At 32.6% G+C, this 133,913-nt stretch overlaps 12 protein-coding genes and 2 long non-coding RNA genes across 18 annotated transcripts; 6 read left to right on the forward strand and 8 right to left on the reverse strand.

Moving 5' to 3' along the window:
* The first annotated feature begins 1,832 nt into the window (after positions 1-1,832).
* Positions 1,833-4,516, forward strand: LOC11427063 (clumping factor B). The gene is made up of 2 exons (XM_003624456.4): positions 1,833-2,338; positions 3,246-4,516. The coding sequence occupies exons 1-2, from the start codon at positions 2,021-2,023 to the stop codon at positions 4,131-4,133; spliced, it is 1,206 nt and encodes a 401-aa protein (XP_003624504.2). The 5' UTR covers positions 1,833-2,020; the 3' UTR covers positions 4,134-4,516.
* A 1,203-nt stretch (positions 4,517-5,719) lies between these two features.
* On the forward strand, positions 5,720-6,601 carry LOC11440996 (F-box protein At4g22280). The gene has a single exon (XM_003624457.2). The coding sequence runs from the start codon at positions 5,720-5,722 to the stop codon at positions 6,599-6,601; it is 882 nt and encodes a 293-aa protein (XP_003624505.2).
* Positions 6,602-10,306: 3,705 nt separating this feature from the next.
* On the reverse strand, positions 10,307-18,963 carry LOC11438560 (histone-lysine N-methyltransferase, H3 lysine-9 specific SUVH4). Its single transcript, XM_003624458.3, has 16 exons — positions 18,803-18,963; positions 18,118-18,711; positions 17,674-17,817; positions 17,197-17,262; positions 16,843-16,897; positions 16,551-16,660; positions 16,192-16,365; positions 14,713-14,811; positions 14,186-14,284; positions 13,370-13,419; positions 13,191-13,282; positions 11,914-12,073; positions 11,736-11,841; positions 11,461-11,643; positions 11,121-11,354; positions 10,307-10,721 (listed from the first exon to the last, which is right to left on the reverse strand). The coding sequence occupies exons 2-16, from the start codon at positions 18,703-18,705 to the stop codon at positions 10,608-10,610; spliced, it is 2,274 nt and encodes a 757-aa protein (XP_003624506.2). The 5' UTR covers positions 18,706-18,711; positions 18,803-18,963; the 3' UTR covers positions 10,307-10,607.
* Positions 18,964-22,403: 3,440 nt separating this feature from the next.
* Positions 22,404-23,145, reverse strand: LOC120577145 (uncharacterized). The gene is made up of 2 exons (XR_005643200.1): positions 22,664-23,145; positions 22,404-22,572 (listed from the first exon to the last, which is right to left on the reverse strand). It is a non-coding gene; the product is annotated as an uncharacterized lncRNA (long non-coding RNA).
* Positions 23,146-32,453: 9,308 nt separating this feature from the next.
* Positions 32,454-36,098, reverse strand: LOC11443089 (N-alpha-acetyltransferase MAK3). The gene is made up of 4 exons (XM_003624463.4): positions 35,833-36,098; positions 35,599-35,719; positions 35,156-35,211; positions 32,454-32,885 (listed from the first exon to the last, which is right to left on the reverse strand). Exons 1-4 carry the CDS (start codon positions 36,091-36,093, stop codon positions 32,661-32,663), a joined length of 663 nt encoding a protein of 220 aa, XP_003624511.2. The 5' UTR covers positions 36,094-36,098; the 3' UTR covers positions 32,454-32,660.
* A 1,315-nt stretch (positions 36,099-37,413) lies between these two features.
* Positions 37,414-40,121, forward strand: LOC11442639 (cytochrome b-c1 complex subunit Rieske-4, mitochondrial). The gene is made up of 2 exons (XM_003624464.4): positions 37,414-37,696; positions 39,194-40,121. The coding sequence occupies exons 1-2, from the start codon at positions 37,519-37,521 to the stop codon at positions 39,835-39,837; spliced, it is 822 nt and encodes a 273-aa protein (XP_003624512.1). The 5' UTR covers positions 37,414-37,518; the 3' UTR covers positions 39,838-40,121.
* Positions 40,122-40,126: 5 nt separating this feature from the next.
* LOC11429119 (protein COFACTOR ASSEMBLY OF COMPLEX C SUBUNIT B CCB1, chloroplastic) lies at positions 40,127-42,084 on the reverse strand. The gene is made up of 4 exons (XM_003624465.3): positions 41,648-42,084; positions 41,434-41,555; positions 40,717-40,869; positions 40,127-40,622 (listed from the first exon to the last, which is right to left on the reverse strand). The coding sequence occupies exons 1-4, from the start codon at positions 41,963-41,965 to the stop codon at positions 40,436-40,438; spliced, it is 780 nt and encodes a 259-aa protein (XP_003624513.1). The 5' UTR covers positions 41,966-42,084; the 3' UTR covers positions 40,127-40,435.
* A 7,457-nt stretch (positions 42,085-49,541) lies between these two features.
* Positions 49,542-57,826, forward strand: LOC11439523 (uncharacterized). Of its 3 annotated transcripts, none has more exons than XM_024771294.2 (10): positions 49,542-49,756; positions 50,124-51,425; positions 51,528-51,664; positions 53,245-53,358; positions 53,447-53,530; positions 53,907-54,080; positions 54,721-54,874; positions 55,293-55,453; positions 55,559-55,685; positions 55,864-57,826. In XM_024771294.2, the coding sequence occupies exons 2-10, from the start codon at positions 51,099-51,101 to the stop codon at positions 57,532-57,534; spliced, it is 2,949 nt and encodes a 982-aa protein (XP_024627062.1). In that variant the 5' UTR covers positions 49,542-49,756; positions 50,124-51,098; the 3' UTR covers positions 57,535-57,826. The 3 variants fall into 3 exon arrangements, with proteins under 3 accessions (XP_024627062.1, XP_024627063.1, XP_013449467.1); XM_024771295.2 differs by having other exon boundaries at positions 51,004-51,425; XM_013594013.3 differs by having other exon boundaries at positions 51,036-51,425.
* A 4,626-nt stretch (positions 57,827-62,452) lies between these two features.
* On the forward strand, positions 62,453-69,390 carry LOC11429143 (uncharacterized). Its single transcript, XM_003624467.4, has 16 exons — positions 62,453-62,500; positions 62,662-62,782; positions 63,621-63,715; positions 63,801-63,914; positions 64,583-64,687; positions 64,787-64,858; positions 65,385-65,497; positions 65,729-65,857; positions 66,015-66,083; positions 66,154-66,241; positions 66,354-66,425; positions 66,503-66,603; positions 67,005-67,122; positions 67,298-67,357; positions 67,509-67,619; positions 69,089-69,390. Exons 2-16 carry the CDS (start codon positions 62,665-62,667, stop codon positions 69,197-69,199), a joined length of 1,476 nt encoding a protein of 491 aa, XP_003624515.1. The 5' UTR covers positions 62,453-62,500; positions 62,662-62,664; the 3' UTR covers positions 69,200-69,390.
* A 7,498-nt stretch (positions 69,391-76,888) lies between these two features.
* Positions 76,889-82,308, reverse strand: LOC11427615 (LRR receptor-like serine/threonine-protein kinase RPK2). Its single transcript, XM_003624468.4, has 2 exons — positions 78,864-82,308; positions 76,889-77,411 (listed from the first exon to the last, which is right to left on the reverse strand). Exon 1 carries the CDS (start codon positions 82,125-82,127, stop codon positions 78,933-78,935), a length of 3,195 nt encoding a protein of 1,064 aa, XP_003624516.2. The 5' UTR covers positions 82,128-82,308; the 3' UTR covers positions 76,889-77,411; positions 78,864-78,932.
* Positions 82,309-85,993: 3,685 nt separating this feature from the next.
* LOC112416261 (uncharacterized) lies at positions 85,994-88,901 on the forward strand. The gene is made up of 2 exons (XR_003006575.2): positions 85,994-86,129; positions 88,684-88,901. It is a non-coding gene; the product is annotated as an uncharacterized lncRNA (long non-coding RNA).
* Positions 88,902-96,187: 7,286 nt separating this feature from the next.
* Positions 96,188-98,616, reverse strand: LOC11427083 (UPF0496 protein At3g19330). 3 transcript variants are annotated; one of them, XM_024769842.2, is made up of 3 exons: positions 98,331-98,616; positions 97,149-98,236; positions 96,188-96,541 (listed from the first exon to the last, which is right to left on the reverse strand). In XM_024769842.2, exons 1-2 carry the CDS (start codon positions 98,416-98,418, stop codon positions 97,179-97,181), a joined length of 1,146 nt encoding a protein of 381 aa, XP_024625610.1. In that variant the 5' UTR covers positions 98,419-98,616; the 3' UTR covers positions 96,188-96,541; positions 97,149-97,178. The 3 variants fall into 3 exon arrangements, with proteins under 3 accessions (XP_024625610.1, XP_024625609.1, XP_003624518.1); XM_024769841.2 differs by having other exon boundaries at positions 96,188-96,563; XM_003624470.4 differs by having other exon boundaries at positions 96,188-96,571; positions 98,331-98,615.
* Positions 98,617-100,177: 1,561 nt separating this feature from the next.
* LOC11437528 (putative serine/threonine-protein kinase) lies at positions 100,178-103,868 on the reverse strand. The gene is made up of 8 exons (XM_003624471.4): positions 103,176-103,868; positions 102,520-102,731; positions 102,222-102,430; positions 101,884-102,010; positions 101,694-101,765; positions 101,301-101,487; positions 101,079-101,211; positions 100,178-100,721 (listed from the first exon to the last, which is right to left on the reverse strand). The coding sequence occupies exons 2-8, from the start codon at positions 102,665-102,667 to the stop codon at positions 100,458-100,460; spliced, it is 1,140 nt and encodes a 379-aa protein (XP_003624519.1). The 5' UTR covers positions 102,668-102,731; positions 103,176-103,868; the 3' UTR covers positions 100,178-100,457.
* Positions 103,869-122,202: 18,334 nt separating this feature from the next.
* Positions 122,203-124,345, reverse strand: LOC11440049 (chalcone synthase). The gene is made up of 2 exons (XM_003624476.4): positions 124,029-124,345; positions 122,203-123,413 (listed from the first exon to the last, which is right to left on the reverse strand). Exons 1-2 carry the CDS (start codon positions 124,204-124,206, stop codon positions 122,416-122,418), a joined length of 1,176 nt encoding a protein of 391 aa, XP_003624524.1. The 5' UTR covers positions 124,207-124,345; the 3' UTR covers positions 122,203-122,415.
* Between the last annotated feature and the right edge of the window lie 9,568 nt (positions 124,346-133,913).

Genomic DNA, 133,913 nt, shown 5'->3' on the forward strand with positions numbered 1-133,913 from the left:
TGCGCACTTTAATTGCTGAGAAGAGCTAGACCAATGTTAGATCCTTGAGAGCAATGATTATTTTGTTTGAAACTGTTTCAGGGTTACAATTTAATTTCAATAAAAGTATGTTAATTGGAGTGAATGTAGCAGAATTGTGGATGGCGGTGGCATGTATTGTAAAATTGGTCGTGTTCCTTTTGTTTGCTTTGGGTTACCGATTGGTGGGGATGCAAGGGCTTGAGTTTTTGGTGTCCATTGATTGATCAAATTAATTCTAGATTGTCGGGTTGGAAGAATACAAATCTATCTTTGGCTAGTCGCCCGATTCTTCTGAAATACTCAATCTGTTTCAAAATATAAACCACATACATCATTAAATGAATGAACCTAAAAAGTGAATTTTGCTTATATTTTGAAACGAAGGGAGTATGTCCTAACATCTCTTCTAGTTTATCGCCTTTATTAAAGCTATTTTAAAATTATTTATTTAGGGGGGGGGGGGGGGGGGTTAGGAAAACTTATTGGGTTAATTGAGACTCTATTTGTTTACAGAAAGATAATGGAGGTTTGTCGGATGAGGGAGTCCAATTTGCATTTGCTGGGTAAGTGTTCTTGGAGGATGCATGTAGATATACATGGATTGTGGTATAGAAAGATGGTAGCTAGATATGGTGAGGAATAAGAGAGTTGGTTTGAAGATACCCTACAAAGGGTAATTAGTGATGGGGTTGGTGCTTATTTCGGATTGATAATTGGGTGGCGGGGTGCTCCTCTTTGTGATGTGCTTAGGCGGTTATTTGACTTATCTGAAAATTGGTTATTAATTGTGAATGATATGTGGCAATTAGGATGGGGTGTGGTGGGGGAAGCGTGGAGGTTGTTTGTGTGAGAGGAGGACCTTGTATGTTGTTTTGTGCTCCATAATATTGGTTTGCTGGAAAACGTATCAGATAGGTGGAAGTGGCTTTTATATCCGGTTAAAGGATATTCAGCCAATGATGTTTATCATTTCTTCACAACAAATGAAGAGCCTAGTGATCGTTTTTCTGGTAGATGATATGTGGCATAAACATGTTCCTTAAAAGTCCTGCCTTTTGCATGGCGTCTGTTTCGTGACCGTCTACCAACAAAGGACAATTTACTAATATGTGGCATTATTCAAAGATAATCTGCTTTCTGTATAGGTGGGTGTGGTATGAAGGAAACAATTGATCATTTGTTTTTGCGTTGCAATGTTTGGGCAATATGTGGCATCTTTTTTTGGAATCGGCTTGGATTTTCTTTAGTTGAGCCGGCAAATTTAGCAGACCATTTTTAGCAATTTAGTTAGATGTGTGGTTTTCAAAGATTCATTCGGCCTTTTATGCGTTTAATTTGGTTCTCTCATATTTGAATATGAAAGAAAATGAATAAGAATATTCGACAACAAATAACTTTAGTTGCCCCAATTGCTCGATAAAGTTAAACTACAATTTATTTATTTTATGGTATGAAGGAAACAATTTACTTTGTTGTGCGTGGGTTACACTATGCAACTTTTCTTATACTCTTATCTCTTTTCCTTCAACTTGATTTTGTCCTTGTAATTAACTTTATGTGTTCTATTTCGACACATCCTGTACATGATAAAACATTTGGTTGATTTTTAATATATATTATTTTGACTTACTCAAAAAATACTAATATCGACCACTTAAAAACTTATTCATTTGCCATCGCCATTAATATTTGATGGATTATGACCAATTGGATAAATGTTAACACTATATTTAACATTGATATTTTAAAAATAATTATGAATTTTCAAAATTTTATCGTATCATTCATAAACTATGCTTCCACCAATATAAACACATAAAATTTACGGATGTGGTGCCTAGGGTTATGAGATTTGATCCCTATATATAGTCGGCTAAATCTTCCGAAAGACTCTTGAATTGGACTTGTCCAATAAGTTTCAGAAACTATATAAATCAAATAAATCTCATTCTTTTTAATTCTTGAACGTGCAAATCAAAAATCAAGAATTGAATCAACCATGGAAGATAGTTTCAGAGTTCGAGCAGAGAGAGCCTTCGGTTCTCTTCCAATCCCTTCTTCCGCTTCTCTTTGGTCTCTTTCCGAAGAAGAAATCAAACCCGAACCTAAACCCAAACCCAAACCCGATTCCGAACCTAAACCCTACCCTACTTCTTCTTCTTCTTCTTCTTCCGGTTTCAAAGTTGAGCTTAAGAACGAACTTGACGACGAAGAAGAAGATGAAAACGCTGCTGGTCCATCTAAACCCTCCGATTACAATGATGAACAGTGGGAAATTAGGTCTTCTATTGGCCTCGATTGCACCCTCGATTTTGAGGTACCCTTTTTTTTTTTTACCCCTTTCCATCATTATCATTACTTTTGCTTCTTTTTTGAATTATTATTTGAAAAATGCTATCTTTTAACATTGCTGTTGTTGTTATGTTCTTTAATTTGAATTTGGCCAATTTTGTTTATTTGATTAGAGGAACAATACTGTGAAAAATAGATTGAAGTGGTGGTCTTGAAGTAATAATAAAGATTATGCTTTTGAAATTCTAATAGAACCAGTTTCACTCAACTTATGCCCTGTTTGGTTAAACAAATTAATTTGCAGCATATAACACAAGCACTTATCATGATAAGTAATGTATGTATAAGCTATTCATAGAACCAATCAACCAAACAAAATTAATTTAATCTGTTTTTGTACTAGTTGAGTTGTTTTCATAAGCTATCTTGGGGAATTTATGGAAATAAGTTGTAAAATAGCTTATAAAGATTCCTTAAGCTGTTTTCATAAGTTATTCAAAACAGTTTCACAAATGCTTATGCCAATAGATAAGCTCAAATAAGCCAATCCAAGACAGGCCCTTATTAGAGCAATCAAAATTTGCTATGAGGTTTTCTCTTCTAAATTCAACATTTTCCTTTAGAGGGTGATATTGTTAGTCTTGATGACAAAATTAATTGATGATGATCCAACAAATCTGCAATTAGTACACGGGATATAAAGTTATGTTTTCTGGTTTAAGAATACTTTCTTTATTATTCTTTGATAAAGTAGAATGATAAATTTGAAAGAGCTAAATTCAGGTAGTACTTACCCTTCTCGTTTTTGGTTGCTTTGAATTTGTGTTTCTTGTTTTATATTGTTACTGTTTGTTGCAACTTGCAATTCTTTTCATTCTTAAGTTTTGATTGAGACTAAAAAAGAAAGAACTTGACTGAATCACTTTATGCAGGATGAGGAGGATCATTATGACAAACAGGCTCTTGGCAAAGAGGGCAGGGGGGATCGTTTGTATATGAGCGAGATAAATGAAGATGGAATCGGTATAAGTTCTCGTGCGTTCGGAGATTTTTCGAGAGACCCACGGGCTAATCATACGGCTGCTAGGATTAAGCTGAAGCAGGATGCTGAAGCAGCCAATCAAATTGATACTTTGCATGTCTCTGAGAAACCTACACCAGACATCGCTGGTGGTGGTGGTGATGCTGTTAACCCCAAGTCAATTTTGAAGAGTAAAGATAATCCTTCAGAGTCTAGGCCCAATAAACGTGTTCGGTTTGATTCTGAATGTGATGATAGAGATGGAAATGATGATGAGGATGAGAAGGAAGGAACCAGGGATGTTCGCATGAAGACCTCCTCAATGGAAGAGGATGCAGCTTTAAATCAGCCATCAAAGTCACAGGAATTTGCTTCTGCAGTTCCTGATTATATCCGCAATCCTTCAAAATACACACATTATACTTTTGATTCTTCAACTGACATGGATGACAAAGCAAATAAGGAGGCATACATGAGTTTCCTTGCACAGATAAAAGGTTCAAATGCGTCACAGGCAGATGAGGCTTTGGATGACCTTCCATCTGTTACCTTTATACCGAAGAAGAAATCTGGTGATGTTACTATGGGAGAGAATAAGCTTGAAGTTGGCAAGGAGGGCATGAATAAAAAAGCCTTCCCTGTTAGCATAGCTGCTGATGATGACACTGAAAACAGTGATGTATGTGCAATGGAGGAGGATGAACACGAAGTTATCGAGGATACTAAAAAGAGCTCTCAGAAGTCGAACCGCAAGTACAGGAAGAAAACCGATGACGACTTGGAGGAGCCTACTGTGTAACTGTGGAATTAGCTTCTAGATTTGTATTATGTTTGGAATTGTCGTAGGCTCATAGCTCACCTGCCACCGTTAGACTCCCGTGTCTCCAAAGTGTAGTTTCCAACTTACTACGTGGTGCCACCGTGGTTTCCTTCATTTCCAAGCTTTAGCTTACATGATTTGTTATAATCAGACTTGTTGCTAGTTATTTCTTTCCTTTCAAATTTGGGGTCTTCTTAGGCCAATACATCCTTTTTCATACATTTGTGGAAAGACATCATGTGCCTTGATTTGTCTGGGAAAGTTATGTAGTTTCTGTAACTGCTGTAGCCTGTAGGTGCAAACTTCAAATCGACTAATCAAACATAATAATTTGAGTGGAGATTTAAGAAACTTTTTGTCAAGAGCATGTTTGCTGTGCGTAAATTTTTACTGTGTCAAAATTTGGCGATTGCATACTATACTTCCTATAGTGGGCAACCCTTTTCGGTACCGCTCTATGAATCTTCAACATGTAAAATGCAATACCAGAGAAAATGAAAAATTAATCTAAGATTGATTTAAGTTGTGCTAAACATACTTCATTTAATAACTGTGTTAATATTTTGAAAACAAAAGTTACTGGTATATGCACTTAAAAGTGCTGGCATCAACGGCTGGCACTGGGGACCAAAACCATTGATTACTTTGGAGTGAGATTCCAAGTCTGCTCTGGTTCTCATCACTGATGATACTCATAAGTTTCATCCTTATGCCATTGCTTTTGATCAAGTTCAAATGTGTATGAGTATCTCTTGGTCAACCAACCTCATTCATTCATCCTTTGGGTGGTGATTGATTGGCAAAGTTTGGTGCTAGCATGAATTGTGGATGTATAAAGATATGGTACACTGCTGACTGCTCCACCTCAAATAGCTCAAGCCTCGTTTTGGCAAATGCCTCTGGCATCATTATGTGGTGTTAGTTAGTTGCTTTTTTTCTTTTGCATTTTTGCCTCGATCAATAAAAATAATATTGGTGTCACGTACACCACACTAGGAGTCTCTTTCTCATTTTGTTTGTTGCACAAAAAGTCTCTCTTCCTCATCTTCTTCCAACTTTTCTTCTCATGTCTGGGTTCCTTTCCTCTTCTTTACAAGAGAGACTCTTATTCACAAAGAAGAAAGTTATTTTTTTCTTCAAGGACAACTCTTACGTAAACATCTAACATTAGAAAGAATCAAAAGCCATAAAACTACAATGCAATATCTTAGGGTTGACGTTTGAGGGGAGAGCGATGGCAATATTAGTGAATTGTTTCAATTTTCTTTTTCTTATGTGAATTTTTTCAATTTACTTTGTAGATATTAACGGCAAGTACACATTGGAAATCCACCTTATTAGAAGCATACAGAGAAGGTGTATGTAACTGATAAATGAATGGGTGCATGGAGAATGCTTAATTAAAAAACAGCTTGAGAACACGCACGCATGAATGACTATAGCAAATACCATTAAAAGCCTTTCCAAGTTCCAATTACTATTTGATAAAAAAATCAATACATAATGAATTTCATATCACCCTAAATTACTACTATCATTTTCCCTGACACTTCTCCTCAGAGAAAATGAAGAAACGAAAGCTTGAACATAACAGCAATAATAGTGAAAATCAAGACAGACTCAGTGATTTATCTGATTGTGTTTTACTTCACATACTCTCCTCTTTGAACACCAAACACGCCGTTCAAACTTGCATTTTGTCCACAAGATGGAAGAATCTCTGGAAGCGTCTTCCATCCCTTGCGTTAAGGTCTTCAGACTTTAGAAATGTCAAGAGATTCGCGAAATTCGTGTCTCGAGTTTTGTCTCTTCGAAATGACTCAACCTCATTGCATACTGTGGATTTTTGCCGCACTGCAATCGTAGAGCCTTACCTACTCAAAAAAATTGTAAAATATGCTGTTTCGCACAACGTCCAGCAATTAGATGTATCTGTTGCTGGTAATATGGAATACTTTCCACCTAGTTTCTTTTCTTGTCGGACTTTAACGTCTCTTAGTCTCGACCTTTCCGATGGCCGTAGAATGTCTTATGGTGGAAAATTATTTCCTAATTCTCTGAATCTTCCAGCATTACTCAACTTGTCTTTATATTCCTTCGTCTTTTGCGTCGGCAATGATGGCCGTGTTGAACCTTTTTCAGCCTTAAAAAGTTTGAAATGTTTGATCATTAACAAATGTGAAGTTCTGGATGCACGGCTCCTTTGCATATCAATTACTACACTTGTCAAGTTAACTATACTTATGCATTATTATGATCCTGAGAAATCTTTTGGAATCGAGCTATCAGCTCCAAGTCTTTGTAGCTTTGATTTTAGGGGTATTCCTGTTCAGAAACTCTACGGGAGCAAGAGCAATCTCTCTTCTATCAAACATGTGAAAATTGACGTAGAAATGGCGTCAGAGATATGGGGATACTCATTTGGTTCTACTCGACTGGCTGCTTGAGCTTGTTAATATTGAATCACTAATAGTTTCTTCAACTTCTCTTGAGGTACTTTACAAAATGGTTTGGTTCAATAAAATTTTAGCGGTTTCATTTTTCAGTTTTCATTCTATAGTGCAAAAACTTTTTTCTTGATACATTTTTTTGTATTAATAAATTTTGTCAAAAATATGATTTGCATAAATTGATCCTAATTCTTCCTGATTGATTAGGTTCTTTCCTTGGTTCCTGATTTATTGAAGGTGAAGTTGCCTTCCTTGTGTAACTTGAAGTCACTGAAAATAAGAAATTACCTAACCATACCTGATGGAATGGTCGACTTTTTGCTTCAAAAACTAGTTACACGCGTTATCTTGTTCTCCTTTTGTCGCTGCCATCTTGTTCTTATTGTTGATATTCTAACTACGTTGTAAATATATTATAACTTACTCTCTAAGCTAATAAACCTAGAATATTATGTAGAATTTTCTTTTGTAAATAAGTGTATAATCTTCTATATAATTGACATTCTGTAGTGGTATTCAGTCACAACTCACAAGGTTTTTGGTTTCCAGCATATGTCTATTTTCTCTCTTATTCAACATGGTATACATAAGCTACTGAGGGACAACCCCACATCTACATCGTGCTTATCTGGAGGACCCATTGTTCTCCAATGAGAAAAAATTTCGGCAAACCGTTATCCAATTCTGGCTTGCCCCATCCTTTGCTTCCATTTTCCGTCCGCACCACTGTTGTCATCATAATCACGATCTCCCGCTATTTTTCGGCTATTCCCTACCACTATCGTCTTCGTCTCCTTGAGATTGGTCAGAACAAAAAGCCACTCCTTCGTCTCCAGCACTCTTAGAACATTGCACTAGCCGTTTGAGTGCACATTTGTTGATCCATAGTATGAGTGCACAAAAATAAAGGGTAGCTATTTTCGTTAGCTACGTGACAAAATATGAGGAAATAGGTAATGACATGAGTTTTGACATGGCAGCACGATGTTATCTGTTACGCATTGACAGATGCATAATTGCTGACAAGAGTACCATGTAGATTTATGTGTCATAAAGTTATTCTACGAGTTTAGATAATCACGGTGCTTATGCTTGGGGTATTGTTATTATCATAATGTATTTGTATGACCATTTTGTTTGAGGTCAATTTGCATTACACAAACAAGTTGTTAAAAATGTTTTAACTCGTAATGTTGCCGAGTTAAATTGTTTGTAAAATTGAATTTGAGTAAAATCGGATCTTGATTTTAGCTTAGTTAACATATAATAAACTCTTTAAAATCGACTAAATTGAAAGAAATTATTTTATCCAATTTTGAAGAAATTAACTTTCTTTTTTTTGGATAGTTTTTAAATTTTTAAGAATTTTTGAAACTTATAAAACTGTTTTTTTTTTTTTTTTTTTTTTTTTTTTTTTTTTTTTGTGTTTTAATGAATTGGATAAGTAATTCATGTAGATGATACGACCTCCGTATTTTAGTATTTTATTATATATCACTATTGAAGTAAAATAAGAATATATGTTACTTTACAGTATTAATAAAACATTAATGTTTTTTTCTTTCTATAATACATTTTACTATTTATTACTCTATATTCTTCAAATTCTTTTTTTCATGTCATTAATGAATGATAATTTTATAAAATCATTCATAATTTCTCTTTTTCGTACGATATTAACTACATTTTTTAACAATACGTGTGAAAGTCATAAAATAAACTAGAGTGTTAACTCTAATTTGGCTAGCACCTCTGATATGCAGGCCCAAATTTAGCCAACAATTCTAATATTCCTCCTGCCCTAGCAGAGACTATATATCCAGATTGAATTTGTGATGCCAACAGTGTTTGAGGGTAAGGATGGAGGAGAACAAAATAACAAAGCAAAAAATGATATGCCATTGGAACACCATAAGAGACATATTGCTTATGAGGATCATAACTTCAAGGGGTGACTCCAATCTCCCATGTTATTTTGAGTACTCGGGTTGATATGGCTAGTCAGAACAAGGACATACTCTTAGAAGGACACCCTTCAGTTGTTGTTGCGATTGAAGAGAGGGAAGAGTTATGTATGATATTGTTTTTCCTACACTTGACAAGCATTCTATATATGATTGAGACTGTAGATATGCAACCTCAGTTTGACAACATTGTGTTGGCTTCCACAACTGTTATATTCCCTCAAAGTAAACCTACTACTCTGAACCAAGATCATTTAGTACCGGTTTCTGATCAAGAAGATTTCCTGAATCAGGATGCTTAATTATCTTGTTCTTAAGACATTCCCCACTCATAAGCTGGAGTGAGTTTGCCAGATATAAACACTGCCCTAGGTGATGAAACTGTAGCTTTTTCAAACTTGGAAAGTTCTAATGGTTTAGATGTGCAGTTAGTGTCCATACACTTAGTTGAAGAGGTAGCTAATATGCAGTAGTACCTGATATGTCCCTTCACGCAGTGAAGCTACAATGAAGAGTGTTAGAGTCTCTTTAGGGTGACTTGTCCTCTGAAGAGCAGGAGGAAGCTTTTGAGCAGAATTAGTACTTGGTTGATAATGAAGAAGATAAAAAAAACTTCCGCTATTTATGTCTCCACAAGACATAGAAAGAAAGTCAAACTACAAAGGTCCAGAGGATATAACATTGATTATATCCAAATCTAAAGGGTGTCCACAAAGACATACCAAATGAACCTTGTGGATTTAAAAACTCTTTTCTACTATAGAGACTTAATAGGTTTTCTTAGTTTACAACGGGATTCAGTCCCCTCATTCTTTTATATTCTTTTTCCCTTTTTGATTAATAAAAGTTTGGTTTTTTTTTTTTTGGTACACTATAAAAAAGTTTGGCTTTATCAACAAAAAAAAAATATTATGGTAGTTGGTTATATTTTTGCTTTATAATTAAGTTGATTTTTTTATGCAGGTTGTATTATAACTGGAAAAACCGACAACGGTTAACTGCCGCTGGATTTTTTAGTCATTTATTTATGTTTCTAAGACACGTCGAATGTCAGAACAGCAATTTTCTTGTGATTGAACAAAAGGAAGAGTTGTGATATTGTTATTCCTAATATGTGATATTGTTATTCCTAATCTTACAAGCCTTATATGATTGAAACTCAACCGATGATATATGAGCAGTTCATGAAATTTGAACTAGATAGCGCAAAGGATTGTCAACAAAATGCTTTTTAATATTTGTTATCAAATAGTTTTTCAAATAACACACCTCTTTCAATATTTTACTGCTGCTAAAACTATTATCCATTCACCATTACTCAATTTTTATGCAGAAAATATGACAAAATCCAGCAGCGTAATAGTTGCACTGTAGCAGGTACACAAACTAAAGGGAAAAGGTTGTTTTGGAATGAATAATTTAGTTGTGAGAAGTAGAAGGAAAGGGAGAGTAAACAATGGAATAGACTAGAGGAGTAGAAACCCCAGCATAAATTAATTTAGTTGTGAGAAGTAGAAGGAAAGGGAGAGTAAACAGCAGTTACGTTGGGTGGTAAATCTCATGTGGCACAATAGATGCAAGTGTCTTCATAAACTATGTTCATTAGCTATCAACCTCTCACTAAAACTCATTCGCTTATCTGGTATATCAATGAAATGAGAGCGGATTTACAACAATCTATATGTAAACGTTAATCATCATATCCCTCCTTTATATAATTGATAATTCATATACCTCCTTTATATAATTGATAATTCATATACTCTTGCTGATAAAATGAAATTTGCTTCGCTTCAATACTGTTATTTTCTCAGCATCCAAGTTATAGAGTTGTGTTATTCAATAAATAGGGCTACTTCGAGCAAAATAAAACCTATACAATTTCATTTTTGGCCCAATAAATATACTGCAAATCAACCCAGGTATAGCAAGAGCACTAGGAAGTTATAGGAGACCATGTGTTGATTTGCACCAAAAAATATGCCCTTGATAACCGTCAAAAAGATCTACTACTTATATCTCAGAAAAGGACATGAGATTTAGAATAATCGCTTCCTGCAGCCTGTAGCTCCACAATAGCACGCCATTTGCTTTACCTTCCCATCAGAGTCCAGGACGCTATCAAGCGCATAGCCATAGTCATATGTCAGCTCCTGCAAGCAAACACAGATTTAAGACATTTGACAAAAAATAATACAAACAACATTTCCCTCCCTCTATTTTCATATGTAAAAAAAGAAACCCTCCTAATTATGATCTCGCTCCAAATGGAATTAGAACGAGGGGCCACTGAAGGAAGAAAGCATTCTCACTGAATGGGGGATTATGTTTCTTAAAGGTAAAACTTCTCTAATTTAGAGGAACACAAAATATGAATTGGAGAAAAACTTTGGACCTCTTCTACTGAACTCCCAATAATTTGTAATTATTTTTGCCGTTTGGCAAAATAAATAATTTGTATAACATAATGTTGGGTAGGACCTAAAGAACTAAAATGATTCATTTAAATGATATAGGATAAAATCATATTTAGACTACGTAAAATGTGTTACCTGTAAAGGGGGTATGTTGTCAGCGGCAAACAGCACCACTCGAGCCAATCGCAAATCATGGTGTGTGCTCAAAACACATTGTACAAACAAATTAGGCTCACAACAATGGTTTATAAACCTAGCAACATTTCCAGTAGACCCTGCATCAATGCAAAACTCTGGTGCACTTTCAGAATCTTGGTCATCGTATTTTTCCAGCAAACTTGAAGCATATGCTACATTTTTTGACCGCCTCTGACAAAATTAAAATCAACCAAATAGACAAGACAAAAGTTCACAACACAAAAAAGAAAAACAGCCAATAAAATAGAACTACTGAAGGTTTCATAGAAATGAGTACCTCCCTTTGACCAAGCCCCTTGATTGTTTGCAAGCAATCTATCTCAAAAATATAGTTGTTTTCCAATACACTGTCTACGTCTTCAGTCCTACCAAGTATTCCAGTGTACTCACAAACCGGTGCACCAGAAGGTATAAAATCCCAGGATCTAACAGCCCATCCTTTCTTTGCAGTACGGAAAACCTATGTAATAATTTGATTGAATACTCAAACTCAACACTCCATTGTTTATAACTAATATTAATGTTCATGTAAGGAAATAAATAGTGTACAACCTCCAGACGATAGTGAAGTCCTCTTTGAGAAGTCCTATTCACACACTCAGGACCACAGCCACAATTGGGACCACATTCAAACACAACGTCTTTAGCTTCAATTAATCTGTCAATACATAAGAAAACATTAATATTGCAGCAAACATAATTTAAATAGCATCTCGCCGAAGTTTCTAACCTGCCACCATCTTTAGATACATAGGGAAATTCAGAGCCATTGCGCTTTGCACATTCACAGGTGTTTGGATCAGTACATTTGTCTTTGCATTTGCATCCAGAGGCGCTCTCAGGAATTTTTACGCCTTTTGCAACCTTCAGAGACTTCAAATATGTGAAACCTATATAATATTAAAATATCAACCCAAAGTATGCACAAAGGGAAAATTTGCTTTCATAATACTCAGTACAATGGCAAAACAAATAGCTACCGATCACAACATTAAATGGGAAAAGCTCAAGTACCACATTGACTAGTCCCTAGAGATGAAGCATGAAAAAGGTGAATATAGAATGAACATCAAAGCTAAGAGCTACCCCGACAATGTGCTTAAACACATTAAATATATATCACACCTTAAACACATTAAAATAGCAGAAACAACTCACACCTTGACCCAAATAGTTGAAAGGGGTGGGAATAGGCTAGGCCGAGCTAGGCTTTGCAAGGCCTAAGCCTGGCCTGCCAATTTTTGATGAATGCATAGGCCTGGCTTGCGGCCTGTCATAGGCTTGCTTTTTAGGCCTAAGTCTGGCCTTCTGAAAGCCTATACGGCCTGCTAGCCTGTTTAAAAGCCTATATCATATAAACATTTTTAAATAAGCAATGTGATCTAAGTTTAAACAAACTAGCAAACTAATATATCAATTGGATTAAACTCTCTTTTGATAATCAACATGAGATTTTAGGAAAGTTGACTATATATTGTTCCATATTTCAATTCTAGTTTATAATAAAACATTTAAATATGCAAAAAATTAATGTATACTAATAAGCTTAAATTACTATAAAAGTTAACAAATTTTTATTTTGATTCAAAGTAAAAAATATAATATAATAATATTATTCATTTGTACTTAAATAGGCCGGCAAAATAGGCCTAAGAGGCTTTTTGAATGGCCTGTGGCCTGGCCTTTTAAGCTAAATGGGCTTCTAAACAAGCCTAGGCCTTCTCTATTTAAGAAAAAAGTCAGGTCTGGCCTAGCCTGTCATAGGCTAGGCCATAGGCTCCTGTAGGCCGGCATGGCCTATTCCCATCCCTTGAAATGATGTCCAAGGGCTACCATGATAACGATTACACACAGTAAAAGTATATCCCATCACTTAACATAGCAGAAAAACTCACACATGGACTCAATAATTAGAAATCCTGGGAAGAACCAGGGTGTATAAAAACACAAGCAGCCCATCAACCCAAACAGCAGGGAAATCAAACAAAAACCACAAACTCAACTTGCCTGGGGGCGGCGGAACAGGTGGGTCATCAACCAAATTTGTAGCTGGAATGGGCACAGCTTCCTGACCGTTAGTGATATCATCACATATCAACCTAAGCAAAGTGAAGCAAGGATGTAAGGACTAAGGAATATATAATCAGGATAAACTATATAAATATTCAATTTACAAAATTAATTACCCTCGTATTTCTGCTGTAGACTGAGGTACACGTCCCATTGTGAAATAAACCTGTAATCAAAGGAAAATAAGCTAAAACCCTTCAAAGAATACTTCAGACAACAAAATCAACCAAAAGGAAACAGGTGAAACAAATCTGTAGAAATTAAGATAAAGAGAACCGTAATCTGTAAGCCAAACTTTTCTGTTTAAAGAATATGTAAAACAACATACTAATGTGTGGTAATCATCAATAAAAACACAAGCCAGTTATAAAAACCAATCTCATTCAGTTAATACAACATCTAAATATTTGTATATCTTCAATGAAATTATTGATAAAAACAGTCAATGGAAATACAGGTCAATTATAAAAACCAAACTTTCAATGAAATTATATAAATTATAGAAATTAAGATAAAGAGAACCGTAATCTGTAAGCCAAACTTTTCTGTTTAAAGAATATGTAAAACAACATACTAATGTGTGGTAATCATCAATAAAAACACAAGCCAGTTATAAAAACCAATCTCATTCAGTTAATACAACATCTAAATATTTGTATATCTTCAATGAAATTATTGATAAAAACAGTCAATGGAAATACAGGTCAATTATAAAAACCAAACTTTCAGTACACACAACATCTAAATATTTGTCATCTTCAACATATTTCCAATTCCAAAAATAAAGGGGTAAAAACAAAGTATGGGGAACCAAAATGAACAAGACAACATGGGAGTTATAAGACGACGAGAGATGGGTATAGAAAGTCTAATATTTGCAATAAAACATGGTAGGAAGCAAAAAAAATACACAAGTAAAATTATTATCAAACCTGATTTGTTGTTAAAGTAGGCTGTCCTTCAACCCTCCTGAGACGAAACTTGTATACTGTGAAGCCAGATATTCCCTTCTCTGCCCAATAGCGGTCAACCTGCAAAACCGGCACTAAATTTTTAAGTGTAGAATTATTGTTGTTGATCAGATAATCGAAGGAGTAAAGGTAAAAAAAAATAGTAATAATACATGTGCATGAAATTATCACAAGCATAGCCTTCAATTTTCAATCAACAACTATTACCCAACATTTGAACGCTAATGCAAGCAGTCTCAATTTACAGGGGTGTCAAATTACCATTATAGAAACACAAAAGGTAAAGTAAAAGATAAAAATGTAAAAGACAGGAAATACATTGGTTTTATGAGGGCAACACATATTTTGTTAAAAATTGATAAGATAGAAACCATATTTAAAATATTAAGATTCAATATTTTAAGCTGTCTTTATAAACACATTTGCTAAAGGAGCAGATTATTATGCCTGTTGGAAACATATTTAAGTAAAGTCGTCAAAGATATTACCTTGTACAAGCCATCATATGTATAGACTTTACGAGTGTAACTGCTACGTGAGTCATGACCTCGAATCACCCTTACTGGCACCTTTTGATCCCAGCAGTTCTACAATTGAGTTCAAATCATGTTAGATGTGCCTTTGTAAATCAATTAGAGTACTATGGTTTTAGAGAGAGGAGTTGTGCTAAAAAGCATGAGTATGTGAATACAAAAGTAAGGTTCAATGGTGGATTATTTCTACTTTTGTGTATTAAAACTGAATAGGGAGGGATTTAATTTGATCAAGAATATAAAATTATGAATTGTTGGTACCATTTGGCACGGATAGAATAATGATTGTCATTATCTCTGCCATAGTTTTAAAACCCGGCTCGGACCGGTCGAACGTGAACCATTGGTATGGCAGGTTTGAGTGGCAAGTTGGATCGGTCATTTAATTAAACTGGTGTGAACCGGCGTGAATTGGGGAAAACCGGTAACTCGGCCGGTTTACAGAACCGGACCGAGTCTGTCAATATTTACAAAAAAAAAATAAAAAATGTAGGCGGAACAAATAGTTTAACACTTCATCGTCTTCAGTTAGCCACTGCCATGCTAGGTTTTGCATTTAAAGGTATCGATTCACTGTATTTCTTTTGAAGGAGGAGGTAGAAGATGACTAGTTACTACTGAAATAGGAAGAAAAAACAGGATTAGAAAGGCATCAGCGTTTCTGTGAAGAGATAATAAAGAGCCAGATATAGTCTGTTCATTTTATAGAAATAACCAGCACTAAGTGAAAACTGAAATCTTCAAAACTTGGAATAATAAGTGAGTGATATGGATTATTTGGGGAAGTGGTTTTCATTCTTCTAGGCGGTGGGATGACATTGGACACTGTGTGGCATAAATGATATACAGAAAAAGAATAGTCTGTAGCTATGTATTGTTATTGGTTAGTGTACAGCATTAAAGAATAGTAAAATACAGTACATTTTAAATTGGACGAACTCATATACGAAGAGTTGTAGAATATATGACTATATTCTAAAATATTTTAAGCGGCTTGCAAGGGTGTTGATTCCTAAAAAATAACATTATGCTTGACTAATAACAAAATGAATTGGAAAAGATATGGGAAGTGGTTGCTTCCAATGAGATCACACAGCTGGTTCTGGATCATACCCAACAAAACCAGTGGGTAACCGTGATAGGGAGGAAGAAGCAGGTAAAGGGAGCAGAGGAGATAGCCAAGCTAACAAGGTTGGGGTACCGAGCAGTGAGCAGGATGCAGGGCATGCAAGAGGGGGTGACAATACATCAATACTAAGTTTCCCTCTTTGTACTATTATACCAAACCGAATAATACACCTAAATATTTCCCACAAACCAAAAATAAGTGTTGATCATGTAGATAGCATAACTAAGAACCAACTTTATCACTAAGAAAGCAAGGAATTACTGATAATATTCACAAATGCATAGAGCAACCATTTAAATGCATACCTTGAGTGCTAAATTACCCCGCTCCAACTTTTGATCTTGAATTTGACGCTTATTACCGGTCAAATTATGCCCACCTTGACCAGTGTACACAACATCCTCAGCATTATCCAGATCATCTTCATACATGCCTGAAATAACAATTGCCACAGCAACTGGGAGTTTGAGCTTGGGGTACTGCAACAACAAAAGAGAAAAGGGGAAAAAAGAAAGAGGTTTATAAGAAACATTATGGTCAAAAACCTATTAATAATGATCATATGATTTGTGCAGAAAAATGATGATCATATGCTCGTTAGAGATCTTTTGGTTTTAAAAATTAGGCTACTTTGTAAAAACAGGGAACCAAGAAGTTGAATTACCGTTTTGGAATAAGATTGGCCGATAAAATCAATGCCATTTAACCAGTGGCTATGAAAACCAACTGCAACCATTTCAGCACGAGAATAGAACTGATATCCAACCTCAATGCCTTCAATCAAGAGAAATTAAAAACACTAAATAAGAACAAATGGCACATTAATTATTGAGGAAACATGTAACTGTCTTATTATAAAAGATACAGCATCAGCGTTGAGACAAGGAAATCACGTCAACTATGCTATAAAATTTCAAAAATATAAATATAAATGCAACACAGGATGAGCTACAAACCTGGAATGCTGCCAATTCTTTTGTCAGGGTACAGTATCTCCTTATTTTGCATCATCTGTCAGACCTCCAATATGAAGACAGTGTTAAAAGAAGACAAGTGTAGATACAACTAAACAAACTATGATTCTGGCTTTGGATTATTTTGAAAAAATAACACACTTTTGATAAATACTTAATAAACATTAAATTTAATCATTTCACCAATATCAATTGTTACCAAATCAATAAATTGTATCTTACATACATTATCAACAAAAAAAAAAATCACTTGTAGCTCTTAGTATATATCATGTCTTTGAGACAAATAGTCATGATTCTACTCAAAGAAAATGAAATCGGTGAATTTTCACTTGCCTTGGTTATGGCTTTCAGATCAGGTCGCTTGGCAGAGTGTTGTTTTTCTTTAGGTTCTGCATCTTTCTACACAGGATGAAACATAAAGTTTTGTAAGTACTGCATAACGATTTATTTAAACAAACAAAAAAAATCAGTAAAGCAGCTCAAGCCTAATCCTCAGCATACAACAAGAGTGGCTAATGTGTGACATTGAAACACCCTAGGCACTGTTTTGACAAACATCTTATTTTAAGCTTATAACATAAGTGCTTATAAAAAAAACTATTTCCGTAGCTAAAGATAAAATGTAGTTAAATTGATTTTGAATAACTTATAAGCTGTCTTGAATTAATTATAAAAATAAGATAAAAACAGTTTATGAGCATGTCATAAGTTGTTTTAATAAGTTAACTCAAATAAGAGTATTCAAACAGACCCTAATAACAAAAGCAACAACTTCCACACCTCCCCACCCCCAACTGCAGAGCGCTTTACCTTAGTGGACTTCTTCCCAGGAGATTTTTTAGGAGATTTCTTCTCAGGAGATTTTTTAGGAGATTTCTTTTTAGAAGCAGATTTCTTTCCACCACCTCTCTTCTCAATTTCAGCGTTATCTTTAGCAACCCTCGCCTCCTCCTCCTGTACATTCCAAAGATATATTACTGCAACCAATTAATAACGAAAGGAACAGAAGAGAGACACAAAACCCTGGTTGAATAAACAACTAATTCACAGCTTATAGCACAATGGCTTATCATGAGAAAACCTTATGTATAATTTATAAGCTATTTGAGATATTTAAAATGAAATAATTTATAAGCTTTAAACTGTTTTCATATGTTCTCACAAAACGTATACCAAAAGATAAGCTCAAATAAACTAATCCAAACAAACCCTATATGAAAATCATAAAGAACAGAAAAAGAAAGAAACCTTTACCTGAACCAAATGAAGATAGTGCTTGTTAAAAGTCCTAATAGTCTCCTTCACCTTCGCCGTTGAGCTCTTATCACTCAATGCACCGCCAGCATTTTCAGTTTCAGCAGCCATTTTCTCATTCCAAACCTCCATCAGCTCACGTTTTTCATCCGACGCAGATTTCCTCTTCTTCGTCGGTTTTCCCTCAACAACAACATCTTCCTTCTTCTTCTCCGTCGTCTCTTTCTCCTCAACAACCTCCTTAACCACACTCTCCCTACTAGGACTTCTCCTCACACGCTTCCTCGACTTCACCGGTGAAACCTCAACCTCGTCGGATTTCTCTTCAGCTTCTACCCCCTCAGCTTTCCGGCGAAGCTGAATCTCTTCAACCTCTTTCTGCTTAGCTTGAATCCTCGAACTCGATCTCCGTTGCAACGACATTGGTGTCACCTCCGTCGTCGTAGCATCCTTAGATTCATCTCTCAGCTTCTTTCCACCGTATTTCACCTTAATCTTCACCTTAGGAGTCATTGAAACCTTCAAAAGCTTCGGAACAACACAATCATTCGCAACGGAATCGCGAATCTCCAACGATTGAGCCACCATGTGAACCTGCACAACAAAAATCAAAACCGATTAACATAATGCTAGTGAAATCATAGATTCAAAGATGAAAAAACGCTTGAGATTGAAGAAAATTTACAGCAGAAAATGGTATTCTGAAAGGTTTCTAGGGTTTGAACTTTGAAGAGAGAGAAAGAGTGTGAGAGAAAATGAAGAGAAGAGTTTTTTGTTTCTTCTCGTGAAAGTGTGATGATGAAAATGATGATGCTAACTAATATTAATAGCTCCACTCTCAAGGTTTTCAAGGAAGCGCCATGCCGAATTTTCGGGAATTTACTTTTCGTACTATTTTTTATTTTTATTTTTATTTTACGAATTTTTCGGGATTTGTCTTTTTCCTATTCGCGTTCCCGCTTCGTTTATTTTGATCTCCTATTCTCGCGGTACTACCAAAAAGTAACTATGACAAATCATTCACTGCTTCGCGTTATCATGTGGTTGAGTTAGGTAACTTATTGGCTTGTTTCTATTGGATTGTTTTTAAAATGTGATAATATGATTTCATCTTTGTGGTTTATTTAGTACCGTTAGGATGCTTTTGACCGTCTGATTAGATTTGATGGCTCATTTATTGCTACAGTGGATTATTTATCTTTGATTGCACATTTAGCGTGTTCGTCTCATATGATCCAAATGCAATAAATTTTAACTTGTTTCATGGACTGTTGGAAGCTTAACGCTATCGAAGAATGAGATAGAAACGGGAAAGCCACTGATTAATAATCTTTTTTATCGCTTTTTTTTTTTTTTTTTCAGTTTTAGTTCTACTTTCTATTTTCAACTTCATAAATGCAAAAAAGTGACAGTTTTAGACATACTCCTATCGAAAACTGTCATTATTCCTTATTTATTTACATAGGGGTAGGTCTAAAACTGTCATTTCTCTGCGTTTTTAGAGTTGAAAATAGGAGGAAGGACTAAAACTACAAAAAAATATATATAGTTGACAATTTTGTTTGATTTGAAGGAGACGTGATCATTTTCGTGAGCTTATCGAAATGTGATGACCAAAAATGTGATTCAGCCTTAATAATTACAAGTGACGCTAAACTATTTCCTATTAGTACCTTGACAAGTTTTACTCATTAAACAAATTGATAGGGTAGTTAAGGTATATAAATCTATATTTGGCATTTTAAGTTTCATTTAATTAATTATGTATATAATTTATGTTGGGATCACATACATTTTTAAATGAATGAACCTAAAAAGTTAATTTTGCTTATAATTGGTAATAGAAGGAGTAACTACTTAGTATTTGAATTTATAGTAGTGTTTAAGCATATCAAGTATTCCCCTCCTTACTAAATTATAGTAAGTTGTGCATGCATTTATTAAAAATGTAATTAATTTTGTATGAAAAATAAATATTATGGGTTGTTTTACAAAAATATCTTTAATAAATTGTATGAAAAAAAAAAGTAATGAATAGTTGAGGATGTATCAGAAAAAGTAAAATTAATGTTTTCGGAACCGAACCAATGGAACAACCACAAAAATCAAAAACTGCAAAGGTTCAGGTGTATTCGGACCATTTTTCATTTAACGATATGGTTTTTATTTTACAAATCGAACTAAACCGCTATGTAAGAGAAACGCTAATTAAATTTATGTCACCCCAACCTAGTAGTCATATTCAATAGAAATTTTTTTACAATAACATATTTTTGTCATAAAAGTTGTATCAAATAGTTGTTCAAATATCATTGCTCTTAAAAAATTTGTATATTTAATATTCAAACAAATTCAATTGTTGGCACTGGTTTGTTTTGACCCATTTATTTTATGTCATTCTTGCAAAAGAGTTTGGTTATTCGATACAATTGGTTGATTAAAAAAATCTAACATAAACAATTCATGAAACATGTTTGCAAATTTTATTTAGATTGTATTATTACATCATTCACCGGTGATATAGATTATGACCTTGTGAACTATCTCTAGTAATATGATAAATAGTCTAAGGTTGTAAGAAACGGTGGTGGTATGGATTTGGACCTCTTGGACTAAATCTTGCAATATGATAGGCATTCCCATGTTGTAAGAAATTGTGGCATGGATCAAGGCCTCCTGGACTCGGTCTTGAAATACGATGAACATTCTCGAGTTGTAAGCAATTGTGGTGGTGTGGATCGGGACCTCCTGGACTCAACCTTGCAATACGATGAACATTCTCAGGTCGTAAGGAATTGTGGTGGTGTGGATCGGGGCCTCCTGGACTCAATCTTGCAATATGATGAACATTCTCAGATAGCAAGAAATTGTGGTGGTGTGGATCGGGGCCTCCTGGACTCAACCTTGCAATACGATGAACATTCTCGGGTCGTAAGGAATTGTGGTGGTGTGGATCGGGGCCTCCTGGACTCAGTCTTGCAATACGATGAACATTCTCAGATTGTAAGGATCTAAGGTGGTATGGATCGGGGACTCCTGGACTTAGTCTTGTAGTACGATAAACATTCTCAAATTGCAAGAAGCCGTTGTGATTTGGATAAACACCTTTCAAATCATTTTTTACAACATTATCTGGAAAGCGGACAATTGCTTTGACATTGCTAATGAACAATGTTGAAAAGGCAACTCCGATCAAGACTATTGTGAATAATGTCTTTTGCAAATCTGCCATCTTCAAGCACTGATTTGAATACAATTATGATATGTGTATTTGTGTCTCTCTCTATATATACATATATGGATATGATCAAATTATACTTAATGAGTCATATGAAACTTTGATATCTTGATGTTCACCAATAAGGCAATTAATCGCGATCCTCGCTGACAAGGTAATGTTTTGAATTGGTCGAGAAAAAGAAAGAAGATAAATCAAAAAATCAAATAGCATTACCTTATTACGAGATTCTATTTTTTTACTAGAATTAAGAGCATTACCTTATTGATTTTTATCTAGATTCCTTTTTTTTTTTTTACCAAAATTAAGAGCATTGCCTTTTTTTAACAAACTAGAAAGAGATACATTAACAACAATGATTCACCCCGCACAAGGTGTGCAAGGGGCAAATCACCCAAGAGTATTTACACTAACAAGGTATAGCCACCGCAAGGGAGCACCACCAAGACAAAAACAAATTACAAGTGGACACTCATACAAAGAATAATTAAGGTGTTGCCACCAATCATTATAAGTATAATCAAAATTCACCTGTTTTGACTTCAACCATAAGAAAGAATTTAATTTGACCTGTTCGACAAGAGTAGAAGGATTAGAAACCATATTATGGTGCAAACCATTTTTTTTCACGGAACCTGGCGGCAGGGACGAGTTCCAAAACGTTTGGTAATTACAAGGGTTATTTCGCAAGAAAAAAACTTACAGGGACTAAAACCAAAAACGCGCCAACTTACAGGGACTTTTTACTTATTTAAGCCTTAATTAAATTTGAAGAATTCATATAAACCCTCAAAAACTCTCTCCAATACATTTTTTGAGTTCCCCAAATTGAAGAGGATTTTGCATTACGAAGAAAAATAAACCTCCAAAATCTTTCCCTCTCAACATCATCTATTTCTTCTACTTGCTCATTCCTTTATTTTTTTTCAAACCCCTCGTCTTCTTTCCCCTCCAAACACAAAACCTTAATGACTAGGTAATGAGGATAAATTCAGATTTAAGAATTAGCTTTGAATTAAATTTAAGTTAGTTTGAATATAATTTAAAGTGCAACATGCTAAAAATTGTGTAGTAAAATTTAGAGCTAGTGTTATTTTACAAGAAAAAACATTTATTTGATTACTCTTTACACACTTCCCCCACACTATCATACTTGGCAAATACCTTCCACAAGTCAATTCCTCCATTTTCTTTGCAGCTGCTCATGAGGAAGATGGCTTCACACAAAAAGAAGAAACATGAGGCCAATAAGCTTGTTTATTTATTTGGTATAATATTTTACACACAAACAAGTCCAAAGTGGCTTACACAATTATATTTAACGGTTATGCATTCGATTAGGACCTGTTGGGACCAGTCTTTTTGCGGTATAACCACGTTGCAAGGTGCTACGGTTTCTTGTATATAGACCTTCCAAACTTTCTCTGAAAACACGATCAACAATATTATTATTAGGTTGTAAGGAATAACGTTGTATTGAATTTAAACCTGTTGGACTCAAACTAGCTTTTTGGTGAAAACTATGAGGAAGAGATGGACTTAGATTATTCTGCATGTCCCTGTTGCATTCACGTTTCATGCATGTTGGTTTTTGAGGAGGATGGTCATTTGTTTGAGGGGTTGTGAAGGAAACATAGCGAGCTGCAATTGTTTTTGCATTGTTAGTGATCAATAGTAAAAAAACAAGACCTTTGAATATCGTCAGAGGAAAGATTCTCTGCAAATTTGCCATTTATGAGAAAATAGTTAGAATACAATACTAATATATAGCCCTAATTTAGTATTCGCCTATTATTTTGGAGGATGTATGAAAATCATATCTTCAATTTTTTATTATTTTTTTCAATTGTGGTGGATAATGACTACTTTAATATTATTAATATACAAGAACGAAAATGACATATCTAACATTTGTTTGGTTGGGAATAATGACAACAATTTTATGACATGTTGTTCGTAAATGACATGTTTTTCAATAAATATGCAAACGTGTGTGCATGAAAATGGAGAAAATGACAAGTTTTACAATCAATCAGCAGTTGACCTCCATTTGAATTTCCTTGAGTAAAAATAATGTATACCGTTTTTTATGGAGACCACTTGAAAATTTACACATAGGAAATTCTAAATTCAAACTTAAATAACTATGAACTTTAACCTAATAATTTCGACAATGTCAATTGAGATACTCCATCCGTTTCAAAATACATGTCCAAGTCAACCACTTTACATATGCCAATGCACAATTTTGACCGTTAATGTCTTTAATTATCTATAGCAAAAAATTATAAAAATTTAACATTTTGAAAATATTTATCGAGACAAATCAAACAACATCTTACATACTAATATTTGTATTTATACATTAGTTAAAAAGTATGGTCAAAGTAAGTCAAGTGAATAATGCACATTGCAAAAATTTGACATATATTTTGAAACGGAGGGAGTAGGTCTTACTAACAACAATGTACACTCTTTTAATTTTGACCATTTTGACAATCAATTTGGAGTTTGGACTTCACTTATGCTTTGGTTGCGGCTGAGAGGAACAAGTAGATGTGGTGTAGACACAGATGGAAAGATACGATGTTGACCGTTGACACATGCATTGTTAAAAATTTGAGTAATAATCATTTTAAGGAAAGATTGTCTTGATAGGCCCTTTTTTGACATGTTATTTTACATACAATCATCTCTTATTATCTTTGATTCTCCCCTCTTGAATGATATGATGAATTTTTGTTATGAGACGATATTTTCTAAAATATAAAAACCGACGAATAACTCTTTTGTACAATTGATTAAAAAAAAAAACTCTTTTGCACCATTAAGCATCTTAAACTAAAATTGCACCTAGTAACATCCCAAAACAAATCCGATTGCACCCAAATTTGTTTAAAATTTAGTTATAATACTAAAATTGCTCATGTTCATATACATTTTTCTAAAAAAAAAAAAAAAAACTTTTTTAACTTTTCATTCCAATTATTTCGATGATTTTACATGTAATCTGCGACTAAAGGCTTATAATTGCACTTGATTGTACAAACATAGGTGGCACTTGTTAGTTGTTATCCAATATATGTGACAAGAATTATCAATCAAAGTAGCGAGCTGCTATTAATTGTTACCATTGCATTTAGCTCTTGTGTTTCTGAAATCCTATTCCTCAATCATGAGGATAGAAGAATATCACACTCTATCATCATAATCTTCTAGAACCTAGATATTTGGAAACATCTAACCGATATTGTTTTTTAGGAAAATTCTATGGTGAAGTCACGAAAATGATTTTTCTGGTGAAGTTAACACTATCAAAAATGTTGTGAGTAACACCCCATTGTTTGTACAATGACATCAAAAGTTCAGTCTCCATAGTATCATCAATTCATCAGACTAACAAGAATACAGTTAATATAATTTTATCCTACCTTATTTTAAGTGTAACACCCCACAAAATGTAACACTTAAGACTATCACATAATATCATCAACACTGTTTGCATATTAAAGATGCCAACGATAAAATAGTACATGTAAGTCCAAGGTGTTGCAAGCATTACTAGATGAATTATTATTAATCATGAATCAATAATCAACAATTTAAAAATGAATCAAACATTAAGATTAAAAGTAACTTTTTTAAAAAAGTCAGTTTCCTGACTGCACCGTAGAAGCTCCTTTTTTTTAATGTGGCATTAGGAAACACAATGTCATCTAGGTATATGGACATTGTATTTAAGATGATTGATTTTGCTATTCGGACAGGATTAACGGTGTAATGCCCTATTTTAATATTTATTTATTTTATTGAGTTTAGAGTCTATTTTTATGACTTATGTGATTTATATGATTTTTGTGATGTGTTGTTGATTTATTAAGTGGCTTATTTTATTATTTAATAGAATAAGATTTGAAAATAAAATAAGATTAAGTTGTGGGGGCTGTTTTGGAAATTAGAAGAGTTTAGTGGAATAAGTGGAAATATTATGTTATTTGGTGTAGAAATATATATGTTATTTGGTGTGAAAATATTATGTTATTTGGTGTAGAAATATATATGTTATTGGTGTAGAAATATATATATTATCTGGTGTAGAAATATATTTCTTATTTGGTGTGGAAATATATATGTTATAGAAATATATTTGTTATAGAGATATATTTGTTATTTGTTATAGAAATATTTTATATATATATTAGAATAGAATATTGAGACTTGGATGGCAGATTTGGAAATAAGAGAAAATAAGTAGGTTAAGGATTTATATAAAAGGGGAGAGTTAGAATTAGAAAACAAGGATTACGTGAAACCTGGTTTTGGAGAAAAAGGGAGAAAACCAAGAGAAGAGAGAATTCAGAGAAGAGAAGAATCTTGTGAGAAGAGGAGCAATCTTGTAGAGTCCGATCATCTAATTTAAGGTAAGGGTGAGACTAACTTTCTCTAATTCTAAGTTGTATAATTCTGAAATTGAGTTTAGCATGTTGTAGGTTGTAGTTATGAGAATTTGAGAATTAGGTTTTGAAGTTGTAATTGGTTGTTAATAGAGTAGAAAATTAGTTGAATTTGTGTAGAAGTGATGTTCAGATCATGAGTTATTTTTAGTGCAATGTTTTATATGGTTTTGAGTGTCTTAAAATGTATAGAAATGGTTAGACAAGTTTTTGGATCAAATTTGGGCATATGGAAGTTAAAATTGGGATTTTGGGGTGAAAAGTGGATTTTTCCCGAGTTGTTCTCTGACAGCACGTCCTCTTTAATGTTCTTGCGTCTTTTTCACACGTTTCTGTTTTGAATTGGCCTTTGGTGTAAACATGAAAGTTGTAGATAATTGAGCTAGTGTTCCAATGGCTTTGGTTTGACGTGAAAATGATTTTTGGTTCTTGAGATATGATGAAAATACTCCAAGGAAGTCTTAGTGAAATCTTATGAAAATTCAGCATAACCGTTTCTAAATTAATCCAAAACTTAATGAATAATTTCAAACCTCAAAACTAGAAGTACTATGAGTTCAACTAGGGTGTTTAAGAGTATTTAATCTATGTTATGAAAGGATCTAATTTGGTTTGACGTGAATATATTTGTTGGATAATTTGAAATACATATATTATGTGAATATTGTTGTTGAATAATTTGAGTTACATATATTTATGTGGAAAATGTATGATATAGAAAATAATGTTGTTATACCATTCAAGTTGTTGTTATTAATGATGTTATGCTATGAAAGATGTTGATATGAAGTTGTAATGGTTATATTGGATGATTATTGCTGATGTTGACTTCTGGATTTTATTTAATGGTGCTGCCTTGCTGTCGTGATTAGAATGCTAATGTTGGTCTAAGTTGTTTAAGTTGTAAGATGTTGATCCAAATTATTAGAGTCATATGAGATGTCTAAGTTGTTTAAGTTGTAAGACGTTGAGTCCATGCATACTCATTTAAGTTTAGGGCTTGATGCCCTGTAATGTATATTTATACATATTATGTTGAGGGCTTGATGCCCTGTAAGTTGAGGGTTTGATGCCCTGTGAGCCTATTTACGCTCAATACATTGAGGGTTTGATGCCATGTGAGCATATTTACGCTCAATACGTTGGGGGCTTGATGCACTGGTTGGTACCACATGCATGATTAAGAAGTTGAAGTTGCATTTGTCAAGTTTAAGTTGTTGAAGTCGCATTGTCGTTGTCGTTAAGTTGTAATTTATAAATGAGTTGTTAATGAAGAACTATGTGAAGTATTAATATTTATTAATCGTTGTTGTTTATGTTGTTATATGATGATGTTTATGATGTGAAGTATATGATGTTATACGATGATGTTTATGATGTGATGTTTATGTTATATTACGATGATGTTAAATGCATTTGATGAATTATATGCTTATTATTATTGAATGTGAAATCTCACCCCTTCTGTTTGGAAATGTTGCCTTTACAATTTGGTAAGAAATCAAGAATAGTTGTTGAAGTGAGACGACTCTCTCACGTGTCGTTGTCTTAGGGTCGCTCTGATACGCGTGGGATGGGGATTTGCTTGTTTTCCATGTGTTACATATTTATCATGATTTTATGTTAAAGTTTTGTTTAAACTGGATTTTAATTAAGTTGTTTAAGTTGAGGCCGTTGTGCCAACATAATGTTGAACTTAGTTGTTTTCTGCAACAATGAGATTTAATTTGATGACATATGATGATTGAAATAAATAGTAATTTTACTATATTCATATTTGAAAGAAGTATAGCATCCTGTTTAGTTGTTTTACTCTGATTTATGCAAAAAGATTCAAGTTGGGAAAACAGGGTGTTACAAACGGCGTAATTTATTGTCAATCATTTGGATTTTTTTTGTTGTTGAAATTTTATTCAAATTTAAGGGTATTTTGGAGTGAAATTGTTTTTTTTTTTAAGCAGTGTTACTGGCAAAAATCTATAAATTATTACCTCTAGTCTTGTTTATATCTAAGAGACAATTAGTTTATCTTTTGAGGCTAATAAATATTGTACACTTTTTATTGTAATTTTTTTACATCCTATTTTATTATGAGTTTTAGTTCACCAAGAAATATACTTTCTCTATGCCCGTGGACTTTGTTTATGTTGAGTGCTACGAGTGTTTTTGAAAGAAAATAAAAGAATGCTCAATTTTTAGGTTGTTTTGCTAAGGGATTGGGAACTGGAAACTCTCTCTTTGCTGAACTTTTTGGTGCTATGAGGTCTATCGAATTTTCTAAGTCTACCAAATGGAATAACTTTTGGTTGGAACCCGATTTTATGAAATTGGTGGTTTTAGTCAATTGGTGTCTTGACAGATAAGAAATAGATGGTAAAACTGCATGGTTTTAAGTGGCATGAATTTGTGTGTGGGTTTGTTTTGACGTTTCACCATTATTACTGTGTGTTTGAGAGTCTTGGGAATTAATAATAGAGAAGCTAGAAGTTATAGTATCTCTCTAAACGCTCGTTCACAACAAATCTACCGCCAATACAAACATAGGCTTTAGAAGGAGTGGTTATGTTAAAAATAGGTTTTGGTGGCCTAATTTTATTCTTGACTCATTTTGTAATAGTCTTCTTTTATTAATTGGGTGAGAAAGCCCCGGTTTCTCACCTAGTTTAAAAAAAAAATCTTATTATTTGTCATTATGATTTACGTTTTTATTTCTTAAAAAAAAGAAACTATTAAGAAAAACTTAGAGATAGCTGGATAAAAATATACTATAAAGTATTATGACGTTATTTGATCACTACACTCAATAAAAAAAAGTTTTAGTTGTTGTTTTCTTAAATTTAAAAGGGTTAAATATGTTTTTGGTCCCTATAAATATATCAATTTTTTCGTTTTAGTCCCTCTAAAATTTTCCTTCAACTTTTAGTTCTTATAAAGTTTTCGATCACTACTTTTGGTCCCTATTTTTAAGTTAATTTTTGTATTTTTTAATGAAATTCTGCAGAAATGTGTAGAATATTGTAAAAATATTTCTCTAAAAAAAATAGAATTTTTAATAAAATGCAAATTAAATATGAATTTTTAACCATAAAAATATAAAAATTCATATTAAATTCATGTTTTGTTAAAAAATTCTAATTTTTTTTTGGAGAAATTATTATAATATTATGAATTTTTTTGAAAATTTTTATTCAAAAATATGAATTCTACATATGAGTTTACTTTAAAGGAGGGACCAAAAATGAAGATGAATTTTTTTTTATGGACTAAAAATTGCAGGAAATTTTAGAGGGACTAAAAAGAAAAGTTGACATATTTATAGGGACAAAAACATATTTAACCCAATTTAAAATTGAATGGAGTATTAATTGTTACTAATACACATATACATATACACGAGAAAGAAAGTGACCTTTGGTGATCCACGAGTGTTATAAAAAAGGAAGGAAGATGTTAGGATATTGTAAGGAGCTCACTAGCAAGATTTTATTTAAGAGTTACTTGAGTACATCACATCACATCATTGTTAATTGTGATGTCTATCAGGACCTCCTGGACTTAACCTAAAAATACGATAAACATTACTAGGTTGTAAGAAATGATCAACCTTGTGGGTAAGAGATGGATCAAGATTATTCTGTTGGTTCTTGGTGCATCCAAGTTTCACACATGTTGGACTCTGAAGTGAATGCTCATTTGCTTGAGGTGTTATTGAAGGAACAAAGCGAGCTGCAATGGTTTTGGCATTGTTAGAGAACAATAATGCTAAAAGAGCAAATCCTATTTGGATTGTTGAAGGAAAGTTCCTATGCACATTTGCCATATCTACATGAATAGATATGAAAATGAGCATGTAATATATAGGTCTGATTAATATTACCTTTTACTTAAAAAACCATTCTTTTTGGCGTGTATATATTTTTTGAATCAGCAAATTTATTAACTCTTCCACCTCCACCTGCACAAGATGTAACAGATAAAAGACACGTATAAACACAAGGTCTACCAGCCAAAAACCTTGTCTGCATTATCAAAAAATTTCTATTATAGATATATATTCTAGAAAAGGACAAGTTTTACTTTGGTTTTAGGTTAGATATTTGAGTCGAAATCATCATTATGAAATTAGCTTGATGACACTTTTTATGAACTGTTTTTAAGGGTTAATTTTTTTTCTTTAACATGAGATATAAGTTTTTTCCAATATACTCTCAGGCTCATCATTGTTTGGTTTGATGTGTGAATAATTAGGTGGATGACTCAAATGAATGGATATCTTCTCTATTTATACGAATCTCACCCACTCTTACAAAAATGGATTGTTAAATGAATGTCAAATGGTCACTTTAAGTTTTTATTGTTACAAATCAGTCATTTAAATAATAAAACATATGCATTGTTATCATATTTTTATCAAAACGGTTAAAAGGTGTTTATGTGCATGTTTAATGTTAAGTTGGTCAACTCAAATTTACTACTCTCAAAACTAGAGTTTATAGGTGTATTATTCACTCTTCGTTTGAAACAAAATTGATTGATTACTTGATTTATACCGTAGTTAATGAAATATTTATCTGTAAAATTAGACTTGAATTCAAAAACAACAAGATGAAAATGTGTGTGAGTAATAATGTTTGATGTCATATTTGACTATTTTCGGCATTGTCATTTTTTTTAGGATTATTTCGAGGTGGAGTTTAGTATGGAAAAGGAGAGTTCTTTCCCATTATGGAAAAATTCAAGGACAGCCATAGATTTAATACTTATTTATTTGGATGGCCCAGATTTATGACCCGGTAAGGGGAGTAACTTTTTTATGGTTACATGGTGGACCAAAAAAACCTACCCCACCAATAATTGAATAACATTTTATCATTTGTTTGATTTATTTATTTATTTTGTATGAAACGATGGACCTTATAAATTTGTCTTGGGCTTGCTGTTTGTAAGCCAGGACATTGCTGGTTCTTTTATTTTTGCTGTTTTCACTTCTTATAATGCTGCAACATTAAATTAAATTAGAGAGGGAATTAAGTTTTTAAAATTAGATTAAAAAGATAAATAATGTGTGATATAAAATTAAATTATGTGAACTATTTTCTATGACTTAAAATTAATTTTGTTAACATTAATTATGTGTCTATAAACTATTACTAATAATGTATGACATTAACTGCATGTTCAAAGAGCATAATTTTTTTACTATCAGGCATCATGATAAAATTAGAAATTAAATGTCGTAGTTTACTATAATCCCACATGGCCAAATGCATTTCATAACAGTAATCAAGCTTCATGATACATACAACAGAACAGAAGGAAATTATACTACGGCTGAATATCGAAGGTTTGTTAAAACGTAATTTAAAGAGCACATGATCAAAATACATAAGTACTACTAACATTCATCACCATTTCAGTTTTACCAGACATAAAAAATTAATTTTAACAAAATTAATTCGAAAATCACAATCTTGAGATAGTCTTCAAGAATGCAAATTGAGTGGTCAACTTGACCACATTTTTAATAGAACTGAAAGAAAGCAGTAAAAGTTCATTTAAATTTCAATATCAAAATTCAACCTCCAAGTATATTAAAAAAAAAAAAAAAAACGATTCCAGCACAAGAAAAACAAATTCAATACAATATAGCTCTGGCCTGCTTGATTTAAACCAAAAACAAAAGGTGATTTGAAGAATCATGAATCACTAATTTTGTCCCTTAAAGTATTTAAGTCAGTCGTACTTTTTACCTGGTTTTCATATTGTAATTGTGTTGGGCTAAATCTCTAATTATGATAATAGGTTATAATGATAGATACAGGAACAGTAAAGTTATGTGCATTGTATAGCATCAGAAAACAAAACATGCAATCTATAGCAAATTGAAGGCATTTTAGAAAATCACAATCTTCACCATTTCAGTTTCAAATTCAACAACAGATAAGTGTAAAAATAGAAGATCGGTGACAGATCTAGAGGGTTTTGCATATTTTGATTGCTGGAGTGGAGTGTTTATTGTTGGATTCTTCCAAACTCGGAACTTGTCGCCGGAGAAGATGAAGTTAGGTGGTTCGGTTCAACAAACAAGACAGATTGACGCCGTAGAAGATGAAGTGAGGTGGTCCGGAATGAAAACACGGCAGAAGGTTGGAAAAAATAATTGAGATACCCAATTCTGAACTAAAGTCTAGCGTTGGTAAGAGAGGGAGGTGTACTACAAATTTCAAAAAGGATTAAAAAACTAATTTGATTTTTCTTTTTTTATTTCTCAACCAGTTAAGTATCTGCCAGCTGTCCTGGGATATGGAACTTTCCCATGGTGGGAAACAAGTATCCATTCCGAATGTATTGTTGCATAAAAAGTACGGATTCCAAAATCTTATAATTTCGTTAGAGTGTGTTTGGTATGTTTAATTCTAAAATCTTTGTGTGTCACTATTTTGTGAAGTCTATTTTGTTGAATGCTATGCGATTTCAGACAAGATAGCAAATCATAAATTTTATGCAGAAGTCAAATCGAGTATAGTTGTATAAGACAATATCTATTCAATACACAAAAACATGACATCTGATATTTTTAAGATAAGTTTTAACATATTAAGTATGTGCAAAAAATTGATTATCACTAGGGTTCACAACATTTGTGGGTTTAAAAGAGGACTGTCTTGCCATTTCTGATTTTTTTCAACCTCTAACGTTAACGAGAAGTGAAATGCAAATAACAGAAAATGTACATAACCTAACATACTAGAAAAAACATTGATGCACGCCATAACATAGCATCAGTTCATAAAGCAATGTGCTCAAAATTTTGTGTTTTGTTTGAAGTACATAATCATGAATGGAATCAATCATTGCTCAATAAGTGAATCGCCATGATCACTATGCATGTGGCTCCCGTATTTATCCGGTGAGTCCAGAGGTGCGTGCAAGTCTGGACGAGGAAATAAAAGTTTAAGACGGAAAGCATCGACTCCATTCAAATAGTAGTGAAAAAGCCTCTTAGCCCTAATAAAGCCAAGGCGACCATACAGAGCAAGTGCTCCTTTATTTGTGACTTCTGCTTCCAGTGTAACCTGTAAATGTATAAACAAAAGAAGAATGTAACTTATGAGTGTTTACTCAATGCAAAAATATGTTTTAACTTTGAACATCTACCATAAAATCTAAACATAATTTACTACATGTGTAGTAAATATTGAACATTAACATAGTAATAAAGCAGACCACTGACAAAATTGAAGTATTTTTGCAAGCACCAAAAAGTTGAACAATGATGAGTTCATAGCTCCAGACTAAACCAAACCAGCACACAAACGTACCATCACAACTCAATTTGATGCTCAAATTCACAAATCACAAGATCGGTTCATAAATGGAGCATAACAAGTTCAAACTCAAAATCAACGGATAAATTCAGGGACCGAACCCGAAAAATTTGTTAAGGGTGACGAAAATTTAACACATATGACTCCTCGGTTGGTTTGAAATCATAAACTCACGTTAATTAATTTAAGCACATATTATATATGCATGAAAGAGCCAAGTTACAAATGTGTTTCAATACTATTATTACTAATAATTAATTGTCTTATTTTTATCATCTCAAACAAAAATTATTTTAAGAGCCAAATTAAATTTAATGTAAATAAGTGTTTATTCTAAGCAAGAATAAATCTCATCCTGAAAATAAATAATGAGTGTGGCATTGAAGCTGACGTTAGAAGAACCTATAAATGCAATGAAAAATGCATCAAATCATAAGATCAACAAAGTGCAATAACTGACGGTGTTGTTAAATTCATGAACATGCATTTTTCTAAATCAAATAACCAATCAACAAAGTGTCTCTCATTTTAGGGGACGAGTGTGTAACTTCAAGTATGCATAGTCTCAAAATTAAAGATATTAAGGGTGGCGGCTGCCCTAATTAGATACACCTAGTTCCATCCCTGGATAAATTGACAAATCATAAGATTCAAAACTACTACAGAGTGAAGGGTAGTGGGATTGGGTTCCCTTCGTTGAGTAACCTCATTGACCTGTTGAGTTCATTGCAAAGATTTTCTGTGTGACTCTACCCGAGTTTACACAAACATTGTTGTAAGTGTGTTAAACACAATCATCATATGAAAACATAGGGACTATATTACAGAAACTGTTATATAATCTTTCCCAAACATTTGAACTTTAATTGTTTAAAATAAACCAAGGTGAAATTATTTTGGATGTGATTATTGAGCAGATCCAGTAGTTGGTTCCACAATGATTTTTTTTTTGGAAAATGGGAAGTTAGAGACAAACTTCGGAAGCACGTGTTTTTCACTTAAATAGAAGTAAACCAGTACTATTACTATATGAAAAGCCAGTTTACTAAGACATGTGGTAAATTCTAGCTTAGAGATGGAATTGGAGAATGCACTGTATTTCGAATCTTACATTGTGTGTAACTTGGGCCTATCATACAAAATAAGGGGAATAAAGAGATATGCAAACCCTAGGATTCACTCAGGTGATAAACCGGAACACTGCTTCAATATTTAATTTTTCATTGAAAAGTACCACTCAAGGTTATATGCAATGTTGTATGAGATTGAATACAGGGCCGAAAAAACCTAATAGGAAAGTCAACTTATTATTGAATAGATAAAAATGTTATGAAAGATAAGTAGTCACACGAGACAAGATAGAATCAAGGATGGAAACATCACACATAGAAAGTTAAAGAGATATTAATGTGAAAAATATGATAGTCTCACATTTGGCGATCAGGGTATATGCAAAGGAGACCCACAGGAACACCAACGACAAAGATAGATACGATGAAGGAATAAGTATAATCAAATAGTTAAGAGGTAGAGAGAGGTTAAGGAACGCTACAGGTTTAAGAGGGATTTAACTTTAAATAGTCTATCATTAGACGCGGTTCAAGATAGGACATAAGATGTTATTATAGCGTTGTTTGATCTCGTAACTGACCCCACCTGGTGGAAAAATACTCTCACTGTTGTTGTTATTCGCACAAACTGACATGGAAGCTAGCACTTAAATAAGGAAAATGGTTGCCAACCAACACGAAAACTAAAAGCCTTCTCTACATGCCTAAACTACATGACATTGGAAAACAACTAGATATAGGCCAGGTTTAGCTCAACTTCTGACTGGTAGAAACTTTTCAATTAGCAGGCAATTGATTTCTGACAAACAAAAAGATCTTTTAAGTACAAAGATACAAGAAGCAAAATATGTTTAGGAGATAAAATTATTTCAATTTTATTTTCCTATAATAGGTGCTTATTTAAAAGTTCATCCAATCTATCTCATAGTAACATACAATTATACATACCTCATCGCAGCCTGATTCCATCATCACCTTGATAGACCTAGTAACAAGTTCTGTGGCTGCATAAAAAAGTGCTTACAGTATAAGTTGACAGTCAGCAGCATAAAACATAAATTTTTCAATAATTCCTCATAATGACATATAGGCCTTATTTGGATAAACAACTTCAATTAAGTGCTTACAGTATAAGTTATTTTATAACAAAAGATTAATTAAAGTCAAACTTTATTGCAAGCTATAAACTGTTTTCATTTGCCATAGAGAAGCGCTTATGAAAATAAGTTGAAAACAGCTTATGGACATCTAATGAGCTCCTTCCATAAGCTCTAATAAACAGTCTCACAAGTATAAGCTCAAACAATACAATCCAAACATACCCATTATATCAAATGAAAATAAAAGAGTAAAATTCAAAAAGAAAAGACATCAAAGTGAATTAAAATTACCAATGCCTCTTCCTCTGTAGGGTTTGATAACAACAAGCATAGCAATGTATCCTCTAAAAGTGCTACGATGTTCCCCCATTTTACAAACCACCGTGCCCACACATTTACCCTTATGAAAAGCCTGAAAAAAACAAAGAAAGAAGAAAACACAAATGTTAATAAATCAAAGTGATTAACGGTGAATTGAAAAATTACCCAGATAATAAAAAGGTAAAAAGAGGAAAGATTTAGCACCAGAAAAGAAAGATGAGGCCATAGATAAACGAAGTAGCGATAGGTGAAGATGGAGTAAGGTTCGCTGAGTTCTTCGTCGACAAGGTTCATGATGAGAGGGAGGTGATGTTCGCCGCCGTAGCTGATGTATTCAATCTCGGAATCATTGAATTCTACTTTCGAGATTTCTGTTTCGTCTTTGTTGGGAGTTTCCATGTCTTCTTCTCCTTCCTCGTCTGGTTCTGTTCCTTGTTTTTTTATTTTGCAAAAAAAAAAAAACATATGGAAAATTGCTTTTAGCCTTCCATTTTTTCTCCCAACTACCTTAAAAAGACCAAATTATCATTATTTTATTGAAAAGTTGTGTGGGGGCCACTTAAGATTGGGGTCTTAAGTAAGATTTTAGGTCCTGAGAGACCTTCAATATTTTTTCCCCCGCATTGGAGGTACCAATGTGTCTGCTCTTAGTCGTCATTCTAGACATTTTTAAATCACATTGGTTAAAGTGATTTAAAAAATAATTGAACTAGTCTAAATGATTGAACGCCATCTAACAATCGTTGGAGAGACCAACGACACTTAAGTTCCTCTTAGGATAAGTGATTTTTTTTGAAAGAGGACAAGGGAGCTTTTGAAAGCTTCAAGAGTAACTATCAACATAATATTAAGTGGTTTTTGTTTGACGAAATGAGTCTTGGTTTGTTGTATTTTCGACCATATATATGGCGCATTTCGCAAAAAATAAGGATGATTTCTCCCCACTAAAGCTTTAAGAAACACAAAGGATGCGAGAATAAACAATCAAACATGAATGTTATGAATACTCTCTTTTCAATACTTACTCTTTCTCTCTCTAAGTTGATATATGTGGGTCTCAATAATTGAACGAGTTTTAGAATGAGTGTTGAAAAAGGTGGTATTTTACAAAAGTAAAGATGAATTCTCAATCCGCTCCTCTATATGCTAATATGCTTTCGGCAAACTTAAGGGAGAAGATTTAGATATTACATTTCTCCTCACCTCCAAAATTTCTCAAAGTACTCTACCTGTCTGAATCACACAATCTGAGCCTATAAAAGATGAGTGTTTTTTATACATTTGGATTGCGTAATCCGAACAAATCGAGTATTTAAGAATTTTTGAATGATGATTGAGGATAAACAACAAAAGATAAGAGAGACAGCGTTTCTCACCCCCAAATCATAAGGATGTGCGTATTTAAAAACAGGTATATTTTTTATCTCATTAGTATGTCTACTTCTAAATAAAAACCATTTCAAACTCATATATAAAAGATGAACTAATATTTTATCAAAACATAGTTTGATTTTGAACTCTAGTCTCAACATATTTGAATTTGACCCATCTTTTATTTCTAATGCAATGTTGGTCAATATTGTTTTTATACCTTCTCTTAGAGGTTTCTAGCTTCCTTCTTTTATTGCCTTTCTTAAATTTCTTAAAAGAAAAAATAGTTGTTGAAAAAACAATCATATATTTAACACAAAAAGCAAAAGAAAAATGTTTGGGCTTGGGCCTTAGAAAAATGTTATGGGAAGCCCAAAAAATCAGAAAAAATGACGCAGCAGTCAAGCATGGAGGGTAGTCAGAGACATTTTTTCCCCTTTTTTCGATTCTAAAAATCGTTTCGTTTTGTGTAGAACGAACGAACAAAGCTCACAGCAAAGAAAGAGAACCAAGAAGAAGATGTTGAGGGTTGCATCTAAGAAGCTTTCTTCTCTCTCCGCATCTCCCTCATGGAGGTCTTATCACGCCGCCTCCTCTTTTCTCTCTAAGAACCCCATCCCACCGCCTTCTTCCACCTCCGATCAACGCAGATCTGACCCCTTTTCGATCCACCCTGAATTCTTTCTTCCTTTCAGAGGTTAATGCTTTTCCTTTACCTGTTATTTTATTATTGCGGTGAAATTATTTGAGAAATGATTCATTTTGATTTTGTCTTATTTGTCTGATTTGATTCGTTTTATGTTAGGGTTCTTGATGATTCATTATTGATTTGATTGTTTTTTGTATTTATTGTTGTGTATGAAGGTGGAATTTTTATGATTTTCACTATTTGGGGATAATTTATGTGATTAGTTTTTTTTTTTGCTTTGGATGCGTTTTCGGATTTGATTCCAATCTTCTCGGAGGTTTATATGTTAGTTTGAATTTTCTTAAGTTGTGTGTGTTTGAAGTAGAATTGAAGATGATGAGAATCTTCTCTCGTTTTACTTTTGGATTTGTGAATAAGGCCTTTGAAGCACCAAAGCGTGTTAATTTTTGCTCTATTTGGTGATTATTTTTTCGTTACCCCTAATTTTTTTTTTGTTGAAATTTGATAGAGATATCTGTTTTTTTTTTTTTGTCTCATTGTGGTTAGTGGAAATGCACATTCGAACAAATTGATACCGCCTAGTTTGTTAAATGTTTTGCATAAGGTTTTGAATTGTGATCATCATGTTGTGTTATTGTAGAGAATCGTGACTGTGGAGATATAGGAAACTTTTATGTTGCAACACAAATCATGCTCCCTAACCTTTTTAAAACCCCTGTTTTATGGTAAAATGTTGTTTGTATCTGAAATTTTAAACCATTATGATGGAAGTATAATTCGGAGTTGCTGTGATGAATGTTTGGTTGTTGTTTGTTGTTCGATGACTGTATCATAACGGGAAGGGTCTTCTTGATAGTTGACAGATTTATACTCACTGCGTTCATTGTTGTCATTTTTTTTATGGGAAAATGTTCCTAATTATCTGTTGTATTCGAATTTCAAGCTTACGTTAGTGTTTTTTTTTTGTTGGTTATACCCTTATCAGTTACTTTACACTCATGTACCAATGAAAAGTAAGAGAGTATGTTTGAAATTTACGTATTAATTGATGTAATTTATTGGTTTGTGCAAAACAACCTTAAAAGACATGCATATAGGATGAAGTTATCAGTTACTATTTTTTATCGGTTACTATTATTTTTTTTTACTACAGTGCAAGACTTGATATGTTGTATGAATACTTGTTTAGTTGTATGTATATGTTATTAGTTATCTATCTGTTCCATTTTATGATTTACCTCTGGTCTGTATCATTTGATCTATTCTTCAAAACAATTTGTTTATGCAATAATTATTCTATGTGTAGGTAAGGCCGATCTATTCTTTCGGGCCTTCTATTCAAACTTAATAGATCATAGATAATTGATTTGCAGATTGCAGTTGCATATTATCTTACTTTGGGGGATCGATTTTGTAGTTTCTAATTGTGCGTATGCTATTCGTTTGGTTGTGTGTTAGTATGAGGCTTGCTTTTTCTTCACTCAATTTATATTTTTATCTAATTAGATATAACTCCATTAATTGATTTAATTTGATTGCATCCAGGTTTTGCAACTGAGTCACTGATCCACACAAAAGAAAACAGCATTATTCCTGAAATTCCCGCAACTGTTTCAGCTGTTAAAAATCCTTCTTCGAAGATTGTATATGATGAATACAACCATGAACGGTTTCCTCCTGGTGACCCAAGCAAGAGGGCATTTGCATACTTTGTCCTAACAGGTGGAAGGTTTGCTTATGCCTCTCTGATCCGTTTACTTGTCCTCAAGTTTGTGCTCAGCATGTCCGCAAGTAAGGATGTTCTTGCTATGGCTTCACTTGAAGTTGATCTGTCCAGCATTGAGCCAGGCACTACTGTCACTGTTAAGTGGCGTGGAAAGCCAGTATTCATCAGGCGCAGAACAGATGACGATGTGAAGTTGGCAAACAGTGTTGATGTTGGATCTCTTCGTGACCCTCAGCAAGATTCTGAAAGAGTCAAGAACCCGGAATGGCTCGTTGTGGTTGGTGTTTGCACACATCTGGGTTGCATTCCCTTGCCAAATGCTGGAGACTTTGGCGGATGGTTTTGCCCATGTCATGGATCTCATTATGATATTTCTGGCAGAATTAGGAAGGGACCTGCACCATACAATCTGGAGGTACCAACTTATTCATTCTTGGAGGAAAACAAGTTGTTGATCGGTTAAAGACCTTGGGCTGCTCACTAGTGGAATGAGTCCAAAATATTTTTGATTATTTGGATAATGTCGAAATGCGCCATGGACATACTTGGCCTGAGAATCTTTATTATTTGTTATGTTTTAGCAAGTGTTTATGTATCTCCGAATTTCAAGTATGTTTGGCGAGACTTGTATCAATAATTGCCTGACTTTTTTTGTTTACAATTTACAAATGAATTGTTTAAAAGCTGATGACTTCAGGCACATTGCATTGTACTTTAAATTATCATATCATAAATTACATTTGGAAATCTGCTTAGCAAATAGGCGTGTTATTGGTTTTTTCGTACAATAATTTGTTGCGTTGCAGTTGTATATCTGATGAATTAACCAAGTAGCCATTGAACATGTGTATATGATTACATAGTATATGATTACATCCTCAAAAGTAAGAATCATAATGTTCTAAGGTGAACTAGGTGCCTGAGGCGAATATCAAAACTTTCAGCAGGCTGCTTTGAACATAAATGTTTACAGACATTTGCCTATGGGTTTAGCTGTGGCTGCTTTTTATGTGTCCTCCCTTCATTCTTGTACTTCCTGTTCTGTCATCTGGTAAAATAAGTTATGTTTCGAAAAGGCCTTTAACATAAACCATGCCCTTTTCACTAAACTTGAGTTCCTTTCTCATTTGCTCGACTTGTTGGTCGTCACCTTGAACAACGATTTCTGACAAGGTTCCATCTTCTTTAACTATCATTTTCACTTGAACTTGCTCCTTTCTGGATGCTCGAGTCCAGTAATAAGCTCCTCTGCATAAATATTCATGGCATCATCAGCTCATACTAGTACTCTGAACTAATATGCAATAATATGTATACGTAAACTGTGAATGTCTTTACTTACGCCAATGGACTTAAGATAGTTAACCAAAACCAATTATTGCCAATATCCGGCACGGTTATGGTGAGCACAAGGGAAACACTTGCCAGGCTGATGCAAGTGCAGAAAGTTAACAGTGCTGCTTGCCCCCTGCTGGGAACCATCACTCCTTCAAACCTTCATAGAAGAAACACAAACTTGTTTAGATGTTTATCTTCATTTGAAGTAATGATAAGGCTGAAGTACAGTATATTAGTAAATTAATGACATTAATAACTAAATGGAGAGATCCTAACTCGATATATTAACACCAAATAATGCGTAGACATCAGAGACTTTTGATAAATGGTTCTTTTACAACATTAAAGATTGGCCTAATTGGTCATAGTAAACTGGAGCTCCTATGCAAATATTTGATTAGTAAAATCTTTCACCAAAGAACATAAAAATTCGATTAGTTATTTTTGAAATGTCATTAAGTTACTAGAATGAGGGTTTTTAGAATTCGGTGATCGTTACTATTGAGATTGCATCGCCACAAATACGTATGTATGTCCACAGTATCAACAATTGCAACATGAATATGATCGCAATTTAAAACCATGATTAGAACATTTAACTTATTGATTAATCTATCTGCTTACTCATTGCATTAAATTTTTGTGGATTCTAAATTTCTTCTGTTGAGCATTGCAAAAGCAAAGAGAAAGCAATTAAAGAGAGAATGTAATGGTTACTTACGTGATTGTTTCTCCTCTATCAACCACTGCAAAATTATTACGAGTAAAGAATGATAGTACCTCCCCTGCAACTTGACTTGGTGCCTTATTTCCACCTTCATCTATGAAAGTCTTCTTCACAATCTATTTTTCCATAAAAACACAAAATTGTCAAAAAAAAAACACAACAATAATAACAATAAAACAAGGTGGAAATGAATGAATGAATGAATTACCTTGGATTTGACAGAACGTTTGATGAGAGACCAAAGACCAGGAACAGAGATAACAAAAAGACCAAGAGAAGTATAATAACTAGCCAAAGAGTAACCAGTAGTCTCTGTAAGTAAGAAAAGAGAATTGGGGTTTAGTAATTGTTGTTGGTTTTGTGTGATGAATTCAGCACTCTCGTGAAGGGATAAACGAAGTTTCTTTGGTTTTGGAGTTGGAAGGTGGTGGTGCTGCCATGAGTGTAGTTTGTTGGTGTGAAATGGAAGAGAACGGAGAGGGAGATGGTGTGGATGTGGGGACAACAGCATCATCTTGGCAGCCATTGGTTTTTGCAGATAATGGATATGGAGAAGATGATGGGTTTAGCAGTTGGATTTAACGGTCTAGATTTATTACACTGCTTTAACGGTTTAGATGGTATGAGTTTATGTTCCTACCTAAGCTTTAACGGTTTAGATTAAAATTAATGTTGGTTTGGTTTGAGCGCTTACAACAAACTTTAGCTTGAGAATGAGCGGGTAGATGTTAAATACATTCAGCAGTCTTTTAGGTACTCCCTCACAGTAATAATCGTTTAAGCTTAGGTATTTTAATCTAAACCAACAACAATTAATATATCATCAATTAGTTATTTTTCTTTTTTACGAATTGATTTTTAAGTTTTTATTTTGTTTTATATAGATTGGTATTTTAAGTCGTAAAATATTTACACTCTTATTTATTTTTATCCAATTAGTTAAAAAATGTTTATGAAAGTCAAAAAGTGTTTACATGAGACATGAATACTTGTACACTTTTTATTTTGTTTGCTTTTGAATTCAAATTTAATTTTACACACAAATATTTCATCAACAATATTATAAATAAATTAATTGATCAATTTTGTGTCAAATCAATACCCAATAATACATATATGAACTCTAATTTTAAAAATGGTGAATTTGAACAAATCAACTTAACATTAAACGTCTACATAAATACCTTTTAACCGAGTTTGATGAAAATAAGATAATGATGCATGTATTTTCTGACTTAAATGATCAATTTATAACAAAAAAACTTAAACAACTAACTTGTTATAAACATTTAATAACTTAAAAAACCGCGGATATTATCTTTGTTAATGATTATGTTTTAGTTTTTTTATTAATAAACTCTTGATATTTTCTTTGTTAACGTGTCGTACACTTTCACATGTATTGGTCTAATCCTTTTAGTTTTTGTTTGGTTCAGCTTCTTCTTAGTCCAGAAGCAATTTTAGAGCTTCAGAATTTAAAAAAGCAATTTCTTATATGTTTGGTTCAACTTTACAAAAGCAATTCTCTTCTCCAAAAGCAATTTTGGTTGAAGCTACAATTTCTAACTTTTGAGTTAACTAGAATCAATTCTCCAATAAATTTTATATTTTGATTATTACAACCCATTATTTTTCTTTACTGTCCTTTATCAATTATCCTTCTTTTTAGTTTGTATTTAATTTGATGAACCAAATTTAATAAAAAATTTAACGAACCAAATTATCCCCAAAAATTATTTATGTTCAAATGTTATCAAATTTTGGATTTTTCTCTACGGTTTTTCCATTCAGATTTACTATATTTATCATTTTTGACAACCAGCTCTATTATTATTTAACTTAAATATATTTTATCAAAAAATATAAAACACATAGAACAAATATTTTGTAAAAAAAAATTAGTTTAATGATCGTATTTATTATTTTTTAAATTAATCTATAGAAAAATTATTTATTTAAATTAACTAATATATCTACATTAATATTAATTTTTTTGAAGGAATCTACATTAATATTAATCTACACATACATTCAACCATGTCTATTTATTTGTATTTAACCATGTCCATTTTAGTAATTATACATTCAAAAGCAATTTTGATCAAAACTATTTAAACAACATTCATTATGTTTAATCAATTTTACATTATTGTATCGAAACATAAATCAATTCTCTCAAAAATCAATTATGTTATAATCAATTCTATCAGAATCAATTCTATTCAAAGCTGAACCAAACACACATGCAATCGATATCGTAATATTCTTGACAAACTTTGTCATATTCTATTGAAACTTTAATCTTGTCTATTGTTCTTTTCTCTTTTGTTATGAATGAAAACCATTCAACGGGGTTGCAAATAAGACGGTTGTCTTAGGTCTCAAATATTTTCAGGTGTCATACTTATTATTCTTTTAATTTAATTAGTATTAATTTTTTTAGTCCACATATATAGTATACATTTCATTCACCGACCTTTGCTTACTAATTTTTCTTCCCGAAGATAATTTTTCTTTGTAATTAACCAACTTCTATGACTAAAGTCTAAGTTATACTATGTAAAGGGTTGTGCTTCAGGGATTATGACAGCTATGTGCAGAAGTCTTTTTTGTGATGTGGGGTGTTTGGTTAAGTTATAGGTTTGTACCTCCCTCTGATGTGATTTCTATTTAGGTTAATGTTTCTTTGTTGTGTTGTTGTAATCTTTGTTTGGTTTAATGTTAATGTTAATGTTCTTTTTCTGTTGTCACTTTACAAGTTGTTCACTTCTTATCATCACACAAAAAAGTAATGCCGCTGATGTGGATGCTGATTTTTCCTTATGACAAATAACTTGATCGATTATAAACTTGAAATATGGTGTTCACTTATTGGTTATTTTGAACTTCTACTATAGTATGCACTTATTGGTTATGCTATAGGTTATTGTCATTCTAAACTTCAGCCATAGTCTTCACTTATTGATAATGCTATAACTTATTGACATCTTAAGAACTATGATTGCTCAGCTGGCCTATCCTATTAAATGTCATGATAATAATCTGCTAAAGAAGGAAATTGGGACAAAAAACATGGTGATAATTATATTGCATTGACGTTGACCAATTTTTTTTTTGTGGTGTTTTGCAATTTTGGTTAATCTAGAGTCTCTTCTGTGAATATAAAGTATATATTTTTTTTCAACATTTGTTCAAATCATAAGATATAGCTAAGTAACTTCAGCTGCATGTGAAATGTCATGGTAGTGATCTCATAAATAAAAAAGGAGATTGGACCAAATCACATGTTGGTAATCAAATTGCATTGAGGTTCACTTTTTTTTTATTGGTTTTTTTAGTTTACCTAGACTCTTTTATGTTAATGCACATTATAGTCCTTTTTATTTTTGCTATTTGTTGAAATCGTAAGTTATAATTTATAGCCAAGTAACTTCAGCTGCATGTAATCTTCATCATATAATCTCTTCTGCTATACAAATTATAGCTCTGTTTGGTTTGGATTTTGGCTATGCCAACCAGTATTACAAGCCTCATTTATGTAGACATTCTACATGTCAATCAATGGACAATGTTTTACATGGAGAATATTATGTCTCTAACTACGTTCTTTTTTATTTTTAATAGACACGTGCGATAGCACGGGTCAAACGTCTAGTACACAAAAAAGTACTATTAACCTAATATCATAGTCAATCCTTGGGTGTTATATGTTAATATGGGTACGTACTACGTACCACACATTGGACGTGGCAATGTAGTTGCCACTTTTTGCTAAAGAGATGTAGACATGGTAAAGCTATAGCATACGTAAAGCGATAATGGCTATAGAAATTAAGCCATTAAGGTGTGGAGGGAAAGGAGACTTCAGATTTGGAAGTAACTAAGGAAGCATCAAAAATTTTCTTCAGGATACAAAAGTACACTAACACTGTCATCATGCTTCGTTTTCGCACGAGTTGCATGAGGTGAGGATCAAGGTAGAGGCTGTAGCACCTTTTGCGTTGCAGCCAAGCCAAAGACACCAAAGCGTAGAGAAGCATTTCATTATCATTTTATGGAAAAAAATATAATCAACTTATTTGGTCTCCTAATTTTAAAAAGAGAAATGCCTTACCAAAAAAAGAGAAATTATATATTTATACGACCATTGTGATAACTTTTTAGACTACACTCTATTTCATACTCGTGTTATTTTCTTATTCTATTGAGAAATAATATTTGAACAACCATTTTGTGACAATTTATAATATTTGAACAACCACTTTGTTACAACTTTTATGATAATTTTCTCTTTGATACTAACATTGTGTTTTTACTTTCTCTTTCTATTGTTTTGATTTTTGTATTAATATATATATATATATATATATATATATTTGTATATTTTGGTTGTTTCACGAGTTATCACAAAAATTAGTTGTTCAAATAACATTCCTCTATTTTATTTCTTCCATTTTTCTCTTTCTATTGTTTTTGAGAAATAAAAATAGAGACAAAGAAAATTTTCATAAAAATTGTCGTAAATGGTTGTAAAAATATCCTACTCTTTTTAAAATGTTTGATGTTTTCTTCATCTGTATGACAATTTAATTTCAGTATATGACAAATGAAACGTTTATGTGACGACTTAACATATGTTTGGTTTAGTGGTGGCTTTAACCATTTACATGGTGGGTTTTCACGTTTTCTAAGAATTTAGGTATTTGAACATCTCATTACACGGTGATTATTTATATTCAACAATAGTACAATACTTTGTATTTTATATATTATTTTGTAATATTTTTTTATACAATTATAAATTTGATGAACCAAAAATCAATTCAATCTAAATTGCAATTAATTAAATCAAATTGGAACTAATTTATTTGTTAAAAAAATTGGAACTAATTTAATTTGTGTCATCCAATCGAGCTAAAAGAAAGAACACGTGATATGAAGAATTTTTGCTTTAAAACTGATTCATAAAAATATTACAAATATCTTATCCGAAAGTATAAATCTTAACTATACATAAAGATGATACATGATTTTAAACTGCTCGTTAATCCTCATTTTTATTTTTGGAAGGGATTTTATCTTTATATCATATCATTCATTTTTATTATGTTATCTTTTGAATAATATTATGGAAAAAATACAATAACCACCCTTGAAGTATATGTAAATGTAACTAACACCCCCTCTATTTTTATAATAAGCCAAGACATCCCTTGTCATTAAGCTCCTTCTACTGCCGTTTAAAGGAATGAAAGCACCGTTTTTTCTTTGTGATTTCAAATGTTCTGCATTACTATGATTCATAAAATCCCATGACCCCATCTAATCTCCAACAAAATACATGATATCAAAGTCTTAAAACCATTTTAACAATTCAAAATTGTTAAACCATAATCACACTCACGTTACCAACTATTAAAAATAGAAACACACCGAAAAGTAAGGGAAAAAATTTAAAAATTTGTCGTGAATAGTTAAACTACTAACTTACATCATAAAGCTTCAAACCGTCATCTGAAAGGCCATGAAAAGAGAGGAGTTGTATCATAGTAATTCATAATCACAAGATAAAAGAAAAATAAATCAAATAAAACTGGAAATAAAAGTGGAATCAAAGTAGATAAATAGGGTAGAAACAACCGCGCCACCATAGTATCTCACAACGCCTCCACAGTTTCCCTCTCGCAACACCACTGTATGAATGACCGACATCGCTACAACATGAATGTATAGTTTCCGTAGGCCTGAATTACTTCAAACTTCAAAATTCAGTGATTAATCACGGGTCACATTACAAGGGATAGGTTGAGAGGTGACAAGATGTTAGTTGTCAATTCTAAACGGAGAAAGTAACGGTGGGAAAAGCAAGGGAAGTTCGAAAAGTCCTTATTAGTGGACTATTGGGGTCCATTTAAGAAGTCCTTATTAGTGGACTACCATTGTATACGGTGTTACAAAAGTCATTATTCACACAAAAAGCAAAGGAAGTTTATGATGAATAAAAAATTAGAGGGGATGTTTGTTGCATTTACATATATCACTAGGAAGCTTATTGTAATTTTCCCTAATATTATTGAAATCTTCAATTAACAAAAATAGTTAAATCACTTTGTAATAGGAATAACTTCCACCACAGTTAGAGCTGTCAAAAATGGGCCGGCCCATTGACCCATATTTTTGAACCGGACCGGGCCTAAAAAACTAACAAAAAAATGCACTCGGATTTTTTCAGCCCAAGCCCATTTGGGCCATACAAAAGTTGGGTCGGGCGGGGCTGGCCCACTGGGCTTTGGGCCGGCCCATTAGCCCATATTTCATTTTATTTTTGTTAAAAACAACATATTTTTTAAAAAAATTATCAACTAATTTAAAATTTATTAACAAAAAAATATTTAAATAAATAAACTTAATAAATATGGATGAATTTAGCTTACAGTTTTATAATTTTAAAGTTTATAAATTATTAATTTGATTTAATCGAAAGAATAATCTAGAGTTTAATTATTATTCAATGTTAATGTAAAAATTACTTATATTTTTATGTCCATCCAATCATATTTTAGCAAAAAAATAATGGTGAGTAACTAATACATAAGAAAATATATAAAAAAAAGTGAATAAATTTTAAAAATAAAACATAAACGGGCCAGGCCCGGATGGCCCATGGCCCACCCGGGCCGGACTCTAGAATTCACGGTCCAATAGTAAACAGGCCGGGCTGGCCCATTACTATAATCGGGCCCGAGTCGGGCTGGGCGGGGCCGATCCATTTGACACCTCTAACCATAGTTAAAACAATATAAGTTCTTTCAACAAAAACAAGTTTCAGATAATCTGATATGGCATGCTCAGGTGCCATTGAAGGTCTCCATCCTAGCTTGGCGTTTGCTTTGTGACAGGTTGCCGACAAAAATTAATTTATTAAATCGTGGCATTATATCTGCCGCAGACACCTATTATTTGACAAGTTGTGGACAACTTGAAAGTGCTCAACATCTATTTATTCATTGCAAAAATTTTAGCATAATTTGGCAGAAATTTCGATTTTAGATTGGTGTTACAGGTGTAGATCATCACAGCCTTCGTGCACATTTTGTTCGTTTACTAATTATTTGGGTGGCACAAGGGTATGTCGATCATTTTTACAGTTACTATGATTGCTTTGTGTTTGGTTAGCGTGGAATGAGCGTAATAATAAACTTTTTAATAATTCTCACACTCCCAATACGGAGTTTATATATAAGGTTAAGTTTCATTCATACTGGTGGTTGAAGGCTAATAATGCCGTTTTGTTTTTGGTTGTCAGCGGTGGTGGTTGCACCCGTTAACTTGTTTGTGTATTTGCTTGTGAGAAACTCTGTGTTTTGAGCGTCTAGTGCTAGAGAGGCGTCTCTGGTAATGTGAATATAAATTCTATTTTTGATTTTTCAAAAAAAAAGAATATAAGTTAAAATATTTATTTAATCATGATATATTCTTGGGTTAAATATGTTTCTAGTCCCTATAAATATACCAACTTTTCGTTTTAGTCCCTTTAAAATTTTCCTTCAACTTTTAGTCCCTATTAAATTTTCAATCACTACTTTTAGTCTCTATTTTTAAATTAATTTTAGTATTTTTTAATGAAATTGTGCAGAAATGTGTAGAATATTGTAAAAGTATTCCCAAAAAAAAATTAGATTTTTTTAACAAAACATAAATTTAATATGAATTTTTAACCATCAAAAATATAAAAATTCATATTAAATTTATATTTTGTTAAAAAATTCTAAATTTTTTTAGGAGAGATTCTTATAATATTATGAATTTTCCTGCAAATTTTATTCAAAAATGTGAATTCTACATATGAGTTTATTTTAAAAGAGGGACCAAAAGTGAAGATGGAAAATTTTTGGAGGACTAAAAATTGAAGAAATTTTTTAGAGGAACTAAAATGAAAAGTTAGTATATTTATAAGGACCAAAAACATATTTAACTCTATATTCTTTTTTGAGAGGAATTATATATATTCTTAATTTTTTTTTAAACATACAGTTAAACGTAATAAAAAACAGAGACAATTAGTGTCCGGATAAATACGAAAGTACAATTATGGACAGCTAGCCCTAAGAAGCGTGGAGCTGAGCCGAGAGCAAGTTCGCGCGAAGGAATCATCTAGTTCCGAAAATAACGGTTCAGAGAGCAAGCCACATACTCTCACTCTCAAATTCAATTGCGGCAGTGTTTCTTTCTTCCATAATCCCTAAATCACCCTTCATTCTCGCTCTTAGGTTATCGTTTTCCTCTTTCCCTCTCACCACCGCCCACAATTTCACCGGTAATTATTTATTTCTCTCTTTTTTTTTTTTTTTTTTTTTTTAGTATTTGTCTTTAGGGTTTCTTTATTCCATTGTTAAATTTGATTTCATCATAATTTTTATTTGAAAACCTGTCAATGCGATGAGTTTTGTTATGTTTCCAATGTTTTTCTTCGTATTGGGAGTAGGATTATTTTGTTTAGAGTTAAATTAGTATACTCTGTTAGTGTAGAATTAATTTACACAACCATGTATCTAATAATAAGTTGGGACGTGACAACTCATGTGTTTTTGTATTTTTTTTTTTTTATTTGGAAGAGATGAAATAGTGTGGATGGTATGGCGATTTAAAAATTATAATTTGAATATTTGAATTGCATGATGTAGTTGAGAGGAAGAACAAACTCCCAATGGCAAGGGTTTTCTATAGGGGATGGCTTCATGCTTTAAATTGGATTTTCACACTTCATTCTCAGCCATTGTGGAATTTATGCTCCAGCATACTGTGGTTTTAGTGATTATGAGTTGCATTGTAGTTTTATTATGGTTAAATTTATCTATTAGGGCTGTTGATTTATTTTGGTTAACTTCCTCTGCATACTTCTGCTCATGTTTGTTATTTCAATATGACATGTGGGTATTGCGGGAACTTGCAAAGTTTCTTTGCAAGAACAACAATGTCAATAAGACAATAATAGCCAAGTCCAATTTCTGTAGAACGAAGTATTTTTTGAAAAATGAAAATGTAGGTGACCTAATAGGCTACTATAGTTGAATCACTTCACTTGATATGTTTCTCATAGCAACTTTTTACAGTAACTTTTGTGAATGCTGAGTTCCAAGTTCAGTGCAGTTTGCTCTGGAATGGAATCACATTTTATGTTTGATTCACATAATAAGCATGTAAACCAAATATGTCATCATAAATATAACTAGCGAAGATAAATAAGGTACAACATAGTATTGCAAACTTTAATCATTGTGGCCACAATTTTCCATTAAGCAGTTCTTATTCTGTAGAGTAGAGGTAAGAATGGAATGAAAACTTTGCACCAAACATGGTCTATATTGTTATTCCTTAACCTTGGCTTCTATGGTGAATTGGTTTTGTTGAAACATAGATTTGGCTTAGTTGAATCCTTTCATAGGAAGTAACTTACTAAGTGAAATTGCATATTTTTTTTAGAGATCTTGTTTGGACATATATTGAGGCACGGACTTGAAAATCATCTTGTAATTGAATCTCTTTGCTTTTGGTGCTTGTTAGGTTGCTTACTGATGAAAGCTGTTCATTAACAGTGAACAGCCTGGTGTTTTTCTTCATACTTGTGTAGTGTTCTGCTCAATAATATTTCACCTTATATGCTAATGGCTGCTGATCAAAGAAGAAAGCAATTAAATGGTGCAAGCCTTGTTAGTTATGGTTCTCCAGAACAAAATAGGACTAAGAGAAAGAATTTTGGACCGCCAGTGCAAAGTGATTTAAACATGAAATCTCACATTTCTGTTGAATGGGATGCGAATCACCAAAGGGTTGTTGCCAAGCGGGAACAAATTGGCATCAGTTGGAGACAAACGAGACCATTTGCCAGATTTGATCACAATGGACATGAAGTCTTGGCAGATGTGCTTGCCATGCCTGAAGAAATTTTTGGCCTGGATAGTTTAAGTGAAGTGCTTTCCTATGAGGTAACAATCATGTTGTGTTATTTTCAACTATTTGCAGCTAAAAAAAATTACAGTTTTTGTCCAAGAGTATTTCTAAATTGTCTTTTGTGAAACTTTTGGCAGGTTTGGAACACACAGCTTTCAGACGATGAGAGAAATTTTCTTAAGCAGTTTCTTCCTGGTGACTTGGAGCCAAATCAAGTTGTCCAGGAATTACTTTCTGGAGATGAACTTCACTTTGGAAACCCTTTCTTAAAATGGTAAGATGTCTTTCTTTATATGTTCTCTGTATAGACATTGTCTGCTGTATTTCGCATGTGTGGTTGATCTGATTGCATAGTCCATGCATGCATAAAGAAATATATGCTAGACTAGATGTGATCATTTCTTTGTTTGAATGACTGATGAAGACTATTATTTGTTGATGTAATGTGATAACTGGATTTACTATCTTTCTGGGTTGACTTAACCAGATATGCCAACTGGTTAAAGGCCCGGTTTGTTGGATTTTGTGAAATTTGATCTAGTTTTAATCATATACTTTAATATTATTGGTCCAGATCTTTTTGGCCAACAGTTTGGGTTACCTTTTTTTCTCAGTTTTCTTAATGTTTTTGTTTCTTTTTATTTTCTAGGTCAGATTTATGCCCCCCAGGGTTTTTTTGCCACTTCTTTTTATTAATAACATTTGTTTGTGGTTTGTCAGTTTGAGTTAGTAGCACCGCTGGCTTCTGCTTAAAAAAATGTAGTTTTTTTAGTTTTTTTGTATTTCCAAAATTTTGTAACTTTAGGAGACTCAATTTTATTTTCATTGTATTTACTTTTCCTTCTTCATAGGTATATAGATTATATTTGGGTTAAATATGTTTTTGGTTGCTGTAAATTTGCGAATCATTGTTTTGGTCCTATATATATTTTTTTTAATATTTACCATTCCAAAATGTCAAATAACTATTTTTTTTGTTCTCATCGTCATGTGATATATGTTAAATACTTTTATGTTTTTATGGAAAGTCACGCGGTCATCGTAGGTGACACCTAATAATGTCCATTGTGCCTTGTTAGCATGTGACTCCACTAAATTTTTTTCATGAGCTCTAAAATGAATGTTAGGTAGTGAAAAACAATATTTCAGATTTTAGAAGGATGAAAACTATAGGAAAAACTTAACCAAGACTAAAACCAAATTTTGCCTATTTTACAAGAACCAAAAACAGTAATTTACTGATTTCAGATTTTGGAGGCATGAAAATCAAATGAAATGTTTTACAAGGATCTAAACCAAAATTATCTCATTTTCTATGGACTAAACACATAGTTAACCTTTATATTTTTTGTTTTATGTTTTTTATGATCATTTCTGAGTTGTACATCAACAATAGTGTTGTTACACATGGTTCCAGCTCTAGAGTGAATTCATTGAACTATACATATTCTCAACTCTAGGTATCCAACTTGGCTAGACTACATTGATTTTCATAGAATGAGTCTACTACATAATGGTTATTTTCCCTCAGACATGCCTAAAATGACAGTGGTTCTGTATATTTAGATTTACCCAAATGCAACACTTTGGTCTGGTTTTGTTTTGTCACCATCCTATTCTCAATATTCAATAAAATTGTTCCTTTCCTTCAACTGTTTCTATCAATTTCTCAATTCTCTTCAGTGGGTTCCTAATGTTATGGCATATCATCTTTCAATTGTGTAAAATTCCTGTAATCTCAGCAAATTAATAATACAAAATGAAAAAAGAACTTAAGTTTGCAGGTCATTCATTAAAATATTCACTTTTTTTTAGACTTTAGAGCCACAAATGAATGGTAATATGCATTTGCAGGGGTGCTTCACTTTGTTCGGGCGATCTTCATCCAGATATGATTGTTTACCATGAGAAACATCTAAAATCTGATAGAAGAGCATACTTCTCACAATTACGTAAATATCATAAGGAGTAAGTCATGCACAGTTATTTTACTGTGGATTCGAATCTTGTTTCTTTTGGCATGGTACTTAATATATTGTCATTTTTCATTTGGCAGTATGATTGGATTTTTAATTAAGCTGAAGGAGAGGTGGGAGACCTGCAAAAATTCAGAAAAGGAAATTCTACCAAAGATTCTGAGGTTTGACATTTGGAAAACTGACTATATATTGCAATTTGCACACACCACTGACCACACTCTTTCGAACAGAAGTATTGAGTAATGACAGGTTTATTCCATAATTTTATGACAAGGACATGTGCTTTCAATACTTATGTACTTACATAGATGGTTTTCCATGATTGAAAGAAATAATTTGGGGTGTTGCATTGTTTCAAATCTGAGATGATAAACACCTGAAAATCTATTCAAGATGTATCTGAGGAAATAGAAACAACCACTCTAGTTTTTATTTAGCTAATGCCTACATTGGTAGATAAAAGGGTGTGTAGTGTGCATTTACCTATTTAGTATCTGTGTTGTTTTTTTAAAATAATAAGCTTTTTGCTTTGTGCAGGTCAAAGAATGATATAAAGAAAAGAAAACGGTCAAACTTGGATGAATTCAGAGATGATGATCATGATGGGAATGTTACAGTGACGTCCAAGTCATATTCCTGGGATGAAGAGGAGAAAGCATACAGTGACATCCAAATTTCCTCAATGGGACAAGGCAATGAGCTTCAAAGAAGGTATTTATCGCTGTTGCACTTGATACTGGGGGCTTTAGTGAAGGTTGCTTCAGATATTTGGTTATTATGTTATGGTGCCTATTAGATAAAAAATTTGACCACTTTTATCAATCAAAAATATTTTTTGATACTAAATGAGTATCTATAACGAGTAGGTACATGGCATATGTTGTATCAAGGACGAAGTAATTAATTCCTGAGGTCATTTGATGCAAAATTGATAGAAATCTGGTATTTTATTAGAAAGTGTATGGAAAAATTCACCACTACTAAACAGAATACACGCAGTAGTTTTGGCGGTCTGCACACCTCCCTGCCCAAAGACCCAATTCCCCTGAAATACTTATATAGTAGCTCCCCCTCATCCTCTCATATTAATAGGCAACATGCCTTATTTCTTCTGACCTCAACTAACCTAACTAACTAGGCAACTACCTCACTTCTGACACTAAGTATGTTTTCTTAATCTTCAAATGTTTTTATTTCTTATATTGGTATTTTGATTTGCTGGCACTATACATCTTCTACTGGATGGATGTCTTGCTTAACTGTGGTCTGGCTTTTCATTCGTTTATATATATATCAGCTTTAACTGTTTCAATGCTTAACTATCTGTTTATAACAAAATGATGTTTGACAGGGTGCTTGGCGAAGACTTCAATAAAGGTAAACCAAGAAATACGATGGCTTCAACTTTTATGCTTAATGTGGGAGGAATACCCATGAAAGGAGGCAAACTACACAAGGAGAACATTCATGCTAATGACGGTGACCAATATATGTCATATATCAAGGTGAGACAATCCCTCTTGAATCTCTGAATAGTACTGAATTGGTAGGGGTAAACATCTTTGTATTTGGGTTAGTTATGTCATTAGTGCTACTAAGTAATTAGAGGGACAATAAAGTTTGTTCTATGTTATGTGAAACAATCATTTTTTGTCACATCTATAAGTTTTTAAACTTCAACGAACATATTGAAAAATGAACAAGTTTTTTTAAAACTGCTATGTTCTTGTTTTATCTTGATTCTTCTTATTTGGTAGATATTTAAATTTGATTTATGTTAATTCTGTTCATTGTAGTTTACAAAAAGTACTATCTTGTGGTTTTTGTTCTTTTATGATGAGACAACAAAGCAATCATTTGCATTTTTTACTGCAGAATTATTAGCATCTCTAAGGCATTTGCTGATTAATTCCCATGTTTCAGATTACCAAGAAGCAGCACGAACTTGTTAAGAGTTTGAAGGTATCATCTAAAAGCATCCCGGCTAGCACTCTTAACTATGTTTTGGGTGACCTTGATAACTTTCATGTGCAACCGTACAAATTATTTATCAAAGAAGAACAGAAGAACTTGCATGAGCATTGGTTAGTAATGTTGAGGGCTACCTCTGTCAAATTTTTATTGTATGCTACAGTATATTTTGTTTACCATTATTGCTTTGCTTACTAGAAGATATTTAATTTCTATAGGTTACAATTGGTGAAGAAACATCTCCCTGCATCATATGCAAACTGGACAGAGAGACTGATACAGAAACATGGAATGAGAAATTCTTTGTTGCTTGAGATGAAAGAGAAATCAAATGTACTGGTAGAGGTTTGTCCTTTTCTGAAGATCCATTAAAATTTCCTAGCAGCGAGCTTGCATACATGTATCAGTATATCTATTTCTTGAATTTGACAAGATACTTAGGTTTACCTTGCCTCATGTAGCATAATAGTGGCCATTATTCTTAAAGGTTTTTGTTAAAACCTTTTCCATTAATTTTCCACAGGATGAGGATATTTTGAGCACAGGAGTCCAGGCCCAGGACGAGGAGCATGGCGGTGTTAATAACCAGTCTAGCTTGGAAGATGAAGATTCTATTGTTAGCGTCCCAGAGAACCCGTCCCTCCATAATTCTTATCACAACAGCGATGACGAGCTCCACCGCTTGGATATAGATTTGGTAAAAGATGTTTTATCAAAAGGAGACGATGCTTCACATAACAAAACTAGAGATTCAACGATTATGAAATGTCAGGATGATCCCATCGGTGAAGGAGCTCCTTTCTCATCCAATGAAGATTCTATTGCTAGATTCCAAGAGAACCCGTCTCTCCACAATTCTTATCACAGCGGCGATGACGAGCTCCACCACTTGCATATAGATTTGGAGAAAAATATTTTATCAAAAGGAGGCGATTCTTCACAGTACACAATTGAACATTCAATGGTTATGAACTCTCAGGATGATCCCATCAGTGAGGGAGCTCTTTTCTCGTATAATGATACTGTTGATAGATTACCAGAGAATTCGTCCGTTAATAAATCTTATCACAGCGATGATGAGGAGCTCCACCCCTTTCATATAGATTTGGAAAAAAATATTTTATCAAAAGGAGATGATGCTTCGCAGAACAAAACTGAGCATTCAAGGATTATGAACTCTCGGGATGATTCCATCGGTGTAGGATCGTCTGAGGGTCATGCATGGCAAGCAGTTGAAATGTCACACCCTTACTATGATTTAAGTATGATCCATGACTACACTGCCAACGGGCTATCACTGGTAAATTCACAAATTAACCAAGTTAGACAAACCCGAATGATTGGTCCAGAATCTAATTTACACCAAGAAAACATTGGTAAGGAGTTGTTACACAGGCAGTCAGATGATGGTCCCTTCGGTTCTTACCAAAGCCAGGATCAAATTGGCTTGATTCAGTCCCTCATCAAGGACAAAGGGGTTGGCTCCTATCATCATGAACAAAAAAGAGCTGGGTTAAATTTCCAGGCTTCAAACGATATTCCAATGGGGGATGGCCATTTTTCTAGTCATTTTAAGGAGTCTCTGCAAACGTCTCTGACATTGGATCAAGGTCAGAGGCAAGCTGGTAATATTTTCATGCCAGAAAACGTATCAGGTAATATTTATTCTGACACAGGAAGTTACTTAATCCCCAGGCAAGATCCACTAGCTGCAAGAAATATTACTGATTGGGCTGTTAGTGCCCCTCGCATGGTAGCACCCTCTCATTCTCACATTAATACCAATAATTTCATTGGTCAGCCTTGGTTCTCTTCAGACCAGCAAATTCAGGGTGCTTGGAATGGATCTGGCAATGGCAATCTATCTAGTCAGAGTCTTGGCACTGGAGGAAACTCCAATCATAACTTATTTAGTGTTCTATCTCAATGTAACCAATTACGTTCAGGTAGCCCTTATGAGTCAATCAGACACACTGACCAGTTCCTTTCGCCCAGAACCTATGGAGTAGTAGATGCAGGTACACATAGGATCAATGCTGTTGTACCACCATCTTCTCATCCGCTAGATTATTTCAGTGAACGTGATGCACCTGGTGCTCTGGTGCCTGATGATATGACATGGATGAGCTTGCCACCTCAAAATCCTACTTTAAATGATCAAATAGGATCATACTTGAGGTCATGGAATCGGTAAAATGTTTTGCCTAATTAGCATAGTTAGTTTTGTGACTGGAGCAAGATGCACAAAAGGGATGAGATAGGTTTATGTAAATAACTATACCATGGTCAACTCAACACCATGTACATATCTAGATGGTAGATGTGTTGGAAAGAGAAAGCAGTGGTAAGCTTGAAAATTCAGGTTGATAGTGAAGTTAGATATTTCATTCTTAATTTTGATTTTTTTCTTCATGTTTCTAGAGAGATTATTTAATAATTTTCAAAGGTATCAAATGCTGAAAGCAGGTGCCTCTTTTTGAGCTATATTTTGTTTTGTTTTTTCATAATTTGTTTATTGTTGAAACAAACTGGTCTTGCTGCATGTTATGAATCACTTCGGGTTTGACAAAACTCACTGTGATTCGAAACATGTACGGTATGGTTGTTTGAAACTCATGAAAGGAATCAATGACGGTGTATGAACATATTATAAATTATTTTTAGGCAAAATGACTCTCAACGTCCCTCAACGAACGATTTCAACCTTTATCTTTTTTTCATGTCAGTTTCGTCATTTTGGTCGGTTTGCATATCAATTTTCAAGCATCAAATATAATGGCTTAAAATAAAATCATGATTTGAAGCTTAAAAATTCTATATGCAAATTGACCAAAAAGATAAAAATGACAAAAAGATAAATGACGAAAGCGTTATCTAAAATTAAGTCAAGGGACAATGCTAGTCATTTTGCCTTATTTTTATAACTTTTTTTAGCACTTGCCGGTTCATAAGCTTTACTATTTATTAATTAGATCATACTTTCTTTTTTAAGGAAATTACTCCCTCCGTCCCAAAATGTACGACGTTTTGGCCGTTTCACACGTATTAAGAAATATAATTAATATTGTGTGGGAAAGAGAAATTATGAGTTGTTTTATAAAATTATCCTTAATAAATGGTATGAGAAAGATAAATGAAATAATTGAAAGAAGAGAGAGTAATTAATAGTCAAGAATATAATAGGAAAAGTAACATTAATATTTTTATTGGTATTGTAAAGCGACATATAATTTGGGACAAATTTTTTTCCAAAGCGACATACAATTTGGGACAGTATTTGTTAATTATATCATACTTATATTTGTTTATAGTATTGTTGAATAGAAACAAATGGTCTTCATTTATTAATTAGATCATACTTATTCAGGTATATGGTTGTTAGAAACTCATGAAAGGAATCATGGCTGTATTCATACTTATAAAATTATTTTTTATAACCTCTTCCGAGCACTTGCCAGTTTAATTAATTTATTCTTTTGAGGAATGTTTCATTTATTGATGTATATAATTTTTTGACAATTTTTTAATTATGCCATACTTACTAAGCTAATAAAATTTATCAAAAACCCATTTGTCCTCCTTGATAAAAGTTTCTCACAATTATTTTCCATCTTCTTAAAACAATTGTCCTCTAATTTTTTTTTTTTTGGGGAAGAGTTATCTAAATTATTTGAAAAGCTGTGTCTTCTTTATATACAAGCCAATAAATAATGGCTCATAAGTGATGCAAGTATATGTAATGTAACCTACAATAACGTACTGGCCACTGGGGAAGACATTTGAATGATTGGATTCCACCTTCGCGAACAGGAGCTGGGGTCATTTGTCTCGTCGGTTTATTTCCTCGCAAGTCACAACCACACATTGAAAGATAATTAACATTCCTTTTGATCAAATGAAGGAAAGGATAATGAGTAGGAAAAGATCTTGTCTATTTTGTTCCAACAATAATAATTTTTTTTGGGGAAAAGGAGCTAACAAAAAGAAAAGAAAAGAAAAAGGTTAAAAACTAGTCTCGGTAATGCATCTCTCGCCAGGCATCAGCCTGCAGCAGCGGAAGCAAACTCTCCGGTGGCTCCAAAAACTCACTCCAAATATCATAACTTGTAGCTCCTAATTTAGCAATGAAATCCGCGGACGAATTCGTCTCCCTATCAGAATGCTTTAACTAATAATTGACGCATGATGATGTCAAGGACTCACCATGGTTGAAACTAACTAACTAAATAACCAGAGTTGAGTTAGAGTAGCAAATCAAATCCTTATATCCTCTTTCCAAGCTACTTTCAATCCATAATATAGAGCTAACAACTCTACATGTATAAATGTGGAAATACCAACATTTTCAGCAAACCCATATAGCCAACTACCATCATTCCTGCGAAGAACGCCACCGAAACCAGATATTTTGGGATTTTCAAAACTGCTGCCATCAACATTCAAGACAACGGTCATACTCTCCTCTGGAAGCCAAGTAAAAATGATAATTTAATCTTTTAAAAAATGAATGTTAGCGAGTTTAACTTTTTTTTTTTTTAGGGAATTAGCGAGTTTAACCTATTTTCGCGTTTAACTTTATAATTTTAAAAGTTTGATGCAGTACCCGGATGACAAAAAAAAAGTTTGATGCAGTAAGATTTTAGAAAATAATACTCCCTCCGTCCCAAATTGTATGTCGCTTTAGAAAAAAAATTTGTCCCAAATTATATGTCGCTTTACAATACTAATGAAATATTAATGTTATTTTTCCTATTATATCCTTGACTATTAATTACTCTCTCTTCTTTCAATTATTTCATTTATCTTTCCCATACTATTTATTAAGGATAATTTTGTAAAACAACTCATAATTTCTTTTCCCCACACAATATTAATTATATTTCTTAATACGTGTGAAACGGCCAAAAACGTCATACATTTTGAGACGGAGGGAGTAATATATAGTTCTTTAAATTTTTTTATACCTATTTAAAAAAAGTAGAAGAATAAAAGCGACTGCTTGAATTCTTATCCAAATAATCTCGGATATTTAGAGAAAGACATTTTTTTTTTTTATTACACATACGAAATTTAGTGATTTTTTTTTGGTTACAAATTTGGTGATTTAAATTCCCTAAAAAAAATGGTGATTTAAATGCATTTTACTTATATTTCATTTCATTATGCAAGTAATTGATAAAATACGATGGAAAAAATGCAGGGCATTTTCCCAATTTTTATTTGGTTTCTATTTTCATGAATTTTAGATATGTTCTTTTTACTTAAAATTTACAATTTTTTATTCCTAGACCATAGACTTTTTGATTATTTACAGTCTTTGCAAAGATATAATTTACTTTTGTTATTGTTATTTTATTTTACTTTCTAAAATATTTTTATGTCGATATTAATTTCTATTAGGAAAGTGGTGTTGGAGGATGTTGGTGAATAAGGAGGGATTATGGTATAGAATTTTAAAAGCCCGTTATGGTGAGATTGGGGGGAGGTTACAGGAGGGTGGGAGACAGGGGTCTTTGTGGTGGAAGATGTTGTGTCATATTCGTGGTGGGGTGGGTGAGGGAGTGGGGAATTGGTTTGACGAGAACATTCGTCGAGTTGTCGGTGATGGTAATAATACTTTCTTCTGGTATGATATTTGGGTTGGGGAAATGCCTTTGTGTACCAAATTTCCTCGGCTTTTTGATCTGGCAGTGAATAAGGAGTGTTCGGCGGGGGAGATGGCGACATTAGGGTGGGCGGAAGGTGGAAGGGCTTGGGTGTGGAGACGGGGGTTGTTAGCGTGGGAGGAGGACAGTGTTAGGGAGTGCACATTGTTATTACATAACGTTGTTTTGCATGTGAATGTCCCTGACAAATGGAGTTGGCTCCTGGATCCGGTTAATGGTTATTCTGTTCGGAAATCTTATCGACATATAACAACCTCCGGAGAGTACGTGGATCAATCTGTTGTAGATGATGTTTGACATAGATACATTCCACAAAAAGTGTCCCTGTTTGTGTGGCGTCTTCTTCGAAACCGTTTACCAACTATAGATAATCTGATGCGGCAACGGATTATCCTTGCAAATGCCGTCGACTGTGTTTATGGGTGTGGTAAGTTGGAATCTGCTACTCACCTCTTTTTAGACTGCAGAATTCCTACTATGGTCTGGTTACAGGTTCAAAATTGGATAGGCATATCTACCGTATTTCCTAGCCAAATGCGTGAACATTTTACACAATTTACTTTAATGGCTGGTATGCCTAGAAGCTCTCATTCTGTTTTCAAAGTAATTTGATTTGCTTATGTATGGGTGATTTGGAAGGATCGCAGCAACCGTGTCTTTAACAATACAGGTTCAAATCATTCAGTTTTATTTGAGAAGGTTAAGTTGAATTCCTTTTTGTGGCTCAAGGCTAAGTGCCCGTCCCTAAATTTTGGTTATCATGATTGGTGGCAACACCCACTTCCATGTTTGGGTGTTCGCATGTAATTTTCTTTCCTGGTGATGCCTCTTCTTTCTAGGCATCGTCATTTGTAAACTTTTGATCGTGGTCTCTCTCTAGCACACCTTGTACGGGGATTGGCGGCGTGGTTGTTTATATATATATCATTTTGGTTTGTGCAAAAAAAATTTCTGTAATATATATAAAAAATTGATTTCTCCAATATAAGCTACATTGAAACTAAAATCAATATTACATACATATTACATAAATTAAATTGATTTCTCCATTTTTTTTAAGGGTTGAACTAATTGTTGTTACACTTTACCCAAAAGCGTTTAGATGAGATGGAACGAGTCTCTTCTAGCTTAATCAAGATTTTGAGTTCGAATCAAGCCTCGGGAAAACTTTTAGGGAGAACTTGCCGTCCATTTGGGTCTCACAATATGCTCGAGAGATTAGTGTTCGCAGTTGCACGCGGAGGATATCTGGTTTATACCCAAAAAAAAATTGTTGTTACACTTTATACTCACAAATTAACCATGGCATGAAACTCTAATTGACAAGTTAAAACCACATTGAATAAATCCAAATTAAGACAACTCAGTAGTTAACTCCCCTGAAACTCACCGTTGCAAGTGATGACGATGATGATGAACAACAATCGCTTCACAATCTGAAACTGAAATCTCCAACCTGCGAAGAAACCAAAGTTGCATTCAAAATCACATTTTGTATGACCCACTTTCACCTTTCATCAATTTCATCACTTTTTTTCATAAACCTCTCTGTTTCTTACACCTTTTATCCATTTACCTCATAAAAACGCTTCCTTTACGTTTTTTTTGCTTCAAGTTTTGATTTTTTTTAACACTGTTGCTGAAACTGTTTAAAGGGTATGGCACAAGAATCACAGGCAATGGATCCGCACAAGAATGAAGTTATTCGTTTAGAGCGTGAATCTGTTATTCCAATTCTCAAACCTAGACTCATCATGACATTGGCAAATCTTATTGGTATAATTCTGTATATGCCCTTTTGAATTTCTTTTTATGTTGTGTTGAATTCATATTTGTAGAAGCATGTTTAGGGTATACTGTTTTGTAATTTTTGGTTGTTATTGTTGTTATAGTGATTAATGATTAGCCTTCAATGAAAGAGCATTGTAGCATACCTTTAAAAACAAAATTGTGATGAAATTTACTGAAATTTCCTACCTTTTGTACGATTTAGTTTTTGCATGCTGTTATGTAGTTCAGTTTTTGATATAGGGTTTTATGAAAAAATGTTTGGGATTGTGATATGGGTCGCAACGTCGTGGTTGTGATGTCTCTACGACCATAATTGAGGTTGCTTTAGCTGCATTTGACTGTAATTTTCAGCAATATCTAGGATAACAATACAACTGTAACCATTACTGCGACCACAATTTAAAACCTTATTTATCAACAGTTTGTACCACCATATGGATTTAGCCCTTTGCAATTGTTGAATGCAGACAAATACAAACAATTGGATGAAATAACACTTTGTATTGAATTCACTAAATAAGAGGAATTGATAGAAGAAGACTAAGTTCAAAGACATAAGTTATTACTCGCAAGGAGAGTACCAAAGGGAGAGAGGAGAGACTTCATCAATTTTCTTCATAACCCGGCCCTCAGTGATCATCATTTCTCTATTTATGCACAATCCAAGCTTCCTTGATTTTAGGATCACTAACTACATGTCCATTTGCCTCAACCAATAATATTATGCCAAGCGTATTTCCTCATATTCTATTTTGAATCATAACTTCTTGAATTCATTGTTGTTATTCTATTGTGGCTTGAGTTGTTTCTGTATGTTATGCAGAGCATAGTTCCGACCGAGCTGAGTTTTTGAAGCTCTCCAAAAGGGTAGAGTACACAATTCGAGCTTGGTACCTTCTACAATTTGAGGACTTGATGGTATTATTCGGTACTTGATCTTTTTTTATTTCTATCTTATACATAACTTGGGCTTGTGGAGAGACTGATTCCTTTATGCCTTCAGCAACTCTACTCCCTCTTTGATCCTGTATCTGGGGCACAAAAGTTGGAACAGCAGAACCTGGCTCCTGAAGAAATTGATGTGCTGGAACAGAATTTCTTGACATACCTATTTCAGGTACTATCTCGAGTTGATGCGTTGTGAATGTACAATTTTTTTGGTGGCATCTTGTTAATATAATATAGACTTGAAAACTTATCACAAGTTACAGTATTAATATGAAGGAGTAATATGTTAGGAAGTCATGGAAAATTGAGAGAAGACGAGAGTCTTTGCTAAAGATGGTTTTGGATATTCTAGTGACAACTAAATTCATAGTTAAACTGTACTATATAGAGCAGAAACACACCTAACTGCCTTTATAAATTTGTATACTAACAATGCTAACATAAACTAAACAAAGTAGAAGCTTCAAGAAACTGCACGTATACTATACCATGCGTTTTGGGTGGTGTCTGTATGTTGGACATGTAACTTTGTGATGCATACGACAAGTAATGAAAAGTGTGGTTAGTAAACGAAATTCACTACCTTCTTCAGTATGATTAAATCGAGGAAGAATAGTGGGATTCTATATTCTGATTCTGTAATGGAAAACTTGGTTAATGATTACAACGGAATGAGTATTTGCAGGGAGAATGTATCCTGACTGATTTCGACTCAGTTAGTTACATTGTACAATCTGCAAACTGAGGCGGATTTAAATTAAAAGACTGGCTCAATAAATTCAATATAAAATCATTGAGGTGGATTGAAATAAAGTATCATTTACACAAATCTTGCAGGTAATGGAAAAGAGCAACTTCAAGATAGTGACTGCGGATGAGATTGAGGTTGCACATTCGGGCCAGTATCTTTTAAATCTTCCCATTTCTGTTGATGAATCTAAGGTTTGTGCATATTATATGTTCCTTTAATGCCATTGTTATTTGGAATGCTTGATTTTGTTGCAAACAGTTGCTGATTTCTGTTTTATTTGGTTAATGAAGCTTGACAAGACACTTCTAAAGAAATATTTTGCAGAGCATCATCATGATAACCTGCCAGATTTCTCTGATAAGGTATGGCTGTGAATCTAGTGTAGTAGCTCTTACCCATCAAGGATTTCCTAGTTTCATGGTGTTCATTATGATTGATAATAGCCTAGCTCATTGAAATTTGATCTCTATTGATTTGATGGATGGCATTTAAATGTCCTAAGGTCTGTTGGCTTTTTTCATTTTGGAGTCATTAAAAATCCTTCTAGGTTTATTATTGGAAATCATAACCTTTGTTGTGTGTGATTAATTCACTAAAGATTGGTTTTGGGAGAAGGGGAGAGGGGGCTTAAGCTTAATGATGCCTCGTCATTGGTTCTTTCTAAATCTTATTTGCTTCTTTCATGAACATTGTTAAGTTAAATCTAATGATGTTCCGCTAATTTAATAATTTTTATATCTTTTTTCGTCACAATTATGATTATTTCAATTCTTTATACTAATTGAATCACTAAATACGTAATTCCTCAATCAGATAAAAAAATAGTTTTGTTCTTCAAACTTAAGTCCGTATTGTGAAACGGAAAACTAATACATCCTATTATTTTAGTATGTTATCTTTCGGCGTGGCATTGGGGTTGATCGAACAACTGATTACTTTATCATGGAGAAACTGGACATGCTCATTGGACGATTTTGGGCCTATTTGTTAAGAATAACTAGGTAAGAAAACTCCTAGACTGGAATGTTACTGTTATGGTCGATGCTAATGAATAATCTGTTATGAGAAGTTGGTATATTGATTATTATATCATTTTGTCTCCGTAAAACCTTTTAAAAGTTCAATGTTAAAATAATTTCATGTTTGCATTAATCAAAGTAAATATCACCAGCTTCATCTTGAGCCTCCTTTTTTCTATTTCTAGAACCTTTTTAAGGCTGTGATTCTTACAGGTTGGAAAAGATTTTTTCAAGAAAGTCAAAGAATATTAAGAAGGATTCAGATGGCAATGAAATGATCCGTGATGCAACAGGGGATGACTTTATTGTGGAACGGATACGTCTTGAAAATATGCAACTAAGGTCTTGAAGATATATTTAGTAGATCTTCTGATTTTTTGTTTTAGCAGCAAATGATTTTTTTTTCCTTACCAAAATGCTTTGCTTGGGTATCTAAGTTTCATAATTTTGAATGTGTGATGTTGTGGTAACTCATAAGATTGTTTGCTGCAATTTCCAGCTCTCGTAATTTACTTGGCAAGACCTTGATCCAAGAACCAACATTTGATAGGATAATTGTTGTCTACAGGTAGATCTTCTTTTTTCATTTCAAACCTCTATCGAAAAATTTGAAATCTAAAACGGAAATTATTTTTCAGGGGAGCCAGTACCAAATCTAAAGCAGAACGAGGAATATTTGTGAAGCATTTTAAGAACATTCCAATGGCTGATATGGAAATAGTTCTTGTGAGTTACATCATTTTTTGAAAATTTTAAAAAAATCTATTTTTTATCACTTAATAACTTTTCCATCAACAACCACAATGGATGACTTTGGTACAAAATTCTAACTTGACAGCCAGAAAAGAAAAACCCTGGATTAACTCCAATGGACTGGGTCAAGTTTCTTATATCAGCAGTTGTTGGACTGGTCAGTTTTTCAATTTAAATTCAATATTTTTATTTGTTTTCATCATCCTGAACTAATGGATCAAATACTCTTTGCAGGTTGCTGTATTTAGTTCACTCGAAATGCCTTCGGCTGATTGGTGGGTCATATTTGCTGTTCTTTCCACAGTAGTTGGTTATATTGTCAAGACATATTTCACGTAAGTAATTTTATTTTATTTTGTTGAGGAAACGCAAGTATGTTAATTGTTCCTGTTTATGGAAAAGTATTACTGATTATTGTGTAAACTGTTAAAGTGGGGGCAATCCTCACCTCACAAGCCGGTTTTGTGGGTTTGCGTTAGGCCCAACCACAATTTCTAAGAAAAACTTTCTACATATAACTTTGAAACTAGATATATTTTTAATAGGTATTAATCTAAATAACTCTTTTCTGCAATTTCTTCGTTAAACTTGTTGTTACTGAGTAGTCAAGTTCCTCATTAAATCTTGTTTGCTATGTAAATTGCCACTCTACAAGTTCTTGGTGGGTACAAGTAAATGCATTTTATAAGTATAGTTGACAATTGTGTGGCTACTGTATTTTTTTTTTCCTCCATAGGTTCCAACAAAACTTGGCTCAATACCAAAATTTGATTACACAGTCAATGTATGACAAACAACTGGACAGCGGAAAGGGTACACTTCTCCATTTGTGTGATGATGTCATTCAACAAGAAGTAAGTGTTAGCTTGGTGCACTTCGTTATCAAAATGAATAAGTATTGATGTTTCTTTTTACAACGCTCTTAGATCTTTTTAAAAATAAGACAGGGCTGGTTAGTATAATACTTATAACAATGCAGCAGCCAAACATCTATTCGAACAACTATTAACTAATATTAAATTCTTTTAGGTCAAAGAGGTGATACTTTCATTCTTTATTCTAATGGAACAGGGTAAAGCTACAAGACAGGTATGTATATGAACAAGTTTATAACAATCTTGTTTTTTTTCTTTCTTTCCACCACCTTTTCTATTTATAAATTCTATTTTTTACTTGGGGAAATAATTTTCTTTTAGTATTACGTAAGTACTTATGTTACCTATATGGTATTGTGAATCAGGATCTCGATCACTGGTGTGAGGAACTAATCAAAGAAGAGTTTGGGGAGGAATGTGATTTTGATGTGGATGATGCAGTGGGTAAATTAGAGAAATTGGGCATCGTCACTCGGGTGAGATTCTCCAAAACTTGTCTGATTCTATTCTAAGAAGTGATTATATATATATATATATATATATATATGTATATATATATATATATATATATATATATTATATAGTAAAGTATTTACTACTATACATTTTTAAAAGATAAATACGCATTTTTCCCTTCAACTTTGTTTTATTATTTGCATTTCTATTTTATCTCTTTATATTCCACCTTCTGTACAATTTACATTTCAAGTGAATGGTTGCATATCCTTGAACCTTTGTTGCAGTAAAATTTTGTCAAATGGCCTGTTTCTTCTATAGCAGTATCAATGAACCTTTGTGTCTTAATATTTTGTCAAATGTCTTATTCCTAAACTTGGTAATTTTGATTCTAGGAGCAGTTGACAAAATATTAATTGAATTTCGATCCATGTTTGCTAAACCTGTTGAGTAAAGAAAACCGAACCAAACCAGAAAACAGTTTGGTTGAATCGAACCAAACGATATTAAGTTTGGTGCACAGGTTTTAAATTTACAAGCTGAACTGATTCTTAAGCCATTTAAAAAATTGGCTTGTTTTATGGTTCTGATTTAACCGGTTCAAAAACTGATTGTTTGGTTCTGAACTCGTTTTAATCAGTTAAAAAACAGCTCTTTTGTTTATGAATAAGAACATAATCTACTTGAAGAATTCACAGCCTAAGGGGTTTGAGAAAATCTTTTCTATTTTTATTTCTTATTTTCCCTTCTGAGTACAAAATGTACATTGAGTTCACTTTGTTTCTGTTTTTTAAAGATTTAAAAACTTCGATAACAGGAAATGAATTGAAAACAAGGTGATAGTTTTGGAATCAAAAGTGAAGACAAAAAATAAAAACAGAAAACATTTTCTGATACCAAACAGGTCCCAATGTGCCAATAAGAATCATTGCATTTTGAACTTATTAATAATATCATTTTATAGAATTAATATTTTTTCAGACTGATTGAAAGCATCAAGGGAAATTGAAATGCGTGTTTTTTTATTATAATTTGATTTGTGTCCGTAGTATCTTCGTAATAGACTAATATATTTTTTATTCAACAGTTTAGACCACTCTGACACCTTTTTAGATAGATTTTGTCCAAGTAATATACCTTTTTAGATTGATGAAATCTATGCTGGTTTTGTTACCAAGAGTTATTTTTTATTTGTGACTTCAGTATCTATCTATTTGGTTTGAAAAATAGAAAATGATTTGCAAAGTGAGAATTATCTTAGCATCGTAAGTTATAAGCATTACTCAAGTCATACATCTAGTCGGTGTGAGACTCTCAACACCCTCTTCACGTTAGGGACTAACCGTTTTGAAATGTGCATTAATGTGGAAGGAATTACAAAAATCTAAACAAAAATGAAAATGTTTTATTGAACTAAATGAACGCTAAAAAATATTCTCCATGTAGATTTTGATTTAGTTGTTGACCAGTGATTCATGTTGGAATTCAGGATTCGATTGGTCGATATCAATGTGTTGGGCTCAAAAGGGCTAATGAGATCATTGGCACCACCACTGAGGAGCTTGTGCTCAAAGCAAGACAAGGAAACCTTACTACTTGATGGTGTTTACAAAAGCTGCTTAGCAATTTTATGTACATGTTAGTGTTGGTTGGTAATGATAATCCTGAAATTAGTGGTTAACATTTTTCTTCAAAAAATGCTAGATTGATGTCTAGTCTCTTGGATGGAATTAATTACATTTATGTTATTGTCTTCTGTATTTTTCATTTATGTCAATGTGTTTTCTACAACTTTATTCTTCCAATTTTTATGTCCGTTGATTGACATCCCTACAGTTCAAAAATCAACTGCAAGATAGATGTTAATTTTCACGGGTCTGCAGCATATCTGAGAGGAAAATGAGAAAGAGGAAGTTGTTTTGTTTGTTGTTCGACGAATACCCTCCACTAGAACTATCATCGTGAACTCTGCAATTATGTTCCGATGAGATCGGAAGCTATCTTCCAATGGTAAATTTGTCAGGTTTTATGCGTATGGAAGTTGCAAGGTTCCCCATGTTCCAGGTTTGGATCAGAAGGTAATTCCGATCATTGTATTCTCTTTTTTTAAGCGATGAGAAAACCATGTTCAGATCCAAACATTCATCAGTTTTGAAACGTGTTTTCAACCAAACATAACATAAAATCAAAACAAACATTTTTTCCTATCAAACACACATATAGATCAAACACAACTCAGATTGCAAAACATAAAAGTTAAACAAACAATACAGAAAACATAACATAATGAAATGAAATTACTAAAACTATATCGCATGATTTTGTTGTGACGTATGGACGTAGTTGATGTGGATGGTGGGAGTGGTATGATGGAATAGATTTCGTGATATGCTTTATTTCATTTTGCCTGAAGAAAGTTAGTGGTTAATATTCAAGCTGAGTCCTGAGTTCATGATATATATTGTTCACAGCATCATTTCTTCATAGGATGGTTAACTTAATTTAATCTGATTAAGGATTTTGGCCTCTTGCTTTGGTACATACCTTGGCAATGATCGCAGCACACTAAACTTTGGCGTAACATTTTCTCCTATTTGAATTCTTGCGCAAGTACAACAGAGAGAGTGGACATTGTGATTGTTATTGGTTTACCTGCTGCGCTGAGAGTGATTAACATTTGCAATCTGTAACCGTGATTGGAAGAGTTTTCCCAATACCCCTCTAAAACTATAGTAGGCTTTTTTTCCAATACATTATTAGTTGTATCATGAAGCACCTATCTATTGTATTGACGTAACAGCTGTTTAACAAGGTAGTTGATTACGAAGAACGCCTTTTATTTAACTTGATGCAAGAGGACTCTATGGATTAAGCACGCATTGTAACAGGTGTTTAATAAGGTGGTTGTATTGATGTAAGATAACATAATGACTACCTCCAACATAATTTGGAAGAAGATAAGTAAAGAAATGAGAAGACTACTATATATACCAAACTCAGAGAGAAAAGATTGAAGAAAGTGTATTGAATTGTAACCAAGCATACGACAATTGATTTGTAACCAAGCATAAGGCTATTGAGTTGAGTTGTGTTGTTGTGTTGAAGTGAATGTATTCTGTATTTTAATCAAGCGTAATGGAATTATTTGGAATTATTGTAAGGCCCGTAAGTTGAAAAAAGATTTAATGATGTTCAAAGTTGATTTTGAGAAAGCATATGACTCTATTGTGGAATTATTTGGATGTTGTAATGAGTAGAATGTCATTTCCAAATTTGTGGCAGAAGTGGATGAATGAATGTATTGGTTCAACATCAACTTCCGTTTTGGTTAATTGGAGTCTGACTGATGAATTCCAGCTAAAGAGGGAATTGGAGTCTAACTGATGAATTCCAGCTGAAGAGGGAATTGAGACAAGGTGATCCGCTTTCCCCTTTTCTGCTCTTGACAGCAGTAGAAGGGTTGCATGTTATGGTGAAGGTCATGGGTGGAGTCAAATATTTTTATTGGTTACAATGTGGATATGAATAATCCTACTTTTTTTTTTCATCTGCAATTTGCGGATGATACATTACTTTTGGGGGTCAAGAGTTGGACGAATGTAAGAGCATTGATGATTGTTCTCGTTCTCTTTGAGATTATGTCGGGAATTGTATCTTCAAATCTATATAATCTTAAAAATATGATTATTAAAAATAAAAAATATGGTTATTTTGCAATGTTTTGATAGTGTTTTATCAATATGTATCCAAATTATACGTTGAAGGATCTTTTGAAGTAGAAAAGAGACATATATTTGAAAAATAGACATGTACATGTTTAGCAACGTGGATATTAGATCTAAATATTTCTATCACCCCTAATCTAAAAGTTACTCTGTTCGTAGTGCTTACAAGTTATGTGTATCAGAACTTATTGATTCATCTTATAACTGGTGACCGGGGTATTGATCTGGTATTTGGAATCTAAAAGTCCCACTAAAAGTCAAGAATTTAATTTGGCGCATGTGTCGTGGTTGTTTACTGACTCGTGTCCGTTTGTTTGATAAAGGTGTTACTTGCCCAACTAACTGCGCTAGCTGCGCCTCCAATCATGAAGATCTTATGCATGTTTTCTTTGCTTGTCCTTTTGCTATACAAGTTTGGAATAGAACAGGTCTTTGGGGTTCAGTGCAACACGCCCTATCTACCACTGCCTCAGCTTCGGAAGCTATATTTTATCCGTTAGAGACTTTGTGGGTTGAATTAACACAACGTCTGTCATCTGTATTATGGAGTATATGGAAGCACCGCAATCTCAGAGTGTGGAATGATGTAACAGAAACAAGTACCACGGTTGTCGAGCGTGCTAGAAACATACGCTTGCAGACTGGCATCTGGCTAATGCTCTGGATGTTCTTGCATCTAGATCGAATCATCAACCAACAACGGCCTCCGCCTCTCAACAACACCGAATCACGTGACAGCCTCCCGTGGCCGAAAGATACAAATGTAACATCGATGCGGCCTTCTCTTCTCACGTCAACTGTACATGTATTGGCATTTGTGTTCGCGATGCAGAAGGTACGTTTGTTCTGGCTAAGACTATGACATACCCTTGTACTGTTCCAGTGGATGTGGGTGAAGCTTTAGGGCTGCACTCTGCTTTGCAATGGTTGAGTGATATGCAGTTTGACAATGTAGATTTCGAAACAGACTCTAAGTTGACAGCTGAAGCCTTCCTTTCTGCCAGAAACGACTTGTCCAAATTTGGATGCATTATTTCCTCCTGTCGTTCTTTGTTCAGTACTTTCTTTTCTAACTCTAGGGTGGAGTTTGTTAGGCGACAAGCCAACGTGGTTGCTCATACTCTTGCAAGGGAGGCCACGTCTTTAGCTAGTCCCGCAGTTTATTTTAATATACTCAATTGTATTGAAACTCTTATTATTAATGAAATGCTATAAGCATGTTTTCCTTCAACAACAAAAAAAAATTCTATCACCCCCGCTCAAAACAAACACAAATAAGTCTCCCGAAACACACAAACATTTCTATCACTCCCTCTCAAAACAATCGATCCCAAAACGAAAGTCTCTCGATCACTCTCTATCTTCCTCTCTCTGTCTCCACTTCCACTTCTGTTACACTTTTTCATCTGTAAATTTTATTCTCCAATCCACTTTTTCGTATTGAATCTTAAGGTTTTCATCGATGCTTGGGTTTCATGTATGTTCTATACGTTAATTTTAATGTTCAATATGTTAGGGTTAAGGTTTTTGATTAATGGCTAATATATTTGATTAATTGAATTCTACTCCTTTTAGGTTTTCATTAATATTCATTGATTCTTTGGTTTTCTATGGTTTTAATTAATTTTTAATATTCTATATGTTATGTTAATGTTTTTGATTAATAGTTGATACGACGATTGAACAATGTATTCGATTCTTATTGAATTTCAGATATTGAAGATGAATTGTTAAAGCAACATCTCATCTCTGTTTTTTTTTTTGTCACATATTAACTCAGTGTTATCAAAATTATTGTTTTTTTTTAATTTCTTGCAGTGTTTGGTATTTATTTCCGCTCCACTTGGCAAGATGCCATCCTTTGCTAAAGCCTCGTGGACACTGCATCAAAACTTTTGTGTGACGCCACAACTCTTCATCTCTTCCTATTAGGGAAGGCCATTTATTTTTCAGGTCTTCTTCCAGCTCTTCTGAAATCTAATAAATTATAAAAAACAAATTTAAAATTGAACCCATTCAAAAATTTGAAATTGAATTTCAAAGACACAAATTTAGAAAATTACCTCATATGAGTTGTATGGTTTTCTCAGAGATGGGTTTTTTGTCTGATATCAGGGCGTCTTGTAATTGTCTAACCACATTCCGTGAATAGAAAACGATCCTAGATATTTAATACAAAGAACTGCACTTAACAGTCAACTTAACAGTCAACTTTTCAACAGGCACTTGTCAAAAAAAAAAGTTAATAACTTTGAGGCAATCTACATTTTGGGCGATGACGTTCGACTTTCTGTATATTATAAACGTGACTTTTTTTTTGTGGTGGTTGGGGTTCGAAACCCAAATCTTGTATATTATATGCATTGTCCATACCAATGATTAACGCCACTTCTTGCTTTTAAGTTTAATTGCGTTGTGCCATGAGAGTTGTATAATTAAATTGTAGTATTTAAATCTATATAATCTTAAATTTAAATTTGACATATCACTTTCACACGTTAAAATTATCTTTATTTTCTTCTTTGATTCAGATGTTTTAATATTAAAAATTTAAAGTATGATTATAAAAAATTAAAAATGTGAATATTGTGCAATGTTTTTGTTAGCGTGTTTTATATGTATATTGACTGGAGTTTGATTCTTTGGTATTTTTTAAATAAATTTTTTGACACATTCTTAAGAAAATTGGAAGTTATAACTTTTTAATGAAAAAAATATATAAAATTTCATAGGAACTCTTATTCCCTATATTTAATATGGGAATATTGAAAATTGTAGAAAGTATTTCATTATTGAGAACCTTTATACTTGATATAGTTTTTTTCTCAATCTTGTAACAAACACAACTTAAACAACTATATTCATGGAAAAAACTTGTTTTTAAATAAATTGTTTGACACACTCTTTGAAATACATAAAAAAAAATTGGTAGTTATATCTTTTTAATGAAAAACACATAAAATTTCATAGGAACCCACATTCCCAATATTTAATTTAATGTGGGAATATTAAAAATTATAAAAAGGTATTCCATTACTAAGAACCTTTATACTTGTAACAAACACGAGAATACTCATGAAAAAAAAAAAAACTTAGGTGTTTTTTTGTATGATTCCTAACTAAATTACTCATGATTTTCTCAAATCCACAATTTTTTTAAAGGTTGTTATAACAACAAAAAATGTATTTTTAGTTAAGAATAATACACAAAACATGCAAAGAAATGTTTGTAAGTTTTGCCCTATATTCATTCTCTATTCATGTATTCGGATGAATGTAATTCAAAATATTTGTGCTCGTAAGGAGGAAGGTGGGGGTGAGGAGGTTGAGAGAATTTAATTTGGCTCTATTAGGGAAGTGGTGTTGGAGGATGTTAGTAGATATAGAGGGTTTGTGGAATAGGGTGTTGGTGGCTCAATACGGCGAGGAGGATGGTTTGTTGGCTCTTATGTGTGTGGGTGTTATGGACTGAACGTAATAATAGGCAGTTTAATAACACCGTAATGAATACTCATCAGTTGTTCAAAAAGGTTCAAATTAATTCTTACTGGTGGTTGAAAGCAGCAAATGCAGTTCATGTGTGTTGGGGGTGCATAATTGGCTAGCCTGTCCTATTCTGTGTTTGGGCATAGGATAGCCCCCTATTTTTTGTTTCTTTCATTTTGATTGAACTTTTGTTGTAATTAGGGTCAGTTTCTTTTTTTTGCACACCTTATGCGAAAGAAACGACGTGTTTAGCGTTAATATATATCTCATTTTGCCCTGTTCAAAAAAAAAAAGTTGAAACAAACACTTGTAACAAACTCTCAAAAAATTAATTAGTCATTAATTTCAATTAAATAGCATATATAAACTTCAGTGAGAACGTAGTATAATTAACTTTTTTTTACGAATGTGATATTCATATAACAGGTCGCTTTAAGCCTGAAAATACATCGGCTCAGTATTTTCGAGGATTATGTTGATTTTTCAAATCAATTCAAATTTTCGTTCAAAAAAAAAAAAAATCAAAACAAAGGAAAAATGAATGAATTAACAGAATTATTTATTCAATCATTTATAAATACAACACATTTGAAGAATCGACTTTTCCTACCATAAAACCAACCATCATATTATAGCTTCTAGTCAGATTCAAGAATATGGAAGAAGCGGAATAATGGCAAGACAGTTGAGCCAGACAACCTATATGTAGAAGTGTGAATAAGTCTTGGAGATTAAAGGTATTTTATGACTCACTAGATTTTTTAACAAAATTATGTGGTTAGAGAAAATGTTGTATGAGTGGAGACGAAATACTTTAATCCTGATCTAAAAGAATATTGGGAACATACAAAATTGCGTAAATTATAGGAGGTTAAACTTATGAATCACACCATGAAGTTATGAGAGAGTGATTGAATGGAGACTAAGAAAAAGAGTCAAGTTATTGATAACAAATTTGATTTTATAACAAGGAGGTCTACCATAGAAACGATCTACTTACTACCATATTTAATAAAGCAATGTTAGATGGATAAAAAAGACTTGCACTTAATTTTCATTGATTTGTAGAAGACATACGATAAATCACCAAGAGAGATTTTGTGGAAATCTTTAGAGAAGAAAGGGGTTGGGATTTCTTATATATCAACTATCAATTATATGTATGAGGGTGCCTTTACAAGTGTGAGCAAGCAGAGTGGGGCCACATGCAATTTTTTAATAACAATAGGACTGCACCAAGGGTCAACCTCTAACCTTTATCTTTTTACTTTGGTTTTGGTCTTTTGGATATACTTACATAACTCTTCTAACAGCTAGCATTGAGATATTTGTTTTTTTGGAGATGATACAGTCTTACTTAGAGAGTTAAAAGAAGAAGGCTAAAGAAGAATTACATGAGAGGTTGAAGACAAGCTTTAGAAGCATATGATTTTCACCTCGGTAGAAGCAAGACAAAGTATGTGGAATGTAATTTTATCAAGAGGAGAAACATTTCTATCTTAGATGTGAGAGTTAAATATCATATCATACCACAAGTTACACGATTTAAGTATCATGGATCGTGTTACACTCAAAATTCATATCTCATGTTTCGAGCGAACTAAGTTTTCAAGCGAAAAAAGAATTCGATCAAAGAAGCGGTTGAAATTTAAAGCGTATAAAAGAAGCCACAAAAAACCATCGAAAGAACTTGAAATTCCTGCTCGAAGCATTCAAATAATTGCAACTTTTGAAAACTCTCACTTGTAAAACCACTACTTTTCTTGTAACTAACTCTCAAAAATTAATTAGTCGTTAATTTCAATTAAATATCATATAAACTTTAGTGAGATCATAGTATAATCTAACTTTCTTTTACGGATGAAAGTATACCGGACTATGTTGATTTTTCAAAACAGTTCAAGTTTGCGTCGGTATCAAAATAAAGAGTTAGAAACATAGGAAAATGAATGAATTAACATGAATTATTTATTCAATCATTTATAAACACAACGCATTTGAAGAATCACACCTTTTCCTACCGTAAAAACCAACCATCTTTACAAGTTGGAATTAAATAAACAAAAAAAGAAACAATGTCGAGAATATTCTATATTGTCCCCACAAGATCATTAATTGCTTCAATGTCTTTCACATCAAAATGTAACAACTACATTCACACCTTTCGGTAGATTTAGACAAAGAAGTGATTCACAATTTTGGTAAGTACTTTTGTACAGACACTGATCTCAAACCAAACATTTTTTGAGCATAATGACAACAATTGCTTTGTCACCAAGTAATTAATGAATTTTGTATTCTTTTCATAGTTCCCATGTGGTCACTTAAAAGAATACCTTCCAAAAATGTCAAAATAATCATAATGGCACATACCATTCTGTAAGGCTATAGAATAGGATGCAAGCAAAATGCATCCAGTAATTACCCCACCTACATTCTTCAGATTGTGTCAAAAAAATAACTATTGGCACAAATGTGAAAGGAAGAAGATAGGTTTTGTGGTAACAGCTCATAACTTTGCCATGATGATGAGAATGAGATTCCTATTTGTCATGATAAGTTCTTGTAGTTGCTGTACCTGTAACCTTTTTTGTTTGTCATCTGTACAACACGTGAACAATGTAGGTATCAATAATTGTTGTTTAATATGATTAGCATAATAATAAAAATATTTCACATTAAGGGCATAATTTATTGTTTGTTCAAAAGGCATTTAAGTTGTTGAAAATTGTGTATTTAACTTTTGAGAGTAATGATAACGTGGACCACCCTGTGATCAAGTGTTAGATTTGAGTATTTAGAGTAGCCACATCCATACCACTCATATCGGTGGTATCAATGGGTCCCACATAATACATTATATTACTTCACGCTTCTTAATTATTTAAACCACTTATCTAAATATCCATACCACTCCTCCAAAACTCTAAAATGGGTCCCACTTATCGTACACTATACTTTAAATAGGTCCCATAAATTAATTACATTGTATTGCTTTTTCATATTTTGATTCTATAGAGTATTATTTTATTGCAACTCAACTAAAGGCACCGTGGTAATGTAGTGCTACCATGCCAAACAATACTACCCAACTTTTATGCCAATTATCCATGGAACCTGACACATTAGCCTTGGTTATTGTGAAGATACTTGCTCAAAACAACCGATAATGGTGCTCTTAGGCTTCCCTGAAGGAGTAGCCTAGTGGTATGGGTTGAGTTGAGACACATAACGAGTTTTATGTAGGACTAGAAGGTCTAAGGTTCGACCCAGCTACTAACATTTCTTACTTCCCTCTCTCCTTAATAAATTAACCGCAAACATTGGCCTATAAAAAAGTATTTGATTTAGGCATTTAGTAATGTCATTGTTTATGAGAGCCAAAGCGGGAAGCGAAAGTGGTCATGAATCTGGAATTGAAATCTAATCTTTTCAATGGACACGAGTTCGATTCTTCTGAAGCCCCTAAAAATTTCGCTTGAACAACCCTTATCATAAAGAACACCTGGTGCCAAGGTTTAGGCCTGTGCGGCAATCGTACCATTGGCGGCCTGCCCTATAATAATGGCATGCATCTCCGTACCACCATTTTTTTTCTTGTGAAAAAACAATATAAACATGAGTATGCTCAGAGTATAGATTCAACAGAGAAAGGGCACAAAAGTATAAAAATGTTCTCGAGATACTTACACCAAACAGGATGAAACAGACGAACAGCAATTATAATATGATTATTGGAAAAATGGATTAAACCAATCCTAATAACAAACATAATTATATACAAGGAAGAGCATATCTTGATAATGAAGACTTAAATCAGTGCATATCTCATCAGGAACAAAAGAAAGTATCTTGAGGATATTTTGTTGTATGGTAGATTTTCTGATTCAAAATATACAAGCAAAGTTTAAGGTGGATGGTTATTCTTCCGCAAGAATTTCCATGTGTAAACTATTTAACATACAATATGATTATTTAGATGTATGCCACGTGAAAAATAATATCAGAATGATAAGAGAAAGTTGCAGGAGTAGATTATGTTAGATCACTAACCTCAGTCAGTATTTTCCAGCAACCAAAAGCAGTATTCCTTTGCTGTTCAGTATGATTTACTGAAAGTTTTCAACTTTTCAACTGTTTCAATTTGTCGAGAACATGCTTCATTGATGGTCGAATAGAAAGAGTCTCTTCTGTGCAAGTTAATGCAATCTTTAAAAGCCCTAGTAACTTCTCCTTGGGCCCTACTTCCCACAAAGCCGATGAAAACAGCTCTGAACAACGACCTTCGGTCATTAGAAGCTCTGCCCATGGTACTATATTGAATCCATTACCATAATCAGAAAACGACGGATCAAGCGACCTTCTTCCTGATATCAATTCTAACAGCACTACACCGTAACTGTAAACATCGGCTTTATCAGAAACCCTACAAGTGGTGGCGTACTCAGGCGCAACATAACCAAATGTGCCCGCCACATCAGTGGTGGCATGAGTCTCGGATACCTCCAGCAGCCGTGCCAAGCCAAAATCAGACAGGTAAGCATTAAGATCTTCGTCGAGTAAAATGTTGCTAGGCTTGATATCTCGATGAACTATGCGAGGAACACAAGAGTAATGGAGGTAAGAAAGGGCCTCAGCGATGTCTTTTGCTATTTTGTAAATAACCGGCCACTGCACATTTTTCCCTGATCTATCATGTATGAAAGCTTCAAGGTTTCCACCAGAGAGGTAATTGTAAATTAACAGCATTTCAGCTTTTCCTACGTAATAGCCAATTAGAGTCACGAGATTCTTGTGTCGAATTCTCCCCAGCGTCCTTATTTCGGTTTCAAACTGTTGCATGCCTTGAAATCTACCAATTGAAAGCCTCTTTATGGCAACAAGAAAACCTGGTGATAGCTCTGCTTTGTAAGTTGATCCAAAGCCACCTGTGCCAATTAGATACCGGATGCTGAAATTTCCGGTAGTTGTGACCACACTGTCGTAACTCAATTCTATTGGAACAACTTGAAAGGTCACCACTTCTCGCCTTCTAATGCTGCTATGCCGAGTAAGTTTACCCTTTCTACAACAAATCACCAACACTATTCCCAAAAGTGCGCATAGACCCACCAAAGCAGACGCGGACACCGTGATAACCACAGTTCTTACCTTCTTCCATCTACGCCTATGTGAATTCTTGACGACAGGAGGAGCTAGGAGAGATGCAGGCGAGTCAAAGTATGGATCAGGGCAAGGGTGCAGGTGTTGATTCCCTTTATATGAATCACAATCACTCATGTGTTGAAGAGGAGGAATATGACCGGAAAGATTATTGAATGAAACATCTAGTTGAACAAGATCGGAAAGAGCACAAACCAATAAAGGTATTTCCCCAGAAAGATTGTTGTGATCTAGCAACAGAATTTCAAGACCTGTGGCATTTGACAGACTTGGTGGAATTGTTCCGATTAGCGAATTGTGAGATACATTCAAAACAACAAGGGAAGTCAATCTACCAAGTTGGTAAGGAATTTCGCCTGTCAGATTATTTCCACCCAGAAGCATCCATTTCATGTTTTTTAGGTTTCCCAACTGATTAGGCAGTTCTCTCAATAGTTTGTTTCCAGTCAAATCAAGACGCCGAAGCAATGCCAACTCCTCTATACCAGGTTGAATTGATCCACCAATTTGATTGTATGACGCTTCAAAATCCATCAACTTCAGGCAGTTCAGAAACAACGCTTGGGAAATCTCCCCGCATAGTTGGTTCACACTCAGGTTAACCGACAACGTCTTGAGGTCATTACAGTTTGAAACTAGTCGGTATGGAAGTGTTCCATTGAATTTATTATTATTGAGAGACAACATGTATGATATGTTACGATTTTCATTTTCAGTAAAAAGATTATCTCCAACAAAGAACAATGGTAAAGGCCCCACAAAACTGTTCGAGCTGAAGTCATGGCTAACGACAACAGTCTCTTCAAAACCTGAACCAATGAAAGCATTCTCTTGAGATCTCCAACTACGAATGTTAAAGTATGCATCATTCAAACCTTCCAATTCTAGGAATGCAGGTTCAAGTGCAGCAAGGGTGCTACTCGATCGACACCTTTCTTTCATAAACCCTGGAAGCGTGCCAGATATATTATTCCTGCTTACATTGAAATATGTCATACAAGGAACCCGAAGATGCTGCAAAGGCAGATGTCCCACTAAATTGTTAGAACTCAAGTCCAAGAAAGTTAGATTCCTACACATCCCCAAACTCTCAGGCACAACACCAGTAACATAATTCTGTGCCAAATTGAGTACTTTAAGAGAGCATGAATCTGACCATCCAGCAGCAGGCAACCGTCCACCGAGATTCGCTCGGGGCGCCCACAAAACCCGCAAACCCGAAAGCAGCAACACTTTATAAGGAATATTCCCAACAAAAGCATTAAATTCACCTCTAAACCTACTATCCTCCAACAAACTTCCATCATTCGAACCACCGTGATCCTCATACAAATCAGTAAGCACAAGCACAGACAATTTCAAACAATTACCTAGCTCATTGGGGATCCTTCCAGTGAGACTATTTCTAGAAACATCAAGAACTCTAAGTTCAACAGCATCCCCAATCTCATGAGGGATTTCACCATCCAAAATATTCCCATCCACCAAAAGGGTCCTCAAGTTTCTACATTTCCCAATCTGGTGTGGAATCTCACCAGTCAAAAAATTATGTGAAAGTTTCAAATGCTTCAAAGAATCACAACTACCAGAACCATTCAAAGGAATAGAACCAGAAAATTGATTATTAGACAAATCAACAATTTCCACATTCCTAGAAAAAACCAACCCATTTGGAATTTCACCAGAAAAAGCATTACCAGATAGATTAACAAGAAAAACTGATTCAAAATAACTCATCTGAAAAGGCAATTTCCCTGAAAAGTTGTTTCCTTGAAGCTCAAGAATCTCAAGCCCCCGGAGATTCACCAAACTCACCGGAATCTCGCCGGAAAACATGTTTCCGGAAAGAGACAAAATTCTTAGCTCAGACAAATTTCCAATGTCAGACAACAATTCACCGCCGCGAAGACCGGTAACATTAAGTTCAGTCACTCTACCGTCTCCACCGCCGCAAGTGACACCGTGCCAGTTGCAGAATTTCAAAGATGAACGGTGGCTCCAACCGGATAGAAGATTTGAAGGGTCGGAAGAGACGAAGCGTTTGAAGGTGAGAAGAGACAATGCGTCGTTGGGAATTGAAGGATTGAAGGCATTTGCGTGATGGGTTGTGAAGAAGAGAAGACATAGAAGAAGATGAAGAAAATGATGACCCATTTTTGAAAAAGTGAGAATGATGGTGGAAAATGAAATGGGTTTTCTCAAAGATGCAAGCTTTGGTGGTTTACCATCTCCGGCAAGGTGGCCGGAAAATGGAGCTCCGGCGAGATTGAGAGTGTGTGAGTGTAAGTGACAAGGTAAGTGAATTACGTTGAAAAAGACATTAATAACTCTCACTCGGAGCCAAAACGGTAACATATCTCTTTCTCATACACAAACAATTTTTTTTCTTTTCAAAAAGATTCTTACAATTAATTAATAATCTTGCATCGTTATAAATTTATTTTTAAGATTATGTTAACAAATATCGTTAGGATAATATGTGAAAACAAAAATATAAATACTTGATGTGGTTAATGAAGTAAAACTCAATTTTAATACAATAAATGTACAAATTTTAAGGTAAGATTTTTTCGTTAAATTTCTTATCAAGTGCTCTTATTTTTATGAAAAATTCTAACTTATGCCCTTAAACACAAGTTAATGAATTAAATATAGAAAATTTTTGTTAGAATATATGCATTGAATTTAATTTTTTAATTTTGTAATAAATAGGTTCCACAAAACTTGAGGGAATATTTTTACTTTGAGAAATGTTAACGAGTGCTCCGAAGTACTATTTAAACTTTTAAAAGGTACAATCTCTGGTCATTATAAACAAAACTTTACATTTTAGATTCATTTAATTAATGATGTATGTTGTCTATAATAAAGACTATATACATCATTAATGGAATGAATGTGAAATGCAAAATTTTGTTTATAATAGTGAGAGGAGGGTGTAAATTTTTTGAATTTTTTTAATTAATGCATTGGAAATTGAATTATTTAAATTTTTTACAGAATAATTTATCCTTTAAAAATGCTTAAAGAGAACATCGGGATACTAGTTAACAACATCCTTCTACTTGAAACAAATGAGATAAAAGAAAGTAAGTTTTTTCTTTACTTACATTTTAGCGGAATGTGTATTAGAAAGAGAATTTCAAACAAAAAGTGAATTCCCAAAAAATTATTTAAGTACCAAAAAAAATAAATTAATAATGAAATATGTAAGGATTTGGTAAATACTCTCTCCATCCTAATTTATAAGCAAAAAACACTAATTCACATTTATTAAGAAAACTAACACTTGGTGATTTGATGTATAATTTTTTGTGTTCTCCTTATAATAAGTTTCATGGAAAGATGTAAAAATAATTTTCATTGGTTAAAAATTATGGAGAAAACAAAAAGGAGAACAAATTAAATGCAACTTGCATTTAATTTTACATTCGAAAAGATGATTTGTTTGAAAAAACATAAAATAGCATAAAAGTTGGTTTTTTTTGCTTATATTTTCAGACAAAGAAAATAAGATTTTTTTGCTTATATTTTAGGACGGAGGGAGGATGAAGTAGCATTATTTGTTTCTTGTGAAGATCAAACCCACAGCAACAAACAACTCTAATCATTGTCAAAAAAAAAAAAAAAACAACTCTAATCTTTCCCGGTTCAATTCATCTCCTTTTCTGGTTTACTTACATTGTTTTGAATTATTTTAAAATAAAACCCCCCAAATTTTAGAGTTTATTGAAACCCATTGTTTTTAAGTTTATAGGAATACTCCCACATCTTCTTAAACGAATACTCCCATTGTTTGCCCATTGTTTTCAGAGTTTATAGGAATACTCATTGTGATTTGTGCAATCAATTATACAAATCCATTCAAATTCAAATAATTAAAAGAAAATCAATTAGGTTTACTCGAAATGAAAAGGAACACATTGAGAATCAGCGGTGGGGGGGAGGTTTTGATTTGTTTTGAGTTTCACCTTTTCATTATTTCGTGCCAATAAGTATTTTTTGTGTTTGAAAGTTTTCATTTTAAAATGGCATGAAAATGGGATAATTATTTATAAGAAAAATTATTGTTATTATTAATATTATTTTTCGAGTATGAAAAAAAATCTTATCATGAAAGTAGAAGAAATATTTACAACGCACGTTTGCATCAAACGCAGGGCGAATATCAAACCTTTAAGAAGAATTACTCTATGAAGTTCACGTCATGGTAACTAAGGGTCCAACTCGTACTTAACGGTGAAAAACATGTAACAAATCTAAACAGTACTTGAACTTGTCATTTGTGATTGACTTGGTCAACATATCAATTGTATTATCTGAATCATGAACTTTTTCAAGTAATATCAGCATAGATACAATAACTCTTTAATCTTGTAAAACCTCACATCAAAATATTTCGTCCTAACTTCATAATTAACACTCTGGCTATCAGAGTGCAACTGAACTCCACCATGCCAACAACCAATTTCCTCACCAATCATGTAAACCATAAGGTCTTTTTTGACGGCCTAAGTTGTTGTCATGTAATCTACTTCAACGGTAGTCATGACCGCTATAGATTGAACTGATGATTTCCAACAAATAAGTCTTATTGCAAGAGTAAAGACATATCTCGTTGCATACTTACGATCATCCATATCACTAACATAGTCTGGATCAACATTTATTTAACCTTACAATTGAATGATTATGGTGACACGATAACTTCATCAAATTCTTTGTGATTTTTAAACATACTGTTAAACCAAATTGATGATCAATTTATGCGGTGATTAGGGGGCTCAGGTATGCTCCATTTACCCCATTGACCTTTATGGATGTGTGACATGTGGCAAAATAATATCCAACGGTTGAATTTAAAAAGGAAAAAATAAGTAATAAAACAAAATCCCTAGCCTAGCACTGTTCACTTTCTCCTTCAATTAACCTATCGTCCAACTCCTTCCCCTTACAACCTACAACCAATCAATTGCCGCCGCTCGCCGCCGTCAATTACTCCATCGTCGCTCACTTATGTCCAATCATCAGTTTCATGAGCAGATTTTCGTACCGCAATCGTCGCCACTAATCAGTCCAACAGTGACGTCACTAATCAACCAATCATATCCGCCATTACTTATAAAACGATGCTTTTGGTGTGAGTGAGAAACAAAACTGAACTAAGTTTGGGAATTGCCAAAACAATAGTTTTCAAAATCAGTTTATGGTTTCCTTTAATTCATTGTATTTGCATTTGAGTGGAAATTGAATATGTAGGAAACAGGTTATGGGAGAATAGATATGGAGCAAATGCGTTGACAGAACATATTGGTTCAGAGGGAGAAGGATATGAGAGATGAGAAGATAGGTAACAATCACAAGTGTGTCTCCTTATTTTAGCCTTTTTAATTTCAACCGTTTGAAACTATTTTGCCACATGTCACACATCTATAAAGGTAAATGGAGCTGAAATAAATGGAGCATACCCAAACTCGTGATTAGGTGTTGTTATAGGAATTAGTTATAGTGTGGTTAATTACTATAGTTTTCATCGATTAGGATATTTAAGTGGTTGATTACCGTTATAGGTGTATGTTTGATTGTTTATATGTATGTATATTAGCTGTAACAGCTCGATTTTTAGCTAGATTTATTTTAATTACTTTTATTATGTGTTTTATGTGTTTGTGTGTGATTATTCATCATTGGGTGCATTTTCATGAGTTTTCGTGTTAGAAGGGTATTTTAGTCATTTTGTGAGAACGGGTAAAATTATAATTTTGGGTGAGAATTACTTTTAGTGATTAGTGAGAATAGTTATTTCATTAAGTTACTAGAGTGAATTGAGATTTTACCGTTTAGTGACCGTTAGTGACATTTTACCGTTATTAGTTAATTATCGTTTGAAGTGTAGAAATATTTTGGTTTGAATAGAAATGGGTTAAGCCCACTAGAAACTAGGCTAAGCCCATTAATGGTCATACCTAAGGAGTTGTCTTAGGAAATATCACTTCATTCATTTCATAAGATATTTTCTAGAGAGAGGTAGAGAGAGAAAGTGGGAGAAGAGAAGAACAAGGGTTAGAGAGAAGAGTGAGAGCTTGAAGAATTCAAGGGTTTGAAGAATCATAGGAGCAAAAGTGAAGCTAGAGCTAATAGTTGGAGATAATTAAGGTAAGGGGGTTAGTTTTTATCATAATCATTTAGTTAATTCTTTTTCTCTTGTTCTATGCATAATTGATTATGGGAATAAGTGATTATCATGAACCCAATCTTTGAAATTCGTGTTTATGTTGTAGAGATATGTTTGAATATGTTAATTTGATGTTAAATAAATTGTTGATGATGAAATTGCAAGTTCATGATGTATGAAAATGGGTAGTTTGTAAATTATGCTCAATTGGTGAATTATGCATGGTTGTTGATGAATTGTGATATGTTTCATGATTAATGGTTGTTGTTGTTGTTTAGTCATATGATTGATGATAATTCATGGCTTGTGTATGCATGATTCATAATTTGTTGTTGAGAAATAAATTGTTGTTGTTGGTTTGGTGAAAATGGGTACTTATGAGTTTTGCTCAATTGTTGGATTGGGATATTGTGTTGTTGAATTATGGTTGAATTCATGTCTAAATGAAGTGTTGTTGAATTAGATATGTTGTTGTTGTAGAATGATATCATGGGTATTCCATTGTGTGAAGTTGTGGTTTGAATTGGTGAAGTTGAGTTAAGTGTTCATGTGAAGGACCAAAATGAACTTTTGATATATATAGGGTTGTTGACTGAAATTTTGTTATTGTTGGATGAATTGAACCTAGAAGAATTTCTGTTTTCATGTTGTGGTTGTGTTAGTTGAGTCGTTTGGGAGAAAACGGGTTTTTCGTGTGAAATGTCGATGTTTAAGCGCTTTCGCCAATAAGTGTTTATGTGAGGTTTTGGAAAATGACTTTTGGGATGGTTGAAACATGGAATTTTTGTAGATTATGTTAGAGTCAAGTGTCATGAGCGTGTAGGCGAAAACGGCATCAAAATCCGATTAACGGTTTGAATTTTACGCGCGAAATGGTGAAAAACACACTTTTAGAAAAGCTGATTTTTGGACCTGATACTGTCAAAATCGTGCCGCGATTTTTGCAGCCGTGCCGCGATTTTGATGGCAGAATGTCAATGGTTCTGGAAACGAAAAAACGTGCCGCGATTTCTAAAAACGTGACGCGATTTTTGTGAACCAGATCCTTCATATTTCACTATTTTTCACCCCTTTCCGCTTTGAATTGGATTTTGGTGTAAACATGAAAGTTTTAGGTAATTAAGTTATCTTTCTAATGGCTTTGGTTTGATGTCCAAATGATTTTTAGAACTTGAGTTATGATCATATTACTACACATGGGTCATGTGGATTTTTGTGAAAACTTATCGTAACTTTTTCTATGAGCCGTGGAACTTTTCCAAATTTGATATTAGGTTTAATGAAGTACTTAGAGTGAATAATTGAGTATGCATTTATGTATTTGGGAATGTGAATGTGTTGATGGTTTAAGAATTATTTTGGGCGGAGTTGAATCGGTGAAAACGGGTTTTGAGCTAAATGTCGTTTTGTCTTGGGTTTTCTCATACGAACTTAAGCTATCCTTTGAACTAATTTCTAATAGTTTGTAAGTGGCTTAAGTCCTTGACTACATGATTGATTAAGATTGAATTGTAGGATTTCAAACTTGAATAATTTACCTAACTTTGAAAATTATCAATGTTGGCCGTTTGCCACATGATTTGGATTTTTGTCGGAAATGTTTCTTGAGCAAATTGTCTTGTGAGTTATTGTGATTATTCTTGTATGACTAAGTGAAGTTGTATGAATGAGTGATTATATTTTGGATATGATGTTTATCATGAGATATGTATGTTATCTTACTTAGAATGTAAGGAATGCTTGGATGGTGAAACTATATGTGATAGTTGATGTTGAATGGTTATATGTTGAATATGATATTTATCATGAGATGTTGTTTTCCCTATTACTTAGAATATGAGAATGCTTAAAATGGTGAAACTATATGTGATAGTTGATGTTGAATGACATTGTTGATTATTGATGATCATGTTGATGTGGTGATGATGAATGCTATGATTTAATTGTGTATGGGCATGTTTTCTTGATAATGCAAATGATGTGGAGATGAACAATATAATTGGGTGTTGTCCTATATATTGTGGAGAAAATTGTGATTGTTGTCGCATTATCGAGTCTTGTTACATGTCCATGCATCATAGTCGTGTAGTTGTAAAAGGGTTGAGCTCTTTTACTTCGGAGATTATGTAACGCGGGGGTGAACCCTTACATACGATGTTGAGTTGTTCCATCGGAGGTGACGACCTTTTGGAGATTTGGTACCACATGCATTTATGTGTCAATAAGTGCATATCATGACATGAGTCTTATTTGATATATGTGATTGGTGATTGTTCATGAAATGTGATTAATGATTATTCATGATAAATGTGATTGGTGTTTGTGATGAATAATTATGAATTGATAATTGTTCATATGATTGATTGATTATTGATGTGAGATATCGGAGTGTGATGTAAGTATTTATGTGTGATTATTATTGATCAAATGCATGTTGTTAATTGAAATATTCATGTTAACTGCTGTTTGGATTATGATAATGTAATACTTACCCCTAGTGGTTTTAACCGCCTACCTGTCTGTATGGATGGATAGACGTTGTGCAGTAGTAGTGCTTGGTGATATCGGGAGCTTTCTCCGATATCGGTGTTGAGTCGGCTCTGATCTAGGCTTGTTGTGTTGGTCTAGATTAGGTTATTTTTGGATTTTGTTTTGTTGGAGATTCCCCGTTGTTTGGAATTTTTGAGGTGCATCTTTGTGATGTAATTTATTACTTCATAACATGTATATGTTGATTACTATGGTTTATATTCCGATTCAACTGTTGAGGTTTATATACATGTTTATTGATTTTTGAATTTTGAATATGGCGTAGCCTCTATTTCTTGAATAAATGTATTATTCGCATGTTTAATTGCTTAAATAGAAATAGGAGTGTTACATTAACCACTCTGACTACTTTGTAATCAAAGTCCTCGCGAGCTTAACTCAATTAGCATGAACAATACATAATATATGTAAGGTCCGAGGTTTAAGCCCCGACCACCACAAAAAAAATCAAAATAATACAAATCATTGACCATTTATTTTAGGCTTAAATATGATAATTGTTCCTGTAATTTGGGTCAGTTTTGATTTTCATCCCTGTAAAAAAAAAAACTTTGAAATATATCCCTGTAAAATTATTTTTGTTTGAAAAAGGTCCCTGACCCCACTATTCATCTGATTTGGCCACGTGGCGTGCCACATAATATTAAAAAAAAATATATAAAAATTTAAAATTTGATAATTGTTTTTAAAATTAAAAAATATGAAAATAAATTTTTAAAAATAAAAAAATCAGAAAATAAATTTTAAAATAATTTTCTGATTTTTTTTCTATAATTTTCAAAATTAAATTAATTTTTTTTAATAAAATATATTCTAAAATTTCTGGAAAAAAAAAATTTAAAATTAAAATTTTCGTAAAAGAACAAGAAATTAGATTTTTTTTAAATTATGATTTATTTTCGAACATTTTAAATTTATAAATTTTGAAAATATAATTGTCATTATTTTTTGAATTTTTTTTAATATATAATTTAATTTTCACATTTTTTTTCAAAATTTATAATTTTAACTGTTTTTATGTCAAAAAATTAAGTTTTCCAAAATTTTAATTTTCAAAGTTTTTTTTTTCGGAAATATTTTATGATTTTTAAATTTATTTTCAGATTTTTCAAAGTTTTATTTTTATTTTTAAATTTTTAATTACGTGGACTGCCACGTCAGCACCATTTGGCAAAAGTTGCACAGTCAGCAACTGCCACGTGGCGAATAACATGTCAAGTCATATATGAAGTGGGGCCAGTGACCTTTTTGAAACAATTTTTTTTTTAGAAAGATGTATTTCAAAGTTATTTTTTTTACAGATTTAAGCCTTTATTTTATATAATTTCAAAACAAACAAAAATAATGACAGAAGTGTATAGATTTTTGTGAAATAAGTTTCTAATGTCTTGTATTTTTGTAGTTAATGAAGTAGTCAAATTATATATATATATATATATATATATATATATATATATATATATATATATATATATATATATATATATATATATATATATGGCATTTCAAATGAGAGAAATTTTTAAATGAGAGGCTTCAATCTCAACCATTGGATCAAAATGTATGGCTGAGATTAAAACTCCAAATTTAAAAAGTAACGTGTTCCCCTTGCTTTCTCTGCCTCTTCATCTCTTTACCTGCTCCACTTTTCTCTTCCATCTCTTTCCTCTTACCATTCCAAATTCCATCGAATACACCATCCTCCTTCTAACGAAGCTTTAAAATTCTGGTAACAATTAACAACCAATTTCTATGAAATCTGAATCACTGAGTATATTTTAGGAGTATATGAATGTTTAAATCACAGTGAAATTTGAAGACCCTATAATCGATCGATAAAATAATGGTTTTAATCTGTACCGTACACTTTGATCTAATGGCTATTATTCAGTACTCTCACCCTCTCATAATAACCACTCATCTCATTTGATACATCCCCATATACATACATATATATATTACACTTCAGTTGATTTTAACATAAAAAAAATACTTTTTATGATTAAATAAGAGGGGAATAGAATGTATGTTTAAGCATCTTTTAGAGGAATAGAATGTATGTTTAGGCATCTTTTAGGGGAAGTAAATGAGTATTTTAACATAAAATGGAAGATAAATGTAATTTAAGTTTCTCTTATGGAAGAGGAGTGTGGTTTACTCTTACTATAATTAATTACGACAAGGCCTTGTCTTTAAAGAAAGATAAATGCTGAAAATAATTTCTTTCTATCAATCTTTCTAACGCTCACTTTTTCATCAGCTAAAACACATGTGAATCTCACCATTTTATATGAGATCTATTTTTAAAGTGTGAAGCTCACATGAGTTTCATTCAATTAAAGAGTGAGTGTAAGAAAGAAAGTATTAATAAGAGTCCTCTTAAACAAATCTTGATTGGTATGAATAATCTTTGAGCTTGCACACATACAAGTAAAAAAGTTAAAAAAATTTAATGAATGATAAAAGCAAGGTGACAATTTTTGTTTTATGCATGTATACACAAATTTTTTTAAGAAAATGCTAACAAATACTGTTAAGATTTTTTTTAGGCAATCATAAATAATAATTTTGATATAAAAATAAGAAATTATAACTTTTACATATATTTAACTTATATTTTTTATTATTTTTTTGCGTAAGTTTTTTTGAAAATGTCACTGAAACCCTTGTTAACTTGATATATATATTTTTTAATTTGATGTTCCAACCAACTAAGATTTATTCCTTATTTCTATTGATGGCAATGGAAAATGGTGTGTGTTCACATGGGAAAGTTGGATTCAATGATTAGATTAAGTGAAGAACATATTCTTAACATGCTCTCTCAACACTAGATTTTTCATCACACTATCTTCCAAAAATTTAAAAATTCTGAAAATTAATTTTCAGAAATTAAAAAAATATAAAAAATTAAAATTAAGATAATTTTTTTTTAAAATTCTGTAATTCATTTATTGAATGTTAGAATTTTTTTTATTTCAATAAAAATAAAATTTTGGAAACTAAGATAAGTTTTTATTTTTCTAAAAAGAATATATTTTTTTATTTCATAATAAAATAAAAATCCTAAAAAAAATAAATTTGAAATTAAAGTTTTTTATTTTTCTAAGAAAATAAAATTATGGAAAATAAGGTTTTTGAAATAAAATTCTGAACAATTTCATTTTCATTGTTTCAAAAAAAAAATTCTAACATTCAATAAATGAATTACAGAATTTTAAAAAAAAAATTGTCTGAATTTTAATTTTTTATATTTTTTCGATTTTTTTAATTTCTGAAAGTTAATTTTCAGAATTTTTAAATTGTTGGAAGATAGTGTGAAAAAAATCTAGTGTTGAGAGAGCATGTTAAGAATATGTTCTTCACTTAATCTAATCATTGAATCCAACTTTCCCGTTGTGGGAAAGAATTAACATATTACTCAAATTTATCCAATCTCAAAATAATACATATATTATTGGGTGTTTGCGTGCCCTCGGGCTTATGAATTAAGACCAGGATCCTGGAATCAGGCTGGATGTCTGTCAAGGCCCGTTTCCTGTTTTTAAATTATATATTTTGGAAAATTTTAGTTTAATTGTTGCCCACCAAAATTCAGTTTTTATTCAAAAAAATAATCAGTTTTACTGTTTTTTTTTACAAAGAAACTCAATTTTAGTTTAGGTCTTTCCATAAAAAAATTGTTTAGATCTTATAAAACATTTCAATTTTTCTTTTTAACCTTTTTCTTCTTCTCAATTATCAACGTAACTAAGAACATTTTCAGTATAGGAAACTAAATAACACTAAGTATGAGTTCAAATATGCAGTGACAAAAATTAATTTTAAATGAAATGATTTTAGTTAAAAATGAGTTGACTGTAAAGTGATAGTCATTTATATTTATATATTCATGTAAAGCGGAACAAAACAATAAATTTGAATGAAAAAAAATATATATTTTGAGTCAAAAAATACAAATGCTAACTCAAATTAAAATTAATTCAAATATACTAAAATCTATTTTGACTCTTACAATATTGAAGTAACATATTTTTAGGCGCTTACGATCAATAAATGTACGTTCAAATTGAAGCTCTAGTTAGTAGCTTCATTCAATTGAATGTGGTGTGGATGGGGTAGTTTGGTTGGTTTGCCAATAGTCCATGCCTAGAAATTCATAAATGGTCTCTAAAATATTGTCAATATCAAGCAATATAGGCACGATTTGGTGAAACTTCATCGTTGTAAGGGATTCCAATCAACACCTGATGACGATGTCGACTCCACATTTTGATTTGATCTTTAAATTTATTTGCTCACGATAAATGCGCTTGTTGAAACAAATTTATTTAGTGGAACTTCTCCATGCACATTGGTTGGTGTGATGGGTATTGTGGAAAGCCAAATTGAAGTTTCACTCTATCTATTTGGGACATTTCAACTATTTCGAAACATGTTAGATAGGTGGTTGCAGACCATGTCTCACTTTCGTGCTGATTGAACGTACCCTTTTCACTACCGTGTCACACATGGCTTTGTAAAGTGCGACCAAATACGCCGAGCCCCCAATTATATTTTCCAATCTTTGTGGGCGGTCGATGCAACAACATCATCCAATTAACTCTTGAGAGATGTGGCGTGATCTATGATTAGCTCCCATCCAAAGAAAATTATCTATCTAGATTAATTAAGTTATGTAAAAGAGTAAGAAAATATTTATGTCAAGGGGAATGGTGAATGAATTGAGTTGAAAAGGAATGTTGTATTTATAGTGCAATGCAGACACATGAAATAGTGTGCATGTCTCGCCATTCAACCGGACGAGACTCCCTGCCATGCTGCAGTTGTGTGTCACTTCCAATGTCTCTTATTAAACGATTGTTTTTTTTTTTTGGCTTTTTGCCAAGAGAAAGTGAATTTGTTAGGTAGGAATGCCAATGGAGTTTTTGGCAAGTACCAGCCCTTTTCACATTATTCCATCATTTATCACCCTAGAACAATGTGAAATTATATAAACTATAAATATAAAAGAGAAACGTTAACGAATTCTCTAGAACACTTTTTATAGAATTTTGATTTTTGATTAAGTAATAATTACACTATTTTAATAAAAAGTTACTTTCTTTTCTTAAAAAAAAAAGTTATTTTTCCGTCCCAAAATAACCGAAACATTCGAGAAAAAAAATTGTCTCAATGAATTGTTGAGTTGAGAAGTACGTTGTACTTATTGCATCACAAGAAATAATGTGCATGAACAGTGCAGTTCGCCATTTTAGACGACGAAGCCATTCTGCGGTGCTGCAGTTGTTTGTCACGTCATTTTTCTTATGATACATGAACAAATATTAAGAAGTTATTATTGCATTGAAAACTGAAAGTGATATTTATTTTAAAACAATTTTTTTTTGTTAAAACGACACTCATTTTAAAATGGAGGGAGTAGTATTATAATTTAAAAAACATTATAAAAATCATGTATTTGAGATGCTCTAAAGTCACATGAGTTGCTGACAAGTGACAGCAATAAACGATCACGATTTGCAATGGTGTGCTTCCAAGAGAGAGTACCTGGTTTTCTCATCGGACTTATCTCGTGTTATTATAAAAGTACAGTTGTTTTGAAACGAAATGAAAAGTAGGAGAAATCAAAAAACAAGTAGTACTAATGTTCTGGGCATGGTAATGTTGCATCTAAACTAATTGAGTACTGTTGTCCTAGTTAACACAGTTGCAAAATGAATTATAACCTAGTTGAAAATGAATTTTAATCCGGCTGCAGTTTACTGTAACAAAGACAAACTAAATTTGTTTTGGATTAATGATAATGTTACAATCTCGAATTTGAAGAGATAATTAAATGGTATTCTCAATCAAAGTGACCCAAGAATGGTGGTCATTGTTAAGTATCGTGGTGCATCGGTCGACTCAAATGGACACGTTTAACTCACCAAAATGAAATTTCAAAATGACAACGATGTAAGAACCATGTTGTCTATATTCACTTAGTATAATTTCATGGGACCGTCGAGTTAGACACTATCTTGGTCAAATTTGTTCATGTTATTGAGACAAGCTTCATTTTCCCAGGACATTCAAAGAAATTGCAATTTACAATTTTGAATCCGGCTAAGAAAGCACGCCATCTTGTGATAGTGCTACTAGCTTGGCTAATCCATGATATTGTTTGTGTTTGTAATTTATTTCTTTAAGAGTATCCTTTCTATTTCATGTTATCTGATATGAATTATGTTGTTTTATTTGAGTTAATGAATGCTAGTTTTTTCAATTTCTTGTCTGTGTCCGTGTTCTCATGTGTCTGGTTTTCAAGATTCGAATTCGTATTTCATTTTTAATGTAAAAAATAAGAAATTTTTATACGTCTGGAATCCAATCTCCGATGTACAAATAATACAAGCAAGAAAAAACACAAACTTTTACCCTCCATAAACATACTTTCGGATAAATAATGTCAAAGGACACTTTCAAAACTATACATTATTTTTTTTCCTAAATGCAAGATGTTGAAAACTAGCTCCCTACTTATTTTATGCATAAGATTAGAATAAGCAACTTGACCCCAAAAACCGCCATGTATCCGGCCCACAACGATGCCTAAAACTAAACTAATAAAACAAACAAAAAGAAAAAGGTAATTGCTCTACAATTCCCTTGAATTGCTGAAAATTTCACAGAAACAAGCATCAGGTCCTAGAATGCGATCCACCCTTTAAGCAAAAAATGCCCATCCGAAGTCGTGACCAGACGGGGCGAGCAATGGTGAGAGGCACACTAAGCAATCTTAAAGGAGGGGCCCAACTTGTTTCGGATTGAGTGGTTTAAATTTGCAGGAATTTTGGGTCTATTACTGAGCATGGTGTTCCATGGGGTTGGAGGTTTTCAGGAGTATGATGCAGGCTTAGCGAGACTGGGTTTTGGTTACAGTCAATTGGGCAGGGTATTGGGGAACTAAGCACAACCCGTCTAATTTTTGGCAAACGGAACTCATAACCATTTTTTGGCCGAGATTACCCAAGTTACTACCCGCAAAATCCAAATAAGAAACTGGTGTTGCATGCGGATTGAAGGGGGTGTTGGGTACTCAAATGACAGATGAGTTAGTAACAGTTTTACCAGCACAGGTTCAGTTTCATAAAATTAACCCATAATATCCAAACCTGTCTAAAGGTGTTGGTAAAAAACTAGGTACAAGAGCTTGTTGTTTAAGAGCTAGGAAGCCTTGGGGGGGGGGGATTCAAGTTGGTTGCAAGTTTGGAGCTTTTCTTCCTCTTGCCAGTTTGGGATTAGGTTGCATGACATTTCCTACCGTTGTCGTGCTATAAAAATGATGCATTTCCATTTCCTACCATTGCCAAGCTATTATACTGTTACCCTAAAATGCATTAAGAATAAGAATAAACAGAACAACAAAGCATTATACAAACGACATGATAAATTTTGGTTCTAAAAAGACGAAATTAAATAAACAGATAACCTAAATACCAAACAATACCGAAAGCAAGATATAAAATTTGACCCTGTGATAAAATTGCAACAAACATAAAATTGCAATTTTGCATAACACGATTCAGTGCATCCTGAACTCATGATACATAACAAGTAACAACAATTACACACTACCACAGATAGCACAGTCACAATGTCATACTAAAAGATTGACCCTATGATAAAATCCTTAAAGCAAGATATAAAACTTGATGGTAATTAAAAGAGCTAGGAAGCCTTGGGGGGGGATTCAAGTTGGTTGCAAGTTTGGAGCTTTTCTTCCTCTTGCCAGTTTGGGATTAGGTTGTATGACATTTCCTACCGTTGTCGTGCTATAAAAATGATGCATTTCCATTTCCTACCATTGCCAAGCTATTATACTGTTACCCTAAAATGCATTAAGAATAAGAATAAACAGAACAACAAAGCATTATACAAACAACATGATAAATTTTGGTTCTAAAAAGACGAAATTAAATAAACAGATAACCTACATACCAAACAATATCGAAAGCAAGATATAAAATTTGACCCTGTGATAAAATTGCAACAAACATAAAATTGCAATTTTGCATAACACGATTCAGTGCATCCTGAACTCATGATACATAACAAGTAACAACAATTACACACTACCACAGATAGCACAGTCACAATGTCATACTAAAAGATTGACCCTATGATAAAATCCTTAAAGCAAGATATAAAACTTGATGGTAATTAAAAGAGGCTAGCAGATACTAACTAAATATTATCATGTCAATTTAGATATATCATCATATATTGTTACAAATTATAAACAAAGCCTATGCTATACTTTCAATTGTTGGTCAATGGTGCATGCTTAAACAAATTGCATGCATACAAATCAGCAGTAACTATCTCATAAAAAACTATCATCATAACAGGGTCTAAAAATAGTAAGACCTATTGTGAGTCAATTACAGTAAATTTCAAAATCATACCTTAAATTTACATTCCCCAACATTGTTAAACTAACTTACTACAGTTTGATGATGTGATATCTCTTTGAGTAATGCACCTCTAGCTTTGTTAACAGTATAAAAGCATAAATATATATGCTGCTCAAGATCCTTAAGCAACTGTTCAAAAATCGGCTGCGTCTTCCTCAGTTGCTTGATCACTTCCTGTATAGGATGTCTATCCCTTCCCCTCTCCAACGCGAACCGAACATAAGCCTTATCGCCTTCCACCGCAGTTTGAAGCCGGTCCACAAGACTATCAATAGTGTTAACATGATTCACAACAAAAGTTCCACTCTCAGCAGCATCAAGCTGCTTCAACCTAGCCAATTCCTTTTTCTTTCTTCTCTTCTGAAAAGGAATACAAAACGGCACCATTGACGTGAATCCAATCGAAGCATGTGTAGCAACGATTACCGCGGTGACAACAGCTATGGACACAGTTGCAAGTACACAAACGGCACAACCAACATTGGCGCCACGAAATAAACGAATTCTATGCTGGCATTTACGCCTATCGAGCTGAATTTCATGTTTCAAATCGGAGAAACTATTCCGCAGGGTATTAAAATGAGGGAAAATAAACGGATTTTCATGAACGTTAAATTCGACGAAAAGATCATAAGCAGTGTCACATTGCGGTTGAGATAGTGAAGAACAGTCTGCAGGAAGAACAGATATGAGATCAAAGACAGGGTTATACATTTCACGAGCACGATTAACGGTGCGAAAGAGAATTAGACAAAGATGTGAAGTGGTTTCACTGTGATCAAAGTAAGAAGAAACAAGACGTGTGAGGGTACTTTTGGGTTTTGAATTAGCGAGAGTTTCACGGACGCTGTTTGCGTCGGGTTGTAGAACTTGGGTTAGGATGTTACGGTGTTGTGAATCTTCATCTTCTTCTTCATCATCTTCAAGTTCTTGGACTTCATGTTGCTGAATTTGGATGTTGTGTGGTTGAAGAGGGATTTGAATCATGGTGCGGATTTCGTTGTAAGAAGGACCTTGAATAGCGAGATCGAATTCGCGAGAGACATTGGGGCTTGATGATGGTGTTGGTGATTGTTGTTCTGTGAAATGAAATTGGGGTTTTGAGTGAGACATTTTAACAAACAGTTGGTATGTGATTGAAATTGAAGAGTTTTAGGGTTTAGTGTAATTTACCTTGTGAATGTGGAGGAAGAGGAGGTGGAACGTTGCGTGGTGAAGGAGTAAGTGAGTTGAAAGAGAGACATTCCAACATTGTGTTCATGTTTCTATTGTTAATGATATGATGTTTGTACAATGACTGTCACCATGAGAAGTGTTCTCTGAGAATAAAACTCCTACAATTGAGTTGGAGATGGAGAGGGAGAGGGAGAGGGAGAGGGAGATAGAATAGTGGTGGCTTGAAGTCACTAAAACTGTTTGAGTGTGGACTTTGAACTGATGTTGTGGGTGGACCTAAAATAGTCAATATTGTAGTGTGTTTGGTTCCACGTTTTAAAACCACCACGATTTCAAAACCGTGTCCCAATGTTTCTTTTGTCGTGGATTGGAGAAGTTGGGAATTCTACCAATGGGTGGGAATAGGTCAGATCGATCTTCAGGAATCGGACCATGGATCATAAGGAATATTTTTCCATAAATTTATTTAGTTAAAAAGATAGGACCACTAGTCATAAGGAATGGTTTTTAAATTTATTAGTCTATTTAAATAATATGAATAATATTTGTCGTTATTATTAGTAAATTGTGTACTTTCTATTAAATTATAATCTTTTTAATTAAAGTTTATTAATCTTCTTTAATTTTCTCATATTTAAGCCACTGGGATTGGATTAATGGTGAGGGGTTTGGGTAACATGCATGAGGTCTTAAAGTCAAACCTTATCGTCTCCAACGTACAAAAAAACAAATCTCTTTGAATGTATTATAATATGCGTATTTTTAAAGTCATGTGTAAATTTAAAGAAGTTTGTGGTGGATAAAGCCATTCTCTTGTTTATTTGTGGATTTTGGTTTGAAGTTGGGAAAGTTTATTGAGACCAAAATAATTTTTTTTTTTTATAGAATTTTGATTTAAGTTTGGTGCACTTCATAACCTTTTTAGTCAAACTTAATTTGACTTTAAATTTATTTTTTATTCTCTTTTTGCTGTTTGAGAGATTTCATTCATCATTTTATTATCTTTTTATACTAAATTATAAAACTCATACGATTGTTGGTAATATATTTTGTCATACATATATTTGAGGAATGGGGAATTGAAGAGGGTGATGTGAATTAAACTAAAGGGGGATAGAGTTTTGAAATTTTAATTATCCTTTTGCATGTCACATATGTCAAAGTGGCATTACGTGATGTCCAAGTAGAGTAAAAAAATGTCGACATATGCTTCAAATTTGAGAAAAATTAGGGGACCACAAAATTGCAAAACGGGACAAGGATTTCACATTGGTCTAAAAAAATAGGATGAAAATTGTATAATTGCAATACTTATATAGGAGTGATTTTGTTAGAGTTGTTTATCACTTAAACCTCACCAGGTTAATATATTCATTTTGTTAACATTTACTTTTTGGGGTCTGTAGATGAAACGACAAACAACACTTAAACTCACGTGCACAACTGCGAGGTCTCGAGTTTGAACTTAGCTAAAGATGTCCCGCCTAACAATATTGCCATTGCTAGTTGGGCTAGACCTAAAAAATTAAAGTATATTCCATCTTTCTAATTTTTGGGGTCAAGTTACAGCTGGTTACATCCAGTTTTTTGGCACATTAATGTGAGACAGTCCTGAAAGTCTAACAAACTATGCAATGTTAATAAATGAATTTCAAGGCCAGTTGCTTGGAATTAAAATTGCCTCCCTTTTTGCTGCAAAGTGAATACTTGCATTGCATTATGCCAAAAGGAAAATGTAGTTTGAATTCAAAGCCATTCGTCCAATACTATATAGTACTATTAGAATCATCAGTTATAACTTCATCAATGAAATGGAACTATGTGGTCACTAGACAGCAGAAAAATTAAAGAAAAAAACTGATAAATAGTTTACCACACCAACCAATCTTCACTGTCATATTATCAACAAATAATTGCTTACAAGAGATCTCATCTGATATATTTATGAACCCCAAAAATCATTAGGGGAAAATAAAAGAATACAACTGCTCATTGGCCCAGGAAAAAAAAACAAGGGATAGATACAACTCCTTTTTATAATACACTTGTGAAGCAGCTAGCCCTATATGTAATTCACAAATATAATATAGGCAACAATTTATGAAAATAATACAGTCTTTTTATTTATTTATTTGATTTGAATAATTGGCTTCCGAGAGTCACGGTTGGTGTTCTTTCACCCATCATTGTTGTCAAGTTCATTTCTTTTTCGATGATTCGATCGAGTTCCATTTCCACGTAGCTCATCGCAGGTCTTCTTTCACTTGAAGGATCCAAACATCTTATTAACAGTAGGATGTAACTTTCCATGCCTTCAGCTGTAAATCTACACTCCATTCTTTGATCAATGATTGTATTCATAGTGCTGTTGTTTTGATTACTTAACACCTGCATTAGAGAGAATAAAGAGCACATATCAATCACACTACAATTATTAAGTACAAACACAAACACGATCAAAAGTGTCGGTGCTACAGAGCACATTGGCATGCTAGATCTATGATTGTTGAGTCTCATAGTGGATAGAGATATTGTCTTAAATAGTGATTCTAATATACGTTGGTTTATGTCCAACACTGCAAACTCCACACTCCAGATGTCTGGTACTGAGCGTTAGGGGTGTGTGTTCAGAATTTCACATTCGATAGTGATTTAGTTTAAATAGCAATTCTAATGGTGATTCACACTGGATGATATAGTCGGAATAGTAATTCTAATAACGAAGTTAAAAAAATGATCATATACCGATTCGACCAGATTCTGATTGGTGTTTGGATGGGGTGATTCTGTTGCTTCCTTCCCACTCAACAATTCCAGCAAAAATACCCCAAAGCTATATGCATCGCTCTTCTCAGAAAATTGTCTGAACTCTCTCACCCTGCAAGAGATCATGGTGCATGTAAATCAAGAAAAATGCATGTACAACCATGACAATGTGAATCATAGATGATTTTGTAGAGCAATTACTCAGGTGCTAGGAATATCTCATCTGTTGCAACTTGAGAAGATGTGCCTACAATTTCAACTCTGGCTAGGAAATTACGAAGTCCTGCATCTGCGACCTTAGAAATGAAGTTTTCATCGACAAGAACATTAGATGTTTTGAAATTCTTATGCACCAAACGGGGACTCAAAGAGTGAAGATGAGCCAAACCTGCATAGAAAATAGTATGAACTATGACTTGGCATTTAAAAATCATAAACAATTTCGTCATAGCTTTATGCATAGACAAGGTTTACCAAATGACTGAAAGTCTTAGGGTTGTGTATCCATTAAGATACTTGTGCATTTTTATCTAAAAGAGAAGAAAACTGATACCAGGAAAGCCACAAATGCTCACTGATTTTGCAAAGGATCACCTTTAGCGGCACCTTGAGCTATTGAGAGTCTATGTTTGAATTCTAGCTTCTCTCTCGGTTGTTGACTAGCGCCTTCAAAGGAAAATCAAAGCCAATATTATCAGCAATAGTACAACCAAACTTCGCAGACGTATAAGATAGAACTTGGTCGAAATGGAATATAGTCACAGGTGAAAATGCAGAAATTTACCATACAAGTGACTTGAGACGCTTCCATTAGGCACATATTCGTATATAAGAAACTGTAGATTGTTTTCTTGGCAGTATCCAATAAGAGTTACGAGATTCCGATGTTGAATAGATGAAAGATAGCGTACCTAAAGTAAAACTCAATCATGTTAGATCAAAGCATGAGAAAGAACAAGGCATAATTGCATTTGAGAAAAGATAAAAAAAATCCAACAGAATTATAACTGGAAAAGAAAATGAGAAATCATAATACAGTTTCATATCATAATTAATCATCAAACTGATTTAATAATTTCATCATAATGAAGCCTGTCATTCAGAATGAAAACTAAGTTTTACCTCATCAACAAATTCCTGACTTGTGACTCCGCGACGCTTCTTGATGGCTACAAGCATTCCGTCTTGAAGTAAACCTTTGTAAACCTCGCCAAATTTCCCTTCTCCAATTAAATTTTTGTCATTGAAATTCTTTGTTGCATGTGAAAGTTCTTCCATCGCAAAACGCCTAGTATCTCGCATTTGCAACTCAATTCCACCATGTCTACCAACTGCATGTAATGAAATTCCTCTGCATCATTAGGGAAACTAGCACATATTGATCACAGAATACACTCATGTTATTTGAGATGTTTGTTACCTTGTGAAGGATCAGAGGACCCTGTCTCTGAAGTCCTAGAAACACTTGTTTGGCGAAACAAATAAAACCATATAAGTATTATCGATATCCCTACCAATGCCACGGCTCCTGCAGCTCCTCCTATTATTGCTGCAAGAGATTTTGACATCTGGTATGGAAATCACTTCACTTTTGCTCTACAAATTTACACCAACTACTATTATACATCCAACCTGAACTCCAAAACAATAAAAAAATTATCACAGTCTATAAAATATGAATCTAATGTGCTTCTAAAGAAATGAGACAAATCCTCTTTTACCTAAAACATTGTAAAAAGAAAAGTTAAATTACATAACAATGTTAAATAAAAATTTAGCAGAAGACATGCAGTTAAGAAAACAAATATATAAAACTAAATAGTACATAAATATAATGTAATGCAGCTCAAAAAGAACAGTACATTACATAGTTTCAACTTCAAAGCTGAACAAGTTTAAGAATTTCTGCAAAATGCATGTGTGATTCTAAATGTCATGCAAGATGATACAATTGGATCTAGCTTAATAACAATGCATAAACTCTTCACATATATAGTTTACATTTAAGAAATAAATTAAAGTAAAAGTGTGAAAATGGAACATTAACAAAAACAAATACTAAAATAGAGTGGTTACTTTTTGTGAAATCAAAATAATGAGGCAGGATCTGAGAAAGCCTGTGATACATTTACCAATGACACTTTGCAGAAACCTTCCAATGCTGGTCACGAAAATCAAGATTGACCAAAAACCTCCCTCTTTCTTCCCTCATATGCACCAATTGCATCAAAATGGTTTCACAAAATGAATTTTTTTTCAGCACACACACAAAAAAAAACCAAAATAAACAAACCCTTTTAAGATCAGAAACAATTGTTGAAGTTGAAATACGAAAATGCTTCCTAAAAGGTGGTGGTGCCACTCTGTAAGCAATGAAAACCCAGAAAAAAACCTCTCTGTCTCTTCTTTGTACTTTAATTAATTAATTAATTTTATTAATTGAAATGAAAAAAATAATTTTTTTTCTTCTTAGCAAGAGTTTATGAATGTATGTATGATGGTTGGATAGTGGAAAGAGACAATGCCGACAGAAAGTGACCTTGCGCCGACAGACACAACACAACTATCAGCAGAAGGTTTATTACTACTACCACCTCTACCAAACATTACAAACCCAATTATAAATATATATATCTATATATGTACATGAACTATTGAAGAATTCAATTCAATAAGATTGTAATTCAAGCATAACCAAAAATATTGTACTTTTGAGAGAGAAAATGTGTGTAAGTAATGTTTGTTTTGTGTTGTGTGACAGAGAAGAAAGAGAGAAAGAGGTGGAAATAATAATAATATAAATAATTTATATTACATTTTGTGGGCTGTAAAGTAGCATAATTGTTGTCTAGTACTGCAAGTTGAAATTGAGGTTTATTTTGTGTGTGTCGTGTACAGGGCATCCTAGCTGTAACAGATTCACACTGTTATAAAAGTACACACATGTAGAAACTGTAGTACATGTTTGCAAATGTAGGTAAAATTTCTTACACAAAATCAATTGATTGAGTTCAAATAGTTAATTAATTTCATTTGAAGATGATTCTTTCGAAAGAACACACGCGTTTGAATAGTGGTTGAAGTTAAGTTTTACTTACTTCAAAGCTGAACTTCAAATTATAGGACCTTTTCAATCTTCACCTATAATTCAGAAGGTTAAAATCAATAAAATTGGATACCTAAATTCTTTGTTGTAGTTAAATAGTCGTCAAATCTAGATGCAAGATTCAATTACACATAAATCTAACGATATTGTAGCCACTATATCGATAGACTAGTGCATATTTGTAGATGTAGGTAAAATTTCATACACAATCAATCGATTGAGTTCGAATAGCTAATCAACTTTGTTTGAAGACGATTCGTTCAAAAGAACATAAGATTACATACTAGCTGAAGTCAAATTTTACTTACCTTAAACTTGAACTTCAAATGATAGAGGCTCTTCAATCTTCACCTATAAATCAAAAGGTTAAAACCAATAAAAATCAGATACCCAAATTCTTTGTTGTAGTTAAAGAGTCGTCAAATCTAGATGCAAGATTCAATTACACCTAGATCTAACTAATCTAACAATATTGTAGCCACTATATCGATAGACTAGTAAATATTTGCATATGTAGGTAAAATTTCATACACAATCAATCAATCAGTTCGAATAGCTAATCAACTTTGTTTGAATACGATTCGTTCAAAAGAACATAAGATTAAATATTGGCTTAAGTCAAATTTTTACTTACCTCTAAGCTGAACTTCAGAATGCTAAGGTTCTTATCCTATAAATCGGATGGTTAAGACCGATAAAAATCGCATACACAAATTCTTTATTGTAGTTGTAGAGCCGTCAAATCTAGATGCAAGATTCAATTACACCTGGATCTAATGATATTGTAGTCACTGTATTGATGTAGCTATATCGGCGCAGCAGCTGCAGAATCGTTAAATCTTTGTATTTTATTTTCAACAAGATATGCAACTATTGTATTGGTAGGCACTATATCGAGGCAGTAGTTAGTGGAGTTGTTAGTTAAACCTAGATGCAATATCTAATTGAACCTAAATTTAAGGGTTTTGTAGTTTTTACATGAGAGGTGTAAGTTTAGTTTTTCACCATTCAAATTTAACATATTTAAATTTTTAAGTGTTTCTCTCTCGTAGTGAATGGTGAAAATCATATTTTATCCTCTCATTAAAGTTACACATAAGGGGATCAATTCTAGATGATTTTTTTTGGGTGGAGTTCGAGGTTCGAACCTCGAACCTTGCATATATTATACATTGTACTTACCAGCTGAGTTAAGCTCACGCGGATAATTATAGATGATTTGATTGCATAAAATCATGGATTGAGGTATTGATCTATACATATATTTTCATAAAGATTTTAGTTGATTTTATATTTGTCATGTATAAGCACAAAAAGGAAAGAAAAAAAAAATACCAAAAGGGCAAGAGAGAGATTGAGAGTGAGAGATAGTGAGATTCAAAGTTGTGGCTTGTTCCTTTGTGGGGTTGTTGTACCCTACCATCCAGCTATGTTGACGTTGCTCCTCATAAGTCTTTTATTTATAAATGTGTATATGTATATATCTGTACTAAAATAAGGGTTATGTTAATTAGATGATATATATAAGTGAATGAAATTCAGAACAAAAAGCAAAGAATATGCAACGGCAAACTCTACTCCTTTTAAGCTTTTCTTTATTCCCATTTCTAACAGCAACACTACTTTGGATTCTTGTCGATTACCTATTTCTTTAACCAATAGTATTATATATTTAAGATCTTGGCAACCAGTTCTCCGGCTTGTGTCCTCGAGACACCGGTTAAGATAGTAAAGAAAAAGCAAATTTTAAGTTGAAAAAAACACTTTTTTTACACTTATGATAAATTGATTACACAAATTTTAATATAATACTATTGTATTTATTTATCTAACGAGTATCCAGAGCACCGATTACCATTACCTTATATTTAAATGGAAGCGCTTTGTGTTGTTGTATAAACTTTATACTAGTATAAAGTAAGCATATATAATTTGAATATAATGGGGGTGATGATGATTACTAAGAAGTCAATAACTTGTTAGAAATTTTTAGCCGTCGAGACCGCAGGGATTGGACCAATAAAATCAACCCACGAAGAATTGATCTTTCTGTAAGTTTTTCTTTTCCCTTTTACGGTTAACATCATTTTTACCTACCAGCATGTACCTCTTCACTCTGAAGAGAGTGTGACAATGACCAAAAGAAAAACAAAGAAATAGGCCTGTGGTGTACTATGACTATGAGTCTTGTATTGTATTGGCAGCAACGTCAACCAAAATGATGACATTGTTGCTTTTCATTTGAAAGATTCTTATACTCGTTCAAAACAAGAGAGTTTGGACGCAATGATTGGGGATGTTCATATGTTTGGGTAAAATAGAATCAAACCGCAATCTGAATCAATCCATTGCATTTAGGTTGAGAATTTTATTGATCGGGACACAAAATGGAATCAAAATGTTTAAACCTAGTCTAGTTTGATTTAGATATCAGATTTTAAGATTTTCATCTATATACCCGTTTGCCTAACCCGAACTTGACATGTTAATTTTTTTTTTTCTTTCCATAATGCTTTACATATTATACTACCTAGTACAAAATGTCAAGGCAAATTGGAAACTAAAGCTAGGTTTTTTTCGTTGTCAAGTAATTTAATGGTTAAATTTTATATTTTTCAAAATGAATAAATAAGGTGTTCGGCGTCCGAATATCAACCCCGCATATAATAATACATGTCTCTGCCAACTGAACTATGCTCACGGGGACGAAGTTATTCCTTTTCTACATATTTGTAGATTGTTATTGAGGGATTGTAGAATAATACATAGAAATTATAATATGGACTACCTTTATAATTTTATTTTTTTTAAGGAATAAGTTGTTATTCATGGACTAGGGCATAGGAAATGTTGAAAACTCTAACGATGACATATGTCGTCTTTGATTGTAAATGTTTTTTTTTTTAAAAAATTAAATTAATTCACCTAAATTAACACCGAAGAGAATTGAACCTAAGATTTTGATGAAAAACACACTCTCATGTTCTAAGTCAATACTACCAGACCAACCCAAATAGATTCTTTGATTGTAGATGTTAATAGCCGTCCTCCACATTTTTAAGATTGTAATACTTTTTTGTAGTGACCCATAGTTTTTTGGTGGTGTTAAGATTGTAATACTAACTTATTTTTATTTTTTTTTTAAAGAAATCAAAATAGATTATATAAACACCAACAAGCTATCCCCAACACAAGGTGTGTCAGAAAGGATAGTCCAAAGTTTACAACTGAAGAACAAACAAAATAAACAAATAATTAAGTACCACCCAAGCACAACCAAGGGTTTTGGCACCAATCATGAAACTGATAAGGGAAAACTACACAACTAGCTTTACGCCACCAAAAGGAAAGAAGTTTTATATTTCCCAAAAGATTAAGAATTGAGTTCTCTTTTCCCCATAAAATTCTGCTGGTTCTCTCCTTCCAGATAACCCAAGAAGTCGCAAACCAAATCATAAACATGAAAGAGCATCGCGATCTTGCAAGACCTGAAGCCGAACCAAACTGAAGGAAATGATCCTCTGTGTTTGACGGCAAAGCTGTATAAACATGTAACCAATTCCGAACTAAATGCCAAAGCTGAGCAAAAACACTGCAATTTAAGAATAGATGTTCATTTGTCTCCTGCACACCACACCACCTACACACATTTGATCCTCATACTGAATTATCCCCCAACGAAATAAATTAACCTTAGTAGATAGTCTATTCCAAAAGGGCCGTCAAGCAAAAGATCAAGACCTTAAGCGGTGTAATACTAACTTAATTGAAATCAGTTTGATTAAATAAAAAAAAAAAGAATATCTAAGCGTCTTTAAGATGTAACATCAAGTGGCTCTAATAATTACACACAAATAGTCCTAAAATCATGCATTGAAGACGCTTTTTTATTTTTTTTAATGTTTTTTAGGTATAAAGTATTTCTGAAGCTGGTACTGATGAACAAACCATTAGGAGAGCTCTTCACATCTAGTTAGCATTTAGTGAGAATCTCAACTCAATAATAACACTAATAATGCAGTAACCAATAAACCAACAACGTTGTTAATTACATAATGTCAACTTCCAAAATAATTGAGGTTCAATGATTTTGCATCCTTTCTGTTCATCATATAAGTATTATCAAACACCATTTTGCAATACAGCCAATTAATATAGTTTTGGTTCGGTCTCTTTAAAATTGGCATCACTGCCCTAGTGTCAGTATATTTATTTAACTGGTTTTGCCTCATATAGATTCACTGGCCCTTTTCCATTCTGTATTACACAGTTCACCTAACATCAAATAAATTCAAATAATTTTATTATTTCATTTCCCTTCAAAAAAAAAAAATTTAGATAGTACAATACAAATCAATAGAACCCCACAAAAGATATCATACATATTTATATTGTGTGACGTACAATACAAGATTACCCCTTTCCACTATGCCCAATGAGGAAATCCAATTACTAACATGTCACTGTTTGAATTTTTTCCTTTTCACATTTTTGTAACTGTTTGAATTGATTGTCATGTTCATACTTCATGTAGCTTATTTGGAGGGTACCCTCCTTCACACTTTAATCATAAAGCTATATAGGCTATGAAATTCAAGGACTGAAAATAATTGATGACCAATATGTTTAAATAATAACAAAGCTATATAGTCACATTTGTTGGATATATTTAAATGAATTTGGAACTATGAGCATTACTTTATTTTTGATTTGTGTGAGTCATCAGAATCTTATATATAAGACCTCACCAAGGACATATTTTTTGATAAAGACTATGACAAACAACATTATTCCTTTCATTGTGCTCGATGATTATTGTTTTTCTTTTTTTTGAGGAAATGATTATTGTTAGCTAGCACCATTTTATTTTTCCTTTCGGTTAAGTTGTTGGAACTTAGAAGTCATTGAATATAGCCAACCATACATCTGTTAACATGGGTTTCTAAGTTTTTAATTGTCATTTCGTCACGATCCTTGATATTTCAATTGTTGGATTAATTATTTAATTAATCAATTATGGATTGACAATAATCAATTATTATAAATTAATGTTATAATTTATAATATGGTCTATTGTATTAAGCACTTATTAGTTGATGAATATGTATGATTGGGCTATTCTTACTAAATTGACCGTGATGGGTTGGACCATTTAGCTAAGCCCAATGAGAGGTCCATGCCCTCAGCCGTTTAGCTATTTAAACGTCATCCCATTAGACGGTTAAAGTATTCTTCTGAACATTCTGGTGCTAAACGGAATGAGGGTAGTCATCCCTCTCATCCTTCTGACAACTATCCTTCATAAACCTAAACATAGAAGATATATAATTTCTTATTCCTTCTTTGATACTGATACTCATATGCTATAACTTGTATCTATTGATCCATGGCTGAATCCTAAAACTTTTATCAATAACTTACATTCATACATAGTGGACACATTTTTAGTCACATAGACATGTCCAAATTGCAATAGTAGATATTTTATTAAAAGAAACCTTATGTTATCTCTAATAAGACCCATTTATTAAGAATTATAAGAAAAAGATTGAAATATTCAATAATTTAGAAATTAATTTTTAGAAAAATAAGTTGTTTTGTATTTTCTTTCAAAAAAAAATAATTGTTTTGTGTTTGTTCACTAGAATGAAAATCACTTTTTTACATAAAACATCTGTTATTAAAAATGATTTTCTAAAGTAAAATAATAGTTGAATCAATTTTTCATTTGAAGTCATTTTTAGATTTTTTTTCTTCAAATTTTCATTTTTAAAATAATTTGAAACAAACAATAGAAAACTTCTAATGGTGATTATTTTATTTTTAAAAAAAAATTCTCTTTTCATAATTTCTTTGTGTGTAACAAACATACCTTAGTATTTTAGGATTGTGTTTTGTTTTGACACTTCGATTATCAAGAAAATGAGTTTGTAAGCTAGAGTTCAGTTGAAAGATAAATAAAATTCGATTAAAATATTATCTAATTAAGATTCTACTTGAAATTTTTCCGAGCAATTTATCTTTAACTTAAAATAGTTAACCACCCTAGTCCACACACTTTGTTCCACCATGGACCAGTTTGAAAACAATTGGCAAAAGATATTTGGATAGTTTTCTACAAAATAAAAGGAATTTGGGTACAAAAAATGTGTCAATGAAATCCTATGTAGATGGAGAATCATAGATGTGACCCAAATTGAAACCTGAAATCAAAAGGCTTTCTAGTGGATATGCGGCTGTCCTAGTTTATACTTTACAGTATTAGCGACAGCTTCAAATCATTAGCCCCTTTTATCCATTTCTTTCCATTTACTTTGATTATCAAAATAATGATACATTTGAAGGGAAAAAAATACTACTAATGGATATTGTCACTTCCATTAATTTCTTAGCTCAATTGATCTATCGGTCCCTTAATTTATTTCTTTTATTCAATTTGGTCCCATAAATCTTAACTTTCTCAAACACGTCCCTTAAATTATTTCTTTTATTCAATTTGGTTCAATTTTAATCCCCTAAAAAAAAAGACCGTTGGATTACGGAGGTCTATCAGATTTTATAGTGTATCACCAACACCTAATTTATTCCCTCATCTTCATCTTCTTCCCTAATCTTCATCTTCATTCATCCTTCATTATTTTCATAAAATAAAATTAAAAAACCCAATCTTTAATGTGCAACATTTCCATCCATCGCATCTTTGCAGCTAAAGATGACAAATTCAAAGCCTCTAGCTCTACCACTATTAAACTAATAATCATCGTCATCAACATCAGCCTAGGAGGTTGCACTCAACGGTGCCGGAGCCCAGAACGCCTGCGATTTCGATTCCGATTTAGTTGATTTGGAAGAACCGTTGTTCTTCTTGTCCTTGTCTGATTTCTTCTTCTTCTTCAAAGTATCAAGCACTGCAAAAAAACCTTTTTCGCTTCAACCATCTCATCTTCTTCCAAATATTCCTGGTGCGTTATTCTTCCTTCGTTGTTGATTGAGTTTATTGGTTGCGATTCGTTTTGATTCACTGTTCTGTGAATTTGATTTGTGTTCCCTAATTTTCAATTTTTCATCTTTGGTACGATTTGATTTGTGCTTCTGCAGAATTATGCTCTTGCAATTTCTTGAAACCTCTGCAAATCGTTCACTACCGTTACTGCCTCCTGCTCTGCCACCACACCACCGTTAATTCCTGACGCACCGCCGTGACTTCCCTCCGCGCCACCCTTACGGTGTTACAGTTTTCATTAAGCATTCTATGGTTTGTTTTAACAGGTTCATCATGTTTGAAATGGGTTTGTCTTTGTTTTTTAAGAATTTGTTGTTGAAGGGTGTGATTTGCATCAAGTTAGTAGTGTAAATTATACTTTAAGATCTAAGAGATATAGTGAATATCATAGAGCTTGATCTATTGCTACGCTTCAGTTTAATGGGCTGAGTTTGTTTGAGGAAGATGATGAACTTGTTGGGGATGACAATGATGTTGTGATGAGATCAAGTGTTGAGTGTGTGTATGTTGAATGAAGATGAAGATGGGGGATACACTATAAAATCTGGTGATTGTTGAATGGTGTATGTTGGATGTTGGTGATGCACACGATGTTGTGATTTTGTGAATGAAGAATGAAGTTTGAAGTAAAAAAATTAGGTGTTGGTGACACACTATACAATCTGGTAGACCTTCGTAATTCAACGGTCTCTTTTTTTAAGGGATTAAAATTATTAAAATTGAACCAAATTGAATAAAAGAAATAATTTAAGGGATGTGTTTGAGAAAGTTAAGATTTATGGGACCAAATTGAATAAAAGAAATAAATTAAGGGACCGGCAGATCAATTTAGCCTAATTTCTTTTACAGGTGTATTACTGTTCTGATTAAGAGAGAACAGAAAAATGAACATTAAAAGGACAATAATAAGATGCAAGACAAGACATCACTTAAAGTACAAGTTCAAGTTGATGAGAAATTCTTTTCGACACATATCCCATTAACTGGATTTGTTTTGGCAACTTGGCCATGGACTATCAAGTCAAGATATTTGATAGGATACAACCATGGGCAGATCTGAACTCACAATATTGATGGGACACAATTTTTTTTTCAAATAATTAAATAAAACTTACAAATGGGTTCTAAGCACATAAATCAGTCTTATATGCAGAATAATATGTTATGAGATGAGACCACCAAACCTGATTGCTTGTTCTGAGCATGAACAATGAAATGAGTCAAAGAAAGTAGAAACACTATAAGCAGAAAGGGGTAAAGATCCTCTCCATTTATAACTTTTTCCATTTGTTGCAATTTGGAGAGAGATAGACACAAAAAAATAAGTGGTGGGTCCTATCACTATTTTCTATGTGTCTATCTCTCTCCAAATTGCAACAAATGGAAAAAGTTATAAATGGAGAGGATCTTGACCCAGCAGAAAGTGTCTTGCCATAGGAGAATTTGAAAACTTGTTTCACACTTGCTCTGATATCAGATGTTTAAGTTTTAATGACTTAGTTTTTAAACTTGAAAATGTGTTCATCCATGAGATAAATGATTACACATGCCAAGCAATTCACAATATATGACTTAGCCTAAATTTAATAAGAATGAAAAGCGCCCGCTTATGTTTGTGTTGTGCACTTACTGCTGGGAGAAAAAAGAATGAAAAGGGCATGTTGAAGTGAGAAGTGAGGGGAAAGTGTTTACAACGTACTTATGTTTTGGATTGGGCTTGTGGACCAAACAAAAATAAATAAAAAATTCAGGTCCGTCCCTGAATACAACACGGATGTAATGATACAAAAAAATTTCAAAATCAAAATTCAAGATACGATACATAATACTTTAATAAAAAAATTAAATATACAACCTTAGTACATAAAGAAACTCCCTAACTAGCAACTTTCAAAAAGTGGTATTTCACTCGAGTATGAACTCATCACTACTTTTGACAAAAGTCGCATCTCCAAGCTTGTTCCTATTGCCAACTTCATCATCAATATTATCTAACACTGCCAAATCGTCACAGTGGTTTGCTATCATCTTGAGGTTCATTTAAAGTAGGGGTAGGAATAGGTCAGGTTATCTGTCAGAGGTCTATGGCCCATGCTACTTAAAGTCTAGCTCGGCCTATCTCTTTTATTAAATAGGTTTGACTCAAACTTTTTAAAAAGCTCATTAATTTAGATAGGTCAGACTAAGACTTGTAAAAAAAAAAAAACCCTATTCCCATATACGTGTAATTATATATATACTCCATTATATAATACATGCCTATTAGCATGTACAAAGGTTAGGTCAATAATAATAGGTCAGGTCGAACTTTTGAAAAGGTTAGGTCAAGCTTAAACAAATTTTGGAGTCAAACAATTTGTTTAAGTTTCCTTTTTTTATTTTTTGCATTTTTGTATGATTTTATCATGCATTGCAAACTATTTTTTAAAGGATGATAGTATTAGTAGCTATATTTGTTTTTTAGGGGTATTTGGTTCTTTTTATCAATATATATTTTTTGTTCTTTTACAATGTTATGAAATCAACAAGCAGATAATTTAAATATTTCCTTTCATTAGTCTATTTGATTTAAAAATGAGAAGTCAAAATTATTTAAGGTTTCAATTCCTTGTCTTTTGAAAGTAATAACTTATGCTCAATGGCCACTCTCATTTTATATATATTTTTTTGACAAAAATAAAACGATATTCATTCATTCAAATCGATGGATTACATCATTCAACACCGTTAAAATCGTAAAGGATGAATTTGTGAACAAACTCACAACATCCAAGTTAATAACATATAACGGCATAATGCCTACAAAAATATATGATAAAATAAAAGTGTCTGGAATACTCATGCCCCGGAACAGCAACATTGATGCCTAAATCTTTGATTGAATAATTGATCTTTCAATATGAATCAAATGAACACCACAACAAAACGGAAAATCAAACAACGCCGCACAAGATGACGAACAACACACAACCACACTCAGATGGCGAAATAACGAAGAAAAAACATAAATCTATGTGAAAATCACTTATTTAAATTGAAATAGAGAGAGAAAAAAAAGATGAAGATGGGTGATTTCAGGTCAAATTCGACCTAAAACCATCCCTCAATGAAGAAGTTGGAAGAGAAAACCTAGAGAGGAAAAACTAAGGCCGACTTGTTGGAGAGAGAAAATAAATTCAAAAATGGAGTATCTCAAATTTTTGCTTACATATTGATAGGTTTAAAAATGCGAAAACAATTTTTATTTTTGTATTTTAGAAATGACAATTGTTAGTAGTTAATTGTTAGATTAATATTTACGTAATCATAATTGATTCGAGTTAGCATATGTTTACTGGTAAATATTAATAGTGAAAGTCGTTGTTTTCTCTCTTCTATCAAATGACCTTAGATATATTGTATAAATATAAATGTAGTTGATATTTTCTCTCTTCTCTCCATAGTTTCACTAGCTTTCTCCTCCTCTATCAGCATAATTTGAAGGGATCAATCGAATTAGGTGTTTCATTGATCACATTTTTTTTATGATATTAGAGAAAGTTTGATTCAGCTTAGGATCTATGAAGAAATTTGAGCTTGGATGGATAAACCAGATGGAGAATTTAGCTTGGTTGACCCATGATCTTGTTTATGTTGTTTTATATTATTGCATTATGTTGTTGAAATTGTAATGTTTAATTTATGTCGTTGTAGATTTTGATTTAATGACAATTTTTTTTTTCAATTTTCTATGTTCTTGACACGATTTGAATTATATAATTTGAAACGTGCCAAACACTTTGAAGCACAAGTTTTAAGACAGTATAGAGAGATTTTTGATTATATAATTTCAACCAGTTTATAATATGGTACGAGGTGTTACGAACAATGTTTGGATGATTTGTCGCGTGTTTAGTTAAAGTCTAGGATGGTTTTGTGGTTACATAGTCTTGTATTATTCTCCATTTTCATTGCAAATTCTATCTCCATTCATTCTTTTATTTTATTTCTAACTTTTCATTTGAGAGTGTGTTATGATAGTATGATCAATACTATCCATTCATACAACCCCCAAAACTGTTGTGCAGTTTTTATGGGAATGATACAATGGTCAACAAAGACCTTCTAATTAATTATAATATACCTTTTGAGATTTGAAAAATTCATATTATATAATAAAAAAATCTGGGTAAAATAATACAATTAGTCCCTTAACTTTATTTTAGGTAACACTTTCGTCCTTTATCTTTTTTTTGTCACGATTTAGTCCTTTATGTTATAAAATGACAATATCTTATCATTTTTTATGAGATTTTTTTCAAAGAAATTTGATTTTCTAGGCTTGTATGATGAAGATTTACGTTTGCCTATGAGTTTGATGATTTATTTTTTTGGAGTTTTTGATTATTTTTTTCATAAAAAAGGATAACTATGTTGTTATTTTATAACATAAAGGACTAAATCGTGACAAATAAAAGATAAAGGACGAAAGTGTTACCTAAAATAAAGTTAAGGGACTAATTGTGTAATTTTGGCAAAAATCTGCAAAAAGGGGTTGAATTATATAATTCAGAGGGTACACAAGAAGCCTGGAGGGTAGAAAAAGAAATTGGGTTAAGAGAGTCTCAACTCTCTCAAATCGCCCAATAATAGAATGACTATTACTTTTTTCACCATATGTTTTTCCTCGCGCGCCCTATTTTTTTCAAATTTTACCTCTAGTCTGGATTTTGTTTTCCGGATTGCATTGTTAAAATTTGCAAATGTTTACGGATTTGAAAATTCGGAATAATGTTTTACCAGAACTTTTGCAATTTTAATCTTCAAAATTCGTAAAATAAAATGCAAATAAAATAAAAAGACACAAACATAAAAAAAAACTCATTTTATTAATATATGAACAATACATTACAATAATTTTCAAGTTTTTTAAGCTTATTATATAAGATCCCAAATCTATTTCTACTCTTAACTTATTACATAAGCAATACCGGTGACCACCGGTGGGGAGGAAAGAGGGGGGAGGAAAGAAGATGGCGGGGAAGAAGAAATCAATGTTGCCTGATAGGACATACCAGTAGCTTTAAATTTTTTGAACAAGTGAATGCAGATAGAGAAAGGTAGAGGTAGATGTAATGTTGTTCTATGGTTTGTTCTTCTCCAATGGAGGAGGTAATCGCGGAGCATTTGGATTCTTCCATGCCTCGAGATAGCATTACGGCGACGATTCAATTTTAAACGTTGAGGTGATGCTTAGATCTAATTCTCTTATGATATCATATTATTCATTATGAGAAATGATTCATACTTAGTGCTTTATGTGCTTTTATTCATTTGCATGCTTATTGATTTTTTTGATTGATTCTAAATTTCTTTATGTATTTTTTTCCCTTATTTTTTGCACTCTCTTGATATTTGTTTCTTTTTCTTTAGGAAGTATGTTATGTCTTGAATTGTTCTTAAAGAATCTGATTGAATTTATCCAAAATCACATTTATGTGTCTTTTGACCATTTTATGACATATCTATTGATCTAAAATTGATAATTTGATTATCTATTTTTTGCAGGTTTCAATGGTTTTTCGGTAGCCAAATCTCAAATAATAGATACGATTATTATTTATTTTTTAAGTAATAATGTTTTAATCGCACGGGTAGACGAACTAGTATTATCTATAACACAAATGCATGTGTTTATTGGGTACACGAGAATTTTTTTATTTATTTATCATGATTCAAAGCAACTTACTATTGATATGATGAAAGATACATCCTAGCTTCCATAATTAATATGCATTTGGTTGAGCAAGGATCTGATATTGAATTTTGGAGAGGCTCAACGGCACTTAAGTGCCGTTGGAGTGTTTTTTTATGTATAGATGTAGAACGACAGTTAACTATTGCAAAAGAACGAACGATAGTTAACTGTTGTCGAAGGTAAAATTGTATTTTTTTAGTGTGTGATAACATTTTTTAAGTGCAAACAACAATTTTCGTAGAAATTTGTTCAACTGTATGTAGTGTATAAAAACATTATATATATATATATATATATATATATTCCTGAGCAACTCAGTTAACACACAATTGATACATTTTATCATAATTTTTGTAAAATAAAATTGTGAGAAATAATATTTATAAAACAACTTTTATGACAACTTTCTCTCTCACTTATATTATGTTTTTACTTTCTCTCTTTATTACTTTAACTTTTGTATTAATACATCATTTTTTTTTTTGTAAATTACAGTTGTCTCATAAATTGTCATTGAAATAATTATCCAAATAACACAACTCTAAAATTATATAGTGTTTGTAAAATTATAAGTTATTTTTCAGTTTTTTATACATCCAAAATATGAATACCAGTAGAGTAGTTGTTAGTTAGGTTTTTTCTTTCTTTGTTCTGAACATGTTTTTAGTTAGGTTTTTCTTTTTTTGACAAATTTTTAATTAGGTTAGGTACAGTGAAATTTGTCGGAAAAATATCTGCTAAACTATCTCAACTTTAAAGGCGACATTAATGCTGCTTGACTGAAAGAGAGTTTATACAACCAAACCTCGTTCACAAATTCACTTCCAAACACGTCGCAACTCACAAGCACAAGCAGCGTGTCTTTGCCTCCACAAATCTGTCAATTCTGGAAAAATTGCTCCTTTCTCCTCAACATTACTCTTCCTCGTATCTCTCGTGGCTTCCTAAAATATAATAATATATATACACAAGATACTATACTGTATAAACTACTCTTATATCGAATAAATTAATATATATAAGGTCTGAGGTTTGAATCTCGACCATCACAAAAAGAAATTTCTCCTTAATTTAATTGTCGTTTTTGAATTGCGCATGATTCTTAAAGACATGATTACCCGAGTTCATGCTATTGGTAAAATTATTACTAAATATGTTCCTAATCATAAAACCATTTTAAGATTTTTTTTTTTCATTTTTAGAAGATCCTTTTGATATTTGCAACTAGAATAATTATTTCTTTACCAACATATCTTTATTTATTTTACATTTTTTCTTCCGTCAACACTAAATACTATGTTGAAAATATAAACTAACCCTTTTTTTTAAAGGACAAAATTGTAAAAATAAGAGTAATTTCAAACTAATCCTTTTACCATTCTTGAGAAAGTCAAACTAAATTATTTTTTGTGGTTGAAAGCAAATTTGTTCACTTTTGCTTTTGATTATTATGACAGGTGGCGACAACCTCTCTCATGTATCTGCATTTTTATGTAATTATTTATGTGTTATATTCCATAGGGAGGTGATCCCTTGATTTTGCACCAATAACTCTGTAATGACTTTGTAACTCTTTTTGGGTGATTCATCCGTTGCACGCCATGTGCAAATGTTTATATCATTTCATTTTGGTTTGTTAAAAAAATTATAAAAACAAAAGTAATTACAAACAAATTTAATAATGCGACTAACTTTTATAATGCATTCTTAAAAAAAAAAAAAAATCTTAATTATTGTGAGTTGACCAAAAGAGTCTTATAAATAAGAACGAATATAATATCATTCACTAAAACAATCTTATTTATTGTATTTAATGGAATGATTAAGAGAAGTGAAATTCAATAAATAAATATACATTAATGGAAAAAATAAAAAATATTGCATTAATACTTTAAAGTGACAATTATTTTAATATAGAGGAATACTCAAAAAGTGACAATCATTATAAGTCATAGAAAATATGTAAATACCCTAAGTTTCTCTTTATATATCTCTTCATGTCAGATCACAATCTCTATTTTTTCCATCTTAAGTGGTCAACCGGAAAAATGGGTGTTGACATTAAAATTGATAAAAAAAAAACTACAAACCAATCCAAAATAACCAAAAAGGGCATAAAACTAATATTCTTTTGGATGTGTTTGGGCCACCATAAACAAGAACTATTCGGTTCGGTTCATTTCATTCTTGAACCACAAATTTAGAACTGAACTGGACCATAAATTTAGAACTATAAAAAATTTGTAACTTGCTATTTAACTTTTAGTACTATTAAAGAGTCATACATCAAATATTATATGGTATGAACATCTGTTTATATGTATGGAGACGATACTCACTCAAAAGTCGGTTTTTAGCGGTTGTGTTAAACCCCAAATTTTTAAAATGATATAAGAGCCTCTAATCTCTATAGTATTTCCATTAAACCGACTTGTGAGGTGAGTAATCTTCCCTCTTAACAAAAGTTCTATCTTCTATCTAATGTGGTACTTGTGTTTTTCCGATAAGTACATTAGAGGTCAAACATTAATCCTCGCTCATTTTTTTTTTTCAATTTCATCACCAATGTAGAAAAATTAGGATTAAAATGATGACAGATGCCTTGTTAAACTTACATAATTATATATTTCCTCCAATGCCTTGTATAATGGACACATCAACAGTATATTGAATCACGTAGAGCTGTCAAAACGGGCGGTTCGGTCCTAAACGAGCCGGCCCTAACGGGCTTCGGGCTTTATCGGGCCGGGCCAAAAAGTCCGGTTGAAAAAACGGGTTTGAAATATACTACCTGCGGGCTAACGGGCTGACCCGTATTAAAAATTAAAAAAAAAATTATATAAAAAAGTACTATAAAATACTCCTATAGATTTTTTATAAATAATTTTTTAATATGTTTAAATAATGTCTAGCACAAAATAAAATGTAAACATTTTCGTACACCAGTCGTAAACTAAAACGGCGAGGAGAACAATTTTAAATAAATTAGATACGTTATGGTTATAGATATTTACTTCCCTAAAAAAAAGTTATAGATATTTATATATTTGATCTTTAAAATTATAAATAACGAAACGAATAAATATAATTTTATATTACATTTATATGTGTTAATTCATTGAATTTTCACTTTTATTTTTTACATTGATAATCAACAAAGTAAAGAATTATTTGAAAAATATATAAAATTTATAGGATTTTTTTGTTATGCAGGCTAACGGGCTACCCGTGGCCCGTTCGGGCTAGCCCTAACGGGTACCGGACTTTTTAGGACCGGGCTAAAAAGCCTATTAAAATTTGGGCTCAATATTTAAGGTCCAAGCCCTATAATTAATCAGGCTAAATAGGCCGGCCCGCAAGGCCCGGTCCGTTTTGACAGCTCTAGAATCACGGGAGTCTTGTAAGAGTGGCTAAGAAAATGGTCTTTGACTTTACGAAATATGAATCTGATGGCAAGAATGTCATGCTTAAAGCCAGTATGGCGCTGTCTACTATGGGAGACCTTGATAGGTTTTCTATCATGCATGGCCATTCAAAATCATTACTACCTCCGTTCATTTTTAATTGTCATATTTTGACATTTTATACAAATCAAGACAATCAACAATTGATGCTACTTTTGATGCAATAAGCTATACTTTTACTATAATGATCTTATTCATTTAATATCTCATTTCATATATTTCTCTCTCCACAATAAATAACTAAGGATAATATTGGTAAAACAACATTTAATATTTCATTGAACTTTGAAAGTGACAGTTAAATAGGAACAAAAATTTTCTTCAAAAGTAACACTTAAAAAAGAACGGAGAGAGTAGATTGATTAAACACATCATAAACCAAATACACTAGATTATTTTTCTTGTCTTCCTTTCATTGACTTTCATCAATGACAAACACCAACAACACCAGACTTCTCAAATCCCTCTATATTCATTATTCTTCCAACTATTTAATTCTCATTGATTACTTATTCATTATAATAAAATGGTCTTATATATAGGGACATATGGAGTAATTATAAGTGCAATTTGAATAACTGAAAACCAATCTAAATCAAACCGGATTAAATTAAAATTGATTTTGTATTTTTTAGAGATATTCAAACCAAACTGAACTGTAAATATTTCAATATTTAGATAAGATGATTTTTCGCCTCATAATCAAATCATACTGGAAACACCCCTAACCGGAAGTATGAGTGTCAACAAAATATTTTTTCATTAGTATGTTATATACGTGCAATACTTCAAATTATTATTTTTCATTTTTTATAATGAAAATATATCAATAATTTTTTTTGAACAATCAAAAATGGAAGTTAAAATGGTTACTTGAATAAATCATCATTCTTTTGCTTATATTTACCATATTATTTTGATAAAATGGTCAAGTATTATAAATAGGGAACTTCTACGGTACACTCACAAAATGAGGCATATCGGTACTCTTTCTTCATAATTTTATAAATTAACGATCATTTTTTATGAAATAAATAACTATTTATCAATATTTATATTTTATAGAACATTATTTCATAAGAAAAAGCATCAGTTCATTGTTTATAAGAATCATAATAATTTTTTTTACATATTATCGTAAAATATAATCAATATTCTCAATTATGAGTGCTAAAAATTCAAAAAAAAATTAATTTTATTTCGTTAATACTTCTGACGAATAACATTTAGTTATTATAAATATAAATTATAGAAAATAATATTTTTCTTCAAAATACAACTCATTTAACCATTAATTTAAAGAGTAGGTGTACTGATACACTCAAATATATTAGATGTACTATATAATTTGTCTTATAAATATTATAGAACTGAGAAAATAAACCGGATGTGGTTACTCTTTAGTGTTGAAATTGAGAAGAAGGAAAAAAAAAAAAAAAGTAATGATGAGGAGTGTCAACACCAAACTTTCTAAACCACACATATTCCGGCACATTCTTTTTAATTAAAAGTTGTGTTATTTGAGCATCCATATATGTGACAATTTTTGTGACAATCAAAATTTTACAAAGGAAATGAGGTAGTGATAAAAAAACCAAAGCAATAAAGAGAAAGTAAAAAGATCATCTGAATATGAGAGAGAAAGTTGTTACAAAAGTTATAAAAAATAGTTGTTCAAATATCATTTATCTTTAATTTATCAAAGACTTCATGTTGAAAATTAATGTCTATAAAAAAAAAGTGATGTTAGCATTATTTGAAAAATTATATATGCATTAAGGGAAATAATTCCATTGCAAAAACATTAATTACATTACATGAATTTCAAAAAAAGAAAAACCATTACATTACACGACTAGTTAAAATCATAATAACAACCTCTCAAAAATAAATAAATCATCATAATAATAAAAACACAATATTATCTCAAACTTTTTATTTGAGCATGCCTTTAGAGTTCGTTCGCAGTTCTCAACATGCAAATTTTATTTCCCAATCTATCAAATTTAACCCTGAACCGGAACACTATGAAGCACAACTGTCTCAACGGTTAAACCCGGTCCAAACCCAAACAAAACACCCCATTCCAACCCTTCACCGGTTGTAATCTTTCCTTCCTCCTTAGACCTCTTTCTCATTTCATCCAAAATAAACAAAACACAAGCACTCGACATATTTCCATATTCACTAAGCACGTGCCGGGTGGACCGGAGTTTCTCCTCCTTAAGACGGAGTTTTTCTTCAACCTGGTCTAAAATAGCCGGTCCACCTGGATGTGCAACCCAAAAGATCGAATTCCAATCACTTATTCCAATTGGTGCAAAAGCCTCAACCAAACTCTTTTCAATATTCTTTGAGATAATTCCAGGAACATCTTTGAGAAGATGAAAAGTGAGCCCAACTTCACGGAGATGTCCGTCAATCGCGCCATCAGAATCAGGAAGAATAGTCTGAGCAGCCGAGACAATCTCAAAAATCGGACGCTCCACGGTTAAATCTGGATCCGCACCAATAATCATTGCTGCGGCTCCATCACCGAAGAGCGCCTGTCCTACAAGTGAATCTAAATGAGTATCTGATGGACCACGGAAAGTAACTGCAGTGATTTCAGAACAAACAACAAGAACTCTTGCATTTTTGTTATTCTCAGCAAGATCTTTCGCTAAGCGGAGAACTGTGCCGCCTGCGAAACAACCTTGTTGATACATCATGAGACGTTTGACAGATGGTTTTAGGCCTAAGAGTTTAGTGAGTTGGTAATCGGCACCCGGCATGTCTACACCAGAAGTTGTGCAGAAAACTACGTGGGTGATTTTGGATTTTGGTTGACCCCATTCAGCTATGGCTTTTTTTGCAGCATCTTTACCTAGCTTTGGTACTTCCACTACCACTAAATCTTGTCTTGCGTCTAGTGATGGTGCCATGTATGCACACATGTTTGGATTCTCTTTCAGAAATTCTTCTGTTATGTGCATGTAACGTTTCTTTATCATCGATTTTTCACCTGAAAAAAGCGAAAAGTTTAGAAAAGTCCAAAAAGAAAAATACAAGAGATTTTAATTTTTTTCCTTCAAAAAAAAAAAAGAGATTTTAATTTTTTCTATAATCAAGATTTTAAAATGTAACCATTACATCAAGGTTTTTGATGTTTTTACAGCAATCAGATAAGTTATATTCAAAAGTAATCATTTTATGCAATATCAAAAATTGTGACATGAAAAGGACAACGATGAGTATGACTAAAAACTAGAGAGTAACATGATTATGATTATTATACTAATGATTAAGGATTTTTCTTTTAAAATGTTACTGGAATCTAATTTGCGACACAAACTTTTTTCATGTTTTTAAGTCTATGATGAAATTGCAATCACACAAAAAGTTAACTACAAATTATCTACAATATCATCAAATGCGACACAACACAACGTCTAATATCAAAGATTGCGACACAATATTTTTTTTTTTTTGAATCAGATTGCGACACAACTTGTAACATGAAATTTTGTCTATGATAATTTCTGATAGGTAAAATTCCTCAAAATCAAAAACTATGAAAAATGCAACATTAAAATCATAAGAAAAGCTTATAAAATTTGTAGTAAAATTAGAGACATACACATGCGCTTGAATTTTTCCTTAAGGTCAGTCATGTGCTCACTGTTGGTGATACGAAAGTAGTAATCAGGATATTCAGCTTGAGTGACACAGTGAGAAGGAGTGGCAGTGCCAAAAGCCAAGATAGTGGCAGGGCCATTGGAACGTTGAGCCTTACGAATCTCCTCCACAGTCACCATTGTTGTGGAGAATAATTAGCTAGAATGTAAGGGTGCAAAGATTATAATAAAAAATGAGATTTGGTGAGTTAAGAGTAGTAGGAGAATTTGGAAGGGGAATCAACTTTTTAGTATTGTTGATTTGGTGGATTGAATGGGGAAACATAGCTCCTATAAATATATTTTTGACATGGAAAGAATTGAGGTGGACAATACATGCAAAAACTAAGAAGTGAGTAGGTTTGAGGGACGGATAGATTAGAAGACACGTGTTCTTGGGTATTCTTATTAAGATGTGGTAGATATGGAGCCACATACTAAAATTAAATCAACAAAATAATGGTAATTATTACCCTTTGTTTTTTGCAAAAGTATTTTGCCATTTTTTTTTCCAATTAACCTCGTCGCTAACATTCACATTTTTAAAATGTATAAGTTGAGTTTTTGAGGTTTGAACTCCGATTTTTATATATATTATATGATATTTTTATTAATTGAGTTAAATGCACGTGATATTTTGCCGCATTTTTATGTTGGGAAACTAGTAAATTTTTTTTATAAGAAAAACGAATACTTAATTTTTTTTATGAGGGAATACTTACAATTCTTTTGAAACTACTATAAAAAAGATAAAGGATATTTGTACAATTATTTTATTATAATCATTTTTTCAACTCTCTTATACTTACATTGTATTTTTATTATCTCTCATTTTCTTATTTTCTCTCTATTGTTTTTCTCCCGACCATAAAAAAAAGAAGTGGTTGTCTTAATAGTTGTCACAAAAATGGTTCTACAAATATTATTCTTTCAAATTTTATTTTATTTTTTTTAAATTCCAATCATAATTTTTATACCCCCTCTAATCATTATATATCCACATCTAAATATAAAATCTTTTAAGTTTTTTCTCTGTCTCTTCTCATAAATTTCTTTTAAATTTTTGGTTGTATTAATTTTTTTTTTTATCAACACACGTGTGTGTCTGTGTTTTTTTAATGACTATATATAATTGTCGATAAATGATATTTGTGCAATTATTTTGTAACATTTTTTTAACTATCTCTCATACTTATATTATATATGTTCTTATCCTCTTTTTTTCTTTATTATTTTTGACCAATAAAAAGAGTGATAAAGAAAGTTGTTTGAAATAGTTGCTAAAATATCACTATTCATATTTCTCTTGTTTATATCAATTTGACATTGACTAAATCTTTCTTAGGAGGCTCAATTTTATGTTGTGAATCTTTATCGATGGATGATTTAGAGAAACGTAATAAAAGATTTTGGGAGAACCATGACCTTGAAGTTGCAAACAAGATATGGTAAGGTACAAACAAAAAATGGGTATGGAAGGACTACAGTCAACAATTCAACAAGGTAAAGCAAGCATTAGGGATCAAGATGGAAAAAAACATAGGAGAATAACACTATACATGTGAACAATGAAGATCATGTCATTGATCAAGAGAGGGTGGGACGATCACGCCAAGAGAAAGAAACTCTCCAAACTTATTGGAACAAACACGTTTGAGGCAAGTACAAGAAACAGAGAGAGATGATTGAAGATTGAAGATTGAAGATTGTGAGATTGTGAATCCCAATTGGTATGTCGAGCCTTCTCAAATTATGTCATATGGCACGACTATTATTTGGGAAGATGAACCGGCTAAAGTTAAGTTTAAGGTAGATGGAGATAAATTTAAGTGGGAGCGGAATTTAGTTTTTTTGACTCGAGATTTTTTAATCTTGTTTTGGTGTCTTCTTCGGTCGGCTGAATTTGATTGGAGGTGGGATTCGAATGAGTGCTAGAACAACTCATTTTCGAATGTTTAATTGGGCTCAGTTGTGGTGATGAGAAGATGATGTGTTGTTGGTAGGGTTTTGCCAGCTTTGTTGGTTTTTAGAGGGGTTTGATGTGAGTACCGAGTAGTGGACAATATGTGTTTGAATTTTGTTATGTAGTCATTCATGATTGTGGTTTGTAGAGTCGAATTTTGGTGTTGGCTTTGGGTTTGAAGGTTTGTTTTTTATCGGTGTTGGTGGTAGCCTTCGGTGGAGTCGTGTCTTTATTGATGTCTACGATGTACGGCGTATGAATTTTTTTTTTGGTGTTTCACCTAAATACGGTGTTATGTAGTTTTTGTCTTGTCGATCTCTGTTTGTCTTATATAAAGATTTGATTGTTACTAAATTTTGCTATTAAAAAAAATGGTAGTTAAAGATAGTTTTCAAGATCTTTGTGCGGAAAAGAATAGTGGAGTATTTTACCTCATCAGTGTGTATTCCTCTTCTTCGATTGCGGGAAAGAGGGAACTACAGGATGATCTAATTGCCCTAAATAATGGAAATGAAAAATGAGAGTGGTGTCCTTTTTGGAGAAGTCTTTTAAAAGAAAAGATTTACTCTAATTTTAATCAAGAGAGGATTATGAATGCTTTATCGCAAAGTTAATTTAGTCCTTTGGAATGAAAAAAAAAAAAAAAAACTCTTTGTCGTTATCAATCGAATCATCATTTTATAGTTAAGCTAACTCTTTGACCATTATTTTTTTGGAAATAGTTTAGTGGTTAGAATTCATCTTTTTTAAGGTTAATAAGTGGGGTGTTCGGGGCCGACCCCTGCATATAACCATGTATGTCCCTGCCAACTGAGTTATGCTCATGGGGACACAACAATCTTTGTTATAGAAAAAGTTGTTTAAAGATATAATAGTTTAAAGGTTGTAACTCTATCTCGACCATTATTTATTTAACCCAAATTGGCAAATAGTGTGTTTCTGTGTGTATATATATAATCGACTTCTGAAGATTTATTGCTTAAATTTGAAAATTAATTTCCTAAATATGAGGTAATCTTTATGTTGATTCCGTTTGCTTGTTCAAACAAGCGCATACTACACTAAAAAATTCAGAAGAATTTCCCAGATAGAGTCAAATGCCAACTTCCCATCTTGATAATATTTTCCGAAGATAGATAATTCAGAAGAATTTGCTTGTCTCTTAATAAACTCGACATGAGAGAGTTTGTTAAATAAGTGCTACAAAAGTGGATGCTATTATCCATGATAGAACCAAATTCGGTGACATCTCCACGACCTTTGTTGAAATAATCAGCTACTCTTTATGAGTTAACCTCGAAGTCAACATTTGTAAGTTGAAGTTCATGTATCCACCGAATTGCATGATGTAAGCCCAGGGCCTCCCCAACATCGACAGAACAGACCGGAGTGACCCACATGGTTTTTTAGCAGACATGGTTTCCATCTGAGTCTCGGATGCACATACCCAATCCTACCTTATTGCTGGTATTTGAAAAGGTGGCATCAACATTGCATTTATATCTTCCACTCCTCTGTTTCCTCCATTTGGAATTTACAACCCGGTTATGGTGGGAAGTGCTTGGAATGGAAGATATGTTATTATGACTTGTAGGGTTTTGCTTGCGATTAGCATTCCTCCAACCTTCTAAAAGGAATTATAATTCTTTCTAGAATTGTAACACTCGAGTATGTCACCTGTTGCCACAGTTTGAGGTTTCTAGCTTTCCAGATACTCCACATTATGGTGAAGATGGTCTCAATCTGAGCTGTAGACAACTTTTGCAGCAAGTTAAAATTAATATCTAGAGCATTATCAAATTGATTTAGAAATGGAGAAATCAAATGCCAAACATTGGCTGTAATCCAGACATTAATTGCTGACTGACAATGAAAAAGTATGTGGTAGCTATCCTCATGGGGTCTTCAAACATGACACAATCCTACCTTATTTTTGGTCCCTATAAAATTAAACTATTTTAAATTTATTGTTTTATTTATTTTTAAAATGTCGATTTTCATCCATTTGGAATATTAGTCCTCAATGTTAAAAATCTATTGACACAAGTGCAAACAAAACGGTGATTGGGCCCATGTCATGTGGACATTTTATTTGACATGACATCCAGTTTGCAATTAAGTTAGCAATTTTACTATTTTAAAATTATGAATAATATTTTTGTCTGAGGTGTTGCTTTTGGTCAGTGGCCGGAGGTGTGTCAATCTAGTTTAGATTCTTCTTCTCCATCTTTTGCACTTGATTAATTTATGTAAAAAAAGTCAATAATATTTATTCTTTTACAAAAATTTAATAAATTTTTTATAGTAAATAATTTAGATAACATTAAAAAGTTTTGAAAAAAATTGTAATTACAAGTTATGCAGTATGGATTAAATTTTCTTAGGAAATTCTAAAAAAAAAAGATTAAATAATATTTCAGTTCTCAAATTTCGTTTTTAGCTCCTCTATAAATTTTCTTCAAATAATGTTCATTTGAATATTTTTTATTAGCATTTTTTGTCACTGTTTATAAGGAAAATCCTGCATACTCAAATTTTGAAATGATTTTTTGATACGGACTAAAAATAAAATTTGATATATTTATAGGGATCAAAAACTAATTTAACCGAAAAATATATGAACTAACAATAGAAGTGGATGAAGTTTCGATTGAGGGGAAACCAAATGTTGTTCCGAAGCGGGTAAAGGCCCAATCCTCCTACCTAAAGTCCATTTAGGAAGATAACACCTAACTAGAAGCCCAAATGCACTTGATCATATATCGGCTTAGAGTAAGGCGCTCAGAGAGAACATGAGCCCTCCAAGTAATTAAACGGTCACCCGACCCTCGTGCCACAAGGGTGTAACCATCAAAATGCCCTTTCTCTTCGGCCAACGGAAAATCTCTAAATATAATGACCCATTGCAAAATTAGCTACGCATCCTCATCTTGAAAAAGAAACCTCAAAGCACCTTTAAACCTCGCTTAGTTTAGAGTTGAAGTTTCTTTGCAAGTACACCACCCTACATTGGCAAAGAACCATTGTCAACCATCATTTATTAGGAGACTATTCACATGCAAAAAAATGTTGTACTCATTTTCCTTCCCTATGGCTTGTCTTCCATTCTTGTTTTTCTTGTAGGATTTTAATTAGGGACATCTTTAATGGACATCTAAAAGGAAGTGTTACTTTTTTTTATTCATATCTAAGGAAAAGTGTTATGAATACTTGTGGATGTCCAATTTCTGCAAGCTTTCCACATTCCATATGACACTATAACTCCCATAAGTAAAAGGCCTTAACGATTGATATTAGAATGTTAATGACAACATATGTTAAACCATTAATCTTTAAGTTATTTGATTTGTGCATGTGTCTTGTAAATACGACTCTTATTGTCACATTGTAAAATAAAATTTAAAGAGTATAATAAAGAGTCTATCATTCTCTCTTCTCTCCATCATCTATACTATTTTAATATATTATTATCGTATGGGTTAATTTCATAACACACAATGTTTTAATTTTTTTTTCGAGAACCAACTTAATTAGGTTTTTGTTTTTTAAAATAAATTTAGAAAGTTGTGACAAATTTTGAATATTTTTCACACCGGTTTTTAGCAATACCCAGTGTTACAACCGTTGAACCAAGATGAATTTTAGAACAACGTCTCTTCTAGCTTTTGACTTGTTTTAACTTAGAAAAAATATTTTTAGAAAAAGTAAACACCGTTCAACAATAAAGTATGAGTTAGTAAATGTGCACCTTTTTATTTGAACAAACAAATTCACTTGTTTGGATAATTTAGTAAATTGCACTCAATTTTTATTTTCCAATATAAAACATTCGAACATATGTTTTTTAAATTTACAAAAATAACATTATGTTTAAAATGTATTTGAAGAGTAATAAGGTGATATTTTTGTCTAAATAAAAAAGTACATATTTACTAACTTAAACCTTAATGATTTTAGCAACCACACATATATGAAACAAAAGTCAATTATTTTAATGTAATGAATGCAAAACTTGTAATTTTTATTTATTAGACTTTTTAACAAGTTCCCTTGTTAATATTTTCTACTGAATTTCTTTAGCAATAAATGAAATTGGACCCAATATAGTAAAAGATACGCGCCCCGAACTAGGAGTGTACGTGGATGAGTTTAGGTTGGGTTTGATCAAACCCAAGACCTGAACCATATAGGGTACTCCGGTTTGAGTGAGGTAAAATGTCCACCCATTATATTAATGGGTGAGTTTGGACAAATCCACTAGTTTTCGGTTTGTTTTAGATTGGGTAGTGGGTTACCCAAATTAATTTTCTGTTATTTTGGTAATATTAAATGACTAGAGTCCTCATATTTTTTCTCATAAAAATTACTAAGCTTTTTATTTTCTTTCAAAAATTGTGTAATCTATTTCACTATATTTATAAAATAATAAGTTATAATATTAAATAACAAATTTCATCATAAAATACTTGCAACAAATGAAAGTTGGATGATGTAAAATTGCGTTAACATCAAAATAATTAAAAAGTGCAGCATCATAATTTGTAACTCTAATATGTTTTGATTTTCAATATAGAGGATGTGTTATGTCAATTTTAGAAATTATACATGATTTATAACCATTTTTTTTTAAAGAAAGATTATAACCAAAACCTTTGTTATTCTCCTTCCTCCCTATGAAAATGAAAATAAAAGTAAAAATATGAATATTATTGGGTAAGTGAGTTTATTGGGTTTGGGTCTGATTTTACCAAAAACCCATTATTTTTTATGGGTTTTTCATTTTTTAAAACCATATCCACCCAACCCAACCCACTTTTCTGAATTTTTTTGGATAGGTTTGACGGGTTTTTTGAGTTGACCCAACCCATATACATCTCTACCCCGAACTTTATAATTTAGTATCCCCAACAACAACCCCCTTTGAAGAAATTAATACAAGCAAAAATAATAGCTCATCCGTCCCTTGATATATGGCTGTTATTACTACACATTTTATAAATTTATTTTTCCGTATGTATATGGACACACCACGAAATCAAACGACGCGCATGAAATCTCACCTCTCGTTTGTTAGGTGAGACACAACTCAATTCACGACCAATTGACTGTTTGTTCGTTACACTTACACACCTTCCATTCTTTAGTTATTTCTTTTCTAATACTTTAGCCATGCAACTATTAACATACAAAAACATTAATTACAATGGAAAATTGTAATTACACCAGCCAACTCTAGCGGCACAAATAGAGAATTAGGTAGGTTTTAAGGATGGTAGATGTTGTACCACGTACTATAACAATATGTTTCAATCCTAGTAGGACCGATTTGTTATTATTAATTAATTCATACGATGAAAACTTAAAAAAATAAAATAAAAAAGACAATTGATGAACCAAATTCCTTGTATTAATACATGTATTATAAATCCCATATTTAATCTTTGAATTTTACACTTCAATTTCTCTTCTCTTCTCAACTCAATTCCTCTTGCGTTAAGATTCTTCTCCATCTAAACATCCAAATTCGCTCATCCCCTTCACATGTCCCTAACATAAGCATTTCTTTTTCATCATATATTACAAACTTGGGTATTTAATTTACTTCGCTATTCCCTAATTATTGTCTTAACTTCACATAAAACCAATTTGAATGGGAGGACTCCAATCTTACAATGTAACAATGCTACCGTCTCCTCCATGCATGTTTTGTTGAATATTAACACTAACAAGCTTTTTTAGAAGTTCATCTTTTATCTGAGACACCAATTCGAATGACTGCAATGTTGCCTTAATATGCCAAGTAAAATTGAACCAATTCATTAATACTGATAATTGCGACTAAGAATATATAATTTATTTTTGGGAAGGTAATTATTGCAATAATTTAGCTGAATACACTAGTGTATAAAACATGGAGAATGAAACCTTAAATAACACTGTGATACTAACAAAATCATGAAACGATTTGTCAAAATCGTGTCACGACAAAGCTCGTCATGTGTATTATTTTATATAATTTCATTTTTTGACAAGATATAATCTCACAATGATAATCTGTTATATGAAAAGCTAAAATGAAATAAATTTAAATAACATTAAACTGATAAAAATTAACTGAATGATAAGAAATAAAAAATATTTTAGAATAATTAAATTTTCACATCTAAATATCTTTTTTTAAAGAAAGATCTTAAACATTACAATATAAATTTATATCAACAATAGTTTATAATAAATTTTTCATATTTAGTTAATAATTGAAGAAATATGATTATTAATAAAATATCCTTTTGTGTTATTTTTACATTTACCAACTAATTCAACAATTAATTTTTAATTAGCATATCCTCTATTCGCTATTAGTTATCTGTTGTCACTTGTCAACAAATTCATCCGGTAACATGATTTAGCAAGCTCATTTGCTATCGTCAATCAACTACAGAAGTTCATCTACTCTTTTTTTTTAGGGGTAATCAATTGTCAGCTACTAACTTATATGCTATTTTTTTGTTACTTAAGAGAATCTACTATCTAGAAAGATAATAAGGGAATAAATGGGAAGAAAAAGGAACAACAAGAAATGTATAAAGATGATAACAAAATGTGAAGTAATAAACATGTATTTAATTAATTCATAACCAAGGTATATATGAGAACTTTATTCTACTGTGCTTCGCTCCACTTTATTTTGTTTTATTAATTGATTTGAATATATTAAAATATATTATAATCTAATTAAGGCTGATTATATATCCTTTTGTCCCCACACAACCTCAAAATTATATATCGTGTCTTCATATGCAGTATCTATGGACTATGGTCACTTAATTATGGCAACGGTCCTTCACATGAAGGGTGGCGTGGGAGAAACAAGCTATCTCAATAACTCCTCACTTCAGGTATTATCTTCTTATATATAGAAATGAATTTTATTTATTTATTTATTTTTTATGGATCAGTAGTAAACTTAGTCAACAAAAAAGAAATATAGCAAAATGACATAATATTTGATAGTCGGTGAATTTTTTAAATTCCATTTTATTTTAATCTAGTTTTACACTGGTTACAAGACATTAATAAATTCCTAGGACATGATCTCATGTTTTTATTTTTCTTTAAAAAGAAAAACTTAGAGGGTCTGTTTGGTTCAAAAGAGTGGAAAGGATGAAATATTTTTAATTTGACATGTTTGGTTCAATTTTTAAAAGGGGATGAGAGAGGAGGGGAGCAAAATCTCTTAAAAGACCCACTTTTTGCTCCCTCTAAATTGGAGTTTTTCAAAGGGGAGGGGAGACGATCTCTTTAAAATTCTATCGCATTGTGAAAATTATCTCTAGATTAATTTAAAATCTCAATATTATCTTCGTAACAACTTTTATTAATATTAAGTTATATTATTCCTATTTTTTTTTAAAGTTATATTATCCTAATAACAACTTTTATTATTTTATTTTTCTTGCAAATTGTAACAACTTTTATCATTATTAGGTTATATTATCCTTGTAACAACTTTTAGAGTTTTTCTATTTACACCCCATGTTTTTCTGGTTACACCCAAATTTTCTTAATTTTTTTTATAATACCAAAATTGCCCTTTTATATAAATTTTCTTAAAACCCTAATTTTATTCATTGTCAGTGAGTTTCACCCTCTTTCACCCCACAAAGCGATCGATCAAACAATTTGATGTTCAATATCAATCTCCATGAAAATTAAAGAGTGAATCAAAATATTTTTCATTCATACTCAATTGGATATAAGTAAGTGAATTTCTTCTTCTATTTGCTAGTTTCAATTTTTTTCCTTCAGCTGCAATGATGCATTGTACGATTACGGTTTTAATTTACATTGGCAAGGTTAACTTAAATTCAGTTTAAGTAGGTTC

The sequence above is a fragment of the Medicago truncatula genome, chromosome 7, assembly GCF_003473485.1.
Source record: "Medicago truncatula cultivar Jemalong A17 chromosome 7, MtrunA17r5.0-ANR, whole genome shotgun sequence".
NCBI lineage: Eukaryota > Viridiplantae > Streptophyta > Magnoliopsida > Fabales > Fabaceae > Medicago > Medicago truncatula.

Coding starts and splice junctions, on each gene's coding strand:
- LOC11427063 (XM_003624456.4), top strand. CDS start 2,021: ATGGAAGATAGTTTCAGAGTTCGAGCAGAGAGAGCCTTCGGTTCTCTT. Junction 2,339..3,245: donor ATTGCACCCTCGATTTTGAG/GTACCCTTTTTT, acceptor CACTTTATGCAG/GATGAGGAGGATCATTATGA.
- LOC11440996 (XM_003624457.2), top strand. CDS start 5,720: ATGAAGAAACGAAAGCTTGAACATAACAGCAATAATAGTGAAAATCAA.
- LOC11438560 (XM_003624458.3), bottom strand. CDS start 18,705: ATGGTGGCTCAATCGTTGGAGATTCGCGATTCCGTTGCGAATGATTGT. Junction 14,812..16,191: donor GGGGTAATTTAGCACTCAAG/GTATGCATTTAA, acceptor ACTCAATTGTAG/AACTGCTGGGATCAAAAGGT. Junction 14,285..14,712: donor CATATGATGGCTTGTACAAG/GTAATATCTTTG, acceptor CCGGTTTTGCAG/GTTGACCGCTATTGGGCAGA.
- LOC11443089 (XM_003624463.4), bottom strand. CDS start 36,093: ATGTTTTTTTTTTTTTGCAAAATAAAAAAACAAGGAACAGAACCAGAC. Junction 35,720..35,832: donor GGCCTCATCTTTCTTTTCTG/GTGCTAAATCTT, acceptor TGTTTTTTTCAG/GCTTTTCATAAGGGTAAATG. Junction 35,212..35,598: donor CTACAGAGGAAGAGGCATTG/GTAATTTTAATT, acceptor TTTTTTATGCAG/CCACAGAACTTGTTACTAGG.
- LOC11442639 (XM_003624464.4), top strand. CDS start 37,519: ATGTTGAGGGTTGCATCTAAGAAGCTTTCTTCTCTCTCCGCATCTCCC. Junction 37,697..39,193: donor ATTCTTTCTTCCTTTCAGAG/GTTAATGCTTTT, acceptor GATTGCATCCAG/GTTTTGCAACTGAGTCACTG.
- LOC11429119 (XM_003624465.3), bottom strand. CDS start 41,965: ATGGCTGCCAAGATGATGCTGTTGTCCCCACATCCACACCATCTCCCT. Junction 41,556..41,647: donor AACGTTCTGTCAAATCCAAG/GTAATTCATTCA, acceptor ATGGAAAAATAG/ATTGTGAAGAAGACTTTCAT. Junction 40,870..41,433: donor GATAGAGGAGAAACAATCAC/GTAAGTAACCAT, acceptor TCTTCTATGAAG/GTTTGAAGGAGTGATGGTTC.
- LOC11439523 (XM_024771294.2), top strand. CDS start 51,099: ATGCTAATGGCTGCTGATCAAAGAAGAAAGCAATTAAATGGTGCAAGC. Junction 54,875..55,292: donor AATATATGTCATATATCAAG/GTGAGACAATCC, acceptor CCCATGTTTCAG/ATTACCAAGAAGCAGCACGA. Junction 55,454..55,558: donor AAGAACTTGCATGAGCATTG/GTTAGTAATGTT, acceptor TAATTTCTATAG/GTTACAATTGGTGAAGAAAC.
- LOC11429143 (XM_003624467.4), top strand. CDS start 62,665: ATGGCACAAGAATCACAGGCAATGGATCCGCACAAGAATGAAGTTATT. Junction 65,858..66,014: donor CTTGAAAATATGCAACTAAG/GTCTTGAAGATA, acceptor TGCAATTTCCAG/CTCTCGTAATTTACTTGGCA. Junction 67,123..67,297: donor ATGATGTCATTCAACAAGAA/GTAAGTGTTAGC, acceptor AAATTCTTTTAG/GTCAAAGAGGTGATACTTTC.
- LOC11427615 (XM_003624468.4), bottom strand. CDS start 82,127: ATGGGTCATCATTTTCTTCATCTTCTTCTATGTCTTCTCTTCTTCACA.
- LOC11427083 (XM_024769842.2), bottom strand. CDS start 98,418: ATGAACACAATGTTGGAATGTCTCTCTTTCAACTCACTTACTCCTTCA. Junction 98,237..98,330: donor TCTTCCTCCACATTCACAAG/GTAAATTACACT, acceptor TTCATTTCACAG/AACAACAATCACCAACACCA.
- LOC11437528 (XM_003624471.4), bottom strand. CDS start 102,667: ATGTCAAAATCTCTTGCAGCAATAATAGGAGGAGCTGCAGGAGCCGTG. Junction 102,431..102,519: donor GTCCTCTGATCCTTCACAAG/GTAACAAACATC, acceptor CATTACATGCAG/TTGGTAGACATGGTGGAATT. Junction 101,212..101,300: donor GAGATATTCCTAGCACCTGA/GTAATTGCTCTA, acceptor GATCTCTTGCAG/GGTGAGAGAGTTCAGACAAT.
- LOC11440049 (XM_003624476.4), bottom strand. CDS start 124,206: ATGGTGACTGTGGAGGAGATTCGTAAGGCTCAACGTTCCAATGGCCCT. Junction 123,414..124,028: donor GGAAAAATTCAAGCGCATGT/GTATGTCTCTAA, acceptor CGCTTTTTTCAG/GTGAAAAATCGATGATAAAG.